This window comes from Pinus tabuliformis, chromosome 5_1 (assembly GCF_031772625.1).
Source record: "Pinus tabuliformis cultivar Carrire ecotype Pingquan chromosome 5_1, CPIR1, whole genome shotgun sequence".
Taxonomy (NCBI): domain Eukaryota; kingdom Viridiplantae; phylum Streptophyta; class Pinopsida; order Pinales; family Pinaceae; genus Pinus; species Pinus tabuliformis.
Genome location: NC_142305.1, coordinates 897,273,957 through 897,418,135, shown reverse-complemented (window position 1 = coordinate 897,418,135; position 144,179 = coordinate 897,273,957). Strand labels below are relative to the sequence as shown.

Below are 144,179 nucleotides of genomic sequence, written 5' to 3'. Positions count from 1 at the left end.
ACAACCGATGGTGTATTTCGGCCCCCCCCTCACCATCCGAACTTTACCGTCGAGAGGGGGGTGGGGGTCCGAAATGGGTGGTATTCGAAACCGTGCCCGCCGCTACGTGTCAACACTACATTATTTTGCACCCCCCTCAGGAGAAACCATTAACCGCCTCCCCCCCCCCCCCCTTTCGAAACGCAGTTTCTCCACCTCCCGAAACCACTCCTCTATCCGTTGCGCTCCCGCCACTCACCTTCTGCCACATCATTTGCCCATTGACTCCGCCAATCACATCAACTCCCTCCAAAATTAAGCCATTAAGAAATTAATTCGCTTAACTACTAATTCAATGGACCCGTGCCACCATCAACGAGAAAACCAAAGTGTTATATAATCCCTCCTTTTGATCATTAACCGGTTACTGATTTTTTACATTGCCACTGTTATCGCTCTGTTACAAGTGCACCATTTTGAATGACAAACACTTCACCAGGCTGGGAATATTGCCCGCTCACTTAGTTCCAAGCTATTACCTCTTTTTTTGTCTGCAAATCCTAAGTCCTCTCTGTGTACTTAAACCTGTAATCCAGTTTCCACCACTGTCCATAGCCTTATTCGAAGATGCCTCCAAAATACAAGGGACCAGAGGAACTTGTGAGTCCTCTGATCCACCCTCCCATTGATTTCCACCACATCCCTTTGGCAAACAGAGACTATAAGATCCATGAAACTCTCTATGAATTTTACCTTTTTGATATGTATTGTTAGCTCAAGGACAAATATATAGATAAATTCGATGACATTCAACTGTGGGAATCCAATTTGCCCCACTATAATTTTTCCGGTACCCACAACACCCCAGAATTTGTTAGGAAGTGTCATGCATGTTATTTGCCAAGCCAAGGAGCCCTCATTTAACCCACTGGAGAAATTTTGTTCACTATCACTCCTCAACCTATAGACCAGATGTTGCAAGCCCCTACAGTAGAGAATTCCAGCCCCTTTTCCTATGAAGCACTTGTTGAGTTGTACCAGAAATTGGATTTTTCTAAGAGGGCCAAAAGCCTTGAGCTTTTCTTTAACAGAATATGTCCCATTGCCAAAGAAAAATCCTCCCTATCCCTCTTCTATTTTCCGTGAGGGAGCCAAGCAAATTATCACAGTCATCTCTTACCTCCTTAGCTATTACTTTGCTTAGTGGGTAGATGAGGTCATCATAGGATTTCTTTCCATTTTCTCTGTTGGTTCCAAGCCCTCCATCATGTGTAACTTTAGCCAATTTCTTGCAGATTCTATTCATGGGCAGTTTATCAAATTCCAGACCGAGGAGGTATTCAAGTATGCTTCCGTGTTAGTTTATGTGTTCTTATATTTTCAGGGAGACAACATCAAGCTTGCTTTACAAAAGCTGGATGAAGAAGGAAATCAGCAGTTAGTCATCTTCTGGACTACAATGGTGATGAAGGAACAAAAAGAATACTCTTACAAACAGTTCATAGAGATGTTTGTGCATCCAGCAATCAGTCTCTTACGCAGCAGGATAGAACCGAGGATCATTGATGAAATTAGAAAGGTTTTGCAGCTATTAGACCAAGTCCAGATAGGGATTGGTACCTCTATCAGAATTATATAGAATTGAGAATATTTGGGTGTATGATTGCACCTTAAAAGTTGCCTAAATTCCTCCCAATGAGGATTTTTGCTCTAGAGTACATAAGGTAAATGCTCAATATGGATGAGATCCACTTTGTAGCTGCCAAGAAGAAGTCCCAATTAAAAATTAAAACACAGATAGGGCCTTTCATTTGAAACGAAGGGGCAGCTGGGGAAGAAGCAGATAAGCTACTAAAAGAAATGTAGTTCAGCCTTAGTTTCACCTGGTCATATGATCCATTAGGGGTCATTTCTAACTTAAGAGTGGAAAACAAATCCACTGCTTATTTTCACACAGCTAGACTAGAGACAGAAAAGTATAAAAACCAACTACAATGGACTGAGAACACCCTACAAGAGGCATAGGAGCAGCTGCTGTCATCCTCCACAGTACATAATCCTACTATGCAAGAGAAAACAACAAAGAGAAGCAGAGAAGAAGAGTCCCCTTCAGGGACTGAAATTCTCAGTGAAGGTTTCAAAATCATGTATAGGAAGAAGGCCAAACTCAGTTCAAAACTAAGCCTCAGCAAGGATTCAGAGTAGGAGAACGTTATGACCACTAATGAGCCATTTGTTTCCTCATTAGTAGGTGATCAGACCACATTGTCTCCCACTACCTCCACGGCTTCAAAAGGTCAGCAACAGGTTATGCAGACTAACACATCTACCATAGGGGAGACAGAAAAAAAGTATATTTGATATTTCTAAATAAATTAAAGTGAGGAATGAGACCATGAAGATCAACACCTACAATGAGTTCTGGACGCAGACTTCCAGTTCTCAAAGAAGGTTGTTGTCAACCTTTGATTTAGAGAAAGGTAAAATGTAGATGGCATTTCTCCAAGCACACATTCCCGAACCCAAGGCAGCATAAAATTACAAGAAGACAACATTTGAATTTGATGTGAAAAACATACATCCCATTGACCAAATGGAGATGCACAAGCAGACTAGGGAAATGATTTTCTCCACTATCACTAATATTGCTATGAGTTAATCTAAATTGCAGGTTACATTAGCCAATGTTCAATCGCAATTGAAGATGGAAAAAGTCTATGCACTTTCCAAAGACACCAGGATCAAAAATTTGGAGGAATTGGTGATCAAAGTGGGTTATGACCCTACAAACATCAATGTTGCAGAAGAGATGGTGAGGAAAAATAAATTATACATAGCGGCATTAAGGAAGCAGTTGAAATTACCAACTACAGAAGATCCTCTGGACAAGGATATTGAAGAAATAGAGACACAAAATGCAGACATGATGAAGCTCATCATGGAGCAGAGTGCACAGTTGAAGCAAATGGAGATAGATATGGAAAATATGATTAAAGAAAAGGAGAAATATGCCAAAGTGGTTGTTGTCCCTTTGGAAGCACTCCCTATCACAACCATTCCTACAACCACATCTTATACAACAAGCATAGGAGTTTCTATAGATCAGCTGGAAAATGCAGTGTAGAGCATGTCTCTCCAGATAGAAGAGATCAAAAGATTGCAGGCTCAAGTCAATATTTTATAAGATCATCAGGCAAAGACTGAGACTTTCCATGCAGTAGAGCTACAAAGAGCTCAAAACCAGATAGAAGTATGGACGAAATCAACAATTAAGTCTTCTATTGGTTATACATTGGCCCAGGTTAAATAAATTATATGGAACAATATCATTGAAGAAATAGATGAAATCTCACCATGTATCCATATTATATTCAAGTAGAAGGAATTGATGGAGAAAGCCAAGAAAACCATTTCCACTATTAATGATGAATTGGGAGAAACGCCTGACACAACCAACCACATCATAAATTTCCTCAATTCCAAAAACATATATGAGATGGATGATTTGGGAGTAGATGACAGAACATAAACGACCCTCGAAGTAAAGAAATTTATAACAAAGAAGAACTTGGTTGTACAACTGAGAGGTAAATGTCACACTCTGGAGGTGGCAGTTAACAGGTTTTTCGCTAGAATAGATGCATTGAATGAGAAAGGTCTGCCTTCTTTATTTGTGATCAATGAAAAAGTAATGACCAGGGAAGACTACAAGAAGAAGCTTCAAGATATTGCAAAGGACACAACCAAGTCTTCCCACATCAAAGGTACTATGACAGGGAGAGATTTTTATGAAGCTATCAGCAACATGAGTTTTATCCAACATGAGATAAAACACATTTTTGCAGTAAAACCCACTTTTTCTTGGTATACTGAGGTAGATGAGATCTACCGCAAGGTAACAAAAATTTCCATTCCAAATGAGAACCGATGGGATAAGTTGTGTGACTTCTAGGATTAAAAAGACATATCAGCTTCACCAGGGCAGGACCCGAATAGTGGCCACTCAGCAACTATTCTCCACCAAAGCAGTGCCAGATGTCAAGATCACTTCACCAGATTCATTCCTTTTGATCACATTATTTCATTTCTGTTAGTTTTAAGTTAATAATAGAATGCCAGGTCACCGAGGCATTAATTGTAATCTTTTTGTAAAAAAAATTTAAGTACTTCATTCTATCGAAGTATTGAGTGTTCATCCCTGAACATTGTAACTCTTTATATCAAGAACTGTACCCTTTTCATGTTGCTGGAGAACCATTAATGAAAATACTTTTCACAGGATACTTGTGTTATGAAATATTGGTTATGTTTTTCCTACTGTAATTATGTTTTCATTGTTATTCTTCTTATGTTATTCATTCGAAATCTAATTGTAAAATAGGAGAAGTGAAAAATAGGATATGTTTTTGAACACCTCATTTGGATTGTGTTTACAATCTGTATATTTTCTTCTGAAATTCTGATTGAGAAAATCTTAAATGCTTCTCAATCCCTGCTGAATCACACCTTTTCTCCATTCCATAATTTAATTTAAAAGATCCAGTAAATCTAGCTAGCTTGCCCTGTGATTACTCCTTTGAACTTTTGGTGCAACATTCCATTTTATTTGACTCCATAGAAAAATGGAAGGAAAGTGATTTGATTAGATTAACCAGCCAACCAACCAAATTCAAACAAACAACCAAGTATAATCATAACTAGCCTAAAATCAACCTAAAACCCAAGTTAAATCATAAAGAGAGAGCCCTTTCTTAACGCTAGTAGGGCTAGATCCCAACATTCAAAAGCGGTTTGATGTTGTCCAATGTATTTACTCCCACAACCTCAAAAATACAGAACAATAACATAGTGGCGACCATACTAGGGAAGAATACATTTTAATCCAAAACATTATTATTCCCTGGTTTAAAAATCAGTATTTCAGTAAGCAATTGCTATGTCAATATGAAATACATGATCTGAGGTTGCTTTTGTAGATATCTGTTAGATTATAGATCCTGATTTTGATTTTTGTGTGATGATTTTTCATAACCCTGGCTCCTAGAAGAATTTATACTAGATCTCATCCGGATCCAAACCCTGCTAAAATTGTTGATTACCCTGGGAAACTAGTGAGAAAAAGAAGCCTTACCGAGAGTCAAGGTAGTAATAGTCCCCTATCTAGATTCAATTCTCCTCTGGAAAATACTCCTTTGTCAAGATCAAATTCTCTTCCAGAGAAGTTTGAAACTTTCCAAGACTTAGAATTTGATTTGCCTTTTCAGCAAATTTTGTTTAGATCCAAGTCTGAAGCATTCATAGATCAAACTGTCATAGATAAATCCATACTGCAACTATATATCTCCCAAGCCCAAGACTGTGAATCAGATCTTGGTCTTGAACCTATACAAAAATTTTCCAAATTACAAGGTCTGGTTTCAGTATTCGACCAAGCTATAGAAGAAGCTTTCATTCAGTAGTCTGTTGAGTTCTCTGCTTTAACTGTTGCAGCAACCTCCTTGTCTAGTTAGTCATCTCACTTTGTACTTTTACAACCTCCTAGTCCTACTCATTCTGTAGTCTCAACTTCCCTACCTCTGGTTTCTCAAGCTACTATACCTACTATCCCTGTAGTTATCCAAACTACACCTCCACTAGGTCCATCCTCAACTCAATCTATTAGGACAGTCATGGCAGGAAGGTATGCACCCTTGGTGTTACCAGGCCAGCTGAATGCTATGCCTACATATTATCCATCCAAAATCGTGACCTTTGATAATACGGGTGCTTACACTGCCCAACAACGCGTAGATATGATGAATGATTTGTTTGATACCCAAGAAGTGGATGAGGCAGATGTTAAAATGAGATTGTTTTCCCAAAGCTTAGGAGGTGATGTGAAGAAGTGTTGTAGGGGTTTACCTACATGAAGTATAGCCAATATTTTTTCTGTCCATCAAGCTTTTCTAGCTAGATGGGAGATCAAGAAGAACCACTTCAACTACTCAATGAATACAAAAGATTAAAAAGAAAACCCAATGAAACTATAGAAGAGTATTGTGAAAGATTTAATATTGTTTACAATGCCATCCCACAAAAACATCAATCCCTCCCCTGGTCTAGCCTTGATTGATTTTCCAAATGGTTTCGATGTAGATATGGAGTATAACCTTAGGGAAAGAGACTCGACAACTTTGGAAGAAATGCAAGAAAATGCAATTAAAGTTGAAGTCAACATTCTGGCCAAAAAAACTAAATTGAAGTCTAAACACAGAGTAACCATAAAAGAAGAACCTTCTACTTATGTTGTTGACTATAAGATTGATAACCTAGTCAAAGTGGTGAATCAAATGATGCAAAGAGTGAACCTTAATGAACAGAATCAAACAAGCCAAAACAAAAATGTTCAACAAACCAAAAACCGAAATTTTAGAAGAAATGCTCCCCAAATTAAAAAAAGAGAGAAAAAGGGACCATATCAGCAGATACAACCTCCTTTTCAGGAAAATTACACATATGATGAGGGGAATATTGTGGGGGAATATTGTGGAAGATTTGGATGATAACCAAATTAATTTTGTAGGGATTAGTGATGATGAAGCAGTTTTCCTCACTCAGGAAGAACAAGAGCTTTTCCTTATAGCCCAGACTGAAATGGATTCTGAAGAGTCAGAGGAATACAAACAAGGATTTGAAAATGCAATAATGGAGGAACATAGGAAGTACAATCTTAGAAGTAAGAAAAATCAAGATACTGAAACTAAAAAGAATGTTGAAAATCTTGTCAAAAAGGTCTCTGATTCTAATCCAAAGAAAACAAAAGAAAATCCCCCTAAGAAAACCGCAGAAACTCTTGGAGAGAAGCCTCCAGGACCTGTTACAAAAAGGACCATTGATACCACTTCTAAAAATACTCAAACTGATCTACCTTCTACCAGCCAACAAATTGAACTTGCCACAAAACTAATTGTTGATAAGTCTGATTTTTGAAATCTGCTTAAAAATCAAACACCGTTCAATATAGAAAATGAACTTGAAAAGTTGAATATTTCTATCCCCTTAACTGATTAGTCAACAAGAATGTATACAAGACTTAGACTCTGAAGGCATTAAACATAGGGGAGAAAACTAATGATGCAAATTTGAGTGATGATCAACCTGAGCTCCTATTTGGGCTCGACGTAGAAGGCAAACTAGAAGAAGGAGGAGTCCCTACATTTTATGTCACTTTGAATATTCATGATAAAATACTTCATAATGCTATGCTAGATTCAGGTGCATCCCATAATCTAATGCCCAAAGAAGTCATGGAGAAACTAGGACTAGATATCACTAGACAATACAAAGATTTGTATTCCTTTGACTCTAGCAAAGTCAGGTGCCTAGGTCTTATCAAAGACTTGTGTGTCACTTTAGCCCAAATCCCTGCTAAAATTCTAGTGATGGATATAGTGGTTGCATACATTCCCCCAAAGTATGGCATGTTGTTGTCACACTCATGGGGAGAAAAATTACAAGGAACCCTACAAATGGACATGACTTATGCCACTATACCAGTGTTTGGTCAACATAGAAGACTGTATAGGGAAACCTTAATGAAGTATATGGTCAGCAGTCAAGATAAACCACATAACTACCCTCTTTACTCTATTCATTTTGACTTGGACTCTTTTATTATTTATAATGATGAGGGCATCGATGCACAGGTTACTCAAGCAGAAAATGATACTGAAGAAAAATAGGAAAATCGGACTTGAATTGTGCAGCAAAACAATGAAACTGAACCTTTTTGTAACATGAGCTTTGATGGCTCTTGTGGCAAAGAAGGTTCAAGGGTAGGTGTTTGGGTGTCCAATTAAGGGAATAATCATGTACAAGGTCATTCCTATAAACTCAATTTTCATTGCACCAATAATATAGCAGAATATGAGGCACTTCTCTTAGGATTACAACTATTGAAGAAGTTAGGTGCTAAATAATTGTTGTTCAGGGAGATTCCAAATTAATTATTAAACAGATCAAGGGAGAATATGCTGCAAAACATCCTAGATTGAGAAACTAAAGGAATGTTGTCCTTCACTTTTTAAGAACTTTTAAAAAATATGATCTTTTTGTCATTCCAAGGAATCGGAATGTATTTCCTAATGGTTTAGCTTATTCATCTAGCACATGCCAAATGCCCCATCCAAACAAGCAATATACAGTAGAGGTTAAACATCGTCCTGCTCTACCTGATAATATGAGACATTGGCAGGTATTTGGAAGTGATAAGCAGATTGAAAATTTTTAGCAATCCGAGGAGTATGAAGACAATAGCATAGATTCATACTGTGAAGAGGAAGATCAAATTATTGAATTTCTAGACTCTAAAGTAGAAAATCATATTGTTAAATATATTAGTGTAGATAAACAGCTTAATGATTCAAATGTAAATATAGATGTACATAAATTAGAATTACATGAAATTGATCCAGAATAAGAAGAATTTGAAGTACTTCATCTTAAAGATAATGTTCTTCCAAGGGGTATAGCTCCATTAGAAGAACTTTTTTATTTTAATGATGTAGCAAAAAAGCCAAAAATGGAACCCATAGGGGCAGACATAGAAGAATGCAATATAGGTAGTGAACAGAATCCCAAAATGGTAAAACTCTCAAAATCACTGACTATTATCACAAAACAACAATATATAGCTCTTTTCAAAGAATTCACGAATGTCTTTGCCTGGAGTTATGAGGATCTCAAAGCATATGACACTAGTATCATACAACACAAAATCCCAATAAAAGAGGATAAAAAACCATTCAAGCAAAAATTTCGTAGGATCAATCTTGTCTTGAAGCCTTTGGTTGAAAAATAAGTAAAAAGGGTGTATGATGCAAAAATTATACTTCCTATTAGATACTCTAAATGGGTGTCTAACATTGTCCCTACTAGAAAGAAAACTGGAGAAATCAAAATGTGTATTGATTTCAGAAATCTAAATAAGGTATCCCTTAAAGACAACTACGTGTTACCTAAAATGGATCATATATTACCAAAGGTAGTAGGGTATAGTAGGATTTCCTTATTAGATGGTTTCTTAGGTTATAACCAAGTCTTAGTGCATCTTGATGATCAGGATAAAACTACTTTCACTACACCATGGGGCACTTTCATGTATGTGAAAATACCCTTTGGGTTAATGAATGCTAGAGCCACTTTCCAAAGAGCAATGGATATTGCCTTTGTTGATGAAATTGGTCATTTTATTGTGATTTATCTAGATGACATTATAGTCTATTCAAAAACTGATGAGGAACATTTAGCACATCTTAGAAGAGTGTTTGAAAAATGTAGAAGGTTTGGCATTTCAGTCAATGCTAAAAACACATTGTTTGGCCTTGAGGAAGGAAAAATTCTTGGTCACATTATTTCGAAGGATGGAATTAGGATTGATCCCAGTAGAATTGAAGCAATTATGAAAATCAGTCATCCAAGAAACATCAGAGAGCTTCAGTCTTTTATTGGCAAAATAAATTTCCTAAGGAGATTCATTCCTAACCTGGCAAAACTTCTTAGAAACATAACAAACATGCTTAAAAATGACTCTGAAATCAAGTGGAGTATTGAGGCTAAACAATCCTTTGACTTAGTTAAATAGGCATTGACCAAGGCACCAGTATTAATCAGCCCAGGGTTTACCAAAGATTTCATAATATTCTCTTTTGCTTCTGAACACACCATTGCAGCAGTTTTACTGCAGAAAAACAGTAAAGGCTTTGAATAGCCTATTGCATTCTTTAGTATAGCTTTAAGAGATGCATCTGTGAAATACAATATTATGGAAAAATAGGCCTTTGCATTAGTCAAAGCATTAAAATATTTTAGAGTATATATTTTGCATTCCCATATTATTGCTTATGTACCTAATTGAGTGGTTAAAGACATTTTGACACAGAATGGACCTGATGGGAAGCGAGGCTAATGGATTGTTGTCATTCTGGAATATGACTTAGAAATCAAGCCCACCAAGTTAATCAAAGGGCAAGGACTAACCAAAGTGATTGCTGAGTCAAATTTCCATGCATTAGACATTAACTTTGTTGATTCATTAGATAATCATGAGGAACATGCGACTACACAAATCGATGAGGCATTTCTTAACTCACCCTGGTATGTAGACTTGCTTTATGTTTTATTTAATTTAAATGCTCCTCCTGGTTTGACAAAAATAAAGGCAAGATTTATAAAGTTAAAAGCAATCAAATTTTGCATTACAGACAATGTATTGTATTGGAAAGATGTTGGGGGTATTTTACTTAAATGCTTGTTGAAGAATGATGCAAATAAAGTTATGTAGGAATTCCACAAAGGTGGTTGTGGTGGACATCTTTAATGGAAAACCACGACCAATAAAATCCTTAGAGCTGGTTTCTACTGGCCTACCCTATTCCCTGACATCCACAAACAAGTCACTTCATGTCATAAATGCCATATTTTTTAGGGAAAGAGAAAACTGTTTCCCCTGCCCTTAAAGCCTATGTCTGTTGAAAGCCCTTTCTAGCAATGGGGATTGGATTTCATAGGTGAAATTCATCCCTCTTCCTTTGCCCAACATAAGTGGATTCTTACGGCCACTGACCACTTTACCAAGCGGATATAGGCCACCCCTTCCAGAAATGCCACTGATGTTGTCATTATTAAATTCTTTGAGAATAATATCCTCTCCAGATTTGGTTGTCCTATAAAACTCATCACTGATAATGTTGCAGCCTTCAATTCTAAAAAGATGGTTGAATTCTTCCATAAATACCACATCACTTTGGGACATTCAATAGCTTATTACCCTTAGGTAATGGGTTGGTTGAATCCTCAAATAAAATTTTGGTAAACATCATCAAAATGATGTTAGAGGACAACAAAAAGTCTTGGCACAACAAGTTGGTCAATGCACAGTGGGCTGACAAACTTACTACTAAAAACTCCATTGGCATGTCACCATACCAATTGGTCTATGGGATGGATGATGTTTTTCCATCCTCCTTAGGAGTCCCAGTGATGAAGATCATACAAGAACTGCAAGCTGAACCCAATGATGTACATAGAAGGATTAATCAAACTATCTAGTTGCAGCAGTCCAGGGAGGAAGTATGCAACAAAACCGAAGTTATCCAAGAAAATGTTAAAAATATTTTTGACAAAAGAACAAAAGATGATGACTTTAACATTGGGGACCAAGTTTTGAGATGGAATTCAAGGAGAGAAGACAAGGGAAAACATGGAAAGTTTGATAGTGTTTGGAATGGGCCATATGTTGTTCATGCTAATGTATTCTACCTTAAAGACCTAGATGGAGCAGAGATACCTGGAGGTCCTGTCCATGGTAGGATGCTGAAGCACTACATTTCCTAGCCTATAGATTTTCCTTTCATCATTGTGAATATCATAGTCTTTATGGTTTTGATTGGGTAACTTACTAACAAAGGTTGAAGCCCGCAGTGAAGGCCCTAAGCCTGGATTAATGAGTTTCCATAGTATCTTTAACAACAAATAAATCAGATGAAGACATTACAGACATGGAGTACACAAGGCTACTGATCTTATGTTCTTGACACTTCACTTGGAGAAATGCCATCCCCAACTGGAGCCACTGTTAGGGTCCTATAAATTATAGGATCTCAAGGTGATTGAGTATTTTGTATATGTAATTTTATATTGTACATAAATTTCAATATTCAAATGATTTCCAAAAAATATAAAAAAAGAAAATGAAAAGAGGGTATGTTAAAAAGAAAAATAAGAAGAAAAAAAGGAAATAAGAACCCCACAAAAGAAAGAAAAATAGAAAATAAGACTGAAAGTGCTACAAGTCCAAGTTCCACTACTAATAAGTTATATCTTTTATTCCATTTTCAAAATAACGATTGTGTGCAAACTATTCTTAAATGCCACAATGATTAAAATTCTATTCAGGTCATACAGTTTAATCATGACTAAACACATTTAAATTTTTGTTAAATAGATTAGTGAATGAAGGTTTACCAAACAATTTAAACTTGGTAAATCAGTAGCTAGGTAGAGATAAAATTGACTCAACAGTTTAATTTGAGTCAATGGTGAAATAAGTGATAGGATAAGGTAGATGTATATAAAATAAAAATGATTTGGGTCTGCTAGCTTAAGTGCACCCTACAAAGCAAGAAGAGAAAATGTTAGCTTAGAAAAAGAATGGAATGCAAAAGGGTAGGTAGAAGCACTATGGTGGTTAGAGGAAAAACATGAAGATTTATCCTACAGTCAAATGTCAGGTATTATTTTCATGTGCAGAAGAAAAATACAAACGATTAAAGTTTTATTCTAAAGTTTAATATATCAATAAATTTTTGGTGTATTAACCCCCCTATTCCTAAACTTTATTACCCCACCATACAATCTAACTATTCCCCACTATGCATTGGATTCATTCCCGCCGACCCCAACAAAATCCCTATCACGTCACATTGACACTCTGCCACCTATCCCCTCATTTACGGCCACCTCCCAAGATCCGATGGTCGATGGTGTATTTCGCCACCCCCCCCCCCCCCACCATCTGAACTTTACTGTCGCGGGGGTGGTCCGAAATGGGCAGTATTCGAAACCACACCTGCTGCTACGTGTCAGCACTCCATTATTTCTCACCCCCCTTAGGCGAAACCATTAACTACCACCCTCCCCCCATCCAAAAAGTAGTTTCTTCACCTCCCGAAACCACTCTTCTATCTGTTGCGCTCCCGCCACTCACCTTCTACCACGTCATTTTCCCATTGACTCTGCCAATCACATCCGCTCCCTCTAAAATTAAGTCGTTAAGCAATCAATTCGCTTAACCGTTAATTCAACGGACCCATGCCACCATCAACGAGAAAACCAGAGTGTTATATAATCCCTCCTTTTGATCATTAACCAGTTACTGATTTTTTACATTGCCACTGTTATCGCTCTGTTATGGGTGTACAATTCCAAATTACAAACACTTCACTAGGCTGGGAACATTGCTTGCTCACTCAGTTCCAGGCTATTACCTCTATTTTTGTCCGCCAATCCTAAGTCTTCTCTATGTACTTAAACTTGTAATCCAGTTTTCACCACTGTCCATAGCCTTATCCGAAGATGCCTCCAAAAGACAAGGGACCAGAGGAACCTGTGAGTCCTCTGATCCACCCTCCCATTGATTTCCACCACATCCCTTTGGCAGACAAAGACTATAAGATCCATGAAACTCTCTGTGAATTTGACCTTTTTGAGATGTATTACTGGCTCGAGGACAAATATATAGATAAATCTGATGACATTCAACTGTGGGAATCCAATTTTCCCCACTATATTTTCCCCGTACCCACAACACCCCAGAATTTGTTAGGAAGTGTCATGCATGTTATTTGCCAAGCCAAAGAGCCATCATTGCCCCCATTGGAGAAATTTTGTTCACTATCACTCCTCAAGCTATAGACCAGATGATGCAATGATCTGGATTTAAATAGGAACACAAAAAATTACAGATATAACCATAAATAGAGAGATGCAACAAAAATAACACTTCATTTCATTAATGTAAAATACTAAAATATGCTTACAAACATAAATGGAAATAAACCAGCTAGGGTGATGGTAGCTTATCTCTGAGAAGAGATGTGGCGGCTACATGCCTTTGAACTATGTTACAATGAGGCTCGAAGGCCTATTTATTATTGAGAAACAATGGAAAACTCTAAACATCCAAAAACCTAACCCTAGGATATGAAACGCCATACTATGGGCCCCGTTTGGGTAAATTGGTACATCAACTTCCTGGGGTCGTAACTTTTGTATACGATCTCCATTTGACGCGCACAATGCCTCGTTAGAAATATCTATCCAAGGAATATAACTTTGGGTTGAGGAACATCAATCCATGGACCCATGTTGCCCCTAGTTTTCCCAAAAAACGTCTTTTAGGGCCTCAAAACAGCTCCAGAAGTTCAGGACCCGAAAAACTACTAAAAATAGTAAATTGTGCTACAATTAAGGAAACTGAAAAACTAAAAGAGATAGTTGTGGGGGTCCAAGTGGGATAGGTGGGTGGCCACCAACATCCACCTGGATCATTCCTCCCCCCTTAGGAAGCAATGGTCCCCATTGTGTTGAGTTCCTCCATGAGATGAGGAAACTTCTATTGAACTTGGTCCTTGGTGAGCTATTCTGCAACCTCTGATGTGTCCAGTAATGGTGGGAAGCATGGTTGAGGATGGTCCACATTGAACACTCAGTGCAAGTGAAGGAATGGGGAAATGTTGTGCTCCAAAGCATTGTTTGCCACAACCTTGGTAATGGTTGAAGGACCATATTAGAGTGGTCTGAGCTTCTGATAAGCTCTTGTAAGGCATTCTTTCTGCATATGCAACCAGACTTTATCGCCCACTTGAAACTTGTGTGGTACCTGATGCTGATCATGTCGCTTCTTGTACTTGGCATTTTCCAGAATGGAGTGGCGATAGATCGGCTTGTTGGGTAGAGGTGCTCCGGAAGTCAAATCGGACGAATGCTTGACCTGACAGTGCAACAACACCCCTGTTCGGTGAGGAGAAGATGTCCCTATCTTATTTCATGACCGTATCCACCTACTTTTGCTGCGTGGAGGAATACTTCCCGAGGACCATGGATGTGACTACTATCTTCCCCTTACTTTGAGAGTGAACCAGACAGAAAATAAATTTCCTAGTCTAGGAGATGATCTTACTGCCTTTCTTAGCAGAGATTAAAGAAGTGGCGGTAGGTGGGGGTATCTCTAGTATCCTGTATAATGTATTACACAAAGAAATAATAGAAATGCGAGGTCTTGACTCATACATAGCATGTCACTTCCACAAGTATGGTTGGCTTAATAATACATCACAAACATCAAGCGGTGCAACATCACACAATACCTCATCTGTGAAGGGCTTGATGCTATAGGGCAGGCGACACTGCTAGCGGACTTGGAGATCTCGTCCTTGGTGAAGCCACCCCATGCTGTATAGTTACGGGTGTGGTATGGTTGGTAGTCCTAGCCGCTTCACGACCTCTGCTAAAATGAGGTTCTTTTGGCTATCACTATCGACAATGAATTGCAGTGGTGAACCGTTCACCCACATTTGTGAGTGGAAAAGACGCTCTCCCTCTTCTGGATCTTCGAGCTCAATCTTTTGGACCTTGGCAGTGGCAACAGTGGTGCTGGTCTCCACATCAATGATTTGCTTCCCTTTGTCATTCCCCTTGTTGGGTTCTGACTCAGGGTCGAAACATGCATCTGATTTTGAAACCTTCAACTCGGCCACCAACAACTGCTTGGTCCGACACTCACTTATGTTATGAGTGGGGCTCTTATGGAACTCACACCACTTTCTTGTGTCCTTATTTGACTTTGTGGTGTTGTTATTTTCTTACAGCTTCGACGGGTTGTCTTGGGTCACCCCGCCTTGGCTTTGTCCTTTTTTCTTCATATTCCTAGATCCAAAGTCTCGTTTCTTTTGTTTAAACGTATGCTCGATCTTGACAGCATATCGGTATGTCGTGTCGAGCGAGGAGATGTTCAGGAACTCCATCTCATCCTGGATGTATCTATGTAGGCAGTCATGGTATTTGAGTACCAAATGTAGCTCAAAATCCTTAATACCCAACTTTGTGCGAAGGGTATGAAAAATATTTGTGAACTCTGGCACATCTTGGTCCCTTCCCTATCACAGCATGGTCCACTTTATGTATTTGTCCTCATAGCTCTTGACAGGGTAGTACTACTCCTTGATGGCATCCCAGAATGAATTCCAAGTGGGTGCAGCTGAAAATAGTAAGCCTATACTTTCATCCTTCTACTCACAGTAGGCTTCCCACTAGTCCTTGCCGTGGGGGACTGCTTTTAGAACTGCAAAAGTGATATTTTCTTGACTAGAAAACTAATGAACAGAAAAATAACCATCTAATAGATTTAACCATTTATCTACAACATCTACATCTATCTGACCCTCGAGTATGGGGATTTCAAAGTTAACTTGTACCTTAAAGGGTGTGGTGTTTCCAGAGTAGATGTTGGAAGCAAATGTGTCGCCCCTGGGTAGCCGCTGAAGGATCTGGGCAAAGTTTTCCATCATCTCGTTACTTTGTCGCTCAAGGGCTTCTTCAAGCAATATTAAGATAGGATCTCTTGCTCCCTCGTATTTCTTTTCATCTGCCATGGGAGGCCATCGGGATTTGCGAGTCTAGTCTTGCAATGTTTCGACCAGTTCAAGCCCTAACTCCTTATATCCCCACCTCGTTGAGTACATGCAAAGAAAAATTGAGAAAGAGAAAACCACTCTGATACCACTGATCTGAATTTAAATGGGAACGCAAAAAATTATAGATATAACCATAAATACATAGATGCAGCAGAAATAATACTTCATTTCATTAATGTAAAATACTGAAATATGCTTACAAACATAAATGGAAATAAACCAGCTAGGGCGATGGTAGCTTATCTCTTAGAAGAGATGTGGTGGCTACATGCCTCTGAACTATGTTACAATGAGGCTCGAAGGCCTATTTATTATTGAGAAACGATGGAAAACTCTAAACATCCAAAAACCTAACCCTAGGATATGAGACGCCATACAATGGGCCCCATTTGGATAAATTGGTACATCAACTTCCCGGGGTTGTAACTTTGGCATACGATCTCCATTTGGCGTGCACAATACCTCATTAGAAAGATCTATCTGAGGAATACAACTTTGGGATGAGACAAATCAATCCATGGACCCATATTTCTCCCAGTTTTCCCAAAAAACGTCTTTCAGGGCCTCAAAATGGCTCCAGAAGTTTGGGACTCGAAAAACTACTAAAAATAGTAAACTGTGCTACAATTAAGGAAACTGAAAAACTGAAAGAGATAGTTGTGGGTGTCCAAGTGGGATAGGTAGGTGGCCACCAACATCCACCTAGATCATGTAAGCCCCTACAGTTTAGAATACCACCCCCTTTTCCTATGAAGCACTTGTTGAATTGTACCAGAAATTGGATTTTGCTAAGAGGGCCAAAACCCTTGAGCTTTTCTTGACAGAAGATTCCCCATTTCCAAAGAAAAATCCTCCTTATCCCTCCTTTATTTTCCCTGAGAGAGCCAAGAAAATTATCACAATCATCTCTTACCTCCTTGGCTATTACTCAGATCAGTGGGTAGATGAGGCCATCATAGGATTTCTTTCCATTTTCTCTGTTGATTCCAAGCCCTCCATCATGTTTAACTTTAGACAATTTCTTGCAGATTCTATTTACGAGTAGTTTATCAAATTCCAGATTGAGGAGGTATTCAAGTATTCTTCCGTGTTAGTTCATATGTTCTTATCTTTTTAGGAAGACAACATCAAGCATGCTTTACAAAAGCCGGATGAAGAAGGAAATTAATAGTCAGTCATCTTCTCGACTACTTTGGTGATGAAGGAACAAAAAGAATACTCTTACAAACAATTCATAGAGATGTTTGTGCATCCAACAATCAGTATCTTAGGAAGCAGGACAAAGTCAAGGACCAATGAGGAAATTAGAAAGGTTTTGCACCTATCAAACCAAGTCCAGATAGGGGATTGGTACCTCTATCAGAATTATACAGAATTGAGAATATTTTGGTGTGAGCTTGCACCTTACAAGCTACCTAAATTCCTCCCAATGAGGATTTTTTCTCTAGAGTACATAAGGCAAATGCTCAATATGGATGAGATCCACTTTGTAGCTGCTAAGAAGAAGTCCCAATTCAAAATTAAAACACAGATAGGGCCTTTCATTTGCAACAGTAGGGTAGTAGGGGAAGAAGCAGATAAGCTACTAAAATAAATGCAGTTCAACCTTAGTTTCACCTGGTCATATGATCCATTAGGGGTCATTTCTAAGTTAAGAGTGGAAAACAAATCCACTGCTTATTTTCACACAGCCAGACCAGAGATAGAAAAGTATAAAAACCAGCTAGAATGGACTGAGAACACCCTACAAGAGGCAGAGGAGCAGCTGGTGTCATCCTCCACAGTACAGACTCCTACCATGTAGGAGAAAACAACAAAGAGAAGCAGAGAAGAAGATAAGAAGAGTCCCCTTCAAGGACTGAAATTTTAAGTGAAGGTTTCAAAATCATGTATAGGAAGAAGGCCAAACTCAGTTCAAAACTAAGCCTCAACAAGGATTCATAACAGGGGAATTTTATCACAACTAATGAGCCATTTGTTTCCTCATTAGTAGGTGATCATACCACACTGTCTCCCACTACCTCTATGGCTTCAAAAGATCAGAAGTAGGTTATGCAGACCAACACATATACCACAGGGGAGACAGAAAAAAGTATATTTGATATTTTTAAAGAAATTAATGTGAGGAATGAGGCCTTGAAGATCAACACCTACAATCAATTTTGGAAGCAAACTTCCAGTTCTCAAAGCAGTTGCTATCAGCCTTTGATTCAGATAAAGGTAAAATGCAGATGGCATTTCTCCAAGCACATGTTTCCCAACCCAAGGAAGCATCAGATTACAAGATGACAAAATTTGAATTTGATGTGAAAGACATGCATCCCATTGACCAAATGGAGATGCACAAGCAGACTGGGGAAATGATTTTCTCCACTGTCACTAACACTGCTATGAGTTTATCTAAATTGCAGGTTACATTAGCCAATGTTCAATCACAATTGAAGATGGAAAAAGTCTCTGCACTTGCCAAAGACACTAGGATCAAAACTTTGGAGGACTTGGTGATCAAAGTGGGTTATGACCTTGCAAACATCAATGTTGCAAAAGAGCTGGTGAGGAAAAAAATTTAGACATAGCAGCATTAAAGAAGCAGTTGAATTTACCAGCTACAGAAGATCCCCTGGACAAGGATATTGAAGAAACAGAGACACAAAAGGCAGACATGATGAAGCTCATCATGGAGCAGAGTGCACAGTTGAAGCAAATGGAGACAGAGATGGAAAAGATGATTAAATAAAAGGAGAAAGCTGCCAAAGTATTTGTTTTCCCTTTGGAAGCACTCCCTATCACAGCCATTCCTATAGCCACATCTTCTACAACAAGCATAGGAGCTGTTGCAGATCAGTTGACAAATGTAGTGTAGAAGATGTCTCTCTAGATAGAAGAGATGAAAATATTGCAGGCTCAAGTCAATCTTCTACAAGATCATCAAACAAAGACTGAGACTTTCCATGCAGTAGAGCTACAAGGAGCTCAAAACTATACAGAAGTATGGAGGAAATTAGCAACTGAGTCTTCTATTGGTTATACATTGGCCTAGGTTAAAGAAATTATATGGAACAATATCATTGAAGAAATAGATGAAATCTAGCCATGTATCCAGATTATATTCGAGTAGAAGTTATTATTGATGGAGAAATCCAAGCAAACCATTTCCACTATCAATGCAGAACTTGGAGAAATGTCTGACACAGCCAACCGCATCATAAAGTTCCTCAATTCCAAAAAAATATATGAGTTGGATGACTTGGGAGTAGATGGCAGAACAAAAACGATCCTCGAAGTAAAGAAATTTCTAACAAAGAAGAACGTGGTTGTACAGCTGACAAATAAATGTCACACTCTGGAGGTAGCAGTTAACAAGTTTTTCACTAGAATATATGCATTGAACAAGAAAGGCATGCCTTCTTTATTTGTGATCAATGAAAAATTAATGACCAGGGAAGACTACAAGAATAAGATTCAAGACATTGCAAAGGACACAACCAAGTCTTCCCACATCAAAGGTACTATGACAGGGAGAGATTTTTATGAAGCTATCAGCAACATGAGTTTTATCCAACATGAGATAAAACACATTTTTGTAGTAAAGCCCACTTTTTCTCGGTATATTGAGGTAGATGAGATCTACCGCAAGGTAACAAAAATTTCCGTTCCAGATGAGGAGCGGTGAGATAAGTTGTGTGAGTTCTAGGATTAAAAAGACAGATTAGCTTCACCAACACAACACCCGAATAATGGCCACTCAGCAATTGTTCTCCACCAAAGTAACGCCAGACGTCCAGATCACTTCACCATATTCATTCCTTTTGATCACATTATTTCATTTCTGTTAGTTCGAAGTTAATAATAGAATGTCCGGTCACTGAGGCATTAATTGTAATTTTTTGTAAATTTTGTTTAAATACTTCATTCTGTCAAAGTATTGAGGGTTGGTCCCTGAACATTGTAACTCTTTCTATCAAGCACTGTACCCTTTTCACATTGCTGGAGCACCATTAATGAAAAGAATTTTGCAGGATACTTGTGTTATGAAATATTGGTGATTTTTTTCCTACTGTAATTGTGTTTTCATTGTTATTCTTCTTATGTTATTCATCTGAAATCTAATTGTAAAACAGGACATGTGAAAAATAGGATATGTTTTTGAACACCTTATTTGGACTGCGTTTACAATATGTATGTTTTCCTCTGAAAGTCTGACTGAGAAATTCTTAAATGCTTCTCAATCCCTGCTGAATCACACCTTTTATCCTTTCCAAAATTTAATTTAAAATATCCAGTAAATCTAGCTAGTTTTCCCTGTGATTACTCTTTTGAACTTTTGGTGTAGCATTCTAGTTTTATTTGACTCCATAGCCCATTGGAAAGAAAGTGATTTGATCAGATTAACCAACCAACCAACCAAATTCAAGAAAAATAACCAAGCATAATCATAACTAGCCTAAAATCAACCTAAAAACCAAGTTAAATCATAAAGAGAGAGCCCTCTTTGAAAGCTGGCAGGGTTAGATCCCAGCATTCAAAAGTGGTTTGATGTTGTCCAATGTATTTACTCCTGCAACCTCAAAAATACAGAATGATAACCGACCGCACATAATTTTTGAGTAAACAAAGTGACATGATATCCAAAGGGTTGGGCCAAGTCAACCAAAGGCTCCTATCGCTTCACATTACACCCACAAGTTATATACCAGAGAGGAGTCAATGGAACATAACTATTAAATGAAAAAGTAGAACAAGGAGAATTGGGCAAGTGATTCACATAGCCATAGGTCATACTTTGCATGGATGAGCGTGTCCTTCCTACCCATAAGGGAAAGATTGGATGGGTTTAGCTCTTGAGAAAAGGGTGTGGCTCATTGATGGTGCTAGTGAAGAGTACTAAAGGAATGAAAGTCACATGGGAGTAGGTCCACAGGGTCTATCCTTCCACTTGACAGGTGGACAGGTTGGGTGGGAACACTTAAGGGGTGACTTGAATGTATTTTTGGAGGTTATTCTCATGTTGTATTTTGCGAGGTCGAGTAGGGGAGTGACCTAATCCATTCCCCAAGTATTGTAACATTGTATTTTACATTGAATCATATAATTTAAGTGATTATAAGAGAATTTAGAGGTTACATCCCTCCACCCTATATTTCGTATGTCTATTTGTTTCATAGTTATGTTAATGATTCGTATATGATACATGTTAATGAATGTGACGGGCTATTGCATGTCATGTGATGGTACTTGTGATTTTAGTTACTTGAAATATCACTACAAGAGTTAACTAAACACTTAATAATTACAAAGAAGAGGTGTAGTCCAAGTGAAGTACCCACAAGTTGGTTGTGCCATTATGGGGGAAACATGCTAGTGATGCATGCTTAGAGGTCCTAACATGTTTTGTCTTGGGGGGATGCTCTTGGAGCATGACAGGTGGTATAAAAGCTTAATTGGTTTGGGTTTATCTCCAACGCACATAAGTGGTATTGTAGCTTAATCTTTGGTGGGATCTTCTTCACCGGGAGGTGGTATTAGAGCTTAATTTGCGGTGGTATATTCTTCACCAGGGAGGCAATATTGGAGAAAAGTTGTTTGGGAGGTGATTCTTCACTTTGAGGAGGTGATTTACACAGCTTGTGGGTTGAGAGGATCTCCACCATCTATGATGAGAACGTAATTTCCTTAATTGATTTTTAGAAGGGAAGTATTGGGCTTGGTTATCAGGGGATTTTATAGGATCATTGACTGGGATTTATATAGAAGATGGAGATGGTTGGTTCACATACTAAGAGTAGTGATGTAGCTGGGAATTTTTTTTATTGATATGATCTCTTACTTGATCAATAAAATCCAAAGAGATGGAGAAAGAGTGGATCAAATTGAAGAGAAGGTGAATGATCTTATGAGTTTGGTCAATGAGCAGTCAAAGGCAGTTTTGTTAGGATGGTGGTTGGATAGAGTTCTTCCAACACCAAAGTAAGGGAAAAGGGTAAAGAACTAGAGACATACGATGGTATCAAGAGTACAAAGGTATTAGGGAAATTTTGTTTCGATATGTAGCAGTGTTTGTGTCATATGAGCAGATACTAAAATGAATCAAAAGTTGGGATTATTGCTACATACTTGACATGAGAGTGAAGTTATGGTGGAGATCCAAGGTGGGACATTTTTTGGCTAGATACATCATTGAAAGTATCACCATGTGGGAAGAAATGAACTAATCTTTTTATGTGTAATTCATACCAAGGAATTAGTCTTGGGTTACAAGGAATAAGTTGAGAATCTAAAGTAGGAAGCATTCAAGTATACATCAAGGATTTTTTAGGGCACATGTTGGATATAAATGATATGTCAGAGGACGATTGGTTTTTCATTTTTATGGTTGGTTTGTAGCTAAGGGAACAAATTGAGATGAGAAGACATAATTTCTAGACTCTTGCAGTAGTTATCACTGCGACAGATAAACTTTTGGATTTATTTGGAGAAGGAAATATATAAGGGTGGGAGCATGATGGTGAAAAGGGAAAGAATTAGGATGGAAATAGAAAGGCGAAGTTTTTAAAGGAGGATGGACCGAAACAAGGTCGTACAATGAAAGAGAAGAAGCCTCTTCCATGTTGGACTTGTGTGAAGGATCATATGGGGAGGAATTGTCCATTGAGGTAGAAGTTAGCTACTATGTAGAAAGAAGAGAAGCCTTTTATGATAGTGATGTAGGTTTTGGGGACAACTTCTATGAATAATTCCATTCCAAAACACAACCAAAACTAGAACAAACTAAATTTTATGTGTGTGGACATTGATGGGAGTCAGTGGATTGCTATGGTTGATGTGTGACTCACAACTTTATGAGGGAGGATGTGGTGAGACAACTACATTTGCAAATTATACTAGCTCACACATTCTTTAAGGTAGTAAAATGCAAGGATAAAAAAGTCATTGGAATAGTCAAATATATTCCCGTTCAAAAGGGAGATTGGAAGGGGTAACTTAGCATCACGATTGTATCGCTAGATGACTATGATGTGGTATTATACAATATTTCTTGATAGGAGAGATATTTGTATCATTTCTAGAGTGATTATTCATTCTATTAGAGTGGGACCTAGTTGTAGTCCATACATTAAGAGTGAAAGATGCTAGGATGAAATATGTACATGTGGAGGATGGGCATCCAAGCATTGAGGCATAATACAGGTTAGATCACGTAGAGTCTATTATGTTGTAGCATGCAAATATTATGGATAATTTGATAGATAGGGTTATGAGCTTGTCACTAGGACCACATGTAGCAGATGAGGATGGTAGTGATGAGACATCATTACAAATGATGATGATGATGATATGCAAGACAATTATGATGATTATATTGATGACGATGGGGGCATGGGGATTACATTAGAGTCCAGGATGATGGTGTAACACCCTTGGTGTACTCCCCCCTAAATTTTTTAATGTAATTGTATTATGATTATAAATTATTATAAATTTATTTGAATGACGTAAAGAGTGGGACCACATATCCATGATTTGAGGGGTAAAAGGAAGAAGAACCTAAGTGGTGTTAGTTGGCACCACTTATTAATCAAAAGTGCATCTAGTAAGAAAGATATTGAACAATATTCCATGAAGAACATGAAGAGGCACACATGAAAAAGGATAAAATTCATTCAAATAACAAAAAAGGGCATTCACTCTCTCTCTCTCTCTCGGGATGAAGGAAATTGGATGAAGAACAAGATTGGATTTCTATGTTGATAAACCACTTGTAACTAAAGTTCCCATACTCCTAGTGTTGATCATGATTTCCAACTGAGTTTGCTTGAAAAATCCTCATTGATCGTCGATATGGTTTGGGGGTGACTACTAAAGAAATATAGGCTACAACTCAGGGAAAATTTTAAGAACCCCCCCTAAATTTATAAATATAATAAATGGGCGAATCTCCATGGTATATAGGAAAAATGGAAGGCAATTTTATCAATAATATAATATGTATATATAATTTTTTGGCGAATCTCTCACCAGGCATGGCGAATATTTTACTCAATTATAAAATCTTGTAAGATCTTGGCGAGTCTTTCACTAAATAATAAAACTTTGTAAAGTCCTAGTGAATCTTAGCATAGGCTACATGTTGGTTTAATTCCCCCATTTAAATAGGCTACATTCCAGGTGAATACCATGGGTCAATACCATGTGCCATTTTTATTTTTATTAATTCTAATATTAGGGTTAATAATGGTTTTTTTCATGGTATTAATAACAATCTAGTCCATGGTATTTGTCCCATAGTATTTTGGCCATAGGTTTCACCTAAATATAACCCATTTTTTGAGTGTTCGTAAATATAAGGTGACTTATGGAGTAAATATAAAAAAATGTTTTATTTGTTTACCATACCTCTCGTTTATTTATATTTTTATTAATTTACCATACCTCTTTTACAAATATGGTATTTGGCCCATAGGATTCACTTAAATAAAACCTCTTTCTTGAGCCTTCATAAATAGAACGAGGGTTATGGACTAAATATAAAAAGAGGTTTTATTTAGTTACGATACGTCTAGTTTATTTATATTTTTATTTATTTACCATACCTTTTGAGTAAGTATAAATTTTATTTATTTACCATACCTTTTGAGTAAGTATAAAAAGACGTTTTATTTATTTACCATACCTCCACTTTACTTATATTTTTATTTTTTATAAAAAATGTTTTATTTATTTACCATACCTCTCATTTATTTATATTTTTATTAATTTTACCATACCTCTTTTATAGATATGGTATTTGGCCCATAGGATTCACTTAAATAGAACCTATTCTTGAAAATGGGTGAATGGATTCACTTAAATAAAACCTATTCTTGAAAATGGGCGAATGGAAGGTTGTAAGTCTTAATTTCAAGGGCTAAATTTACCTTTTTTACCCTCTCTCTTAAAATAAGGTGGGCTATTTGAGGTGATTTGTAAAAATGTACTATGATACAAAATATTCGCCCACTAAAAATTTAAAACCCCTTAATTTCGCCAAAGGGCGAACATTCACCCCTAAAATTATCCTTGCTACAACTAGTCTATGGTTGGGTGGAAAATCGAGGTCCCGCTTTAGTTTCAACTGTCCTTAGATTTCAAACAAATATTATTAATTGTGAGCTATGAATATGATTATTAGTTCTTTATTGAAATTAATGTATAGCTCTATGATAATTTTGCATGGCTCTATGACTACAATTTCTCACTTTTCAGCTATAAATTTTCTTCTTGGAGGTTCCAAAATCTAAAACTTGGACCATGGTGAGGGGAAATCCTATTGATCCTTTAGTCTAGTTTTCAAATATTGGATCATGACATTTTAGGAAATGTGATTAAAGGAAATTGGATTTCCTAAATGTATCTTTAAACAGTTCATGTTGGCATTTTTGTTATAACTTTTCTTCTGGGAGGTTCTAGAAGCTAAATATTGGACCATGCTAAGGGGAAATTATGTTTATCCTTTGGTCTAGTTTTCAAATATTGGATTGTGAAATTTTTATAAATATGATCAAAGGAAGTTGGGCTTCCTAAGTGCATATTTAACAAGTCATGTTGGAATTTCTGCTATAACTTTTCCTTTGGGAGGTTCCAGAAACTGAAACTTGGACCACAGTGAGGGAAAATCCCATTGATAATTTGATCCAAATTTAATATCATGTGTCATGATATTTTAGTAGATTTGATCAAAGGAAGTCGATATTCTTGAATTCTCCTAAAATTGTGCATCAAACAGGTCATGTTGGAATTTATGTTATAATTATACTTCTAGGAGGTTCTAGAAGCTAAAACTTGGACCATAGTAAGGGAAAATATTGTTGATCACCTGGTCCAAATTTCATATCTTGTGTCATGATATTTTAGGATATATGAATAGAGAAAGTTGAGCTTCCTTAGTGCTCCTAAAATCATGCGTCAAAAAGGCCATGTTAGCACTTATGTTATACCTTTTCATCTATGACGTTCTAGAGGTTGAAATCTGAACATAGTGAGGGGAAATCCAATTGATCATTTGGGTCAATTTTTAGAACTTGGATTGTTATACATTAGGATATATTCCCTGAAGAATTTTCTATATTAGTTTGCATGCAAAGTTTTTGAACAAATCCCTAGATGGTTTAATAATTCATCGCATACTCATTTATGAAATTCCCTAGTGAAAAATATTGTTTTATGGATGGGGAAAATATTTTCGTATGATAGTATTGTTGTAGATGATATATGCTTATTTTCATGCAAAGGATTTGTTATATTAGTTTGGATGCAAAACTTTTGAATAAATGCTTAAATGGTTTAATGGTTAATTGCATACAAATTGTTTAATGAAAATCCCCAATGAAAATGTCGTTTTATGGAAGCGGACAATATTGTTGTAGGTGATATATGTCTATTTGCATGTAGATAATTTTCTATATTAGTTTTCCTGAAAAGTGTTTGAAGAAATGCTTAAATGGTTTAATGATTCATTGCATACAAACTATTTGATGAAATGCCCCAATGAAAATGTTTTTTTGTGGATGGGGATATTATTGTTGTATGATAGTGTTGTTGTAGATATATATGGCTATTTGAATGCAAAGAATTTACAGAATGTGTTAAAGGTGTTTTATTACGATTTGCATGCAAACTATTTGATAAAATACCTCAAAGACAAAAATCAAAAGTTGCATGATTCAGTGGTATGTTTCCATTAGTATATTACAAGTGGAATTAGAGCCATGTTCTTGAATTTATTTCCACTAGAGAAATTTTGAGGTCTAAAATGGGTCTCCTAAGAAATACTATAAAATAATAGTGGAAATAATAAAATATGATTAGATTACCTCATCAAGTTTTTAAGGGAAAAAAGAAAAAAAAAATTAACTTCTATTTTCAACTTATCTTCCCATGATTTTACTAAAATTTTGAGCGAGAACACTCATTGGATGCATACTTTAATTTCACATCCAAGGGGCACCCATGTTGCATACTTTCTATGGACCCTACTACACGAAAAATGTGAAATACATGAACACACATAATTGCAATCATGTTTTTCATGTATTTCACATTTTTCGTGTAGTGGGGTTCATCGAAAGTATGCAACATGGTTACTCCTTGGACGCAAAATTAAATTTTGCATCCAACGAGTGATCCTCCTTGAAATTTGAGTAAAATTGTAGGGAGATAAGTTGACAATACGAGTTAAAAAAGTAGTTTTTTTTTTTTTAAGCTTTTTACCTTTTCACTCCAAAAATGGTGAATCATCCCCCATGGTTGACATTCTTATATTGAATCCTATTGGTTCTTATAAAGTTGGTTTTTGATGTACTTTTTTTAGGCCCATTTTTTACCTCAAAATTTCTCTAATGATTCAAAATGTTTGACAAAATCTATAGAACAAAAATACTACTTCATTGGTTGCACATAAAGTATTTGTAGAAAGGTTTACATGTAAAGTGTTTGAAAAAATGTATGAGAGATGAAAATCAAGTGTTTTCAAGTGTGTTTAGGATAAATTTAATGTGGTCGGCCTCCTCCTAGTCAAGTTGGCCTCTTCAAAATGTTCAAGTTAGATCCAATAAAGACACATCCATTTAACTAGGAGAAAAGGTATGTATAAGACATTGAACCTCCTTCTAAGTGAAACAACTTGAATAGCATATGTTCCAAGAGAAAAATCAGATCACCTGAGGTAGAAAACAAGTTGGATCTCAAACAAAATGAAGGACAAAGTCAAGGATTGTTGGAGGATGAATATGTAAGCAAAAGATCAAATTTCTAAAGTGATGAATATTTGTGGAAAGATGATTTATACCTATGCGATGAAGGTCAAACCTTTGTTTAAGGAACAAAATATTTGTGGAAATATTATTTCTATAGAAGGTAGAAGGCTATTTAGACCTAACCAGAAACTTCAATGGGCAGGCTTATGACTTTACTAGGAGGATGGACTAGGTTTGACCTAGTTGTTGACTAAGATGTATCTCTGTTGAATTGAAGATTTTTTTTATTGAAAAGGTTATTGGGTGTGGGTTTTCACAGGGTACAATATTGTGTTCTTGTGTGGTTGTCTCTTTATGATCCACTAGCATTTTGGTTGATATCTTTTGTGTAATTTCTTAATGATGAAATCATGCATAAAATGTGTAAAATGAATTAAATTCATTAGAAGCATTTATCATAATAAAAGACTATAAAAATCAACATGGTATCATAGGTGGTATGGATGAAAGAGCATCCGTAAATACCAAAGCACAGTAGGCTGAAAATTTGTGCCTTAGTTTAAGATTCATTGTCGAAAGAAAATTGTTATTTTACATCTATACTTAGAGGACCAAGAGACCTCAAGTTCATAGTTTGCTGGTATAAAAAAAATATTTGAAGAAGGCCAAAAATCCTAGGCATCATACCTCCGAGTATATATGTTGTAGATAGGTCGAAGTCTCTATCCTATCTCTACAAGATCAAAGGTTACCTTAGAACTAAATCGCAGTGGGTCTGTTATAAAAGGAGTCTTTTCCTATGAACTGAATATTAAAGAAGTCCAAGTATATATTAGACCTCCATATGTATTGCAGTATGGAAAAAGTCCCAAAAGTCAAAATAGCCTCAAATTACATTCAGTGGGCCAATGATTACTTTAAGTCTCTATATGAAAACCTTAGGAGAACCCTCAGTAGGCCGAAGGATTATCATCATAATTGTTATAATTTGATAAAGGCTTGAAATAATTAGAAGGCCTTATTCTTAGTAATAAAAATGACTTTGATCCTAGACTAATACAAGGCCAAGAATATCTCATTGAAAAATACCAAGGTTTCATTCTTGTTCAACCAAGATCCTCAGGAGATAAACGAAAGAGTCTTAGTTAATGGAGGATGAAAAATCTCAGAGACCTCTTACAGTGATCGAGAAATCTTAGGAGATCCAAAATATCTTAGATAGTGATAAAAAATTTGTCTCGACCAATTTAAAGGTTAGACTACATTTTTTTTTACAACATATCTTGTTCAATCATGAAGCATGGGCTTATCTTGTTCTAGAATTATCATGAACATAATCTAATCCTCTATGAATAAGGTCTAGAAGTCTAATACAATGCCTTAGTCCATCCTTTAAGATGTAGATTCTTCAAGAAGGCATTGATGGTCTTGTTAAAAGGAAGATAAGATTGAGACTCATCATAATTGGATCTATGATCAAAAGTTAGAATGAATTCCTATGGAAAAATTGTGCTTTGCTTAGGCTGAAAAAGGGACCACCAAAGCCTTACTTGAAGAAGTAAGTTGTGTTCTATGCAAGGTAGAAAATCCTCATATTAGACCCACTATGGATGACCAAAAGGCCTTATATGGTTTATTGAAGTCATGTGGAACTAAAACATTTTGATCTCAGAAAGGAGTTTCGCGCAAATACTTAAAGTAGAATTGACATTTTTACTCCTAGTTGTAAATCATGCTACAATGTCAAATGTTTAAGAGCTTAAGTGTGAAGGTTAATGTCTCTAAAACCTTTGGAATGTGAGATTCATTATATAAAAATATTGAGGATGGTTATGCATGCATCTACTATAACTGGAATGGTGTATAAAGAGTTGAATGAAGAAAAGTATGGTATGACATATCTTGATTTATTGTAAGAAGCCATGCCAATATCTCAAATCAGATTATTGATCAAAGCAATAAAACATAGTCTAAATGTTTGAAGATATTAAGGCTACAAAAATGGCAAATAATTAACAACACTTGTTTCCATGGACTTTGTTAAATAAATAAGGTGTCATTATCACTAAGTATGCCCTTGAAGGAATATTTCTTATAGTGTAAAAGAGGTTGAGTCTCGCTTCAAGATTATAAATTAAAGGATCTATTGAGAAAATAATTTGCATGGAAGAAAATTATTGAAGACATATTCGATTGAAGTTTTTCATTTATTGCTATGGGTGTTTGGGTACTGAAGATGATGTTTAGCCTTGAATGATGAAGTTTATTCCTTGCACATTGTAAGAACAATTATTGTTGCTACAATGCTTTTGAAGAAGTCAAGCAACTTGGTTGAGGATGATCATTGGTTGATCAATGACAAGGATAACATAATCTAGGGTTTGGAATGCATATCTAGAGTTTGTAAGCCCTAGCAAGAAACAAGGCTTGGATAAGAAATCCCTAGGGTTTATGGACAAAATCTAGAGATTAGACATTTATGCTAAAAATAGAAACCATAGCTCTTGCAAGGAAGGAATGACATGATGATGATGATATGAATAAAGTTGCAGATGGGTGCAAGAAGGACAAATATCAAGAGGGACCTAACAATTCTTCTCAAAGATAAGTATTTTATATCTCTCTTATTTGATTATTATTAATGTTGTTGATTTCACTAGTAGTTAGTCTCTTGTATTTGTATTCCTTTCTTGGTTGTAATTGTTCTTCCATGACCTCCTAGTGAGGGTTGTAGGTACATGGTGAAGGTTTCCTAGGCTTTTGCAGTAGATGATAAGATTGAAAGAACAAAGTGAATCTTGTGACAAGAGGACTTGTATCGATAGATATTATACTAGAAGAAACATAGATTCATAGGGAGTAGGCCGATCATCAATATTTATGTCTTCATCTATGCCAAATAGAAGTTATTGATGACTTCTGAGATGAAGCAACTTAAGAGAATTACAAAGTGAAGGATTATCTCAGTAAGAAGGAAAAAACTATGAAGGGACATCTTATCAAGGATCTATTGTAGTGGCTATAACCACCCTCCAAAATTTTTCCTTAGTCTATTTTGGAGCCTCCCTACCAACATTTCACAACACTTTGTCTTACTTTGTCAAGTACTCAAGCCTCAAGTTTTCTCCTCACACAAAGGCAGCCTATCAATCACAGTTGATCCATTCTTCTCACAAGCTGTTCACCCAAACTTGGTCCAGCTGCAAGCTGAGCAGCTTCCCCTTGAAAATTGCACATTTTTGGAGGGAAACCAACCTTTCCTCTAGAAATTACACAATCCTCTTTGGCAGCCTACTGGGCTCCAGGATTGCGCAATCGTGCTAGCCAACACTCTTAGCAAGATTTTTGCAAATTTCCCCAGCAGGGTTGTTCAACCCAGGATTTGCACAAATCTAGGCAGCAGTCAGCTACTTTGCCCAAAAATTGCACAAACCTCCTAGGAAGCCAGCCCATCTCCCAGCCAGAAATGTAGATTTTTCCCAAGCAGTTGAGAAACTGCATGGATGAGTAATCTGGTTGACCAGTTCCACCCGGGACCAAGGAGACTTGACTTGCATGCATGCATAACTTTCTTTTCCTGGAATAGCAAGAGGAAATATGCAAAATGCATCCCATGATTCAGGGATCTATTTCTAGCAGCAAGAGGTTACATCCAAAGTTGTTTTAGAAGTTTCCCTCCAAGTGTCGCTTTTTCCTAGATTTGTGGCATGCGCGTCATGAGACAAAAATTGTTTATTTGATGCATCAGAGCTCATTCATTCACATCGATCTTGGAGCTCTGACATCTCATAGCACATCTAGGACTCTTCGATAGATCCAGCTCATCTATTCATGGGTAAGTGGCCTCAACTTGTCTTTTTCATCATTTCTGTCATTTTTTGTGTATTCGCTTGTGTGAGTGTTGTTTGCTTGATTTATTTGAATGCTTGTTGTCGTTTACATGTATACTAGCTTTTCCTAGATTTGTTTCAGTTTTCATTGCTATCTCATTGTTGTCGCATTCATGAAACTATTTTGCACAGACGTTCGCCTAACCAGTGAACTGCCTCACCCACATGCATGTTGATATATTCGCTAAATATTTCATTCATGTTTTGCATGCACTGTCAATCACTTCTGCTATCACTTAGTGTCGCCATGCATTCATTATCTTATTTGCTTTCAGTTACCCGTCGATGAGTCGGACCAACCTTGGACTGAACTCTGCTTTCACCAAGGCTGCAATGCATAATTTGGGGAAGGAAGGCCCACCTTCCTCTCCAGAAATGCGCATTCCTGCCCATCACTAGCCTTTAGGACTGTTTTGTGCATTTTTGGAGGACAGTGGCTTCTTGGCCCAAGAAGTTGCGCAAATCTATCCCTCGACCTGCAGTCCTTCCCAGGTGGAATTGCACATTGTGCAATCCCAGCAGCCAGTAGCCTGACTAGATTACGCATTTCATAGATCCAGCAGCCAGTCCTACCTCCCAGATAGCCCAGACTGCCTTTTGCATAGTTTTGGCAGCCAATCACCCAGCCTCCAAGTAAAAATTACGCAATCTTTCTCATCAATTTCCCAGGTATGTGTTGTGTCCTTCCACGGATTTGCTTTGTTTCCACTAACTTATTTCTTGCCATGCATGTTGTTGGTTTCTAGATATTTCATGTGTTCATCTGTCTCAATGGCTTCCAATAAAACAGGATCACAGGACACTGATGGAGTTGCAGCTAGAGCAGCAGTTGAGCAGATGTCCTCTAGTCTACCGATCTACACAGATACGAAGTTGTATCTGGACAAGGACATCAAACTGAAGTGGAAAGAGGTTAATGAAACATTCACAATAGCTTTTGGGGAACAACCTCGAAGACCATCAAGTGTACGTGAACATTCACAAGTCTGGCTTGTACTAGATAGCATGCAGATACCCCGCGTTTCCATTATTCACAGGATCATCTCTCACACTGACCCCGAGACGATGACGTGAGTAGTGTCAGTGGGAGGAAGCTTGCGACCTTTTGGGCACAAGATTATGATGAGATATATCATATGTCAGAGCCTATGACTATCATAACTCCTCCATTCAGCTTTCCCAACAACAGAGTTAACTCCAGAGACATTCTGAAGGAGTGGGTTAAGGAGTCATCTCACTTCAGGATGACACCCAACCAGATCTACAAGACAAAGATATTGAGGAAGGTGTACCAATACTTGGTCATATTAGCATGTCGATTGAGTGGCCAAGCAAGCACTGAAACCTTTCCTTAGAGTTGGGTGATCACATTGGACCAACTGGCTAGAGAAGGTAAATCATGCAATTGATCTGGTATACTGGCTCATCGGCTGAAGAAACAAGTCACAAAGGCTCGAAAGTCACACGAAGGTATGCATGTAGAGTTTTACATGTCCGCCTATATCCTAGATGTAGTCTGTGCCTGACATGAGTTCTCGGGCTTGGAGTGGACATCGTCACCAACGGAGACTGTTGTGAACACGTATTTCAAGTTGTTGTCCGAATGCAGCTTTAGAGGAGTAATCATACGACTATCCGACCATTTTGTCACCCCAATGTATAGGATGATATTCGAATAGGATCAACCCTGCATGTTAGAGGAAGTAATGGAGGCATTGTTAGGCCTTGCAGATTGGTATGCCTCACCGTCCGGCACTTTCATCTGAATTTTAAGTGTGGAGAAGCCTCTGCATGTTCTGCCAAAGTTTTCCTTGGACGTACTTGTCATGCAGGAAGTAGTGTATCACATCTCGACAGGATTGACAGCTAGACTGCAACGGAAGAAGAAGGCACCTTGGCCCACTCTTCCATTGCGGATTGGGTTATATGATATCCAGAGTATCAAGCAAGAAGATGTCGAAGCAAAACAGATGAAGAAGTACCCATTTGACCTCCGAAGCTTCAACCCGTATGACCCACATTGCATTGTGAAGGATCACTGCATGAGAGTTCAGTTCAACTGGATCCATGGGGCATTTCATTGGGCCAAGGAAGACTCATGGAGGTATTGCTACAGTTCCTCCAGACCCAATGAACAGGTTGGCTTCACCATGGAGTGGTTAGCAAAGCAACATGAAGCAGCATCATGGAGAGAACCAGCAGTAGCAGCAACAGCAGAGGCAACAGAGCCAAGCATACCTGTGCGTGACAAAGGGAAGAGGAAGATTGTCAATCGCATGGAGGAGGAACAAAGCTATAATTTTCAAGCAGATCCACTCATAAAACAAGCATCTATGGCTATTCAGGAAAAGAGGTGGCATCACGACAAGCAAATCGTGTGAAGGCAGAGGGATAAGAAGAGAATGGAACAAGAAGAGAAGGAGTTGCATGAGCTGAGGGAGAAACTCCAGAAAGAACAAGAGTTGCACCAACAGGAGAGGGAAGCACAGCAGCAGCAGATACAGCAGGGGGTGCATCATGTGCAAATGGAAGAAGTAGTGCCTGTACAAGTAGTTGATTCATCTCACCAGTTGGCATCATGCGAACAGGGTGAACCATCGCGGGGGAAAGACTTTGTTCATGAGATAGAACAGGCACTTGAACAGTTGGATGCAGACATGGAGTAGCAAGAGTTGGAACATGATACCAACCTCATGCCTCACTACAAAGAGGTTGACTCACTCGCTTCATTGCATCCAGATGATGAGCAAGTCTCAAATGACCAAGGAGGCACTGAGATCCTTGGTGGTCAGCCGAAAGTAGAGATGCACACCATCTCCTTTGATGAATCGCATCACAGAGTTGTGCAGTCTCAGAGAGTACCAAATCCGGAGGACCAATCATCCCCTGCGCAAGTTGAAGAATGAGTGATCCTTATTGATGTGCACAAGCATCTAGCTACTTTGGCTAATGCAACCAAAGTGTATGCTGAAGCCACTAGCTCATTCGTTTCCTCATAGCTGAGAATGAGTGAATGGTGAAGGAACTATAGGTGGCCAAGCAAGGAGGAGAGTTGGTGACAATGTCCACCCAAGTTGAACTGAAGAAGGTAATACTAGATGAAGTATTTCTGGAGGGAAGTGGTTTCTTGGCCCAAGAAATTGCACAAATATGTCCCTGGGCCTGTAGTCCTTCCCAGCTAGAATTGCTCATTGCACAATCCAAGCAGCCAACAGCCTGACTGGATTGCGCATTTCGCAGATCCAGTAGCCAATCTTGCCTCTAAGATAGACCAGACTTCCTTTTGCGCAGTTCTGGAAGCCAATCACCCAGCCTCCCAGTAAGCAACTTGCTCATCAGTTTCTGAGGTATGTGCTGTGTCCTTCCCAAAATTTGTTTTGTTTCCACTAACTTATTTCTTTCCATGCATGTTTCTTGTTTCCAGATCATTCAAGTGTTCATCTATCTCAATGGCTTCCAAGAGAACAAGATCACAGGACACTGATGGAGTTGCAGATGGAGCAGCAGCTGAGCAGATGTCCTCTAGTCTAATGATCCATGAAGATATGAAGTTGTATCTGGACAAGGACATCAAACTAAAGTGGCAAGAGGTTAATTAAACATTCGCAGACACTTTTGGGGAAGACCTTGAAGACTGTTAGGTGTACATGAACATTCACAAGTCTAGCTTGTACCGGATTGCATGCAGATACCCTGCGCTCCCATGCATAGACATGATTCATTGGATCGTCTCTCACACTGACACCGAGATGATGACCATGAGTAGTGTCAGTGGAACGAAGCTTGCAACCTTTTGGGCGTGAGATTCTGATGAGATGTATCAGATGTCAGAGCCCGTGACTGTCACGACTCCTCCATTCAGCTTGCCCAACATCAGAGCTAACTCCAGAGACATTCTGAAGGAGTGGGTTAAGGAGCCAGCTCATTTTAGTATGACACCCAACTAGATCTACAATACAAAGATATTCAAGAAGGCATACCAATACTTGGTCATATTCGCATGTCGACTGAGTGGCCAAGGAAGCACTGAAACCTTCCTCAGAGTTGGATAATCGCATTAGACCAACTGGCTAGAGAAGGTAAACCTTGCAACTGGTCTGACATACTGGCTCATCAGCTGAAGGAACAAGTCACGAAGGCTCGACAGTCACACGAAGGTATGCATGTAGAGATTTACATGTTCGCCTATATCCTAAATGCAGTCTGTGCCCAACATGAGTTCTCGAGCTTGGAGTGGGCATGGTCACCGGCAGAGACTATTGTGAACACGTATTTCAAGTTGTTGTCCAAATGTAGCTTTAGATGAGTAATCATATGGTTTTCCGACCATTTTGTCACCCCAGTGTACAGGATGATATTTGAATAGGACCCACCCTACATGTCAGAGGAAGAAATGGAGGCATTATTAGGCCTTGCAAATTGGTATGCCTCACCGTCTAGCACTTTCATCTGAATGATCAATGCGGAGAAGCCTCTGCATGTTCTACCAAAGTTTTCCTTGGACGTACTTGTCATGCAGGAAGTAGCGTATCACATCTCGGCAAGATTGACAACTAGACTGCAACAGAAGAAGAAGGCACTTTGGCCAGCTCTTCCATTGCGGATTGGGTTATATGAGATCCAAAGTATCAATTAGCTGGATGTCAAAGAAGAACAGATGAAGAAGTACTCGTTTGACATCTGAAGCTTCAACCCGTATGATCCACATTACATTCTGAAGGATCATTGCACGAGATTTTAGTTCAATTGGAGCCATGGGGAATTTCATTGGGTCGAGGAAGACTCATGGAGGTACAGCTACAATTCCTCCAAACCCAATGAACAGGTCGGATTTGTTGTGGAGTGGTTAGCGAAGCAACATGAAGCAGCATCACAGAGAGCACCAGGAATAGCAGCAGTAGCAGAGGCAACAGAGCCAAGCATACCTGTGCACGACAAAGGGAAGAAGAAGATTGTCGATCGCATGAAGGAGGAACAAATCTGCAAGTTTTGAGCAGATCCACTCATAGAACAAACAACTATGGCTATTTAGGGAAAAAGGTAGCAGCGCGACAAGCGAATCGTGTGAAGGCAGAGGGATAAGAAGAGAATGGAAGAAGCAGAGAAGGAGTTGCATGAGTTGAGGGAGCAACTTCAGAAAGAACAAGAGTTGCGACAACAGTAGAGGAAAGCGCAATAGTATCAGATACAACAGGGGGTGCATCATGTGAAAATGGAAGAAGCAACGCCCGTAAAAGTAGTTGATTCATCTGAACATATGGCATCAGGCGAACATGGTGAACCATCGCAGGGGCAAGACTTTTATCATGAGATAGAATAGGCGCTTGAACAGTTGGATGCAGAGATGGAGCAGCGGGAGTTGAAACAGAACACCGACCTCATGCCTCACCACAAATAGGTCAACTCACCCACTTCATTGCATCCAGATGATGAGAAAGTCTCAAATGACCAAGAAGGCACTGAGATCCTTGTTGGTCAGGCGGAAGGAGAGATGCATAACATCTCCTTTGATGAATCTCATCATAGAGTTGTGCAGTCTCATAGAGTACTGACTTCGGAGGACCAAACATCCCCTGCACAAGTTGAAGAACAAGTGATCATGACTGATGTGCACAAGCATCCATCTTCTTTGGCTGATGCAACCAGAGTGTATGGCGAAGGCACTAGCTCAAGTGTTCGTTTCCTCATAGTTGAGAATGAGTGAATGGTGAAGGAACTACAGGTGGCCAAGCAAGGAGGATAATTGGTGACAATGTTCACTTGAGTTGAACTCAAGAAGGCAATACTAGATGAATTATTGTCCCTTGATATAGTTATGCGATCATTGTACTCCAAGTTTGGTACCATGCACCAAGTAGTCGTCCATCTCCACGGATGGCAAAAACGATGTGTAAGAAGAGCACGCATCTTGAAGAACATACGTGTTGTTGTTGATAACATGCAAGCATGGATGATGAAGTACAAGGGAGCCCCACTTCACTTACCAAAGATGGTGAGGGCCAATGCGGTCGAGCTACAAGCACGTATCCGGAGTTAGATCCAGAACTATGAGGACCTACCACAACTCATCACTAGAATATAGGCTTTCCATGCACGAGTATTCAAGAGCATGTATGTTGTGGTGCACACACATGCAATCCTATCACTTGGGATTCTCACCTAGGCGAAGACAAAGAAGCAGGTCCGACTGGAGCTTGACCCGTACTTCGATGAGTTGGTGTGCACTGCCACCAGCCCAGACTTGCTTATCAGTGCAGAAATCATGTGAAAGTATGTTGCTGGTCCGACCAAATTGAAGACAATGATGCACATGCTTTTAGACGAGTTGGATAGAGGAGCCCGAGCAGTGTACCCAGATGCTATGGAGGCAAGGTTTAGGTTTCAGACAAATGTCACAGCAGAACACACAGACACTATCAAGGACTACCAATATTGGCATCAATATGTTACTGTTGACCATCATGAAGATGTTGAGCAGTCGGACTTCTATAGTTTTCTAAGTCATAATGATGTCTATTTTGGCTTGTTCAAGCCATTGTTCACATGGGTACATGTGCATTGTAACTTTGAGTCATGTCAAGTGTAAGTCAAGTGTCAATAATGGATGTAATAGTCATAGAGTAGGTGAAGAGTCATGAGGGTAGTTGAATGGTCACAAAGGGGAATGTCAAGGGTCATCCCACCCTTTGATATAAATAGTCCCTCATAACTCATTATACAGGCTTTTGGTCAGCCAAGCTTTTGATATGACTATCTTGGAAAGAGCTTGGACATTATTGTAACGTGCCTTGGATTTTCCACTGCACGGAGCTAGTTCATCTCTTTGGAGGAGCAGGAAGATGTGGCTGTGACATTCCACTGATGGGGCTAGCAGGTTTACATGGATGTATTGTATGATTGGAACTTACACTTCTTTATATAATAAGAGCCAGCACATTTTCATGCATATGTTGTTATTGTAGTTGGACTATTCCAGTTGCCTTAATGATATATGTTGTTTAACTTACATATTTGTGTATGAACTGATTCATATGCAATTATATGAATCTTGTTGCAAATGTGCAATTGGTTTAACCATAACTTTGGATTGTCAATTGCTCTGCTTTCTAGCTTGTGATGCATCTTCACTCGTGTGTTCCATTCCCAGCTAAGTACTAATACAATTTGTCAAGTGGTGCACTCATCCCCCCCCTCCTTTGTGTTAGAACCTCTCATGCACCTTCCTTGACTCACTGCAGTGGCCACACCCTTGCTACTGACAGAGTTATCTTACTTGCCTCTATGCGACATCGCGGTCAAGGCATTACCTTATGACCCACTGCTGGGACTCCTACACCAAACGGTCTGAGGTCTAATTGGGACTTCTTACCGAGGAGATCCCCTTGACATGTTGGCAAGTCGAGCACCATCAACATTTCTAGCGCTAGAAGGAGGCCCTAATGACAAGTTGTGTCCTCTCATCTGGTTTTGAACCTCTGCTTACCTTTCGTGGAGTTTTGCACTCTTCTTCCCCCATGGTGTTTTTCAAATCGTGAAGATGTCTCCATCACAAGGGAGTTTTTCGATCTCTTGTCCACTTTATGGTGAAGGTGAAGTGGCCTAGCCTGAGTACTTACATGAATTTATTTCCATGCTTCACGAGGAAGATGACTTTTCTGACTAATAGGCCTATTTTCTGCTTGCATACATGTTTCGCGAATCTCCATTTTTTTCGCTACTCAACCTACCAGCTGACAGCGTGCACTCATTTGAGCACTCCTATGATCTTATTGAAGACACTTTCTATCATTTTGATCCAGACCATCTTGACCAAAAATTGTTACAACAACAGAAGGCTCTACATGAATTGGTTATTTATTTTTGGCAGTGCTTCTGTGACTTGCAGTTTCAAGCTTCGAGGAGCCAGATGAAATTTTCTTATCTTTGGGACTAGTTCAAGTATTGCCTTAAGAAATCTTCCCGTCCCAAGAAGAAGCTTGAGATCAAACCTCGCTCAACATTCTTCATTGATGGAGCTGCACATTCTCATGTGGATGTGCTCACTGTCTCCATTGACTATCCACCTCCCTCTCATTCAACAGCTCCACCACTACCTAATGATGTTAATGATCATGCTCATGCACTTGTTCATCTTTCACATTCTCCCAACATCACTTCACTCAATTTTCGCACAGATTTGGTTGTATTCCTTTGAGTTCCAACATGTAATATTTTCTACGACCTCCATCTTTGCACTCGGGTGTTCCTTCGGATGATGTTGTCTTGTGTTCGTCCATTCCAGACTCTTCACTTGTTGTGAGCGAGGAACAACCCATTGACGGAGTTGGTGTTTCGCAACCAAAATGTGTTGTCATTCATGAAGAGTATGAGTGGGAGCTTGAGCATCAACACTTGGCGAAGGATGACTCCCTTCTATCCGAGCCCCCTCTGTTCTTTCCTAACCTCTTTGGTGAACCTGCCATGCATGATTTTGCATGTGTGTCTTCATCCATGGATGGACCCATTGTTGATCACTCGCAAGAATCATCGGATGTTAGTCCATCATTTGACAATGAAGAGGATAAGCTATTCGTTGAAAATCCACTTGATCCTTCATCTGTCTTTTCCGGAGACACAGAGGATGAGTTTGTTCGTTGTTCATCTACCCCTTTGTTTGATTTATCTGATCATGAGGATGCTGATGAATTCATTGATTTTACTGATCATGGCGGTCGTGATCCATTGTTTCCATTTTTAATCACTATCATGAATCTATCGCATTTTATCTTTCAAAGCCACCATTTATGATGATCTACCTAATGATGAAGTTGAGACACCCAAGACTGTCAAGGCACTTCAGCCCGAGCTGATGGCTATGTCAGGTCCTTGCTCTCTTGGGGTTAGTCTCACCTCTGATCATTAAATTGTTCAATCACCCAAGGCTCCTCATCACTCATCTATATGCATTGAAGATCCATCTCGAAATTCACACTTCCTCCACTTGAAATTTACAATCCCATTGCTCATGCATTGGAGGAGTCTTACATTGCAAGAACTTGTGTGCGATGCAAGTTAACTTTGTTTCTTTCATTTGCTTGCATGTCACAGTCAAGAGTGTGCTTGTGCTTCAAAGTTGCACGTAGTGTCACACAGCACCATGATAAGTCCACGGACTGCCCATCATGCACATGCACTCACTTATGTCCTGTGAGCACTTTGAAAAATGAAGTGTGGTTGTCTTCATTGTTATATCTTTCTTGCTTGCTGGTTTGCACAACCGGGTTGTTCGCGGACCAAGCCTTCACCATCATGGGTCCACCAATGTGTCGGTGGCTGCATTAGAAGTATCACTTCACGTGGTCAGGCCCATGCATCGTTAGTGTAGGAGTAGTAGTGTTTGCTTTCATTTGTTTGCTTGCATGCTTGTTTTTTTTCTTGCTTCGCTTTCACTTTTTCTTCTGCTCTTTCTTTTCTTTGTTGTTTGTCAGTTCACTTGTTTTGTTTGTAGGTTAGTTTTGCATGAAACCATGTATGACTCTTGAAGCAAGTTGGGTAAAGTACAAGAGGGCTTGCACAACTATCACTACTTGGTTATCTGTCATCTTACCTCTGTATGATGAGCTTGTTATTCTTAGTCCATGAAACGCCAAAGGAAAATATGTATTGTTTGAAGTGAACCTTGGTGAGAACACAACGCTTGTGCGTTAACTAGTGTCACCTTCTCTAGTCGGTTTTTTTTGGGTTAACCCTTGTCAGCTCAGTCAAGTAGAGTAAGGTGATGGGGAAAACCTTAACAGGCACGTCAAAGATACAATAAACTACTTCTCTTCTAGAACAACCTCTTCTGCTCTCAATAAGTTGGGATCCCTCTTCCGCCTCTAAATTGATAAGTTATATGCACAGTTACAAAAATGAAAAAAATGGAAAGTCAAAAAATTCAAAATGAAAAATGAATAAGGCAAAAGAAGAAAAAGGCTTCCTACACAAGGAGGTGATGCAAGTAACTCCGTCGGGGTACTGACTTGCTGGCAGCAAAGCCATGCCTATGTTCCTATGTGACTCCACCGGGGTACTATCTAGGATTGCTGGCAGTGGAGCAACACCATAGATGAAACTAAGACTCTGACGACTATACTGCTTGTGCACTTATATACCCCTCAACCCCAATCGAAAAAATTGCATTGCCTTGACTTGGAATCTGTGTCAATCGACCAAGAGTCTGGCAGATGCTACATCTTACAATCAAGTTAGTGTGAAACCAAGATGAGCTAAGAATTGAACAATACTTCCGAAGGTGTTAGACTTGCTTTTCATGAACAAGGTCCATTCAGAGAGCTGGAGTTCTACCAGTGTGTCGCCAAGTGTTGTAGCGGCTACAACCACCCTCCAAAATTTTTCCTTAGTCTGTTTTGGAGCCTCCCTACCAACCTTTCACAGCACTTTGTCTTGCTTTGTCAAGTACTCAAGCTTCAAGTGTTCTCCTCACACAAAGGCAGCCTGTCGATCATAGTTGATCCATTCCCCTCACAGGTTGTTCACCCGAACTTGGTCTAGTTGCAGGCTGAGCAAGTTCCCCTTGAAAATTGCGCATTTCTGGAGGGCAACTCGCCTTCCCTCCAGAAATTGCACAATCCTCTCTGGTAGCCTACTGGGCTCTAGGATTGTGTAATCATGCCAACGAACACTCCCAGCAAGATTTGTGCAAATTTCCCCAGCAGGGATGTTCAGCCCAGGATTTACACAAATCTGGGCAACAGTCAGTTGCTCTGCCTAGAAATTGCACAAACCTCCTAGGCAGTCAACCCAACTCCAGCCAGAAATGCGCATTTTTCCCAAGCAGTTGAGCAACTACATGCATGAGCAGTCTGGTTGACCAGTTCCACCTAGGACCAAGGAGACTTGACTTGCATGCATGCATGACTTGCTCTTCCTGGAATAGCAAGAGGCAACATGAAAAAGGCATCCCATGATTTAGGGAGCTATTTTTAGCAGCCAGAGGTTACATGAAAAGTTGTTTTAGAAGTTTCCCTCCAAGTGTCGCTTTTTCCTAGATTTATGGCATGCGCGTCATGAGACCAAACTTATTTATTTCACGCATCAGAGCTCATTCATTCACATCGATCTTGGATATTTGACATCCCACAACACATCTAGGACTCTTCAACACATCCAGCTTAGCTATTCACGAGTAAGTGGCCTCAACTTGTCTTTTTCATCATTTCTATCGCTTTTTGTGTATTCACTTGTGTGAGTGTTATTTGCTTGATTTCTTTGAATGCTTGTTGTCGTTTACATGTATACTAGCTTTTCCTAGCTTTGTTTCATTTTTTGTTGCTATCTCACTATTGTCACATGCATGAAACTATTTTGCACAGACGTTCGCCCAACCAGTGAACTGCCTCACCCACATGCATGTTGATCTGTTTGCTAAATCTTTCATTCATGTTTTGCATGCACTGCCAATCACTTCTGCTATCACTCAGTGTCACCATGCATTCATTTTATTATTTTCTTTCAGTTGCCCGTCGGTGAGTCGGGCCAACCTTGGACCGGACTCTGCCTTCACCAAGGCTGCAATGCGCAATTTGGGGAAGGAAGGCCCACCTTCCTCTCCAGAAATGTGCATTCCTGCCCAGCACTAGCCTCCGGGACTGTTTTGTTCATTTCTGGAGGATAGTGGCTTCTTGGCCCAAGAAATTGCGCAAATCTGTCCCTCGACCTGCAGTCCTTCCCAGCTGGAATTGCACATTGTGCAATCCTTGTAGCCAATAGCCTGACTGGATTACGCATTTCATAGATCTAGCAGCCAGTCCTTCCTCCCAGAAAACCCAAATTTCCTTTTGCGCAGTTCTAGTAGCCAGTCACTCAGCCTCCCAGTAAAATTTGCACAATCTTGCTCATCAGTTTCCCAGGTATGTGCTGTGTCCTTCCCTGGATTTGCTTTGTTTCCACTAACTTATTTCTTGCCATGCATGTTGCTTGTTTCCAGATCTTTCATGTGTTCATCTGTCTCAATGGTTTCCAAGAGAATAGGATCATAAGACACCGATGGAGGTGCATTTGGAGCAGTAGCTGAGCAGATGTCCTCTAGTCTGCCAATCTATGAAGATACGAAGTTGTATCTAGACAAGGACATCAAACAAAAGTGGCAAGATGTTCATGAAACATTCGCAAGCACTTTTGGGGAAGACCTCAAATACCGTCAAATTTACATGAACATTCACAAGTCTGGCTTGTACCGGATTGCATGCAGATACACCGCATTCCCATGCACAGACATGATTCATTAGATCATCTCTCACACTAACCCCGAGATTATGCCCGTGAGCAGTGTCAGTGGGAGGAAGCTTGCTACCTTCTGGGCACGAGATTATGATGAGATGTATCATATGTCAGAGTCTGTGACTGTCATGACTCCTCCATTTAACTTACCCAACAACAGAGCTAACTCTAGAGACATTCTGAAGGAGTGGGTTAAGGAGCCAACTCACTTCAGGATGACACCCAACCAGATCTACAAGACAAAGATATTGAGGAGGGTGTACCAGTACTTTGTCATATTCGCATGTTGACTGAGTGGCTAAGCAAGCAATGAAACCTTTCCTCAGAGTTGGGTGATCACGTTGGACCAACTGGCTAGAGAAGGTAAACCATGCAATTGGTCCGACACACTGGCTCATCAGCTGAAGGAATGAGTCATGAAGGCTCAACAGTCACACGAAGGTATGAATGCAGAGATTTACATGTACACCTATATCCTAGATGCAGTCTGTGCCCGACATGAGTTCCCGGGCTTGGAGTGGGCATGGTCACCGGCGGAGACTGTTGTGAACACATATTTCAAGTTGTTGTCTGAATGCAGCTTCATAGGAGTAATCATATGGCTGCCTGACCATTTTTTCAGCCCAGTGTACAAGATGATATTCGAACAGGATCCACCCTGCATTTCAGAGGAAGAAATGGAGGCGTTGTTAGGCCTTGCAGATTGGTATGCCTCATCGTCCGGCACTTTCATCTAAATGTTCAGTGTGGGGAAGCCTCCACATGTTCTGCCAAATTTTTCCTTGGACGTACTTGTCATGCAGGAAGTAGCATATGACATCTTGGTAGGATTGGCAGCTAGAATACAACAGAATAAGAAGGCACCTTGGCCCGCTCTTCCATTGCGTATTGGGTTATATGAGATCCGGAGTATCAAGGAAGAGGATGTTGAAGCAGAACAAATGAAGAAGTGCCCATTTGACCTCCGAAACTTCAACTTGTATGACCCACATTGCATTGTGAAGGATCATTGCTCGAGAGTTCAGTTCAACTAGAGCCATGGGACATTTCATTGGGTCGAGGAAGACTCATGGAGGTATCGCTACAGTTCCTCCAGACCCAATGAATAGGTTGGCTTTGCCATGGAGTGGTTAGCAAAGAAACATGAAGCATCATTACAGAGAGAACCAGTAGTAGCAGCAACAGAAAAGGTAGCAGAGCCAAGAATACCTATGCGTGACAAAGGGAAGAGGAAGATTGTTGATCACATGGAGGAGGAACAAAGCTGCAAGTTTCGAGAAGATCCACTTGTAGAACAAGAAGCTACGACTATTTAGGCAAAGAGGCAACAACGCGAAAAGTGAATTGCGTGAAGGCAGAGGGATAAGAAGAGAATGGGAGAAGTAGAGAAGGAGTTGCATGAGTTGTGGGAGAAACTTTGGAAAGAACAAGAGTTGCACCAATAGGAGAGGGAAGTGCAGCAACAACAGATATAGCAGGGGGCATATCATGTGCAAATGGAAGAAGCGGTGCTCATACAAGTAGTTGATTCGTCTGAACAACTGGCATCGGGCGAATAGGGTGAACCATTGTAGGGGCAAGACTTTTCTCATGAGATAGAATAGGTGCTTGAATAGTTGGATGTAGACATGGAGCAGTAGGAGTTGGAACAGGACACCAACCTCATGCCTCACCACAAAGAGGTCAACTTACCTACTTCATTACATCCAGATGATGAGAAGGTCTCAAATGACCAAGGAGGCACTGAGATCCTTGGTGGTTAGTCATAAGCAGAGATGCACAACATCTCCTTAGACGAATATCATCACAGAGTTGTGCAGTCTCAGAGAGCACCAACTCTGGAGGACCAAACATCCCCTGTGCAAGTTGAAGAACGAATGATTGTGACTAATGTGCACAAGCATCCAACTGCTTTGGCCGATGCAACCAGAGTGTATGTTGAAGCCACTAGCTCAAGTGTTCGTTTCCTCATATCTGAGAATGAGCGAATGGTGAAGGAACTCCAGGTGGCCAAGCAAGGAGGAGACTTGGTGACAATGTCCGCCCGAGATGAACTAAAGAAGGCAATACTAGATGAAGTATTGTCCCTTGATACAGTTATGCGAGCATTGTACTCCAAGTTTGGTACTGTGCACCAAGCAGTCGTCCATCTCCATGGATGATAGCAACAATGTGCAAGAAGAGAACTCATCTTGAAGAACATACATGCTATTGTTGATAGCATGCAAGCATGGATGATGAAGTACAAGGGAGCCTCGCTTCACTTACCAAAGATGATGAGGGCCAATGTGGTTGAGTTGCAAGCACGTATCTGGAATCAGATCCAGAACTATGAGGACCTACCACAACTCATCACTAACATATAGGCTTCCCATGCACGAGTATTCAAGAGCATGGATGTTGTGGTGCACACACATGCAATCCCATCACTTGGGACTCTCACCCAGGCGAAGACAAAGAAGTAGGTCCAACAGGAGCTTGACTCGTACTTCGATGAGTTGATGTGCACTGCCACCAACCCAGACTTACCTATCAGTATAGACATCATTTGCAAGTCTGTTGTTGGTCTCACCACATTGAATACAATGATGCACATGCTTTCAGACGAGTTGGACAGAGGAGCCTGAGCAGTGTACCTGGATGCTATGGAGGCAAGGTTTAGGTTTCAGACAGATATCGCAGCAGAACACACAGACACTATCAAGGACTACCAATATTGGCATCAATATGTTACTGTTGATCAGCATGAGGATGTCGAGCAGTTGGACTTCTATAGTTTTCTAAGTTAGAATGACATCTACTTTGACTTGTTCAAGCCATTTTTCACATGGGTACACAACGTTGAGTCATGTCAAGTGTAAGTCAAGTGTCAATAGTGGATGTAACAGTCATAGAGTAGGTGAAGAGTCATGAGGGTAGTTGAATGGTCACAAAGGGGAATGTCAAGGGTCACCCCACCCTTTGCTATAAATAGTCCCTCATAACTCATTGTATAGGCTTTTGGTCAGCCAAGCTTCTGATAAGACTATCTTGGAAAGAGCTTAGACAGTATTGTAACACACCTTGGCTTTTCCACTGCACGGAGCTAGTTCATCTCTTTGGAGGAGTAGGCAGATGTGGCTGTAACATTCCACTAGTGGGGCTAGTAGGTTTACATGGATGTATTGTATGATTGGAACTTACATTTCTTTATATAATAAGAGCCAACACATTTTCATGCATATGTTGTTATTGTAGTTGGACTGTTCCGGTTTCCTTAATGATATATGTTGTTTAACTTACGTATTTGTGTATGAACTAATTCGTATGCAATTATATGAATATTGTTGCAAATGTGTTTTTGGTTTAACCATCACTTTGGATTATCAGCTACTCTTCTTTCCAGCTTGTTATGCATCTTCGCTCGTATGTTCCCTTACTATCTGAGTACTGATACAAGTTTTCAAGGGGCGCGCTCATCCCCCCCCGCTTTGTGTTAGAACCTCTCATGCACCTTCCTTGACTCACTGCAGTGGTCAAACCCTTTGCTACTGACAAAGTTATCTTACTTGCCTCTATTCGACATCGTGGTCAAGGCATTACCTTACAACCCACTTCTGAGACTCCTACACCAAAAGGTCTGAGGTCTAATTGGGACTTCTTACCGGGGATATCCCCTTGACATGTTGGCGGGTCCAGTACTGTCAACAAGATCCTTTTCTTAAAATTTATTTTTATGATTTCTTTTGAATAACATACCTGGCAAACGAATGTAGAGATCATCCTTCTCAATGAGATAAGAAGTGTACATAAGGGCTACCTCGAGACCTTGAGGACTCAATGTCAAAGGGATCAGTCGTGGTATAAAGATTTGATTATGTTATAGATTAAGAGGGAGTTGGCTACTGAATTTGATATGAAGGATTTTGTGTTTGATGCACTACTATTTGGGACTAGAAGTTTGGAATGATGGACTGTAATTCCATGTCTACTCTCGTGGTGAAAAAAATAAGAGATTGTGAGTGTAAGCAGTTTAATTTCTCCTTGTTGTATTAGGCTAGACATTTTATTTCAAGTATGTATTGAGATATCTGCATGATACTATGGTTTGAGATGTATCTCAAACAATGAGATGGAATTGTAGGATTACATTTTTGATTGGGAAAGGAATGTTGAAAGACATGAAGAGTTCATTTGGAATCTTCTTCTATTCTACTATGATTTCTTCAATAAGCAAGAAGCAGAGGTAGAGTATATTGAAACCTAATTGCTCAAATAACTTCGAGATTAAGTACTACTACATTCTTGACATAGTTCAAAAGGGAGTAATGAGGCTCTGGTATATTCCTATTGATGAGCAGATAGTTGATATCCTGGAAAAGCCTCTGTCTTGGGTGAATTTTATGTACTTGAGGGACAATATGGGACTTGTTGATACCTCTCTTAGTGAGAGGGATTTATGGTGATGTGATAGAGGATGATCATTATTGCTAGGTCAAGTGTGTTGACCTGGAATAGGAAGAATGGTCCTCAACGCTCGATCACTTGAAAGAGTGGGTGCTTTTTGTTGAAAAAATGCGGCAAGAAATTCTCAATTTGATTTTGCCTTGATTAAATTGAGAAAATTCAAATTTACACATCAGGAGACAACTTGGACACAGTTAACTTGTGTGACATGGCACGTGTCACCTATTTACTCAGTAAATTTGAGTTGGAGTAGTTAGAGTTTAGTTAAACATGTGGGATTGAAAATTTGTAGAAATCAAATTCAGTTATATCAAGTTGTTTTCAGTTAAACTAGTTCCACCTTTTGGAGGAAGTAGTTGAAGGTCAATTAAGCAGTGGGACTTCTGTCAAACTCAGTGATCACCCAGTTAACTGATCAATCATCCCAAAATAGCTAGTGCATGCAAAGAATTTGAAGTTCTCCAACTATGGTGGATATTCCAAGGTAGTGTAACATCAGTTGTAGACTAGTCTTGAGTGTACAGGTGTTGCATGCAGTCAGATGATCAACCTTGGGAATTGTGCAATCCATTTTGGAGAAATTCCTAAATAATAGGGGCCTAATTTCTCTAGAATTACATAGTAAATAGGGGCTCAAGCAGAGACAGAAATTGACTAAGTTTGGGTCAAAGCTTCTAAGTGAGTAGAGAGATAGGTTTTTCAATTGCAGGTTGTGCTCAGTTGAGCAAAGAAATTGTAATACACCTCTATTCATCATATTAATACAAGCAGACGTTAGGGTTTTTAGTAGTTTTTTTTTCCCAGGAAAAATAGTAATTGCATGTGTGTGAATTCTTATTGCATGTTTGAGAGTTTTGTTCTAAATAGTGAATTAATGTCCACAAAGAAGTAGAGTATGTTTGTGTCTTGCGATTTTGATTAAAACTTCATGAGCAGTTGCAAATATATGTCATAATGTTTACATGGTATCAGAGAAAATTTCACATGAGAACAGGAATTTTGAAGTAGTTTCTCAGGAGGTTTAAATTTGGAGCTCAGTGTAGTAGAATTTCTTTAGAGCTAAGAATATGGCCTTCAATGGACTAAGGCTAGAGTATGCCTTGGAAGGAACGTCTAATTTTGTTGCATGGAAGGATCACATGGAGGTGGTATTGGATGAAAATGGATTGCTAGAATACATCAAGACAAATATTGCAAAACCATAGGATTTTGATGCCCAGAACCTTGCTTAATGGAAGAAATATGTAGATAAGGCATGGAGAATAATATTGGAGGGAGTATGGGATCACATTGTCTCAAACCTCCATGGAAAAGAAACTTTGTTTGCAATGTGGAAGGCACTAACAAAATTTTTCGAGAATAATAGTGACCACAGGAAGTTGGTGCTCAAGGATAAACTTTGAAGTATCAAAATGTAGAGTAATGACACTATTCTGCAGTATCTGAGCAAGTTCACAAAATTTCGTGATGAACTTGGTGGGGTCAGTGTTAATGCTCTTGAAGAAGACGGGGTAATCCTAGCCCTTCTGGGCCTTCCCAAGAGCTAGCATAACTATCAAGATTTAGTGAATAGGAGGGAGAAACTACCAAATTGGGAGTGATTATGGTTTGATTTGGTACAAGAGGAAATCAAGAGAAATACTAGAGATGGGACTTCATCCAAGGGCAAGGATGAAGAAAACTTTTCATTGGCTGGAAAGGAAAAGAAGGGAAAAGGGAAGAAATCTCAATCCAAACCAAAATCCAGTCAAGTGGGAAAGAAGAAAGATTTGTCCAAAATTAAATGCTTCCATTTTCATGAATTCAAGCACTATGCCATGAAGTGTCCACACAAAAAGGCAAGCAAGAAGACCTTAGGAGGAGTAGCGAGTGAAGCCTTTGCTTCATAGTTTGATGTTGACTTTACCTTTATTGCATGCATGGCCAACACAATGATAGGAAGTGTGTGGTACTTGGAATCAGGTGCATCCTTCCACATGACAGGGTGTAGATATTTTTTTAGTAACCTGGAGGAAAAAGACTTGCAGATGCACATCAAGACATGGTATGATGGAAGGTATAGAACGATCGGGATTGGTACAATCACCTTTTAGAGGAGTCATGATACCCCCTCATGCTCAAGGATGTCATGTTCGTTCCAGGCCTAAATAAAAATCTCATCTATGTTGCAGTTTTGGAATACGATGGTTATGATGTGATCTTCAGCAAAGGTCGAAAGGAATTCCTAAGACACATAGCCATGATTCAGGTGAAGCAGATCAGGGTTTGTATGAAGAATCTGTATAAGATAGATGTGGAATATTATGTTGCATTAAGCACAAAGACAGAGAAGGTGTAGAGCCGCGATGTTGGTGAACATTAGCACAGAAGACTTGGCCATTTGCATCATGGCACCCTGAAGATTATGAAGTAGATAACCACAGGCCCTCCCAAAGGAGCACTTGAGTAGCAGGATGTAACCAAAGGATATACTTTGGGAAAGTACACAAAAATCCACATTCTAGGATTGGGACAACAAAGCACATGCATTCCTTGAAAGGATCCACTTTAATGTCTGTGGACCTTTCTCGACAGCCTCCACTGCCACGCATTGTCATTTTTATTGATGAATTCTTAACGAATTGTTGGATCTTATTCCTGGGGAAGAAAGATAAAACATTCTCCATGTTCGTAGAATTCAAAGCACTGCTTGAGAAAGAAACCGACAAGAAGGTGAAGGCTCTCAAGAGTGATAATGGAGGTGAGTACGTGTCGAATGAATTTAAACATTTTTGTGCAAAATAAGGCACTTGAGGAGAGTTTACAACACCCCACAACCTGCAACAGAATGGGGTGGATGAGAGAAAGAACCGTAGCATTGTGGGAGGAGTGATAGTGATGTTGCATGACCAAGGCTTGCCTCTACATTTGTGGGTCAAGGCATGCAACACAACTATTTATTTGTAGAACCAGAGTCCTTATAGGATTCTCGGCATGATTACACCAGAGGAGGCTTTCTTGGGGAGGAAGCTGGATGTGTCGCACTTCAATATTTTTGGAGCCTTTGTTTACTACCAAGTCTCTAAAGAATCAAGGAAGAATCTAGAGTCGAAAAAATAATTGGGGGTATTTTTGGGTTACACAGAAACTCCCCACAACTACCGTGTGTACTAGTGAATGGGAGGGAGAAACTACCAAATTGGGAGCACTTATGGTTTGATTTGGTACAGGAGGAAATAAGGAGAAATACCAAAGATGGGACTTCATCCAAGGGAAAGGATGAAGAAAACTTTGCATTGGTTAGAAAGGAAAAGAAGGGAAAAGGGAAGAAATTTCAATCTCAACCAAAATCCAGTCAAGGGGGAAAGAAGAAAGATTTGTCCAAAATTAAATGCTTCCATTGTCATGAATTCAAGCACTATGCCATGAAGTTTCCACACAAAAAGGCAAGCAAGAAGACCTCGAGAGGAGTAGCAGGTGAAGCTTTTGCTTCACAGTTTGAGGTTGACTTTACCTTTATTGCATGCATGGCCAACACAATGATAGGGAGTGTGTGGTACTTGTAATCAGGTGTATCGTTCCACATGACAAGGTGTAGATATTTTTTTAGTGACCTGGAGGAAAAAGACTTGCAGATGCACATCAAGACGTGGGATTACGGAAGGTATAGCACGATCAGGATTGGTACAATCACCTTTTAGAGGGAGTCAGGATACCCCCTCATGCTCAAGGATGTCATGTTCGTTCCAGGCCTAAAGAAAAATCTCATCTATGTTGTAGTTTTGGAATACCATGGTTATGATGTGATCTTCAACAAAGGTCGAAAGTCATTCCTGAGACACATAGCCATGATTCAGGTGAAGCAGATCGTGGTTTGTATGAAGAACCTATATAAGATAGATGTGGAATATTATGTTTCATTAAGCACAAAGATGAAGAAGGTGCAAAGCCATGATGTCAGTGAACTTTAGCATAGAATACTTGACCATTTGCATCATGGCACCTTGAAGATTATGCAGTAGATAACCACTGGCCCTCCCAAAGGAGCACTTGAGTAGCAAGATGTAAGAAAAGGATGTACTTTGGGAAAGCACACAAAAATCCACATTCCAAGATTGGGAAAACAAAGCACATGCATTCCTTAAAAGGATCCACTTTGATGTCTGTGGACCTTTCTCGACAGCCTCCACTACCACGCATTGTCATTTTTATTGATGAATTCTTAAGGAAGTGTTGGATCTTCTTCCTGGGGAAGAAAGATGAGACATTCTCCATGTTCGTAGAATTCAAAGCACTGCTTAAGAAACAAACTGGCAGGAAGGTGAAGGCTCTCAAGAGTGATAATGGAGGTGAGTACATGTCGAATGAATTTAAACATTTTTGTGCAAAAGAAGGCACTTGAGGAGAGTTTACAACACCCCACAACCTGTAGCAGAATGGGGTGGTTGAGAGAAAGAACCATAGCATTGTGGGAGTAGTGACAGTGATGTTGCATGACCAAGGCTTGCCTCTACATTTGTGGTTCGAGGCATGCAACGCAACAGTTTATTGTAGAACCAGAGTCCTTATAGGATTCTCGGCATGATTACACCAGAGGAGGCTTTCTCGGGGAGGAAGCTCGATGTGTCGCACTTCAATATTTTTGGAGCCTTTGTTTACTGCCAAGTCTATAAAGAATCAAGGAAGAATCTATATCTGAAAAAATAATTGGGGTTATTTTTGGGTTACACAGAAACTCCCCACAACTACCGTTTGTACTGGTGAATGGGAGGGAGAAACTACCAAATTGGGAGCACTTATGGTTTGATTTGGTACAGGAGGAAATAAGGAGAAATATCAGAGATGGGACTTCATCCAAGGGCAAGGATGAAGAAAAATTTTCATTGGTTAGAAAGGCAAAGAAGGGAAAAGGGAAGAAATCTCAATCTCAACCAAAATCCAGTCAAGGGGGAAAGAAGAAATATTTGTCCAAAATTAAATGCTACCATTGTCATGAATTCAAGCACTATTCCATGAAGTGTCCATACAAAAAGGCAAGCAAGAAGACCTCGGGAGGAGCAGTAGGTGAAGCCTTTGCTTCACAGTTTGAGGTTGACTTTACCCTTATTGCATGCATGGCCAACACAATGATAGGGAGTGTGTGGTACTTGGAATCAAGTGCGTAGTTCCACATGACAGGGTGTAGATATTTTTTTAGTGACCTGGAGGAAAAAGACTTGCAAATGCACATCAAGACATGGGATGACGGAAGGTATAGCATGATTAGGATTGGTAAAATCACCTTTTAGAGGGAGTCAGTATACCCCCTCATGCTCAAGAATGTCATGTTCGTTCCAGGCCTAAAGAAAAATCTCATTTATGTTGTAGTTTTGGAATACCATGGTTATGATGTGATCTTCAACAAAGGTTGAAAGGCATTCCTGAGACACATAGCCATGATTCAGGTGAAGCAAATCGGGGTTTGTATGAAGAACCTGTATAAGATAGATGTGGAATATTATGTTTCATTAAGCACAAAGACGGAGAAGGTGCAGAGCTGTGATGTCAATGAACTTTAGCACAGAAGACTTGGCCATTTGCATCATGGCACCCTGAAGTTTATGTAGTAGATAACCACTGGCCCTCCCAAAGGAGCACTTGAGTAGCAAGATGTAAGAAAAGGATGTCCTTTGGGAAAGTAAACAAAAATCCACATTCTAGGATTGGGAAAACAAAGCACATGCATTCCTTAAAAGGATCCACTTTGATGTCTGTGGACCTTTCTCGACAGCCTCCACTGCCACGCATTTTCATTTTTATTGATGAATTTTTAAGGAAGTGTTGGATATTCTTCCTGGGGAATAAATATGAGACATTCTCCAAGTTCATAGAATTCAAAGAACTGCTTGAGAAAGAAACCAACAAGAAGGTGAAGGCTCTCAAGAGCGATAATGGAGGTGAGTACGTGTCGAATGAATTTAAAAAATTTTGTGCAAAAGAAGGCACTTGAGGAGAGTTTACAACACCCCACAACCTACAGCAAAATGGGGTGGTTGAGAGAAAGAACCGTAGCATTGTGGGTGAAGTGAGAGCGATGTTGCATGACCAAGGCTTGCCTCTGCATTTGTGGGTTGAGGCATGCAACACAATAGTTTATTTGTAGAACCATAGTCCTTATAGGATTCTCGGCATGATTACACCAGAGGAGGCTTTCTCGGGGAGGAATCTGGATATGTCGCACTTCAATATTTTTGGAGCCTTTGTTTACTACCAAGCCTATAAAGAATCAAGGAAGAATCTAGAGCCAACAACATAATTGGGGGTATTTTTGGGTTACACAAAAACTCCCCACAACTACCGTGTGTACTTTCCATCCCTCAGAATGACAGTTGTGCGAAGGGATGTAAAGTTTGATGAGAAGAAAGAAATGTGATGCTCTCTCAAGAGGGAGCTTCAAATCCCACCAAAAGAGGAGCTTTTAGCTCCAAATGAGGAACCTTGAGAAGTTGTAGAGCATCCACAAATTGAGGAGCAGAGATTGGAGACAACCACTCAAGCAGAACCATCCAAAGAAGGCATGAAAAGAGCTAGGGAAGTTGAGAAACTTGCACATGATGCGAGGGAGAATGTGGGTGCTCCTTTAAATCAGCACAGGTAGAGAACGTCCCCTGATCGATACACTGGCTACATGGCTCAAATGGTTAAGATTGTAAAGACTGAGCCATCCTCTTTTGAGGAAGCAGTAGAGAAACCTGTATGGGTTGATGCAATGGTGGAGGAATATGAATCCATTGTAAAGAACAATGTTTGTGAAGTGGTCCCAAGACCAACAGATAAATCAGTTATGGGTTGAGATGGATCTTCAAGGTGAAGCAGGCAGCAGATGAAAGCATAGAAGTATAAGGCCAAATTTGTGGCCAAGGGGTACTCTCAAGTTGAAGGAATTAACTATGAGGATACCTTTGTTCTTGTAGAAAGGTACTCATACATTAGATCAATTCTTGCTTTGGCTGTGCAGATGGGGTGGAAGATCCACCAAATGGATGTAAAAACAACATTCCCCAATGGATTTATTAAGGAGGAGGTGTACATCGAGAAACCAAAAGGCTTTGAGACTTTGATCAAGAGTCTCATGTGTGCACAATCAAGCATGCATTGTATGGTCTCAAACAATCACCCTGTGCTTGGTACACTAGGATCAATAGTTATCCCACCGGTTTGGGCTTCACCAAAAGTGAGGCAAATGAAAACCTCTATGATATCTTGGTAGAAGGTAAATTTCTCATTATTGTCTTATATGTTGATGATTTGATTTTAATAGGTAATGAGTAGCTGATCAGATCTTGCAAGGAGGACCTTGCAAAGGAATTTGAAATGAAGGAAATGGGTCTTATGCACTACTTCCTTGGGTTGGAAGTATGACAAGGCGATGGGGAATTGTTTGTCTCTCAAGGAAAGTATGCAAATGAGATATTACAGAGATTCTGCGTGGAGAGTTGAAAACCCATGGAGACACCTCTAGTGACCAACTTGAGGAAGGAGGATGCCATTTTAGGTGAGGAAGTGGATTCTACCATTTATCGCCAGCTAGTGGGTTCACTAATGTATCTTGTGAACACACAACCAGATATGTATTATGTAGTCAAAAATTTGAGCCAATCTATGGTTAGGCCAACCAAATTATTTTGGAAGGAAGTTAAGCATGTTTTACGGTACCTCATAGGCACTACCTAGTTTGGACTATGGTAGAGACAGATAAAGGGAGTAAATTTGTGTGGATTCACAGATGCATATTGGGCAGGGAGTCCATCAGAATGAAAGACTACATCAGGTGGAATTTTTAGTGTTGGGTCCATAGTTTTTTCCTAGTACAACAACAAACAAATATCTTTGGTGCTTAACTCAACAGAAGCAGAAGACATGGTTACAATTCAAGCAACATGTGAGGCAATCTCGATGAGAAAGATATGTGTTGGACTGCTTGGTCAGATGATGGATCCAATTGTGATCTACTATGATAATTAGAGTTTCATCAAGCTCTCTAAGAATCCTACATTTCACGATCGATCCAAGCATATAGATATTTGGTATCACCATTTACGGGACTGTGTGCAGAGCCAGATAATTTTGCTACAATATATTCCAACAGAGGAACAAGATGATGAAATTTTGACAAAGGCCTTGTCAAGAGGGAAGTTTGAGTTCCACAGGTGTAGGATAGGGGTGGTTGATAATCCATTTATTGCTGAGAAGGAGTGTTGAAAAAAAAGCAACAAGAAATTCTTAATTTGATTATGCCTTGATTAAATTGAGTAAATTCAAATTTCCACATCAGCAAACAACTTGGATGCAGTTAACTTGTGTGACATGGATTGTGCCACCTAGCTTACTTAGTAAATTCAAGTTGGAGGAGTTAGAGTTCATTTAAGAATGTGTGATTGCTAATTTGTAGCAATCAAAATTCCATTATCTCAAGTTGTTTTCAGTTAAACTAGTTCCAACTTTTGGATGAACTAGTGGAAGGTCAGTTAAACTGTGGGACTTCATTCAAACTCAGTGATCATCTAGTTAACTAATCAATCAACCCAAAATAGCTAGTGCGTACAGAGAATTCGAGTTCCCCAACTATGGTGGAGATTCCAAGGTAGTGTAACGTCGGTTGTAGACTAGTCTTGAGTGTACATGTGTTGCATGCAATCAAATGATCAACCTTGGGAATTGCGCAATCCTTTTTGGAGAAATTCCTAAATAATAAGGGCCTAATTTGTTAGGAATTGTGCAAGGAAATAGGGGCTCAAGAAGAGGTAGAAATTGACCAAGTTTGGGTCAGAGCTTCTCAGTGAGTAGAGAGATAGGTTGTGCACTTTCAGGTTGTGCTTAGTTGAGCAAAGCAATTGTAATACATCTCTATTCATCATATTAATGCAAGCAGGCATAAGGGTTTTTAGTAGTTTGTGTTCCCCAAAAAAATACTATTTACATGTGTGTGATTCCTTATTGCATGTCTGAGATTTTTGTTCTAAATTGTGAATTAATGCCCGTAGAGCAATAGAGTAGGTTTATGTCTTGTGATTTTGATTAAACTTCATGAAAATTTTCAAATATACATCATAATTTCTATACCTTTCAGTGTTTTATCCTGGTCACTCTATAAGAGTGGGTGCCTTTCAACATCAGGCTCGATTAGTCGTTGAGTGAGCCCATATAGTATCATGTCCTATAATGAGACCTATGGAATATGGCCTAGAGTGAGGCCTATGGAATATGGCCTGGAGTGAGGCCTATGGAATATGGCCTAGAGTGAGGCCTGTGAAGGATAGCCTAAAGTGGGGCCTATGGAATTGGGACATAAATTTCCTTTAGGGTTTGACCATGGTGATGGAAAATCCTTTGGAGTGAGGATGTGGATGTCCTCTAGGATTTGGCAAACCCTGTAAAGTTGGAATGTGGATATTCCCTAAGGTTTGATTATGGTGATCGAAAATTTGTACTAGTATGTATACCATGAGGTTGAGGCATCGACCAGATCATGGTGACTAGTTGATATTGATGTTGTACCATAAGATAAATGTTCTAGCCTAGATGATGGTACCTAGAGTATATTGATGGTGTACCATAGTTTAGGCATGCTACCTAGATGATGGTAACTAGTGGATATTGATGATGTACCATAGGTTAGGTATGCTAACCTGAATAATGGTACTAAGTCGATGTTATGATTGTTATAGGTCAAGAGTGCTGACCTTGATGATATTGATGATGACTCTAGCGATGTAAAAGATGTTGAATAGATGATGTTGATGATGTCAAATATGATAAATATTTACCTTATGTCATAGATGTTGAAAAGGTTAATGATGATTCTATTATAACTTTTTCAGAGAGAAATTGTGTTAACTTGAGAACATTTAGATAGTCATTATGAATACCTCCCTAGTAAAGAGGGAGCATTGATTTTGGTAACTATGGTCGGTCTTCATAATGTATATTTTAGCCTTTAATGTATTTTGTAAGCATGTTCTTCATGTCAGTTGAAAAAGAGAAAATTTAAATTTGTAAAAGATGATTTTTAGGCTCTAAAAGATGAATTCAACCTCCTCCTATTCAATTCAACCTCTTCAAAATGTTCAGGTTGGCTCTAGTAAATACGCACCCATTCAGCCAAGAAAAAAAGGTATATATAATAAATTTGACCTTCTCCTAAGTGCATCAACTCGAATAGCATTTGTTCCAAGAGAAAACTCAGATCACCTGAGGTAAAAAGCAAGTTGGATCTCAATCAGAATGAAGGATGAAGTCAAGGATTGTTGGAGGACGAATATGTAACCACAAGACCAAATGTCTAAAGTGATGAATATTTGTGGAAGGACAATTTATACCTTTTTTATGAAGGCCAAACCTCTGTTGATCAGAATCTTTGTGAAGGAACCAAATCTCTATGGAAAGAATATTTTTATAGAAGGCACAAGGAAGAATTCTCTGCAAACCTAATCAGACACTTTAGCAGGCAGACTTATGACTTGACTAAGAGGATGGACCAAGTTTGACCTAGTTGTTGACTAAGATGTATCTCTATTAAATTGAAGATTTTTATATGAAAATGTTGTTGGGTTTTTCCCCATGTGGGTTTTCCTAAGGTAAAATATTGTGTTCTTTTGTGGCTATCTCTGTATGATCCTCTAGCATTTTGGTTTATGTCGTTTATGTAATTTCTTAATGATGAAATCATGGATACAAATGTGTAAAAAGAATTAAATTCATTATAAGCAATTATCATAATAAAAGACTCTATAAAAATTCAACACATGGGGAAATAATGATGTTTGATAAAAGATTGCTTGAAAATGAAATTGCAACACGTAAAGAAATTTAATCAAGTGAAAAGCATGTAAATTTGAGTAGTTCCTACTCTGCCTAATTAATTTCTAAGTGATGTGAATTTCTATAAATATTAATAATACTCTCAAAATGATTTTTTCATAAGAATAAATTTGGTAAAGGTAAAATATGTGAACTTTTAAAGGTTCTCACTCTACCTAATTAATTTCTTGATGTTGGTGAATTTTGCAAATAAATGACAATAACACAAAAATGAAATTTGTACAACGAAATTTATTTCACCCACTTTCCTTGTTCTATTTCCCCAAGATTTCTTTTGGGTGTAAGGAAAATGGCATGCTAGAGTAAAGGAGGCTTTTAGGTCCCTTATGCGTGATTTGTGATAAACATGGCAACAAAAAGAACTATAACTCTAAACTATACATCCATGTGCTATGAAAAGTAAGGAATCCATCCACATGGAAAGAGAAAGGAACAATTATTCCTCCTTCTACCCTCTAATATAGCTATTTACTTATGAAACTGAAAAAGAGAAAGATAATGCTAACCTACATTCCTTAAAAATTGAGGCTTGCTAACTAATCCTATAAACAAAACTAAGTACAACCTAAAAATGGATTTAAATTGGATTGCATAAGTCTCTTTAGAGATAGTTGCATATATTGTGTATATGCACAATGTTATACGGCACAATTTCATAAGGAATCATCTCACATGTGAAAAACTTGCATGGAATAAACTAACAAAGTGGAGAATGAAATTATAGAATAAAAACTGATGACGGTAGTTACAAAATGGAGGTACAAGCCTATTATCTTGTATGCAATTTAGTAGAGGTTAGAAAATGAATGAAAACAACCTAAGAAGTGATATGAAATGATCTAAACACAAGTAGAGTCACCAATTTCAGTTGGGGATTTTGTTGCATGGATAAGAAAAATCTCCTTTATTAAGCTAAGTTGTGAGCTAAACACTAGACACTGATTAGTTGTGGGATAAGCACAAAAGTATTGCTATTTCACAATAAAACAAAGAAGCATGCATAACACTAAACTATGAATTAAATTACAGTTATACCATTCAAACATAAAAACTTGGAGGTAAGCATCAATATTTACATTTTAATACAATGAAAGGCATGAACATGAGTAACAACACCTAGAGAAAATGGTGGAATTCAAATGAGCTTCAACACTCTCCTTGGATGGGTCATTTTACTTCTTTAAATACCTTTCGAACAATATTGAATGTATTTTTCTTTGTTCTTTGAGGAAATGACACTAACAAGCATGAGGGTGATAAACACTATAAATGAGAGAGTAAGCTATATTATCTGTGATATCATTCCTACAACATAACCTTGCAATTCTTCTCCTTTTTTCAAAAGTTGGTCCATAACTTTCATTTATAGAAAAATTATGAACTCTTTGAAGAATTAGTTCCATTGTGAATCTCTTTGTTCAAAATGGAGATTCCAATACTTCAAAGGGACTCTGGAAGGCCAAAGTAGTGCTCATAAAAGGTATGGAAGCTCACCTTTCTCTTGTACAGTAACCTAAATCACTTGAGCTAGATCTACCTCCATAAATGCATCGAGAGGTTACATTCACTCATGTGAGAAGACTTGTATGGCTTTCAATGGAAAAGGTGTGCAAGTTGCATGAGTGTTAGTGAAAGAAGGATACACAAGTGTATAGAAATACACTTTGTAATTTTTTTCCCTTGCTCTTTGAGGTGATTCAAAGTAGCTATGGGGAAGCCTTATTATGTTATAGTGTTTCCAAATGATGACTTTTCTAGATTATCATGATCTAAATGTATATTGTGAGAAAAAAATGAAGTGATAACAATTAGTAACATGGAAAATTGTAGCTTTCCCATTGTCACATGCTTTCTTCCTATCATCCAACCATTTGGTGTGATATTTTCTACCATTACACCACATATCTTTGTAAAGTTTCACCTTCATACATGACATGCTATAAATCCATTGTCATGAATTGATGAATATATGTACAATATAATTTGATGGATTAAAAAACAACATAAACATGGGAATTACAAACTAAAAATCAATGGGAAATGTTCACCTTTTTATATTTTGCATGAAATTATATATCAATTTACTTTCATGTTAGATTTTTATCATTATCCATGATAGTCCACACAGTAAAATCCTTTGCATTGTCGTAATCAAGATCTTAGGGGATAGAGTTTATAGTCAGTCTCATATATGATTCATCAATCCTCATTTAATTTGTAATGCCCCCTCCCACCCCCCAGCACTCTCTAGGCTAAATGGGGGATGTTAATTTTATTTAACCCAACCTCCATGGTCTCATTATGGAAATGGGCCACAAAATTCCTCTTTTCCCAAAGTTGGTAGAACTAAATTTGGACATTGCCATCACATTCAACTTGCCTAGAGCTTTTTGGTGATATAAATTTTATCCCAATCTGACACACATATAAAAAAATATGTTTGTTAGGATGGGTTCCATGTCATCTTAGGACTCTAACATGGCCATGGTTAGGTCCACATGGTGCTCACCACATCGTCTAACTCCCTGGGACCACAAGATCATCCCTTTATATGATAAAATCATCAGTCCACATTATATCTAACCTATCAGAAGTTTGGTATTTCCACAAAAATTTACTTGACAAATTTCTAGATTCCTAAACCGTTAAACTAGCCTCCATTCACACACACCCTCAGATGTGGCCCACATCTATATCATCCAAACTTGCTCCTTTGCACTTATCCCAGATGTTCCAAACCTCTAGATGCATTCACTTTTTATGAGAGGGCCCCACTCCAAATTCATTTGAATATTGATGAAGTATAGTACCGAATAGCATTATATATCTTAATAGCAAGCTCCACACCCAATAACTCAAATTAGGGCTTATCATGCTAGCAGTTTCCAACCCAATCTAGGTCTGGTCTTGCTACAATATGCGGCTTCGCCATTCCTTCTAGACCTCTGGAATTTTTGATATGTCCATTCCACTTGAATCCAACCCACCTACAAGAGAATTTCCCCTTTAAAACCCAAAGTAACATTCTCGGTTTTCTTCGAGCATTCCAAGGTTTTAACCCAAGGTTTGCCTAAGGGCCTATTCTGACCGAAACGTGTAGAGTCACAGGCCAAGATACAATTTTTACATTTATGCAATGAATTTAAGTGCTAATAAATCTGTTTACGGAGATGTGAATCATCCTTCCACTCAGACATCAACATAATCAATCCATGTCCATCAATATTGTGTAATTGCAGCCACAATAATGCTACTATATTCTTTTGATACATATGTGTATATGACATTATTTTATTTATTGCTCCATGAGTAAAGAAACCAAAATATACCATACACCACAAGGACCTATAATAATCCATAACAAGCCATCCAACCATGGGGTTTCACACACCATTATAGTTAAAATGGATTCTCAAGTAGTGATCAGAAACCATGCAAATTACTAAAATAATATTAACTGTGATAGGGATCTTCACATCCCTCATACCATGAGAACAATTATACATACATCTCATCATAACACACAGGAAACCACGTTTGTCATGAAAAATGTTGATACACCCATTACTATGTAACAACAAAATTCATCATTTGGATTGCATAAGAATACACAAAGATTCAAGTAAGCAACTTATATTATCAGTTAAATGATTGGAAACTAAGAGAGTGACTTCAACTCTCCTCCCAACTATAGGAAAACTAAACTACTTCTCTTTCTTGTAGTTAACCACCCCCGATCCATATTTAGAGCCTGTGGAGTGAATTTCTCAAGGGAATTCACACCATTCATTCATAACGCATGGGAATCTAGAGAACTTAGTGCCTCCACATGCAATCTAGCAGGAGTCCAGAGAACACAGAGTCTCCACCTAACCAATCACTTATGGGATTCCAAATCACATAGTGCCTCTAGGAAATAATATATTCCATTAAAGAGAGTCACTCATGTAAATTCCTTCGAATGGGTTTGGAGTAGGAGAACGTACCCATGAAGGGAATGATATTTACATGGAAATGAAAGAATCGGGAGTAATTGATGAACATAAATTTTTCTCCTTCCTTTCATTTTTTTCTATTTTTTCTTCCTTTTCTTCAAAGAGCATAATGTCTCCATCCACTGGTCACTTACAGGAGTTCAAATCCCAGGGTGTCTCCACCCTATTCACACTACAGGAATCTAGAGCCCAGAATGCCCCCACCTGCAATCTGGCAAGAATCCAAAGTATACAATGCCTCCACCTGATATCTTTCATGGAAATCCAGAGTCCTCACGTAGAGTCTCCACATGTTAAACACCAAGATAAGTCCTAGAGTACCAAGTGTCTCCACCTAATGTGTAGGATTCTAGAGTCCATTGTTGCTCCACCTTCTCAGCACTACAACTTTTCTATGCTAAAAATCCCTCGGCAAGCTCCCAAGCTAGAAATTTCGCTAATTTCCCTCTAGTTCTCCACTCACATTGCTTGTACACAATCTTGCTAGTATTGTGCTTCCTCACTGCTTGTGCACCTCGTGGCTTCGTCTCAACGCACCCCTTGATTTCACAGTATAAATCGCCCAGAATTCTCTACATCGAGAGAGTGTTCTCTTCTCTCCTCTATTTTGTTTTCTTTGCATGCTTGTGCACGCAAGTGTTCTCATGTGAGTATGATTCTCTCCCCTTTTCCATTATTTTCTTTGTTTCAAGTTGTCTAGGGCCAACATGTCTTAAGATAGATGGACTAACTCATACTCTTCTCAGGAACCCTTAATCCCTCTTCAATTCATGTAAATTCTATTATTTTTCTCCATAGGGATGTAGTTGGAAATTTAATGAAATTATGAGCTTTGTCATTTCCCCAAGTAATTCCCAAGCAGTTATATCTGCCACAAGACTATGAATCTGTGTCCCTTCTCTCATTCTAGTCATTTTATATTTTTCATAATATTCACAATTGTACATAAAAATATTTACAAGAGGGGTAACAAAAAAGGGTTGGCATAGACCCAACCCCCATAGAGGAACATCATCATTGGTGTTTTGTGCTCGAACATGGAATTTACAGTGAGGCTTATACACGCATCTCTTTTACATTTACATGCACATTACATTTTCTCAATTAGCAAATAAAAATGGGTACGATATCCTCATTTGTTCATGCATTTCCCATATGGCTCCATATGGTCCAAAGTGCCTCCACTGCACTTTGACCTAATTGATTACTCAATTTCAGAGCTCAATGTGCCTCCAATCCAAAATGCACAATAGCTCTGGATAGAATTCTCCCATGGATTCCACTTGTATCACAGTACAATAAAAAACATGATTAGAATCATGCACATACATTTTAAGTAAAAATATATGGAAAACATCATGAGCCTTCATTATAGGAGGTAAGGCCAATATATAGGCCACCAGAATCACTATCTTAATAGTTTTAAATGGCCCAAAAAATCGTGGTTCCAACTTGGCACAAGATCTAATCCTTAAGGAACTTTTCCTTGTCCTGATGTGGAGGTAAACATGTTCCCCCACTTCAAACTCTTTGTGCATCCTTTGTCGATTTACATGGTTCTTCTACCTATCTTGAGCTATTTTCGATTGTTTCCTAATGGAAATTGCTTCCTGTTCCATTTCCTTCAACATACATAGCCTAATATGCACCATGTTCACTAGATCATTCCAGTTGATAGGTGTGTTGCGCTGCCTTCCATAAAGAGCCTTGAATGGACTCATTTTCAATGACTCATGGTACCCATTGTTGTAGGAAAATTATACCAAAAGTAGAAATTATTCCCATCTCTTGGGTTGATTCATGACATACATTCTCAACATGTCTTCCAACACTCTATTAACTCTTTTATTATTCCTATCTATCTGAGGATGGTACATTATGTTGAAGGCTAATTTTGTCCCAAAACTAGCAAACAATGCCTTGCAAAATTTTGATGTAAACTTAGCATCTTAATTCGAAATAATCTTTTTGCGTATGCCATATAGCATAACTATTTCTTTTATAAAAATCTGAGCAATGTCACTTGCCTGATGAGTGGACTTGATAGCTACGAAATGAGCCACCTTTCTTAGCTTATCCACCACCACCATGATGGCATCATGTTGTCTAGTTGTCCTAGTTAGTCCCATGATGAAGTCCATTGAGATAAATCCCCACTTCCATTCTAGAATATGGATTGAATTTAGCAATCCCACTAGGTGTCTACAATCCACTTTCACCTACTAGCACTCCAAGAATTTTGCAACATATTCAACTACATTCTTCTTCATACCTTGCCAATAGTACAACTTCTTCATAATTGTTATCATTTTATAATATGTTGGATGGCCAGAAAATATCCTTTTATGGAACTCATCCAAGATGAGCTTATTCAATCTGCCCATACAAGGTATGTATCACTTGTATTTGAACTTTAATAGTCCATTCTTCGTGAGCGAGTAGTTCTTTCTCAATGCTCCTTCTGACTCTTGCTCCAAGCATTCTTTGATATTTTGATAATGCTCATCCTGTTGTATGACCTCCTTGATCTTGTCTTTAATGTCAACCTCACAAGAACTTATAGCTACCCCATGAGTTATATGTAACCTTTTTGTTGAATGCATCAACTACATTATTTTCCTTGTCTTTGATGTATTTGATTTCAAAATCAAACTCACTAATCAAGGCTAATCACCTTACCTATTTCACATTCATTTTAGGCTACTTGAGTAGATATCTTATCCCTCCATGATATGGAATTAAAATAAATCTTCTTCTAAGGAGCTAATGCCTCCACATTTTTAGCACATGCACTATTGTTGATAATTCCATATCATGGGTGACATAATTTTGATTGTGTTCATTCAACTTTCTCAATTCATAGCATACTACCTGCCCTTCTTGCATCGAGACCCCCGACAGATCCCTTCCTTGCAGGCATCAGTGCACACCTCAAAATCTTTTTCTAGGTTTGCTATCCTCAATATTGGAGCATAAGTGAGAAAATGTTTCAATTTCTCAAAGTTTATTTCACTCTTAATCGTCCATTGAAATTTAATTTCTTTCTTTTGCAACGTTGTGATTGAATGTATAATATTTGAGAAATTGTGAATGAATATTCAGTAATAACTGACCAAATCCATAAAGGATGTGGCCTTTGTCACGTTCTGAGGAGTATGCCACTCCATGATGGATTTGATCTTTTATGTATCTATGACTACCCCTTCCTTGGAGACAATATGTCCCAAATATTGGATCTATGACTAGAAAAAATTCACACTTATTGAGTTTGGAATAGAGCTTATGCTCTCTCAAAAATTGCAATACAATTGTCAGATGTTCTTCATGTTCTTCATTATTTTTTGAATAAACTAATATATCATCAGCAAAAACCAATACAAACTTATCCAAGTATGGACTGGACACATTATTCATTAAGAACATGAATGTTGTTGGGGCGTTTATGAGTCCAAACGGCACAACCACAAATTCATATTGTCCATACCTGGTTCTAAATGTCGTTTTATGAATGTCTTCATCCTTGATGCATACCTAATGGTACCCAAACCTCAAATTGGTCTTCAAGAAGACTGCAACTCCTCTTGGCTAATTAAATAGATCATCAATCCTCAACAAATGGTATATTTTCTTGTTTGTGGCTTTATTCAATTGCCTATAATCAATGCAAAGTCTCAATGTGTTGTCCTGCTTCTTGAAAAATAACATAGGTGTTCCCTAGGGTGATACTTTGGGTTTGATGTATATGATGTCTATCATTTCCTTTAACTGTAATTTCAACTCTATTAGCTCTGGTGTACTCATTCATTATTAGCCTTCGACATTGGTGTTGATCCTAGAAATAACTCTATGGAGAAATCAATTCCCTATGTGACGGTAGTCCTAGGATATCCTTATGAAACACATCCTCGAATCATTTTCAGATCATGTGCTCTTCCCAGATTTGCATACTTTGAGTCGATGGTCACCTGGATAGTGAATAGCTCACATCCCTTCTTGCTACACCACTTCGACTACAACATTGTTATTCATCAAACTATCATTGGTTTTAATTTTCCTTGCAATGTTACCTTTCCCCTTATGTCACTTAGATACTTGATTGACTTGCTAAAGCAAATGACTTAGTCCTATGATTTTCCAACCAATCCATGTTGATTAATATGCCATATGAACCCAATGGTAGTAGGTTCAAATAAGCTACCATGGACGTACTATTGATTATAACTAGGCATGACATCACCACATGCTCAACCCATTTCTTAATCCCCATAGCCAACTGGACCAACATCGATTCCTCATGTCTTGTCTTTGGTAATGCACACTTATTCATAATATTAGGGCTAACATAACTGAAATTAGAACATGAGTCTATTAAAATTGAAACCAAATGATTATTGATCATACCCTTCCATATCTATCACTTAGGCTTGGTGATTAGCTTGTTAGTTATTCAATGTAGTATGAATATGTGGCATACTCTGAGCCACATCCCTTATGGTATCTACCTCTTATTCATTGTACACTCTCAGACCACTTCATTGTCATTGGGGGTAGTCCCTCTACTTGTGATTCTCTCCACAAATCCAACACTTCATCTACCCTCCTCTAGACCTCTTGATTCCTCTCCTGTGAGTCTTGTAAATCGGTCCTTCTTAACAATAATAGGATTCTTCTACTAGAACTCACCCTTGGCTATGATTGAAAACTTTGCACTTCCTCTTCCTGACTAATTCCCTACAAAATTCTTTCCTTTCCCTTTAAAAATGGTTTTCCCTTTGTCTTCCAATCTGTCCTAAAATCAGACTTGTCCTTAGATTGTTCGTAACAACACCTCAACTTCCTAATTGCATCTTCCAAGGGTTTTGGTTCATCAAATTATATTATTTCCCTGAATTCTTGTTAAGCCCATTGATATACCTTTGAATCTTCGTATTCTCATCCTTGATGTAAGGCACGTACCTTAGCAACTCGAAGAATATAGTTTCATATTCATCAGTTGACAGTCCCCTGACTTTGTGTTCATCGAAATCCTTGGCCTTTCTATCATAGTACCTCTCAAATAGGTACATTTCCCTAAAGTACTTCTCAAAATATCCTCCAAGACAATTCTTTCTCTCTATTATCCTTTACATCCCTCATATCTTCCCACTAGACATTAACTTTTCCTTTTAGACTGAAAATGGATACTCTTGCCTTCATATTCTCAGAGTAGTAATAAACCCTAAAATACTTCTTCATTCATAGCAATCATGCCTCTGCTTCCTTGAATTTCTTCACCTCTCCATCAAATGTATGGGTTTCACCTTCTTGAATTCTACTGACAAAATCCCTTTCCTTTCTTTTATGCTGACAATATATTTTAGTTGCAACACTACACATATGTTCATGACTGCATATCCTCTTCTCTGGAGTACTTAGAGGAGTTCCACCTCTCACTATATCCTCACTTTCCTACATGTGCCTTTTTTTAGACTGGTTTCTTTCTACACCATTAGTCCTCAACTCTTGTTTCTAGAGTCTTAATGAGCCTGACCTAAACTTGTAACTAACATCTAGTTCATACAAAAATTCTCTTCATAGATCTTATAGGATTTGTTGTATGACTGCATTCACTTCTTCCTAATTCTCTTGGGCTCTTAGAATATTCACATTATCAACCTTGTAGCTCCTTAACTCAACTCTTAGACTTCTAAGAGTATCCATCCAGTCAGGGGATCCTTCTTCTCTCCTTTTCTCCAATGACTCCTCTTCAGGTTCATGTTGGGATTTATCAATGTTATACTACACTATTTTATTGCTCATTCCTTTTACTTTTTTTGCTCCCCTTAATGTATTCTTATGTCTTTTCATACACATACCACTGTTAGCTAATAAAAATATAAATAATCATATTTACCATCACCTTGGCTCAACTGCAATAAGTCTGATAATATGTGGCTATCAATGAAACACCAATTCTCAAGTTAGCATACTTGTTAGAATATAATAATATTACCAAAATCAATACTTTCATACAACACACAATCCATAATCAAATGCTACAATAATCACACGTCAACAATCACTATTATTATTGCACACTATGACAAAGTTTTGAGAATCATCCTTCTAGGCCTACTCGGCCCAAGTGTTGAACTTAGATGCTCTAACATTGCCTTGTACAACTCTAACATGTTATCATACTGCCTCAAATTCCCAACCTTGTCTCCAAAGGTCCAATATTGAACCTTCAACTCTCATACCATTGTGAACACTCCCTCCCACCCCCTAGCACCCTCTAGGATGAATGGGAGGTATTACTTTGCTCTAACCAAGCTTCCATGGTCTCATTATGGAAATGGGGTTACAAAATTCCTCCTTTCCCAAATTTAATGGAATTAACATTGGACAACACCATCACATTAAACTCGTTAATATCTTTTTCGTGATATAAATTTTATCTCAATCTGACACATAAATCAAAATATATGCTCATTTAAAGTTTAATGCTTTAAACCTTGCCACATAGGCAACAACTTACCATGTGGCACCCATGTGGTAACCATACCTCACCTGGATGTATTCCATGCCATCTCAGGAATCCAACATGGCCATGGTTAAGTCCATGTTGTGCTCGCCACATCATCTAACTCCTTGGACCGACAAGATCAACCCTCAATGAGTAAAGTCATTATTCCATGTTATATTTATCCTATCAAAGTTCTGGTGTTCCCACAAAATTTCACCTAACAAATGTTTTGGACTCCCAGATCTCTAGAATAGCTTCCATTCATGTGCACCTAGGACCTGGCCTACATCCAGACCATACATGCTCGATCCTTCACACTTATCCCAGATGTACCAGACCTCTGGGTGCATCTGCTATCTGCACCCGTATTTAGTTTGCACCACTCGTTATGAGAGGCTCCCACTACGAATGCATATAACGTTTGATGAATTCTGGCCTTGAATAGCATTATACATCCTAGTAGCAGGCCTTGCACCAAATAGCTCATATCTAGGCTTATCATGCCAACAATATTCAGCTCAATTTGGGTTTTTTCTTGCTTCAATATGTGGCTTTGCCATTCCTTCTAGACTTCCAAACTTCCATATATATCTGGTCCACCTGAATCCAAACCACCTACAAGAGAATTTCCCCTTTAGAATTCAAAGTAATGTTCTAGGCTTTGTTCGAGTGTTCCAAGTTTTTAACCCAAGTTTTTCCTAAGGGCTTATTCTCCTCCAAACATCTATAGTCATAGGGATACATTTTTACATTAATACAATGAATTTATGTGATAATAAATCCATTCATAAAGATGTGAATCAACCTTCCACTCAAGCATTAGCACAATCAAACCATGGCCATCAATACCCTATAATTATAGCCACAACAATATTAGATTCTTTTGATACATGTGTGTATATGGCATTATTTTATTTACTATTCCATGAGTAAAGAAACCACAATAAACCATACAGTGACAGGAACCTATAATAATCCATAGAAAACCATCCAACCCTAATTTCACACACCACTGAAGTTTATATGGATTCTTAAGAAGTCATTAAAAACCTCACGAATCACTAAAATAATATAAGCAATTATACAAATCTTCAAGTCCCTCATACCATGAGAAAATTTATACATATGTCTCATTATATCACACAAGAAACCATAGTCCTCATGAACAGTGTTGATACACCCATTACTATGTAACAAAAGAATTCATCATTTGTATCACACAAGAATACCAAAATATACAAGTAAGAAATTTAACTTATCAGTTAAATGATTGGAAACTAAGAGGGTGACTTCAACTCTTCTCCTAGTTGTAGGCCAGATTCGTTATTATTCTTTCTTGTAGTTAACCAACTTCGAGCTAGATTTAGAGCCTGTGGAGTAGATTGCTTAAGGAAATTTACACCATTCATTCACAAAACTTGGGAAACAATTGCACTAAGTTCCCCCACCTGCAATCTAAAAAGATTCTAAAGAACATAAAGTCTCCACCCAACCAATAACTTATGCAAGTGTAGATCACATAGTGCCTCCATCTGTAATCTAGCAGGATTCCAGACAGCATAGTGTCTCCACCCAAAGGTCACTTATATAAGTCCACCCAAAGGTCACTTATATAATTCCAAATCCCATGGTGGCTCTACTGAATTCACATTACAGGAATTTAGAGCTCACAATGCCTCCACTTGCAATCTGATAGGAATCTAGAGCAAATTATGCCTTCACCTGATAGCTTTCGCAGAAATATACAGTCCACACTTAGGGTATCCACCTATTAAAAACCAAGAGAATTATAAGAGTACCCATTGTCTCCACATGTTTTCCAAGGGTCTAGAGTACATTTTTGCTTCACCTTCTCATGACTACAACTTTTCCATGCTCAATGTCCCTCAGTGAGCTCCTAATGACATTATGATCAACACCTTCCGAGCCTACTGAGGATCTTGCAATCTATTGCCTCATGGTTACTTCATGGTCAATTGATGTTTTGCAAATTGTTTAAGTGTTCTTCTCATATTCTAAATATTAAAGTCACCTGCTTACACATGCTTAGTCCTTGAAGAACTCACAAGCACACTTCTTTCTATGCAAGCTTAGATAGGCGTTGCACAACTCTTGAAAGTAAGGCTTGCACAATCACTATTGATAGTGACTGTGCAACCCATAACCACAGTGTATTGCACAACCTATGTTGATATTCAATACGCCACATCTCTCGACAATCTCTCTCTCACTTTGGGTGCAATTTTACCTCTATTTCAATGAGTTTTCTTAATTATCGCCCTTACGCACCTTTTTCTTTCATAAGTGTCTCTTTCACATTCGCAATTGTCATTTTTTATTGCTTTCATTTTAAAAAGTGTCGATTTCATGTTATCTTTTCTCTAGCATGTGTTGCTTTCAATTTCTTTAGCTTTTGCAAGTGTCATTTTCACATTTTTTCATTGTCACAAGTGTCTCTTATGACTATTTTCACTCTTATATGTGCCGCACTTTTTCACATCGCTAGAGGAAACTCTAGTGCTTTCTTCTAAATTAAATGGTCCCACATATCATAAGAATATTCACTAGACAAAGTCCTACAACTTAGTGTACTTTCTAGTCATAATCGACCCTTGTGTCGTAACTTGTCTTCTAAGTGTCGCAATGTGTTGTCTCAACTGTCGCACTTAGAAATAAGTGTCGCTTTGTTTTTGTTTCAAGGTGTGATTATTGATCATGATTCATGTGTTTCCCCTAGATTTTATTGATGGCATCCATGTGTGTGATCCATGTTTTAGTCTTGTTCGGATGCTTTTCCCTCTCTTACTCTACTAATCCAACACTTAGCCATTTTGGAGCTCTTCTTAGTCCTCCTGACTAGTGCAAGTTATGAAAGCTTTAATCCTTCACTAGGTGATGAGAATTTCCTGTTCATGAGCCTTATTAATGAGATATCTCCCTCCTAGACTTGTGCACTGATTCTTTCTTAAGTTCATCTCCTATGACTGAACATTAAGAACCTTCAAATCATAGTCACCTAACCCTTCTTGCTTGTACTGACTCACCACACTAAGTTTTGAGAAATTTTTCCTTGTATGGCACATGGAGAATTTTTAGTGGCCATATGTAAAATAAAACTATGCCATACAAGGTCTCTTCCCACCCACAGTGCATTAAGCCTCTCCCTAGGAAAAGTGACTTGACTTTTACTTCTTGCCTTAGCCAATTGCGTAATTTCCTCTTCCAGTGAGCCTTCTCGAGTGTAGGGGGAATTTCTAGTGGATAGTCAACCACTGTAGAAGAAAATTGCGCTAGCATAAGGCACATGGTGCATTTATAGTGGACAACCAACCATTGCGGAAGCAAAATTTGCTAGCCTAGAAGCCTACCTCTTAAGTATAGTGCATGTCGCAGTTGCAGTGCTGCTGATTGCAACCCCTCACTACACCCAAGGCTTGTTATGCCTCCCTCCCTTGCATAGGTCACATTTCTAGTGGATAGTCAATCATTGTTGAAGAAAAAATGTGCCCTCCCTTAAGCTTGCTTCTCATTTATAGTGCATGTCGCAGTTTTAGTCAACAAGTAGTCAACCCTTGTCGACTAGACTCCCTCACTGCACATTCACTAAACCTTTCCCTACCTCCTGAGTGCATGTTGCATTTCTAGTCCACATTAAGGGCTTCCCTCAATCATTGTGAAGCTAAAATGTGCTATCACTATCTCCTACTCCCTTGAGCCTAGTGCAAGTCATAGTTCTAGTAAGCAAGCTCATCATACTGTCTCTTGCACTTGCTCACTATGTTGGACCCTAAAGAGCCTCTCCTTATAGCGCATGACACAGTTCTAGTGAGCAATTGTGCCTTCTCTCAGCCATTATTGAGCTCAATTGTGCCATCCTCAGCAAGCCTCCATCTTTCATTCCTCACACAGGCCTATCACAAGCAACTTATTCCATGAGAAAAGTAAGGATAAATAACATGGCTTTTTAGACTAATGTTGCCTTGTCATGATTGAAATTGATTGGAAGGTATACCTCCTCAACAGGGAAATGTGATGCTCAAGGAAGATGTAAAGGAGAAGACATAAAGAATCACTTGCAAAGAAGAAGCACAAAGAAGAACCATCATGAATACATGAAGAGATCATGGACCATGACAAAATGAAGACATTTCATGATAACTCAAAAGGTCTCAATGATAATCCATTATTCTTTGGAGGGTGAAGATGAATAACAAAGCATATATTTCATGAAAATTGAAGACAAAGTAACAAAGGGAGCAACTTGCATTTCCACATCATCATGAATTTCCATGTCATCACTACCAAGTTATGGCTTGTACCACTGTCATCACAATGTCATATGTTTCAATGTGTCGTGCCACATCATTTGTGGATGTAATTATGTATTTTCAAGAAAATCACAAAATGTAAATACAAGGAAGTCCAAGAGTCACATGTGGAATATGAAAAGTCACATGAGGACCAAAGAGTCATATATGGACAAAAGAGTCATTAGGAAAAGTCCAAAAGTATTATGGTAGTGAAAAGGTCACATTGGAAGTCTAAGATTCATGAGGGTAGTTCAAGAGTCATGAGGGTAGTTCAAGAATCATGGGGTATGAAAGGTCATTCCTCCTGTTATAAAAGTAACCTCATAACTCAAGCAAAAGGCTTTTGGAGGCTTAGGCTTTAGAGAGCTAGCAAAGGCTTATCTAACTTGGCATAGGAGAGAAGATAATTCTTTGGAGAAGAAAGAGGTGACTTAATGTTCCACTATTGGAGCTAGTGGCTTACCATTGTAACTGTGTACTTGGACCTTTCACTTAAAAATTGAAGCTCATTGAGCCAACACATTTTCATGCATGTATCATGAATATTGTAAGACTATTCTTTGAATGTTTATTGTATATGTTATGCTCATATGTACTAAATAAAGTGAACTACTTCATTGGCTTTGGTGCTTATCTTGTTGAATGTGTGTTATATTTGCTTTAGTGATCGTTGTGTCTATGTGAACTATTTCACTAGACAACTAAAAAATATTTCCTTGATCTCGTCTACCTCTCTTAGGATAGTAATATTAATTTCCTTCTAGAGACTCGATCTTGTCTCCCCTCTAGTGAAGGCCTCCTTTTACACATTAAAATTGGTGTTACACAGTGCTAAATTACTTGTTTGTTCAAAGATTATGTGTGTAATATCTTATGTTATCCATTGAAATCATGGCAAACCTTAAGTTATGGTGGATGGGTCAATACTCTGGATGGGGCTTCTACTCCAAATGGTGTGAGGTCTAATTGATACTTCACATCAGGGAGACCCCTTGTATGTTGGTGGTATCCAGAACCATCAACAACTTCCAAGCCATAACTTACATTGAGTTCCCTCCATTGCTCCACTTGCGCTAATTTGTGCATAGTCTTACTCCCGTTGTGCTTCCTCAGAACTTGATTCACCTCATGGATTCATCTCATTGCACCCATTGATGTCACACTTTAACGTTATTTTTTATCACCCAAAATTCTCTGCGTCAAGAGAGTTTTATCTTCTCTCCTCCATTTTTTATCTATGCATGCTTATCCACATAAGTGTTCCTGTGCAAGCATGCTTCTCTCCCTTTTTCCATTTTTTCTCAGTTACCTGTTGACCAGAGACAACACGTCTTATGAGAATTGAACTAACTCATCCTATTATCAGGCACCCATACTTCTTCCTTAATTCCTATACATTATGTTATTTTACTCCATAGGGATGTAGGTGGAAATTTAATACAATTTTGAGCTTTGCCATTTCCCCAAGTAATACCTAAGTAGTTTCATCCAACAAAGGACTATGAATCTATGTACCCCCTCTTAGTCTAGTCATTTTATATTTTTCACAATATTCACAATTGTACATAAAAATATTTGCAAGTGGAGTAACCAAAAAGAGTTGTCACAAAATTGACCAACTCTAGATTGTTCATTGAGTCTTTGTGTATACTTATCCAATTCTATGAACTCATTTTAATATTCATTGTAGCCAATGATTATTGCTTGAGGTCATAATATGTCTTTTATTTTCCCCAGAAATGCATTTCCCTAAGTATTTATCTTTAGAGTGCTCCTTGAAGACAATCTAGGCTAGGTTATCTTCATTAAATTTCTCTATTTTCTTTAAATTATCCCACCAAAAGTTTCCAATTTTAGTTAATTAGTAGCTAGCATACTTGGCCTTCTCATATGAATTGAAGCCATAGATAAGCATGTACTTCCACTACCGCCAACCTACCCCTTTGCCTCATTTATCTTTTTGTTATATCCATTGAAGGGGATATTATACTTTTGTGGATAACACACCAACTTGTGACTCACTTAGTTGTCCCTTTAAAACTAGGGTTTTCTTCCTTCAAGGATCATTTATCCTTATCCTCATATTTGGATGCCAAAGAATCCAACATTCCCTTGATCTATAGAAGGTATGTGGAATGCAGATTAACCTAACTCTTTAAACCTATACATCCTCAGTTAAACGAGTCAAAGCATGGAGTTGGGTTACACTTTTTGGCAACGGAGGTTGCATTTAGATGAAAAAATATGGCTTGATTGAGCATTTTAAGCGGTCGATCAAGCTCCTCGAGCGCTAAAAAAGTAGCTCAATCGAGCATTAAAATGAACTCTCAATCAAGTTCCTATGTAACCCTAGGTGACGAGCTCAATCGAGCCTTAATGATGGAAATTTTTAAATTTAGGTAAATATCAATAATGATATGCAAATTTTAAAATTGTAAGTATTTGATAATTAAAAAAAAACAAAACAAACAAATTTAATTACTAATTACATTTGAATGGGTAATTAACAATGGTGTGGATTAATTTCTCATTACATTTTTAGGGTTTTGGTGTATATATTTGAAAAGGGATTCTATCCCACTTGCAATTGAAATTGTAATATTCTTATATTTATAATTTGGTAACTTAAAAAATAGTTTTTAACATGATTTAAATTTTCAATATAATAATTTAAATAATAATTTTATAATAAATATAATTTAAATAATAATTTGATTAAACATAAGAAAATTTATTAATTTGATTTTAATAAATATTATAAATTTTTATATGAATAAGTGTAACTCAAAAATGTGAATTTGACACTAGTGGAAATGCATATTTTATAACATTCATTGAAGAGTTAATAACCTATGAACCACCAGTCATAATCATACAACTATATAGATAGATAGATAGATAGATCAAAGAAATGAGTGCAGTAATAATTAACACAAGTGTAATAATTGTAAGTTATAATTAATATAGTTGTGATGGATGCAATGGTATATGTGGTTATAAATCTCTCTCATCCTCAATTTTGTCATCAGTCTGCACAAGTGTGAAGTATATATAGAAATTTTTTCTCTTTTAAAATAATTAAAATATAAAGACATAAGGAAATCATAAATTTTAAAATATTATTTGACTAAATGGAATTTGAGTAATCTAAATTTAAATGTGCGTAAGAAATTATTTTTAAAATAATGATATTATAAATTTTACAAATTTAAAATAATAATTTCAAAAAGTATAATATATGATTTTTTTTTGTTAGTGATTAATGAGTAATCTACTATAGAATCTTTATAATTAGTGTTTATATTTTTATTATACTATGAATATATTTCAAGGACGCTATCGTGACAAATTCATAAGTGCTAGTGAGAAATAATTTAATTTAGTTTGTTGTTTTTTTTATATATATAATTTGATTTATTTTTATTAAAAAAATTTATATAAAAAATAAAAAATAAAATTATAAAATGATTAAGTATAAAAATATGTTATATTTAAAATCAAAACAATAAAAAATTAAGGTTTTTAAGAATTTCAAAATTGAAAAAACAAAGTTAAAATATTTTATAGAAAGTTTATCTATGTATTATTATAATTATTTTCATGGTAAAATAAAATAAAATTTGGATTTATAAGTAAGGAAAATTAGAGTTTGGAATACATTTGAATACTTGTAAAAAATATTTTTGTGGAATAAATAAATTTTATATTTGCTTAAAGACAAGTATTGAGATGCTTCATTTCTTTTCTGTTTTTTTTAAATAATTATGATAGTCCTATCGAGCTATAGGTTTGATAAACCCTCGATCTAGTGTTTTAAGTGCTCAATTCAGTTGTTGAGGGCCTAAAAAATAGAGTTTTAGCTCATCTTCTATAGATTTTTCTGCAACACCATTTTGTACCTTAGGACTCCAGGCAGAATTTGTCTGAAGTTAATCATGTTGTATTCAGGAAGGAATCCTCTATCCAATAGCAAATGAGTTTAGCATTTTCGAATTCATATGATATTTTTTATCTAATTTCTTTTAAACATAATGCTTGAATTTTTTTTGGACAGTTTCAAAGGGGCTGACTAAAAAATCAATAACATAAAATATACAAAACTAAAAAAATTCAAAAAATACAAATATCTTGGTTTACCAGTCCTCTTCAAAAGGGCACTCTTTGTTTTTGAATTTATTTAAATAGTAGAAAAAAAATCTTACGAGAACACATGTGTATGCAAAATACAATTGAAGTATTACTTCCCGAATTTGGAAAAATAATAGAAAATATAATTTTGCATAGAAAAAATAATAATAATAATATGAAAAACTTAGTTCTCTCCATTTAATATATATATATATATATATATATATATATATCTTAAAAATTAAACATTTTAGACTAAGTTATGCTATGTGAAGACACACATACCTCTTAAGATGTACCAAAATTTGCAAGGAAAAGCATTTCATCTAATGGAAAATTGACATATTATAAGACACTAAATTTTTTTGCAAAAAATATCATTAGGACACAACATAATTCTCCACAGATTGTCTTTTTACTCAGAATCAAAATTCACAATGCTTATATGAATTTTGAGAGCTTCAATTCCATAAAAGAGTAAAATTTTGAAATTTCATGGCCACATTTGGCCCAAAAGTGTATCCATCTTCATGCATTCACCCAAACCTTAAAAGTATTTTTATTGGTGTAAGACTCTACAATGGTTACTTTCTCATATTCAACTCAACCAATTGTTTGATGTAAAACTAGATCCATTACTTAAACCCATTTTGAATTAGTAAAGAAGAAGCAAGGGTCACAATAATTTGCAAAAATAACGCAAATAATTTAAAAACAAAATTATAACAATAAATCAATTTTACTCATTAATGGCTGAGTACAAGGTGATAACAATCCCTATGACAAAAGATATATGTTATGCTCATGTGTAAGAGACAAGAGGGTATACAAGATGATAAAACCCCAATTTATTTAAATCTAGTAAAAACTAAATAACTTGAAAGATAATTGATAAACTAGGTACAAGACCAAGAATTAGGTTTTGTGGTAGTAATCAACCACATAATTCACTTACAAACCATGCATGGAAAACAAAGGCTTGGCTAGCAACAAAAGGTTTAATAAAGGAGGGTTGTCAAAGAAGAAGCATTAACATCAAAAAGAGGACCATTGACAAGGGGTTGTAACCTAGTCGACATCCATAAGGGGATGACCAACATAAGCATGGTTGCTTAGTGAACCATATCAAAAGGGTCTATCAGTAAGAGGAATGCACAAAAGCATAATTCAATTATAAATTTTGAAATATTTGAAAAATATGATAGACATGAGCAAAGTCAAACATTGACAAGTTGACATCCATAAGGGGATGACCAACATGAGCATTGTTGCTTAGTGAACCATATCAAAAGAGTCCATCGATAAGAAGACCACATACTTACAGATTTTTCAGAAATCTCATAACCATGAGCAAAATCAAACAATTGACTTTACTCATATCCATTAAATTACCAAAATATTATAGAATTTTGCAATTTACATAAAAATGGTCAAAAACTACTAACAAGAAAATTATCCCTAAATGAATCATCAACCAACAAAAAAAAATCCATTAACATTAATGGAACAAACCACTTATGCTCCTGAAATAAAATCATAAAAAAATGCATCAAGTCAATACAACCAACAATTATAAAGAGAGTTTGACCATTATAAAAGCAAAGTGAATGAAATTATTGTTAACGACCCGGAACAACTTAAATCAATTGTAATACCTAATGACCATCCCAACATTTTAATAAATAAATATATATATATATATATATATATATATATATATATATATTTCACTGCACTGATTGAAGTTGCCATTATTTGTGGGTGGATGAATATTAGTTGAGTTGTCAACCTTTTAAAATACACGGTTTCAAATGCATAAAAGAGTGTCGAATATAATGCCCAACCTACATTATACATAGAGGGGTCCTTGAGGGACGAGGTCAAATCAAATAGGGTTCAAACACATCCATCATTGGTGATTTTATGCTTATTATAAGCAACGCCATTAAGTGTGCCCCATGAAACCATACATATTCTAATCAGAAACAGTTCTTCTCATGAAAACACTGGTCCGGTCCCCCATTGAGGTGTTCAGTGTCACACCAGAAAATTAGGAAAACGGTACGACATCTCAAAATAATAGTGGCCGAATCTAAACACCCAGGTGTTTATGAGCAGGATTTATTTGTGTAAGTAGATGAAAGAATATTCCCACCACCTGATCTGGTTGCGCACACAGAAACGCATCGACAAACTAAAAATTCCAAAATATACTGACTCTGCGCATATATATATAATGTGTATATTCTCTCTATGTGTATATATAATGAGTGTTATGGGCCAACGCCAGCGCTGCCCCCACGTGCTCCCACAACTTACAAGAGAGGGATGTATGTTTCAGCTGTATATTTTTCCAGCTAGATTTATTTTGATCTGAAATTTAGTGCGACGGAGTGAATTCTGTGATTTAAATATCGGAGTTGTTTTTAGTGCGAAAGCGAGTGAATTTTTTGTGATTTAAATATTGGAGTTGTTTTTAGTGTGATTTTTTGGATTTTTGGTGTTTGAATCTGGTGGTAAAATTTGAGGTGAAATCTTGATCTGTGTTATTTAAATTAGTTTTTTCACTGTATATATGGATTCAGCACCCTCCAAAACTTCTATTGCACAAGATTACCCATCAAACTTGTGATTTCAATAAATTCCTACAGGATTTTAGAGAAATTTGACGGAAAAACACACGATAAAAACTTCTAAAAAGTTGCACTAAAAACAACTCCTTAAATATTTCGTATCAAATTTATTTTAATTTGAGTGAGAGTGAATTCTTTATGATTAGATAGTCAGGGAAAATTTATACGGGAATAATTATGTGATTTTGTGAGGGGTTGTAATTTTAGGTTGTTTAAATTATATTTTTAAATGTATAAAATGTCTAGATATTTTTAGATTAATTTTTGAATAAAATTATTCTAAAAAATTTATAAAAAAATATATTTAAATTGTATTATAAAATTTTAATTGAAATAATTTAAGTGAATATTATTTTTTAATTAAAAAATAAAATGTAAAATTAAAATCTATAGAAAAATATTAATTACAAGTAAATTTGTTGATTTATATATGTTTTCATTTGACATTTTTTAAATTATGAGAGGGATCATATTTTTTTCAACAGATTATTTAGATTTTATTATGATTTAGAATTTACTTAGTTTTTTAAGGATTAAAGTTTTGTAATTTAAAATTTTGAAAAAAAAAGTTTATATCTAAATGAAATTGATTGTGTTAGTGTTTGATGTATTTCAAATTTAAATTAGTATTATTTTTTAAAATGGTATTTTATAAGAAAATTAATCAATCTTGTTAGTTAATTTAGATTTATTTCCCTAAATCCGAGTGATCGCACAACAAATGGGGGGGATAATTGTTGCATGCCAACCTCCATGAAAACTAAATGTTAATGGTTGGGTGGCGGTCATTCCCTACATTCACCTTTAGCCACATTCATTACAGTTGGGCAATGCTTCAGGTAAGGACACAATAATTAAACCTCGAATGAGATATGAACTCTATCATCACTAAGGATCTTGACATTCCTTCTACCATTCATTCCCTCAACTCTACACTGCTCTCTGCTCTACGAGAGGATAGTCGTTGGAGGTTAGGAAAGGTAGGAAATCTCCAATGCTATCAGGTCAGGGGTAGCAATTGCGCAAGTCTGCTTATCATGGTGATGGAAAGGGGACGAGCCAAACAAGGTGGCATAGGTTGTGGACACCAACCTCTCCCTCCTTGGCATGGCTAGGGTGAAGAATAGTTCGATGAGGACATGCCAATGCATATTCACCGTCTTGTTGCGCCCATAGAGGCTTAAGAGAGAAGAAACACAAGCAATGGCCATCGGTTTGACCAAATTTGCTTAGCAAACAACTCTCAGAGCAAGAATAAGTCAGGGAAAGAGTTGAAGGAAAAATTGCATAACTTAATTCCTTCCTAGTTCACACATGAATGACCTTAAGAAATCCATCCAAAGTGATGGGAATCTCGTTTCCCCCTCCTTTGGTGTCCTCCAACTTGAATGTAGGGACTAAAGCAACAGAATCCTCACACCAGGGGCAAGGACACTCCATTTTGACACACTCAAAACCTTAAACCAAGAAACAAAATATGGTTAGTGGTCACAACTCTCCTGAACTAGTTGAACAGATGACGAACTTAGCCAGTCACGCTAGCGCTGAAGGTCAAACCAAGGGATAACCCTCTCGGAGGGAGGAGGATTCCTATACCGATAAATCATTTATTTGATGGGAGTGTCACCCTTGGCTTCGTGAAGGATACAATGACCCCTTCCTCTACCTGAAGCAATGGGAGCAAGCTAGGAAGGAAAAGGATCTGCAAGGCAAGGTCCCAAGGGACACACACATCTCACCTAGACCAAGGTCACTAAGGACAAGGAACAAGCCAATCAAACATTCGAGGACAATTACTCTCAGAGTATCAATTTTACATGTCATCTAGTTGCTCTTGTTTACTCAATTTCAATGATGTTTTTTTTTACCTTGGTGCCATTTTGTCACCATTGTAGTTCAAAACTCTTTGGGAGACCATTTAGTTTCCCTCTCATAGATAGATGGTCCCCTCAATTTTCTCCTCATAACACACTTTTTTTTCCAGGGAAAATAGAGTTCGTAATTTCTATTAAAAAGTAGATAATAGAGATTACATGCTGTTGATGCCAAGGCATATGCAGTAGTGTGGCGTAGCCACTGTTCAGTAATATTTACATAAAGCTGTCCTGTAGGTGTCACTATGGATACGATGGGGCTGTATCCAGTACAAAAATATATAACAGTATTACATAGAGGTTCAAAAATATGCAGAGTTTTGAGGTGTATAAACCTCGAGCCAAGAACTAACAAAATAACGTCGATCAGAGCCATGCAGATATATACAAAAATTGACAAGTGGATCAAAATTTCAGATGGGGAGGATGTCCCCATGTTGTAGACCATCAATATAGGGACGGTGGTAGAACCTGTGCATCCCCACTGGACTGTATTCTTCAATCATCCAATCGCCTAGAGGCCGATCCGCCGCTTCTTTCGAGAGCCGGTCAGCAGTTGTATTTCTTTCCCTGTAGATATGAGAAACAATGATCCGGTCAAAATGTGTTTTGAAAAAAACAATTTCTTCCAAGATGTGTTTCAAAGAATATGTATGACAGATAGATTTATTATTTGCCCAATCAATCACTATCTTTGAGTCCCCAAAAATTTGAACTTGTCGACAATTTTTAGATAGTGCAAAATATAGTAGATGTCTCAGTGTAATAAGCTCAGCATGATTATTGGTACCCGGACCGAGTCCCAATCTCAGGTGGAAATAATGTGTTTCTGTTATATGAAATAGAATACCCCCTCCACAACCATGAGCCGATGCAGCCCCATCGAAATAGGCCCAAGGCATATCCCTGTTAATAATTTCGGGCGTGATATTCCTGGGAGGATTTATTTTGTTTTCAAATGGAATTTCTGTGTAAGCTGCGCAAATGGAAGGCGGAAGAAGCTGCCAGTTAACCCTGCCCTCCTCAAATATGATGTCGTTGCGCTTGTTCCAAATGTACCATGACACCACTAACGGAAGATTTCTTGCCTTTTCCGAAGTCACAGCAGTCCACCAATGCGCCCAGGCTGTGGGAATATCATCTGCGTGCCAAGCGGTGGTGATATTGAGGGACTGTTTGACCTGCTGCCAAATGTCTAAAGTGACTTCGCATGTGAGGAATAGGTGGGACGTAGATTCCTCCGCCTTTCTGCAGAGTACACACCAGGTAGGTCCAGCAAAAGCCCGGTTTTTGAGGTTGTCCCCGGTTGGTATTTTATTCGCCAATATGTTCCACATTAGAAGTCTGGCCCTAGGCTGTGCTTGAAGCTGCCAGATATCCGACCACCAGTTTTTGTGAATATCAGGCTTCTTGGCCTCAATGATCTTTAAGTAGCCGAGCTTTGGTGCATATATTCCAGATTTAGCAGGTGCCCAAATGAGTTCATCTTCCTGCTCATGTAGCTTGATATGTGTTTCAGAGAGTGCCTGAATGTATCTTTGCCAATGTTCGGTCCATTCATCTGTCAAATGCCACTGTTGATCCGTTACCCATGCCTGAGTGAATATGGTAGATCGATGTGGGTCACCAACCTGTGCTAGATATTTGATGCCCCTATTGTTGAGGTGTCGGATCAGGTCTTCCGGCAGGAGGTGAGCGTTCCCTGACCCAGGCCAAGGGTCTAACCCTATACGGACTTGTGCTCCATTACCTATTTTCCATAATAGGTTATCCTTGATGAGTGGCAAAGCTTTTAGAGTAGCTCTCCAGATCGCAGATATGCCCTGATAATTCCATGATGGTCTGCGAAGCCAATCAGTGATATTGGAAGGCCAAATGTATTTTTTATGTATAACTTCGGCCCATAAACTGTCCATCTTGAGGAGTGACCAGCCCTGTTTTGTTGTTAAAGCTTGTGCAAATTCTGAGAGGGATTTAAGCCCCCACCCACCCCATTCCTTTGGCATGGAGACGAGGGACCATCTTGTCCAAGCAAATATCTTTCCCTTTTTATTACCATTCCACAGGAATCTGTTACATATTTGTTGTATTTTTTGTAAAATGCCTTTCGGAATCCATGTGAGGGACATCCAATAAACTGGTGTGGCCTCAAGTACTGATTTGATCAGCTGTAACCTGCCAGCTTTTGACAGTAATCGGTGGTGCCAGCAGGTGATCCTTTTTTCAATTTTGTTAATAAGCCACACCCAGTGTTCAGTTTTATATCCATCCGGCCTTAATCTGAATCCGAGATATTTGATACCTTCCAGTAGATTATTTTCCAGGAAGGGAAAGAACTGCATAGCCAACTGAGTTTCCTGTTGTGTACATCTCATCAATGATCTGGTGGATTTGTCCCTGTTGATTTCCATGCCCGTAGCTTTACAGAAAAGTAGGAGGATATTATATAAAGCAGTGCTATCTCGGACGCTACCATTGAGAAAGATAAGTATGTCATCTACGAACAATAAGTGGGTAAGGGAGAATTGATCAGTAATTTTGAGACCACTTAGCTCCCCATTCCTTTTTGCATCCTCAATGAGCCTACTCAAGCCCTCCATAACAATAAGAAAGAGTAGTGGGGAGAGTGGGCAGCCTTGCCTGATTCCCCTGTTGATGTAAAAACGATCTGAGGCTGCGCCATTTATGAGGATGGCAAAGGAGACAGAAGATACACACCCCATAATCCAATTTATGAACAGATGAGGAAAGCCCAGATGGATAAGAATCATTTTAAGGTATAGCCAGTTAACCTTGTCAAAAGCCTTAGCAAGGTCAATCTTTAAGGATACACCTTTGAGGTTTTTCAACTTGATGGAATGTAAAGCTTCCTGGGCGGTGCCTATGGCTTCTTGGATATGGCGATTTTGGAGGAAAGCAAATTGTTCAGCAGATATATGAGAGGATAGGATCGGTTTAATACGGTTGGCTATGATCTTGGCAATGATTTTGTAGAGGCAATTACAGAGGGAGATAGGGCGAAAATCATTGAAGGATGAGGGGTCATCGGATTTGGGAATCAAGGCAATGAAGGTCTGATTCATAGGCGGATGAATGTGCCCCGAGATCCTGCTTTCCTCGACAACTGCTAAAAGGTCCGCACCCAGCAGATCATAAAAAGCCAGGTAGAATTCCACAGGCCAGCCATCTGGTCCCGGACTCTTGTCTTTCTTAAACCATTTAAGTGTACTTTCCAGCTCCTGTGTAGTGACTGGATTTGTGAGGTCTTCAATATCTTCCTGTCCAACAAAACGAGGGAACTTTTCTGCTAGTCTAATGATATCTGGTAGGTTTACAGCATTTGGTGCCGTGAAGAGACTCTTGAAATGTGTTACCCCCAGGCTAGCCAGTTGCTGGTGAGTAGTAGCCCATCCATCTGGTTCCCTTGGTAGCCTCCAAATGGTGTTTGATGCCTTTCTGCCATTGGCAAGGTTGTGAAAGTATTTTGTATTACAGTCCCCCGCTTTGAGCCAAATGGCTCTGCTTTTAAGTCTCCAATGCTCCTCCTTTTCTTGTAAGATTTTTGCTTTTTGCCCAAGCAATTGGTTTAGTAGTGCTTTGGAAACGTCGGAATGATAACCAGTCCCTCTCTCATCAGTCAATGAAGCTATCTGAGCTTCAGTATCTTTCAGAATCTGTTCATCTCTGTTCCTCTTAGATTTCGCCCAGTTCTCGGTCAATACTTTGAGCTTTTTGAGTCTCTCACAGAAATCATGCGCTTTCCTCTGTTCCCGCAGTGGGGGCAGTGATGCCCAGAAGTCCGTGACCAAATTGATATATTCCGGTTCTTGGAGAAAGCCGGCAAAGAATTTAAAGGGAGACCGCGGCTTTGAATTGTTGTCACTAATCTGAAGAAGAATCGGGTGGTGGTCAGAGAGCCCCCCTGAACTAACCCATTGTCTGTATAAGGGGCAATTCTGAATTAGTTCCTCATGCATCATAAACCTGTCCAGTCGCCTCCCCAGAGCAGCCTCACCAGTGCGCTGATTGTGCCAAGTAGGTAGCTTCTTATTCATGGGAATATCCACAAGATGATGTGAGTCTAGGATCATTTGCATTTGATCCGCGATAGGATCACACTGAGCATTATGTCCCCAGGATTCTCCAGCTCCCAATGAGAAGTTGAAATCCCCCCCTATCACTGTATTCCTTGTGATATGGTTACCATTGAGGAAATCTTGCCAGTAAGGTAGACGATTCTGGTTAGGCCCATAAATATTGATAATTCTGATCGGAATACCCAGGTCACCCAAGATTATATCCATACCGAGGAATCCTCTGCCCCCCCAGGCAGAGAGTGGCCTACATTTCCTTGGGTTGATACCAATGAGTAGTCCTCCAGATCGACCACACGCATCCAGACCATGTAAAATCCATCCAGGAAGCAAAGCTTGTAGACATCTCACCGCCACCTCAGATGTGCACAGAGTTTCTTGAAGAAAAATGATATCACACCTAGATTCAAGTAGGAGTCTTTTCAAAGCCAATCGTTTTTTGGGGTTGGCTAGTCCCCTACAGTTGAAGGAGAGCCAGATCATGGGACACCACAGGTCATGGGCTCAATAGCTCTAAGTGCCCGTTCAATAGTAACTTGTCGCCCCATGGCGACATCTGCAACAGCATTTAGCTTTGCTGAAGAAATTTGTGAGGGTCTGCCTCGCTTTTGTTTACGGTGGCGTCCAGGGGATGAACCCAGACCTAATATACGAGGCCGTGCACGAGGTCTCAGGTGATAATGATGTGAGCCGGATTCACCCGGAGAGGATGGAGAGTCAGAACCGCCCAGAGTCAGATTGTGCGAGGGAGGGGTGGTAGAAATGGCGGGTGGAGGTGGGGCGATGGTGCAGAGTATGGAGGGGAGGGACACAAACTCAGAATGGGGTGCATGCAAAGAAGAATTTACAAATGATTGCATATCAATAGAGAAAGATTGAGAAAAGGTGGGGGTGGAAGCATTACCCGGACGAGAAGGTGCAGCCTCCGCCGGTTTAGTAGCAGCCACAACGGTCTTTGAGCGTGTCCGCGGCGGTCCTGGAGCAGCCGATGCCTTCCGTCGAGCATTCATTGAAGCGCTATCCCCCTTCTTCTTGGATGGGGTCTCCTGTTGTGTCTGTGCACCTTCCATTGGTATATTATCTCCGGCATTTTGATCCACAGTGGTCTGTTGACGAGGTCCTTTGGTGTCCTCAGAAGTCACCCCCGAATTCAGTGGACAATCCTTGTAGAGGTGACCAATTTTGTGGCATCTACGACAACGGAATGGTACGCCTTCATAATCAAGTGGCTGTTTGCGGGAGACATGGCTGTGGTGCAGGGTGATCTTTTCCTCCAATCCAGGCCTGGTGTCCAAATGGACTAGAATTCGAGCCATTGTCCTGATACCCGATTTCTCGTACGTCCTGTCGTGCTCCAGGTAAGTGCCTAGAGTGTCCCCAATTTTTTGAATGTATACTGATTCCAAAATTGCCATGGCAACCCAGGAAGACGAACCCAAATGGGACCTGCCCCCAGTTGTTCTCGTTCCGGGTCAAATAGGGGATCCCACCGTTTGAGCAAGACTGGCGCGAGCTCAATGTGCCAATATTGGGTAAGGACCCACTGAGTGTATTCGGGCCGGTGAAAATGCAGGGCGAACCAGCCCCTTGTAAGTACCATAATATCTGGAAGTTCTTTAAAGAAAGACCCCCAAATCTCTTCCACCCAAAGCTTGAGTCGCTCCGCAGAGTATGTTCGGCCCCGAACTCTGCCAACCAGGACCTTACGAGCAGCGTCCATTACATCCGGAAGTGGTGCTTCAGGCCCAAAATTGATGTTGAAGTCAGAATCAATGGCCCGGAGGCATCGACCTTTTGTCACCTTCTCAGAGCGTTTGCCAAATGGAGTCCCCTTCAGTAGTTTGCGGCACGGGTCGGTGGAGCTGTGCTGGGCGGATGCAGCGGAGCGAACCGGAAGCGGCGGGGTAGTGAAACACCCAGAGCGAATCGGTGTGCGAGGGGTTGAATAGCTGGTGCCGGGGAGAAGGGATACAGTGGGGTGAATGGAGGGCTGATGTGCCTGCGGCATAAATGAAACTGATGGTGAATGAGAGCTCGATGGGGGCGGAGGCGGAGGGGGCGGAGGTAATACAGGGCGGAGATGGTACTGGAGCGGGGCGTCAAGGAAAGGCGAGCTCAGAAAACATGAGCCCAAGAGCTGTGCCGTCGCAGGGGAGAGGGGTGGACAGTCGAGGGGCGAGGAGTCCGCGGGAGTGAGAACCGGAGATTTGTTTTTACCTGTAGAGGACAAGTGCGGCTGTTGTGACGAAGCACCTGTCACTAAACCCAGCGCAACGCTCCGCGGTATCATTTGAGGCCGCCTAGTATGAGCCCATATATCTTGATGCGGCATGGGGTCCGCCTCATAGTCGACCAACTCCTCATCACCCATTTTATCTTGTCGGTAAGAAGGCGTAAACGGGGTTCGATCGGGGGGCCGGTCTGCGGGTTGTATGGAAGAGTCAGTGCGGCAGAGAGAACCCAGGGGGGGACCGCAGATGAGAACAAAACTCCGAGTAAACCGATGTAGATGCCGCGGTTCAAGCCGACAGTTCGCCCATAAACCGATAGCCAAAACTGCAAACCGCCATGGGCAGAGGTTCTGTAACAAACCCTAGTTAGGGTTCCACCATTGTCGCCTCAGTTCGAGCTCCTCAATATTAATTCAAACTTCATTGAATCTATCTTACCTATTCCTCCATGAATTGCCTTCTCCTCATAACACACTTGTCTTTATGGTTTTTTTACTTTTTATATTTACAAAACAATTTAGAAATACATACTATTCTACTAATTCAACTTATAAAATTAATTTTTAATAATGTTTAATAAATTTAATTAATATATATATATTATTTAGAATAGAAAGAACTATCATAATCCACTTACTATATATTTAAATTAATATAAACTTATAATTAACCTATACTTATATTTATATTTATATTATTTATTAATTTTAATTTTCTCATTTTAAATAAAAAATGTATTTAAAAAAAAATAATAATAGATATTTATATTTAAGATTGAATTATTTATAATTTAGAGATAAACTTATTAATATAAATTTATCTTAATTTAAAATTTTATTAAATATTAAAAATATCAAATTTTCCTCATAATATTAAAAGTTATCTTAAAAAATAATTCTTCCATCCTTATAAAATTTTAAATCAATCTAAATATATATTAATATTATTTATTTTATTTTAGATAAAAATATTGTAATAATTTAAAGTTGCAATGATTAAGCTTGAAGACGATGTTCAACCATTTTAAAATTTTCATTCTTCCTTCTTTATAAAATTTTAAATCAATCAAATTTATATCAATATTAGTTTTTATTTTTATAAGAAATATTACAATAATTTAAAATGGTAATGTTTAGGGTTGAAGATGATGTTTACCAATTTCATGAGAAAATACGATTTATAAGTTTTTATTTAATATATTATATGAGAAAACCATCGCAATATGATTGACATCAGCATTACCTATAGTTTTATCTCTTATAAAATGCATATAAAAAAATGATAATTAAAATATTTTTAAGTAGTGAGGGATTTCCGCGTTGCATTATATTAGATATCAGTTTTTTGGATTCAACTAAGTTAAGTAAGTTATTCTATGATCATTTCCATGAGAGATAGTTTTAAGTGACTAATTTTTCATTATTTTTTGAACAGTCTATTTAGCACTCATTTTCATGAGAGGTAGTTTTAAGTGAGTAATTTCTCATTATTTTTTGAATAGTCCATTTAGCACTCATTGCATCGGATACTCACATAGTTGAAAAAGTAGATGTTAAAAAAAATATAAATTTTTTGGAAAGTTTTCTAATTTATTGTCTGATCTAATTAGTAGAAATGTCTAAGAAATTTTTTAGAGAGATAAATTTTTTGAAAAATTTTCTAGTTTATTGTCTCATCTAATTAGTAGAAATGTCTCAAAATTTTTTTAGAAACCTAAATTATATTTATAATCAAACACCAATTTAAACAACACAAATTAAAATTTAACCACAAATTTTTTCCATTAAATTTCAATACCCAAAAACACTCTTAAAAAAACCTACTTAACTTCTCCGTCTTCGACTGCATACTTAACTTCTCCGTCTTCGACTGCATATTATGTTGGGACGGACGATAATAGTTAACATGTCACACACATTTGGGATCGCCGGTCGTTATACGATCGATATAAACAAATCCTTGCAGGCCAAGATAAGAGGCAGAATTAGGTGGAACTGATCCGCATAGCCATCACTTCGCAACCAGCGTGTAGCTGGACTCCGTTTGGTCGGAGGTTCCATTCTCCCATCTACCATCCCTTCCTTATTTCTACACTCTGATTCTTCTGATTCCTCACGCTCCACTCTGATTCTTCTGATTCCTCACGCTCCTGCCCTGCCCTCTCAGCAGGCTCAGTAGACTGTTCCCAAAATGAGCGCCAAGGAAGATTCAGTGCCCAAAATGAGCGCCAAGGAAGATTCAGTGCCAGCAGCGCCCATGAAGGAGAAGCCAGTGTATCCCTTCAACAAGCCTCCTGGGCCGATTCAGAAACCTCCTGGTTTTGTAAATAACAATCAGCCAAAGCCCAAGGGACAAATTTACAGAGCTCCGTTTACAGCCTATCGTCCGCGAGGGCATCGCGGCAGCAAACGAAATCTGTGTTGCTGTTTCTGTATTTGGTTGTCTATAGTTGTGCTATCTTTACTTTTGCTTCTGGGCATCGCTGGCGTTATACTTTACTTCATCTACAGGCCACAGGAGCCCCATTTCTCTGTGAAAACTCTGCAAATCCCTCGCCTCGCTGTTACTACTTCCAAATCTGGGGACACCACTCTCAGTACTCAGGTCTCTGTGAAGATGGAAGCCATGAATCCCAACAAAGCATTAAAGTTCTTCTATGAGGAAAGCAAGGTGACTGTAATGAGGGATAAGGTGAGTCTTGGAGAAGGGTCGTTTCCAGCTTTTGTCCAGGGCGACCAGAACACCACTGAGCTTAAAATATCAAATGTGAAGGCCATGAACACAGCAATTGATCAGCTCGATGGCACTAATCTCAAGTTGATGTATAGACAGAAGAAATTGAATTTGAAGGTGGAATTGGATACCCATGTGAGGATTAAGATCAGTAAGTGGAAAACAGGCAAGATTAAAATCGCAGTGCAATGTGATGGAGTTCCTGAAGCTAAAACCACACTGGATGAGTCAAACACAAAATGCAAGCTTAAGCTTTTTAAATATAAATGGTATGTATATCTATCTTTGTTCATTTTTCTTTGGTTTTAGCAAAGAGATTCAGAGTATTCCCTTCCTAGTGTATGATAGTTTTTGGAGATAGCTGTGTTATGATGCTTTGAATAGTAGGATATTTTGGGTAAACATTTCACTTATATCTTCACTAAAAAAAGGATGATAGTGAAGTGTTTATCCAAAAAGTCAGACTTTTCAACTTTCCATAAGATAATTATCTCCAAAAACTATTGTATATTATAACCCACACCTGTGAAAATATGTTCTCTTCTAATCAATCTGATGGATTGAACCCCTTCTTGCATCCAGCATTCTGATCTTGTTACATGATTTGTGATATTGAACTACCTCTTGTCTGTTCCTTGTGTGCAGGTTTCCTTTCAAATGAGACCAGGCCAGATGTGCAATATATGTCTTTGTCTGCTATGTTATGAGAAGATATTGTGAAGTGTATTATTGAATGAATATCCATTGGTCGTTGCAGAAAAGAGAAATAGATAAAAAAAAATATGGTTTCTGTCGAATTTGGTGCATCAGTGAGCAGGCGTGCTGTGTTTATTTTTTTGGGGCAAGTTTGAACAGGCCTTTCATCAACTGGTCTTGGTGTAAAATACCATAAATGTCTATGCAGATTATTCTTGCACTGGAAAAATGTATTTCAACTATTTCATCAATTTGCAAACTACTATATATGCCTTCAAATGTTCTCACATGTACTTTGAATAAATGCATGACCAAGAAAAAATTGAACTCATATGCAAGCAATATGTTTCACGTTTCATCACAGGGAGCCTAGCTATCACATGTCCATAATCATCCATTTTTTATTTATTAAGTGAAAAAAAGGAAAGCTTATTATTTTTATTTATTGAAAATTATGATAATTATAATATTAAATTTTTTATTTTTTATTTATATATTATTGAAAAATGGGCTATTGGATTTTAAGGCTTTAAGGTTTGAAATTAGTTATAGGTAGGAGGAGGCAACAAAAAAATGTTTAACATGTTAAAAGTTGGTTTGTGTGATTTAGGTTCTGTGTAATTTTTGAGTTATTTTAATAGCTTAGTGTCAGTTTTTTAGATCTTAGGCTAATTAATGTAGTAAATAAAAAATATATTATTAAAATATATATTAATAAGAACAAATAATTATGATGACAGTTAACATGTGTTGAGACTAAATTTGTTTTATGAGACCTTAAGAAAGGTATGGAGTTATTTGGTTTGTTTTAAGATAAGTATTCATAAATTAGTATACTTGTGATGAGTTGATTAAGAAGATATGTATTGTAATAAATATTTTGAATTTTGATGAATTAAGAGATTTACAAGATGTGCATGGTAACAAATATTTTGAAATTGTGATTTAGAGGAAATTTAAGAGAAATACTTTTTATATTCAATCCTTTGAGTGCTATAAAGATAAAACGTTTTTTGACCAACAACATTTTACGAATTCTCCAACTATGGAGCTGGTGAGAGTTTATTCTTATTTTAGCAATGTTGATTTTCTTCTCTACCCTAGTCAAAATAGAAAGATAATTCAAATAGAGAAATGATTTCTAGATCTTTTATATTATGGTTGATCACCTCCTCAATTTTCCTTTTTCTAATTGATTATGGCACCACATTTCTTCTTTAAATTTGGATTGCAATACATTTTAAATATTATCATTTTTTGATGGAGTAATCTCTTCCTTTAATCCGGAATGATTTAGCAAAGACTTGGCATATTTATTCCATCCTTTCTTGAGTTGTATATGGTTTTGACTAGAGTTAGAAGCAACCTCATGAAGCCTATCGTGTTCCATGTCATTTATATTATTCTTGTACATTAGGTAATGATTCATAGTCATGCTCTTAACGGTGGGGGGGGAGGGGGGTGGGGTAACTTGTTTATGACAAGGTTAGGATAGGGTGTATTGGCTTTAATTTTGACATTATAAGTTTTAAAGCATTTTTGGATTTGCTTTATCTTTTTCCATGATTCTTTAAACATGTTGTGGCTTTAGAATTTACAGCCATATAAGATAAAAAGAGTGACAATAGTCTAAAAGAGGAGTTTATTTTTATCAAGTTTACAATAAGCTTTCCACTCTCAGTTTATTCTTTTTTCAATGCTATAGTTCCCTTAAGTTTGTGATGAAGATTATTTCAATATATGTATGAATTCAATACCTCCAACTTTTTTTTTCAAGTTAGACACTTCGTATTAGGTCAAATGAGTATTACATAGACTAAAAATGTTTTTCTACTAGTCTGCCTCAAGGGAAACCAGACCAGTAACATAAGTTCAGAGTTTTGAGGTTGTTAAGACCTCGTCTAACTAGAGCATCTTGTAAATAGAAACTTATAAAAACATGTTGCCTATGCCATATCTTGACATACATCAACATGAGAAGACAAAAACTACTACTAGTGTTGCAAGCAAAAAACGATGAGTCGTAATAATGATTGGGAAGAATTTCCAAGCATCCATGCTAGTTGGTCACTACCCTCATCTGAATAGAAGGAGATGTTGGATGATCTCCTAGCTAGAATGGCCATCTTGTGGTCTATACTGCCAATTTTTCCTCCAACTTCCCTAATTTGATAGAATTCTCTTGTTGAGTCCCCTTGTACCTCCTTATGCAGCATGCGATATTCAAATGGTTATTAATCTTGTATTGGTTTCGTGTCATGATAAATGAAGTGATAGGAGTGCATGCAATGCACCAAGTATAGTGGGATTTGTGGCCCCCTTTCGTGTGATCTAGCATCATATCAAGGCAAACAGTGGTAATGCCCACTCTTAGGCACCCTCCTTGGGGGATAAGGTCCTTCGTAGCCAAATCCTGATAGTGAGTTTGAATGGATTCTAGAATACCCTCACTCCAATCCAAGTCAAGGGGATGAGTTGTTAGAATTAATTTCTCAGATTGATTGCATTCCTAATCTTTAGAGGACCAATGAAGAAAATAAATTGTTTCCCTTATTTTATTTGGGATAGCTTGCCAAATAAAGTCTGAGGCCCAATTTTCTTAAATGTTCATCTGCTACACTCCTTCCAAATTTCCCATAGTATGAATCCTAAAAAGAGTTTCGATGTTCTATTAACAATAGTATTAGTAAAAGGGGAGTCATGCCAAAATTGAAAGTTGGAGAGGAGATTATTTTGTATTCTCTCAATCTATCAAAAGAACATAGCAAGGTGGTCCCATATGGAAGCAGAGAAGTTGCAACTGTTGAGAAGATGATTAACATTTTCTGAATTGGAGATACATTAAAGACAGATTGAGGGACCCTGAAAACCACGACTTTGAATCTTGTCCCATAATTCCTCCAACTTCTTATTATCATTAATGAAATTAGCGTAACTGATCCTTTTGGATTTAATTTTCGTAACCATTGTTTTGTTAGTGTTAACAATCATACCCATACTAGAGCAAGGTCCTTGAGGATTTTTAGTTTATTTATTCAAGATCATAGAGACTCCTTGCCATATGAATACTATCATTAGCATACTATAATAGTATGATCTAGGTTGACACAACTTGCTTCTTCCAAACATCCTTCTAACTTGTCAATGTACATGCCAAAAAGTGTAGGGGATAGGGGATAACCTTGCTCAATCCCTATATCACAATTATTTTTTCTAACTAGTTCTCATTGTCCTAAACTTGGCAGTGACATTTAGTACAACCATATCATAGCAACTCTCAACTTGAGAGGAATTTATAGCTCTTCTAACCTATTCTGAAGGTTAGTTCTAGATAGTGTGTCAAAATATTTTCTAAAGTCAACAAAAAAAATATAGGAGATTGGTTTTATTATTGTAATAACCCTTTGCAATGATCCTAAGCATAACATGGTGGTCCACAATTTAATGATAGATCCTAAATTCATCCTAATATTTAGCTCTCTTTTTATTACTTTCTAGCTATATGTTGCTCCTCTTTTCTAAAATAATTCCATATAACTTGGCTAAAAAGGGGATAATTATAATGGTCTTATAGTTAGGGCGATTGTTTTTATCCTCACTTTTTAAAATAGGTACAATGAGGCTTTGAGTCCAAGGTCTAGGGAAGTCTTGATTGACTTGTAAATTGAAGAGCTTATGGACGTGAATGATGAGGATAGTTCCCCAATTTTAAGATTTATATTTGGTAGCCTTTAATGTCTTTAACTTTCCCTTGTGCAAGCCACTTAATCCCAAAGTTTATGTAATATATGGAAAAAACTTCTTATGTAGAAATGGTTTGAATGTTGTCCATAACATTATGGATTCATAAAGATTTTTAAGGTGGAAGTTCTAGCCCCTTAAGGAAATCATAATGTTTTCTTTAGTTTTACAAGCCAAATTTTAGCTCAAGAATTCCTTAGGATCTAGCTTAGATAAATGCAACAACTTTTTTTTTTCTTTCTATTTATATAATAGATTTTCTCCCTTTTGATTAGAGCTTCACATGTATTTATCTTGTCGAATTTTAAGGACTAATTAGAAGGATCGTTGATGGGTTTTTTAACAACCTTCTATGCTTTATCATACCAAGGGTTAGTCATTCTACTTTCCTTTTCTAACAACACCCTGATAGAAAGGGTTGTTGTAAAATTATGATAGAGATCATAGTTATTGTTCTTATTTAATATGATATTTAGTTCACTATTCAAATACTTAAAAAAAAATATCATCTTTATTTCTGTCGAAAATCAAGTTCTTTGGTTACCAAAATTCTCTTAAATGGGGCTTTGTGCATGGCAAGTTTAGGGGTAGGGTTAAAGATCTACGATGAAAGTTGGACTCATGGTCATTTCATAGGTCAAAATTTACCATTTAAATGTATATATGGGTATTATATATCACATAATCTATGGCACTACAACCAATCCAATGAATACAAGTCATCTAGTTGGATTTTGGGCACTTCATGAGACCATTGCAAATGATCAAACTAGAGAATTGCAAACTTCGATTAGCTCAGTACCAAACAAATTCTCAACCAATTCATTAGAGTTTCTTTTGTATCTACTAGTTGAAACTAGGTCATTATCTAGAAATATAGGAATAAGGTTGGAATCATTGGTTAAAATTATTATTAGATTGATTAGTTGTTCTAATATTAATTCTCCTCGAAAGTGGAAAATGCCATTATTTCTCATACTATAAATGTCCTTTTCTAAGCCATTGTAAGGACAATTTTTATCTATACTATTTTTCTTATGAAAAGTAAAGTTCACAAGCATGAAATAGCAAATTCTTATATAAAACTTCTTAGCATCAATATTTGAGAGCTCTATCTAGGTGTATTAATTGAAGGGTTTTTCTTTAAATCCTAGTGTGAGGAAAAGTGTTAATTTTATGTAATAAAGTATGTTTGGATTCCTTTGTAGTAGGATCTCTTGTTTCATATCAGGTATAAGATAAATCTTTAAATGATAGGGATTTTAGATACTTCAAGCTCCCAAGTTTCAACGTGTAGTGTAATATCAATTTCACTTGGGTTCCAACTTAATATTGGACCTTTGTTCCATGGAAAGTTGTGATAGTTCCAAGAGAGGATCCAAAGTGTCTCAAATTCTTATTTATAATATGTTTTGAACTCTATTGCTAATAATTGTTTTCCTATTCCTAATTATTTCCCATTTTTCTTCTTCCCTAGTTTCCTTTACCTTTTGAACTTCCTTCCTTAATTCAACTTGGTCTTTTTGAACAAGGTCTTCATTTAGAAGTAATTTCTTATTTTTTAAACTTAGAATTTTATTGATTATGTCATATTTATGATCATTAAATATTACTTTAATATTAATTAACCTATCTTGTGCTTAGTTATTTATCTCGGCTTCTTTTCTTTTAAAGCTAGATAAACCTAAAAAAACCAAGTTATTTTTATTTCTTCACTATTACCACAATATCCTTGTCTTTCTTTTTATAAACAAAAATATTATGAGATACTCTTTGATAATAGGTATACTATAACTTCATAAATTTATTCATTTTTGTCTTTAAAATATTTGTCTCAAATTTAACCTTTAAGATAAATTAAAAATTCATATTTTTTTTATTAAATAATTTTAATATATATATATATATATATATATATATATATATATATATATATATATATATATATATATATATATATTTAATTATCAATTAATTAATTTATTATTAAAAGAATTACATATATGAACTCATAATCTTTTAATTAAAAAAGAACATATTATTAAAAATATATAATATAATGATTATTACATATCAATTAAAAATACTATATTTAAAATACTGGTGGCAAGAGCATGAGGGTTTATTCTTCGCTAAACGATCAAATGGAGACTAATTATGTTTAGGGATTGGGTATATCCTCCAACAACCAAGCAGAATTTCTAGCTCTATGGTAAGGTGTGGAAATAGCAGAATTTCTAGCTCTATAGTAAGGTTTGGAAATAGCAATAGTAAAAAAATTACAAAAATATCAATATATGGAAACTCAATGCTTGTAATTCATCAATTGTTGAAAGCAAAAGAATGGTCAGGTTCAGATCACCCCTATTTTACAAATGATAATTCTTCAAGTAATGAAATTCGACCAAATCGAATTCTTCCATATCCTTATGGAATTTGAATAGCGTGGCAGACTCAATGGTTAATAAAGGAGCATTAATGGTGCAAGGAGAACTTGTTTTGGATCAAGGGTTGATTACATATTCTCCCATTCCTTAATCATGAATCCAGATCAAAGTTTATATGATATAGGTAAGAAAGATTATAATATTTGGAACAAAGAACGTGGTGAATCCTGCTGGCATAACCATTAACAACCCATTTTCCTCATCGTTCAAAAATTTCACAGCTTGCATCCTGAAGCACACATGCATGAGAAGGTGGTGTATAATAAATTCCAGGCCATGTAGCATTGTCATGAGTCCCTTGGTCCTCGTAAAACATTTAATTTGCAACAGGTCTGTGTTAATTCGATCATCCCTTTGTATTTCTAGAATGAAATTCCATAGGGTCCGTCGATGTCTCTCTCTAGATATGGAAGTCTTGTATATTAATGGCTTTGGTCGATGGCTCATGGAAAGGCAATATGGAGCAATTTCAAGTAGAAGTTCAGACCAAAATGTCGGCAATTGAGATAAGGGTGATCAAATGGGAGGAAAATTGCAATAATGGTGGACAGTTTCATCCGGAGGTGACAAGGACCAACATCAACCTTGCAAGGAGGAGGAAACTCCTATTTCTACCTTTATAGGAAAGTTAATGCACCTTGACATGCAAGGGAAATAGTGGGTGCCTTGCTGCTAACATGCCAAAGTCAACTTTGAGGGAAATATAAATGCAAGGCACCCACTATTCCCCTTACATGTCAGAGTGCATTAACTTTGCTATAGAGGTGGAAATAGGAGTCTCCGCAAGGAGGACTCGTTGTGCGTTAGTGACTAGGACATTTAAAGGCGATTATAATGGTCATGGAGCTCTGACTGTACCTAGTCTTTTGTTTAGTTAGTTTTACAGTTTATGAATTATGCTACTTTGTAGATATATTTTGATTTAGGAGTCTTTTACCAAGCCTACGACAAAGACATATTTCAAATAAAGATGTTTTTATTTAAAATAAAAATAGAATAACTATATTTTATAAATATCTAAAAAATTAAATTTTTTATAAAGGACTTCCATCAAAATAAAATAAAAAATAAAAATTAATCTAATTAAACACCTTCATTTTATCCAAAAAATTTATATATTGAAAATGTTATGAATTCTATTATATATAATTATTTATTATTAGATATTATTCTAAATAATAATAAAAAGATACATTGTACCATTAAATAAAAAGTATAATTAGAAATCATTACATTACTAATAATAATAGTCATAGCTTAATTATTATGCTTTGTTTCCCTAAAAGTTATGGAAATTCTTGTCATATTTTGAAAAAATCTTGTAAGGATTTTTGTAAATCCAAGTAAAAGCTGTCAAACTTCATAATTTTAGGTGTCCTAGAAGTTTTTGATGGTGTTGAATCTCTTTCCACCATCAAAAACATGATTCAAACACTGCCTCTACAAGATTTTTTGAATTTTTTTTACCCGAATTCCAGCCACTTCTAATTGTCTGAGCAATTCCTCCACCTCCATAGACAACTCCATAATAATAATGCAATCGTGATGATTCACATATAGTATATGGCTATTATTATTCAATAATTTATATATACTAATGATAATAAAAAATTATATTATTAATATTTAATATCATTTATATAATAATAATTAATATATTAATATATTAATAATGAAAAAATAAGATTATTGATATATAATATATTTTGTGTATGAAGAAAATTGAGATGTCATATATTATAGGGTGATTAGGCCTCTTACTCTTATCATGATATGGTATGTGGTTTCAGACTTGGTGAAGGAAATTAAGTGGAACATGCTAGTTATCATCTCGAGTTATCATCTCCATTGCATCAGGTAGTATACTAGCTTAGATCTCCACTCTCTAAGCAAAGGTTCAATGAGTTTTGGTTCATAATTATTATGGTGTTTGGCTCCCGAGTACGTTGTCATGTATTTTCATTATTTAAGTTGGTTGGAGATCTATCTATGTAGTTCTTTCAGTGAATTGTTTTAGTGCTTTCTATTTTATTTGGTTGTCACCTTGTAGCTTTTGTCGTAGATCTCTAGTTGTGCCCATGTTCTCTTTGGTTTCTTGCATGCAAATCTCTTCTTAGTTTTCAATACATCACAATGAGGCACTCTCTTGTTGTTTGGTTTTTCTCCATATCTATCTCGTCACAACGTGGTCACAACCATGGTGCATCAATGAGCAAGGTGTGGGAGAGGAGGCAGTGGTAGAGCCTCAATGGGGGGAGATTAGGCTCAGTAATGGACCAAGTCTTTCTCCCAATGATACTAGGAGCATACCCCACAAGACATTAAATATGAGTTGCAAGAGATGAAGGATGATGTGGTTGGTGAGCATAATTTCTTGTCATAACTTGAAGTCGTAGTGGTAGTGGAGGCTTGGGTGCTAGATGTGGTCCATATTTGTGGTTGAAAAAACCAATATCTATATGTTATTGATATTTATTGGCATATGAAGTTGCTTTTGTGCCACATCCTGCTTGATGAGAATGATGCTAAGGATGAAATATTTCTAGTGTTAAATGACATCATGTCACAATTGAAGGAAATGAACAATGTGTTGTTGAGGATAGAAGTAAGTTTGTCTTCAAGTCCTAGACTGAGCTGCCACATCCCTATAGAACCTATTCTTATTGAGGTTGATGCGTCCATTATCTCATAATTTACTTCATGTTTGTTTGTTCTCTGTCAAATTTTCTTAGTAGCAATCCTGCTAAGGCTATGATGCTATATCTAGATAGTTTTTTTTTATTATGAATGATCATCTCATATATACTCACTAAAGAGTTCACAAGGCATGAAGCCATTACAACAATATTTACGAAGACATTATAGCTCATCATGTCACTAGACGAGATTTGAACCTAGGTTGGGAATATTATAGTCATTCCATCCAATCACCCTAGAAAACTCCAATTAATAGCATATAGTATATTATTTTGTCAATGGTCTAATTTCCCAAATTGTAGAGAATTAACAAGTAAAAACCAATAATATATATAACTTTATGTCATTAATAATAATAATAGAGAGAGAGAGAGAGAGAGAGAGAGAGAGAGAGAGAGAGAGAGATTTATTTCCAATTTCAAAATATTTTAGAAACTATAGATGCCATAAATTGAGAAATTTCATTATTATATAATAATTTGAAATTTGTGAGAATTCATTTTTATTTAATAATATTGATTTTTTTAATTAAATAAAATAAAAAGCAGTGCTATGTAAATTAAATGGTTGGTATATATCGAGAGGCATCAAGATTCAATTCATAGTGAACGTGAAAGTATTTCATATTGAACTCTTCACAATCGAGAGGTTTTGAGGGTGTTGAATTCATCCAGTTTAAACGACACAAATTAAGATTTGGCCACAAATTTAAACAACAGAAATTAAGATTTGGCCACAAATGTTTTTACCGGATTCTGGCCACAAATACATGGAAAAATCCAAAGAGTCACTTAAAGACTACTCCCTTCATAATACATCTCACATGGCCAATTGTTTTAAAGAATCAAAAATAAATAAAATTGTAACTTTATTGTAAACTATTATTATTATTATTATTATAAAAAGAATTAATATATGAGTTAAACATATATATACACAAATTAAAAATATATATATAACAATAAATTTAAACAAGATTCGCCCACTTAACTATATATATTTTTAACTTGTAAATAGGCTTTGTTACAATACCATGGGGAAATACAATGGCTTATCAATACCGCATGCCCAAAAAATCACAACTCATTTCATATGAGACTTGTTCCTATGATATTTTTTTAATTAATCAATTTAATTAAAAAATAAAAATTGCAAAACTACTTTTGAGATAAAAATATATTAATATTAGTAAAAATATTCTAGAATATTTTATAGAAGTTAAATTCTTACCATCTACTTAACAATCATTCTAAAAATTTATTTCAAAATAACTTTGTCTATTAAAATTTAAAATTATAATAATAATAAGAATTTTAAATTAAATAAATATAAATTTAATATTTTATTTTTAAATTTAATTTAATAATATTAAATTTAATTATTATTTTTATTTTAAAATAGATTAAAAAAATATTATTTAAAAGAATATTATATTCATAATATTTTATTAGTTATATTTAACAACAAAAGAATCTATCTACTCGTGGAAATCATAAAATCTCTTTTAATCATAATAACTTGCAACTCAATTTTCTCAATCTATCAAAAACAATTAACTTAAGGAGTCGTCTAACGAGGCGAAGGAATTGCACGGACGGCCAAAAGTGGCAGGAATCCGGGTAAAATAATTTCAAAAAATCTTGTAAAGGCAGTGTTTGAATCTTATTTTTGATGGTAGAAATGGATTCAGTACCATCGAAAACATTTAGGATAGCTAAAATTTTGAAGTTTAAGAACTATAACTTGGATTTACAAAAATCCTTACCGGATTTTCTCTAAATATAACCAGAATTTCCATAACTTTCCAGACAATTTTTCCCCCTCATTAGACTACGTGTTAACTTAAACCACCCCAGAACTAATTACTTTTTAAACATTAAAGTGAATCTAAAGTTAATCACGCATTCACATATCACAATCAGAAAACCTATCTGTAAATGAAAAGGTTATAATAATACTATTTATGATAAAATGTTGGCATGTCAACATCACCATTACCCAACTATTAAATTAAAGGTATTAATTGTTACATAATTGAAGGGTTAACGTATTATAAATTTTTTAATTACCCAACGATAAGATATCGGCATGTTGACGTTCGTGCACCAAACCATAAAATTAATGGAGGTTAACATACCAAATATTCTTAAAAAAATTTAAGCTTTTATTGCTTAAACGAATTTTCCATAGATTTGAAAATGAGTCACCAACAAGAATATCTATGAATTTCATTAATTCATCTATGTGTGGTGCTAATTTATTGGAAAAAAGTAATTATTATTATAATAATCAGAAATTTCTTTCACAGACATCAAATTTTCATGGTGGTGTACTGTGTATTATGTCATTTATACTTTTATATTACTACAAATATCCATTGGTGTATCCTTGAATCATGTGTCATTTATCCTTCTATATTAATACACATAGTCATTATTATATCCTTGGATCTTAAATATCAATAGATAGTTGATGGCGTTGTCTCCTTTAGAGAGAATTCTATATTAATACACAGTAGTAATTATTATATCCCTGAATCTTAAATATCAATAGATAGTTGATAGTGTTGTCTCCTTTAGAGAGAAATGTGAGAAATGTGAAGCTTCACTAAATTATATCAAGGGAAATTTCTACCTTCAATGACTTATTCCATGAAAATTTACTAAGAGTGGTAAATTAATTTATTTAATTCTAAATTAATGAGAGTTTTTACAATTTATTTGAGAGTTAGTTTAAGAGTAATATACAAGGAAACACTCTTTATCTCACAACTTGAAAATTTTCCTCACAACTTTTCTAGATGAATAATATAGGTCAAATAAAAATCTTGAAGGGAAGTAACTAGTGCGTTCCTTGGTACTAGTAACTCAAACTAAACCTATGTCCAAGTATCGTGAGTGTGTTGATACACTAGCGAAGCAAGGAGGTGTTGGCCATATGGGCATGTCGTCATGGCTTATAGATTTCAATGTGTAGTAACATTAGAACGCTCTATCATACCAGTAACTACAATATTGAATACAACTAGAAAGCCCAAGCTTAGATTTCATATTAGAACTCTAATGACAAACAAATCTCAAGCTTGCTCAACTAATTGATTTCCAGGTGTGCTCTTGGAATGAGATCTTCTCTATTTGTATGTGATAAGTTCCATGCTTAAGTACCTGAATCTGACAAGAGTGTGCTTTATTCTTTGTGATATATCAGGAGTTTATGCTACTAATTTGGGATTTTTGTTGCCCCAACTTGCTATTGGCATGGCTAATCTATTCTCTCAGCCAATTCCTTTGAGTTCATTTCTTGTACAATGGGTGGTCTTTCCAACCCTTAAATGGATGGTCATGGTTCTCTACCCCACGGTAGATTTGTAAAAAATGCAAATACAATTCCTTCTCTTGATTTGGGGTTTGTTTCCTCTACAAAGAAACATGTTAACACCCCTAAGAAAGAGGGTCGATTGGTAAGTTTGCTAGTCTTTGGCCCAATTACAACTCTATTTTGGAGTGTACCTCTAAAAATTGGGCGGATCATAAGCCCATTGGTATTTTACAATACGGAAATGGTTATTTTTCTTTTGTTTTGGAAAACAAAGAGGATAGGGATCTAATCTACAAATTTGGGCCCTACTTCATGGGCTTTAAGGGAATGTCCTCAACCACTAGACTCTAGCTTTTAATCCTACCATGGAAATTTCTTCTTCTCATGTCTAGATTATATTGTTGTATCTTCCCCTTCTTCGTTATCATAATGGTATTTTAAGAGCCATAGGTGACAAACCCCATCACTACATTATTGGTTATTAGGAAAAGGAAAATAACTTCTCAGGTGCTCAAATTTGTGTTGAAATGGATTTTGCAAAAGGAATCTCTGAGGTGATTATGCTTGACTTCAAGGGATGGTCCCATCTTTAGGTTTTGGATTATGAATATATTCCCTTTAAATACAATTTTGTAATGAATATGGGCACTTTTCAAAAAAAAATCCAAAAGCTCCAATATCTTGGCCATCATCTTCTCAAAGCAATGATGAGCAAGGAGCATTCGAAGTAGATTCAAGGAAGCACAAGAATCATCCATTTAAGAGGTCTAATCCCAATAGGTTTGAATCTCATTAGCATCCCCCTCCAATAATAGATATCAATTTTTGAAGTCCTTGGAGGCCGAAGACATAGATGAAGAAGATTAGCCAGACCTAGATCAAGTCCCTTCAAAGAACATCAGCTCACTCACCAAGGAAGAGACTTTCTCTAAGGATATTGAAAAAATCCCTCCTTTAGATATGAAGAAAGAAGAGACTAGATGGGAGGAAGATAAGTATGTCAATTATGTCTCTTCTTATCCTTCTCATTCATATGTTCTAAAAAGAAAACAATGTTTTTCCCCTCCATTTAACAAGAAGCAAAAAAAGATTGAAGCAAGAAACCCCTAAACCCTGATACCTCCCGTGGTCCTAGTGGGGGGTCCATTTCGATTAAATATCAAAAATGTTTGATTTTTCTATCATCTTGTGCCGGCAACTTGTAAGAATCTACTCTTTTTCTCAAGAAATAGTAGCCTCAAGTCTCAAAAGTTCTAATATTGGATCTCCCTACCTTCTTCTTTTATTGGGAGAAGGCTAGTTTTTTATACTCATTGAAGCACTTTTCCCTATAACATTATTGATTTCTATGTACTTCAATTGCATGTTCTAGCTGTAGATTTTTTCTTAATACAAAATTCTTGTTCTTGTTAGAAAAAAAGAAAAAGAAAAAAGTGTGCTAGAACTCATTCATCATCTAAATTCTTTTTCTTATTCTAAAGGATGATTCAAAGACTTACACCTCTAAGTAATTCCATTTACAAAATAAAACCTATCTTTTTCTTATTCTAAAGAATATTTCAAACACTTACACTTCTAAGTAATTCCATTTATAAGATGAAACCTATGGAGGATGAATTGCATTGTTGAACCTCCAAATCCCACCAACTCCAACAATTTCCTAGGTGGAAGCATGTGTAAGGGCATTCCCTTTAAACTACTATTGTGCATTGAATTTGTAATTCATGACACATTATTCAATAAAAGGTTAATTGGTGTTGGAATTAGTGTTCTCATTATTTTCACTTTCTAGCCTAAAATATTAAAACATTATTAGTGTTGTCATTCATTTCCCTTTCTAATTTAATTTTTAAAATGGATAATATAACTTAAATCTTGTTAGCACTAGACTCAACTGATTTTCACATCTCCCGTCAGACATTCAATCAAACAAAGGAACCTGCATCTTGAGGCTCCTGCATATAGAGCTTTGGGCTTGATATTCATGCAGAGCTCCTAGGGTTGGGAAGGAAAGGTGGGTAGCTTCATCTACGTTATACATTCATCCAATCAAACACATGAGATTTTGCATGAGGATCAAGGGGCTGAGGAAGTATGCTCACACATTCTGACATCCTTAGTATGGGTAGGTAGGTTTCATACATTTTCATTTTGTTAGTCTCCCATCCAAACACACATGATCACGAGGACACATTAGAGGTGTATGTATGCCAACACACCTTGGATTAGGTTGGGGAATCTCTGGGCATTCCATCAAACAAACCATGAGCTTGAGGTGAAGGGCTTTAGGAAAGGGAACAGACAAGGTCCGAAGGTCTTGTGCTTCTGAGGGCAAGGGGAGCTTAATCTCGGATCATGCTGAAGATGAGGTATTGCTTGGTTCATGCTTGGGGCTGACTGAGGACTTGAGCTTGTGGGATGGAGTCACTCACTATTCATGTGGTGAGGGTGCGTAAGCACACTCAACTGTCCAGGAGAGGGTGCGTTAGCACACTCACTATTCATATGGTGAGGGAGCGTAAGCACACTCGACTGTCCAGGAGAGGGACGGAGTCACTCACTATTCATATGGTGAGGGTGCGTAAGCACACTCGACTGTCCAGGAGAGGGACGGAGTCACTCACTATTCATATGGTGAGGGTTTCTCTAGGAATACGGGAATCTTCATGCTCAATTGAAGATCATGCTGAATGCTTGGTTGATGAGGGCTACTTCAGACAGGCTTATGCTTTTGGCGTTAGATCTGAACACATGAGCTTTGAGGAAAGGAAGGGGTGATTCAGCATTTCCATCCAGGAGCTTCTGGGGTGATATTATGGGTCATGAGCTTGATGCTTGTGCTGAAGGGTGATCTGTTCATCCGGGCATCTGATTGATGAATGCTTGGTTCTGCTGCATCTGGGTTTATCTCCATCTGGGTTCATGAGATATGCCTAGCAAATGAGACCAAGCTCATTCAATCTAGCCAAAAAGCATACTCTGCCAACTATCAATCAAACTTTACATCATTCAATCAAGGAAAGGTACCAGAGGGTTCTCTATCAATCCAATCAGTCCATCCAACCAGAAGGATGAATATTTCTACCAGTGGGCATTCTTAGTTCCATCAAGCAAGCAGTCACTCATCAAATCAAGTGCCAAAGGTTACAGTTTGAGCTCATCAAGAAAGAATTCCATCATTCACTCAAGTGCTAAAGGTTCCATTTGATCTATCAATCAGTCCATCCACCCAAAGCGAATACTCTTTGCCAGTGGGAAATAGATTCTTATTTATAGCAAACCAGCATTCACTCATCAAATCCAGCAGGAAAACTATGACAACTATCCATCCATCCTTTCTTCGTCGCTCCTTTATTTGTTAATCCTCCTCAGGCTGTTCGTTTAGCTTAACTGCCTTGCTTATTCCCTCCTGAGTGGGAAGGTAAAGCCTTTGTTCTATAGTTGTGAGAGTTAGTCACTTCTGGATAGCAGGTTAGCCTACAGATGCAGTCTTAACCAGCTTGTTGAACAACTACTATGGAAGGGGAATTTTTAACTCGTAATGAAGAGGGTAGACCTTCCTCCATCAACTACTTTCTCTAGCTCCATCAACTACAACTGCCATCCGCCCCCTGTTGAACTAAAGGATATTACACACTAACCGGAGTTCTATCACTGACTGGCTATGAGACTGTTGCCAATGGCTATGTTACTGGTGCTGAAACCTGGGATCGCCTCTTGGCTCGGCTCTTGGCATTGAGTGATTGAATGAAACCTGGCATGGACACTTGAAATGGACGGCATCTAGTGGATCGACTCCTGGCATCGACTACCGGCATTGAGTGCATTGACACCTGGCAATCATAGGGAAACTATCTGAAAGGGTATGTTTCAGTAAAGAACAAATTCATTTAAGAGGTCTGATGAGAGATTCTTTGGCCCCCAAAAGTAGCAATTTGATTAGCCAATAATTGTGAATGAGGACCGAGGTACGCCCCCCCCCACCCAATAAGTAACTTAAGACGTTCTCTAGAACCGGTAGCTGATCCAAGTAGCCCAGTCGAGCCCGGGAGCCAAGCCCAGCTATTCCTGATCGACTATGCAGCAATGATCTCCTATTGGAATGACTTTCAAGAAAGCTGTTCAAACACAGAAAGTCAATCACACAAAGAAGCCGTTCATTCACTGCACAAGCCATGATTGCATTATATATGTGAATACATACAAGAAAAAGCTAATCACCCACCCACCTCACACAAACAACTCGTTCACATCGGCAACATCACTTGCTTAAGCTCTGGTTCGCTAATAGTAAACACATAATGCCATTATGTGGGTTCGTGGACTCAGTGACCCCCCTCATACGAGTTGACTTTTTTGGTCCCATTTGTCCGCTCCTATACGGCCAGCCAGCATCATTGTAAGAATCCAAATAGTATTGGTGGTTCGGTTCATAGGTGACCACCTAACACAACCACTCGGTATGGTTTCTGGCTGAATGCGAACATCCATCCAATGGCGAACATAAAGCGGAAACAGAAAGGTATAGTCTAAGATTGTTTCAATTGCTATATTTATTGGTGTAGATAAAATCCACTATCTATTTCTTGCAGTGAATAGACTCCTTCCAAACATGGCACCAGCTGATGAGTACCCAGCAGTACCAAGAGCATAAGCACAGGGAGTTATTCCTCAACCTAATCTTACTAAGCTAGTATAATATGGAAATCATCTTATATAAGATTATGAAATAACTAATCTAGTATCATAATCCTAATAAAGTGAAAGATTGCTACTATTCCTGATCCTATTCTTGCTCATAGAGTAGAAGGGAGTATCATATTCTTTCTTCTTCCTCATATAGATAGATATAATACCAAATAGATAGTATAACCGATGAGCCATATATCTATATAGGGCGGGTCTCCGTTCGGGTATAGCCAGCCGATGATAGCTGGAGGAGGAGGGGGGATACATTATGGATGCTATAGGAGGGATAGATAGAAGTGGACGGATGCCAACCAAGTGAGGGAGATAAAGTTGTGGACGGATTATTGACCCTTCCAACTTCTCACTTGAATGCTTGTGACTTGAATGCTTGCCCTTTGAGTCCCGCTTCACCTTCCTTTTACCTTGAATGCTTTTACCTTTCATGCCTTATCCGATCAAAAGGGGGGGTGGCTAAAGCGGCCGCACCCTCACCCATATATGGAATAACCCAATCTATCGGCGAACCTCATTTGGACGGATCCAACAAACCAAAAGACCAGTGACTCATATAATAATAGAACTGGTCACAATCCAAAGGCTAGTACATCATGACACAAGAACAAATGTTGCAACTACTGCAACATATATAAGATATTGGGTTAGTTTCTTAGGGTAGGGGATTTTACCAAATCAACAAACTACCGCAACATATATAATAGAAACGTTATCTGCCAAAGCGCCATTACTTTTTGGTTGGCCTGGCCCTATTTCCGTGAAACTCTTCCTCAAGCGAGGCAGCTGAGCCACCAAGCCGATAAGTCAAGTCACCGAAAGCGTAATGACATATATAATAGCCACAAGGTAGATCGAGCTATCAAAATACCAGAATGACCATAATGACATATGCCCATATATGCTTTTCATCTCCCTCATTCATCGGAGTGGACTGGACAATATCTCTTCAATATTGATGGATTCCCCCACCTCTGGACTACTGGATTCTTTTTGGGGTGGAGAAATGATGAGCAGTAAGCTTAGGGTGAATGATGAGAAGTAAGCTTAGGGTTGGACCTCAACCAATCTGCCCGCATTCAGTACGCTTTCAGTCCGCCTGCCCTGGACACTCACCCAGAAAGAAGGAGTCTCATTCCCGCACAAGAGAGGAGGGAAAAAGACACCCGCGTGACCAACTGACACGACGAGAGAACGAACCCTTGAATGGAAGGACAGTTTCAGTCCCGCATTCTCTTTCCCGCATGAAGGCATTTACGCTTGCCTCCTTGTTGGTGGTTGATCGCTAACGCTTGCCGGAATGGTCACCAGTTATTCGATAACGCTCATGGTTGATTGATCCCTACCGCTTCCCCATGATGAGGTCATGAAAACCTTCAGTCACTTGCCCGAACAAAGGGAGGGTGAGCGACATTTGAATAAGAAAAGATTCTTTGTTTGGGGTTTTTAGGTAAGATTATTCATCTAGGGCCCCCGGGGTTCAAAAATATCATTTTCATTTGCCAACTTGATTTATTAGTAATAGTCCCTCCACCTTGCCTTCATCCATCTCTTTGAAAGCACCATCCTTTATGTAGTGTCATATACGCCTATGCTGAGCTAACTGAATAGCGGTCCTTAGGAAGCAGTGTGTGTCTAGCCCGCCACGTCATATGGACATCCGTCCATTGGCCACCAAATAGTCGTGGGCCCTCCAATCACATCCGACCTTCTTCTTTCCATTTTATAAGTGATGTGCATAACCTCAGTGACCTAGATTTTGCAAAAGTAACATGACCAGGTGAAGCCCAGGCTGTAAGTAAAAAAATGGCATAAAACAATATTGAAGAATATTACATATATATAGTATAAATAAGCTAATGTGTGGATGAAAGCTTGGGTACTGGTGTTTTTGTTGGTAAGTTATGCTGGGTAGTAGAGAAGGGAAGGGTAAGGTAGATCCGGTGCTTATAAGAGAAGTTATAAGGCTCCTAAGCTATTTATTCCTTCTATTGAACGCAGGTGTTGTATCTATCCAAACACTTGTGCACCTATGTTCTGATCTTTTTGACGTGAACACCTGGCTGTATTGAACGCTCGTATAAGAAGCTCTATGTCAAGCCTGTACAAAGGTTGGAATGGTTGGGTAAGTGACTAAAAGATTGTTAAGGTGAGAAGGTGAGGTAAAAGTAAAGAAGTTCGGTAGGGTAAAGGGTAAGCCGGTGAAGTTGTGTATTTTTTTAGGGTGAAGGTGGTTGGTAAATTCATGTGGACTGAAGGTAAAGAAAGGGAAGGGTTGTTTCATGCCATCTTGGGTCTATAGTTTACCTCCTAAGCGCTTCATTCATTCAGTGGTCTAAGGTGGCTAAAAGGTCTAAGTCTATGGGTAGGTAGTTTGTAAACACACTTCAGTAGTATGTTTCATGTAATGCCATCCCGCTCGTAGAATATAAAGGAGTTCCTAACGATACCTCCCGCTTCATGAAGTTCGTGGTATAGGGAAACCAGGCAAGTATAGTGAAGTGATTCAGGTGGGTAACTTGTTTGGAAAGCAAGGGGCGGGGGGTTCTTCATAGTGGCCTCCCTCAAAGGGTCTTCCTGACTGAATGGGTTCTAAGTAAGGTTGGGTAAGTTCTATCTCTAGTTGAGTAAGGTGGGAGGAACGACCAAAGAATAGATAAGCCAAAGATTCAAAATTTGAAATTGACCAAAGGCACAGAGTGCTTTTGAACCAACCTTATTCTCCTGACTAGACTGCGCCTTCTGAAACCGGAATCATTTTATGGAATCGCTTTTCACTACGTACCTCACCTTTTTATGGGACTATAATTGATAAGGGTGCCCTTCTCAAATGGGAGTTCGAGAACCCAGATGAATCAGATGCCTACGAACCTAAACGCTAACGTGCCTTTGTCTAGTGTGTTTGGATACGTTTTTAGGATCCACCGGACCCACCCAACTTGGATGCCTGAATACAGAGCCCAGAATCAGAAATAATTGAATAGGTTGATCGGATCAGGCGAGCCTTTCTTTATAGACATTATTTATTTATACCAATCAATGGATTAAGGCACCCAGGACAAAGGTGCTGGAAATTCGAAATGAATCAAGTTACAATGTGAGTTATCAACCCCAATGGATGAATATGACTCTGAACCCTTCTTAAGCCTATTAAGTAAGCTCCCTGCTGCCGAAATATCTCTATGCTCTCTGTACTACCTAAGCCTCTTATGGGCCACCCGCCTGATTAGAAGGAATCACCTTACATGTAATAATTCCTTGATTTGGCTTAATAAAAATTGTTCAAGTTTGATACCCCAGTGGAGGATTCTACTTCAGAATCTAGAGAAACTAGGTGCGGAGCGAGGAGCGGAGCAACATCTGATAAGCTTTTAAGGAAGCCTCCCTTGACTTTCTGATTCTGGCACCCAGGCCCAAGGAATTATTAAAGTAAGTGAGCTTCATGAGATAGAAAAGGCTTATGCACCAACATCCAATGGGGTGGACCTTACGACGAATTCGAGTGTCAAAAGTTTGAAATGCATCACAACTGAGGAGGAACCTAAACCTCAAGGTTTTTAGTATTGACCGGAGAACAAAAAGCATTTGTGATCAGGTTTTTGATATCAATCGGAACCACTTCACTTCTTGAGCAACTCACCTAATCTTCAGTTGAATATGCCAAAGGAACCTTCTCTTCTTCAACTTATCATGTGCCTACTTTAGCTATGTCAGTTAGATAGGTTGGACCAACTGGTGTGGGATCTTCAGAATTGCGCCTTCTTTAATTGAATCCGGCCAGGAGTAAGACGATATCAGCTAAAAGTAAACTGTCCTATGCTATGGGCTACTCAAAAATCCATCCCAACAATCCCCTCCTTCCACCCATCCATTCAACCTATCCATCCGTCCATCCAGCCATGCCATCCATGTTCTAATCAGTTCAGAATGTGTCTAATCAATCCAGCAGTTCTTCCACTCTATATGCTAAAGTCAACCCTATGTTATTGGCTACTATCCTATCCTGTAGGAGCATGGTGAGCTACGAAAGTTCTCCCTCTTGGCTAATGGCCCATGCATCCCATCTATCCAGTCCATCCGTTCAATCCGTGTTTCGTTATGGCTGTAATCAATCAATAAATATATCCATCCGACAGTTCCGAGGATATCAGCTTCAGTTCTGAGGATCTCCCCTCCCATCCATCCCATAAACTAAAGGTTCCGACAGTTCTTACACGATCTAAGCTAAAGGTAAAGCCATCCTTCTTTCCTTGGTACCATAATCCTTTCCTTGCAAGAGCATGCAACTAAAAGTCCTTCCTGGGCTATTCTACCCCATCCAATCCGGTACTTCTAATCTAAGGTAATGGGTTGGTCATAATTCCATGTCCTAGGATGAATAAGTAAATAAAGTCCAAGGGTAAGGAATGAAGTAGCTTGTCCGCATCGGGCAAGGATGCGTAAGCATGACTTGACTGATAAAGAGAGGGTGCGTAAGCATGGCTCGACTGTTAAGGAGAGGATGCGAAGCATGGCTCGACCAACCTTTAGTTACTTATTTGAGAGGGGCCACCCAATAAGCATCAAGGGCCGGCAGGGTGAGGGTGAGCCTATCGAACTCTCGACCTATGGGAGAGGTATGAATGCTCGACTAATAAGGAGAGGGCTCGACTAAAAGGCCGCCATCATCCCTACTCTTTCATAGGGGTCGCTCACTCATTCATATGCCCACCACCCAATAAGCATCAAGGAAAGCACGCTCGACTGCCTTTAGTTACTTATTTGAGAGGGGGGCCACCATCGTTTGAACACTCGACCAGCCCCTCGACCAGCCCCTCTTTTCTAAAATAATTCCATATAACTTGGCTAAAAAGGGGATAATTATAATGGTCTTATAGTTAGGGCGATTGTTTTTATCCTCACTTTTTAAAATAGGTACAATGAGGCTTTGACTCCAAGGTCTAGGGAAGTCTTGATTGACTTGTAAATTGAAGAGCTTATGGACGTGAATGATGAGGATAGTTCCCCAATTTTAAGATTTATATTTGGTAGCATTTAATGTCTTTAACTTTCCTTTTTGCAAGCCATTTAATCCGAAAGTTTATGTAATATATGGAAAAAACTTCTTCTTATGTAGAAATGGTTTGAATGTTGTCCATAACATTATGGATTCATAAAGATTTTTAAGGTGGAAGTTCTAGCCCCTTAAGGAAATCATAATGTTTTCTTTAGTTTTACAAGCCAAATTTTAGCTCAAGAATTCCTTAGGATCTAGCGTAGATAAATGCAAAAACTTTTTTTTTCTTTCTGTTTATATAATACATTTTCTCCCTTTTGATTAGAGCTTCACATGTATTTATCTTGTCGAATTTTAAGGACTAATTAGAAGGATCGTTGATGGGTTTTTTAACAACCTTATATGCTTTATCATACCAAGGGTTAGTCATTCTACTTTCCTTTTCTAACAACACCCTGATAGAAAGGGTTGTTGTAAAATTATGATAGAGATCATAGTTATTGTTCTTATTTAATATGATATTTAGTTCACTATTCACATACTTTAAAAAAAATATCATCTTTATTTCTATCGAAAATCAAGTTCTTTGGTTACCAAAATTCTCTTAAATGGGGCTTTGTGCATGGCAAGTTTAGGGGTAGGGTTAAAGATCTACGATGAAAGTTGGACTCATGGTCATTTCATAGGTCAAAATTTACCATTTAAATGTATATAAGGGTATTATATATCACATAATCTATGGCAATACAACCAATCCAATGAATACAAGTCATCTAGTTGGATTTTGGGCACTTCATGAGACCATTGCAAATGATCAAATCTAGAGAATTGCAAACTTCGATTAGCTCAGTACCAAACAAATTCTCAACCAATTCATTAGAGTTTCTTTTGTATCTACTAGTTGAAACAAGGTCATTATCTAGAAATATAGGAATAAGGTTGGAATCATTGGTTAAAATTATTATTAGATTGATTAGTTGTTCTAATATTAATTCTCCTCGAAAGTGGAAAATGCCATTATTTCTCATACTATAAATGTCCTTTTCTAAGCCATTGTAAGGACAATTTTTATCTATACTATTTTTCTTATGAAAAGTAAAGTTCACAAGCATGAAATAGCAAATTCTTATATAAAACTTCTTAGCATCAATATTTGAGAGCTCTATCTAGGTGTATTAATTGAAGGGTTTTTCTTTAAATCCTAGTGTGAGGAAAAGTGTTAATTTTATGTAATAAAGTATGTTTGGATTCCTTTGTAGTAGGATCTCTTGTTTCATATCAGGTATAAGATAAATCTTTAAATGATAGGGATTTTAGATACTTCAAGCTCCCAAGTTTCAACGTGCAGTGTAATATCAATTTCACTTGGGTTCCAAATTAACATTGGACCTTTGTTCCATGGAAAGTTGTGATAGTTCCAAGAGAGGATCCAAAGTGTCTCAAATTCTTATTTATAATATGTTTTGAACTCTATTGCTAATAATTGTTTTCCTATTCCTAATTATTTCCCATTTTTCTTCTTCCCTAGTTTCCTTTACCTTTTGAACTTCCTTCCTTAATTCAACTTGGTCTTTTTTAAGAAGGTCTTCATTTAGAAGTAATTCCTTATTTTTTAAACTTAGAATTTTATTGATTATATCATATTTATGATCATTAAATCTTACTTTAATATTAATTAACCTATCTTGTGCTTAATTATTTATCTCGGCTTCTTTTCTTTTACAGCTAGATAAACCTAAAAAAACCAAGTTATTTTTATTTCTTCACTATTACCACAATATCCTTGTCTTTCTTTTTATAAACAAAAATATTATGAGATACTCTTTGATAATAGGTATACTATAACTTCATAAATTTATTCATTTTTGTCTTTAAAATATTTGTATCAAATTTAACCTTTAAGATAAATTAAAAATTCATATTTTTTTTATTAAATAATTTTAATATATATATTAATATTTAATTATCAATTAATTAATTTATTATTAAAAGAATTACATATATGAACTCATAATCTTTTAATTAAAAAAAACATATTATTAAAAATATATAATATAATGATTATTACATATCAATTAAAAATACTATATTTAAAATACTGGTGGCAAGAGCATGAGGGTTTATTCTTCGCTAAACGATCAAATGGAGACTAATTATGTTTAGGGATTGGGTATAACCTCCAACAACCAAGCAGAATTTCTAGCTCTATGGTAAGATTTGGAAATAGCAGAATTTCTAGCTCTATAGTAAAATTTAGAAATAACAATAGTAAAAAAATTACAAAAATATCAATATATAGAAACTCAATGCTTGTAATTCATCCATTGTTAAAAGCAAAAGAATGGTCAGGTTCAGATCACCCCTATTTTACAAATGATAATTCTTCAAAGTAATGAAATTCAACCAAATCGAATTCTTCCATATCCTTATGGAATTTGAATAGCGTGGCAGACTCAATGGTTAATAAAGGAGCATTAATGGTGCAAGGATAGAAGTAAGTTTGTCTTCAAAGTCCTAGACTGAGCTGCCACATCCTTATAGAACCTATTCTTATTGAGGTTGATGTGTCCATTTCCTCATAATTTATTTCATGCTTGTTTGTTCTCTGTCAAATTTTCTTAGTAGCAATCCTGCTAAGGCTATGATGCTATATCTAGATAGTTTTTTTTTTATGAATGATCATCTCATATATACTCACTAAAGAGTTCACAAGGCATGAAGCCATTACAACAATATTTACGAAGACATTATAGCTCATCATGTCACTAGACGAGATTTGAACCTAGGTTGGGAATATTATAGTCATTCCATCCAATCACCCTAGAAAACTCCAATTAATAGCATATACTATATTATTTTGTCAATGGTCTAATTTCCCAAATTGTAGAGAATTAACAAGTAAAAACCAATAATATATATAACTTTATGTCATTAATAATAATAATATATATATATATATAGAGAGAGAGAGAGAGAGATTTATTTCCAATTTCAAAATATTTTAGAAACTATAGATGCCATAAATTGAGAAATTTCATTCTTATTTAATAATTTGAAATTTGTGAGAATTCATTTTTATTTAATATTATTGATTTTTTTAATTAAATAAAATAAAAAGTAGTGCTATGTAAATTAAATGGTTGGTATATATCGAGAGGCATAAGATTCAATTCATAGTAAACGTGAAAGTATTTCATATTGAACTCTTCACAATTGAGAGGTTTTGAGGGTGTTGAATTCATCCAGTTTAAACGACACAAATTAAGATTTGGCCACAAATTTAAACAACACAAATTAAGATTTGGCCACAAATGTTTTTACCTGATTATGGCCACAAATACATGGAAAAATCCAAAGAGCCAGTTAAAGACTACTCCCTTGATAATACATCTCACTTCGCCAATTGTTTTAAAGAATCAAAAATAAATAAAATTGTAATTTTATTGTAAACTATTATTATTATTATTATAAAAAGAATTAATATATGAGTTAAACATATATATACACAAATTTAAAAAAAGATATATAACAATAAATTTAAACAAGATTCGCCCACTTAACTATATATATTTTTAACTTGTAAATAGGCTTTCTTACAATACTATGGGGAAATACAATGGCTTATCAATACCGCGTTCATTTCATATGAGACTTGTTCCTATGATATTTTTTTAATTAATCAATTTAATTAAAAAATAAAAATTGCATAACTACTTTTGAGATAAAAATATATTAATATTAGTAAAAATATTCTAAAATATTTTATAGAAGTTAAATTCTTACCATCTACTTAACAATCATTCTAAAAATTTATTTCAAAATAACTCTGTCTATTAAAATTTAAAATTATAATAATAATAAGAATTTTAAATTAAATAAATATAAATTTAATATTTTATATTTTAAATTTAATTTAATAATATTAAATTTAATTATTATTTTTATTTTTAAATAGATTAAAAAAATATTATTTAAAAAAATATTATATTCATAATATTTTATTAGTTATATTTAACAACAAAAGAATCTATCTACTCGTGGAAATCATAAAATCTCTTTTAATCATAATAACTTGCAACTCAATTTTCTCAATCTATCAAAAACAATTAACTTAAGGAGTCGTCTAACGGGGCGAAGGAATTTCACGGACGGCCAAAAGTGGCAGGAATCCGGGTAAAATAATTTCAAAAAATCTTGTAAAAGCAGTGTTTGAATCTTATTTTTGATGGTAGAAATGGATTCAGTACCATCGAAAACATTTAGGATAGCTAAAATTTTGAAGTTTAAGAACTATAACTTGGATTTACAAAAATCCTTACCGGATTTTCTCTAAATATAACTAGAATTTCCATAACTTTCCAGACAACTCTTCCACTCTTCCACCTCGTTAGACTACGTGTTAACTTAAACCACCCCAAAACTAATTACTTTTTAAACATTAAAGTGAATCTAAAGTTAATCACGCATTCACATATCACAATCAGAAAACCTATCTGTAAATGAAAAGGTTATAATAATACTATTTATGATAAAATGTTGGCAGGTCAACATCACCATTACCCAACTATTAAATTAAAGGTATTAATTGTTACATAATTGAAGGGTTAACGTATTATAATTTTTTTAATTACCCAACGATAAGATATCGGCATGTTGACGTTCGTGCACCAAACCATAAACATAACAAATATTCTTAAAAAATTTAAGCTTTTATTGCTTAAACGAATTTTCCATAGATTTGAAAAGGAGTTGTCTATAATGCGACTTTTTGAGATTCCAGTGACGGAATCCGGCGGAAGAAATTGAGCTGAAATCATGATTTGTTGCAGTTAAAATGGTTTTTTAACTGCATATTCGGATTCAGCACCTGAAAAACCCTGGGACAGTTTCATTGTGCAGAAATTAGTTATCAAACTTGGATTTCCATAAATCACTGCCGGATTTTCACCGGAAAAAATCGCCGGAAAGGCTTTCAAAAAGTCGCGTTAAAGACTACGGCGATTTGAAAATGAGTCACCAACAAGAATATCTATGAATTTCATTAATTCATCTATGTGTGGTGCTAATTTATTGGAAAAAATAATTATTATTATAATAATCAGAAATTTCTTTCACAAACATCAAATTTTCATGGTGGTGTACTGTGTATTATGTCATTTATACTTTTATATTACTACAAATATCCATTGGTGTATCCTTGAATCATGTGTCATTTATCCTTCTATATTAATACACATAGTCATTATTATATCCTTGAATCTTAAATATCAATAGATAGTTGATGGGGTTGTCTCCTTTAGAGAGAATTCTATATTAATACACATAGTAATTATTATATCTCTGAATCTTAAATATCAATAGATAGTTGATAGTGTTGTCTCCTTTAGAGAGAAATGTGAGAAATGTGAAGCTTCACTAAATTATATCAAGGGAAATTTCTACCTTCAATGACTTATTTCGAGAAAATTTACTAAGAGTGGTAAATTAATTTATTTAATTCTAAATTAATGAGAATTATTACAATTTATTTGAGAGTTAGTTTAAGAGTAATATACAAGGAAACACTCTTTATCTCAAAACTTGAAAATTTTCCTCACAACTTTTCTAAATGAATAATATAGGTCAAATAAAAATCTTGAAGGGAAGTAACTAGTGCGTTCCTTGGTACTAGTAACTCAAACTAAACCTATGTCCAATTATCGTGAGTGTGTTGATACACTAGCGAAGTAAGGAGGTGTTGGCCATATGGGCATGTCGTCATGGCTTATAGATTTCAATGTGCAGTAACATTAGAACGCTCTATCATACCAGTAACTACAATATTGAATAAAACTAGAAAGCCCAAGCTAAGATTTCATATTAGAACTCTAATGACAAACAAATCTCAAGCTTGCTCAACTAATCGATTTCTAGGAGTGCTCTTGGAATGAGATCTTCTCTATTTGTATGTGATAAGTTCCATGCTTAAGTACCTGAATCTGACAAGAGTGTGCTTTATTCTTTGTAATATATCAGGAGTTTATGCTACTAATTTGGGGTTTTTGTTGCCCCAACTTGCTATTGGCTTGGCTGATCTATTCTCTCAGCCAATTCCTTTGAGTTCATTGCTTGTACAATGGGTGGTCTTTCCAACCCTTAAATGGATGGTCATGGTTCTCTACCCCACGGTAGATTTGTAAAAAATGCAGATACAATTCCTTCTCTTGATTTGGGGTTTGTTTCCTCTACAAAGAAACATGTTAACACCCCTAATAAAGAGGGTCGATTGGTAAGTTTGTTAGTCTTTGGCCCAATTACAACTCTATTTCGGAGTGTACCTCTAAAAATTGGGCAGATCATAAGCCCATTGGTATTTTACAATATGGAAATGGTTATTTTTCTTTTGTTTTGGAAAACAAAGAGGATAGGGATCTAATCTACAAATTTGGGCCCTACTTCATGGGCTTTAAGGGAATGTCCTCAACCACTAGACTCTAGATTTTAATTCTACCATGGAAATTTCTTCTGCTCATGTCTAGATTATATTGTTGTATCTTCCCCTTCTTCGTTATGATAATGGTATTTTAAGAGCCATAGGTGACAAACCCCATCACTACATTATTGGTTATTAGGACAAGGAAAATGACTTCTCATGTGCTCAAATTTGGGTTGAAATGGATTTTGCAATAGGAATCTCTGAGGTGATTATGCTTGACTTCAAGGGATGGTCCCATCTTCAGGTTTTAGATTATGAATATATTCCCTTTAAATACAATTTTGTAATGAATATGGGCACTTTTCAAAAAAAAATCCAAAAGCTCCAATGTCTTGGCCATCGCCTTCTCAAAGCAATGATGAGCAAGGAGCATTCAAAGTAGATTCAAGGAAGCACAAGAATCATCCATTTAAGAGGTCTAATCCCAATAGGTTTGAATCTCATTAGCATCCCCCCTCCAATAATATATATGAAGTTTTGAATTCCTTGGAGGCCGAAGACATAGATGAAGAAGAGTAGCCAGACCTAGATCAAGTCCCTTCAAAGAACATCAACTCACTCACCAAGGAAGAAACCTTCTCTAAGGATATTGAAAAAATCCCTCCTTTAGATATGAAGAAAGAAGAGACTAGATGGGAGGAAGATAAGTAGGTCAATTATGTCTCTTCTTATCCTTCTCATTCATATGTTCTAAAAAGAAAACAACTTTATTCCCCTCCATTTAACGAGAAGAAAAAAAAGATCGAAGCAAGAAACCCCTAAACCCTGATACCTCCCGTGGTCCTAGTGGGGGGTCCATTTCGATTAAATATCGAAAATGTTTTATTTTTCTATCATTTTGTGCCGACAACTTGTAAGAATCTACTCTTGTTCTCAAGAAATAGTAGGCTCAAGTCTCAAAAGTTCTAATATTGGATCTCCATACCTTCTTCTTTTATTGGGAGAAGGCTAGTTTTTTATACTCATTGAAGCACTTTTCCCTATAAAATTATTGATTTCTATGTACTTCAATTGCATGTTCTAGCTGTAGATTTTTTCTTAATACAAAATTCTTGTTCTTGTTAGAATAAATAAATAAATAAATAAATTTTCTCAAGTGTGCTAGAACTCATTCATCATATAAATTCTTTTTCTTATTCTAAAGGATGATTCAAAGACATACACCTCTAAGTAATTCCATTTACAAAATAAAACCTATCTTTTTCTTATTCTAAAGAATATTTCAAACACTTACACCTCTAAGTAATTCCATTTATAAGATGAAACCTATGGAGGATGAATTGCATTGTTGAACCTCCAAATCCCACCAACTCCAACAATTTCCTAGGTGGAAGCATGTGTAAGGGCATTCCCTTTAAACTACTATTGTGCATTGAATTTGTAATTCATGACACATTATTCAATAAAAGGTTAATTGGTGTTGGAATTAGTGTTCTCATTATTTTCACTTTCTATCCTAAAATATTAAAACATTATTAGTGTTGTCATTCATTTCCCTTTCTAATTTAATTTTTAAAATGGATAATATAACTTAAATCTTGTTAGCACTAGGCTCAACTGCTTTTCACATCTCCCGTCAGACATTCAATCAAACAAAGGAACCTGCATCTTGAGGCTCCTGCATACAGAGATTTGAGGTTGATATTCATGCAAAGATTCTGGGGTTGGGAAGGAAAGGTGGGTAGCTTCATCTACGTTATACATTCATCCAATCAAACACATGAGCTTTTGTGTGAGGATCAAGGGGCTGAGGAAGTATGCCCACACATTCTGACATCCTTAGTATGGGTAGGTAGGTTTCATACATCTGCATTTTGTTAGTCTCCCATCCAAACACACATGATCATGAGGACACATTAGAGGTGTATGTACGCCAACACACCTTGGATTAGGTTCGGGAATCTCTGGGCATTCCATCAAACAAACCATGAGCTTGAGGTGAAGGGCTTTAGGAAAAGGAACATACAAGGTCCAAAGGTCTTGCGTGTCTGAGGGCAAGGGGAGCTTAATCTCGGATCATGTTGAAGATGAGGTATTGCTTGGTTCATGCTTGGGGCTGGCTGAGGACTTGAGCTTGTGGGACAAAGTCACTCACTATTTATATGGTGAGGGTGCGTAAGCACACTTGACTGTCCAGGAGAGGGTGCGTTATCACACTCAATATTCATATGGTGAGGGTGCGTAAGCACACTTGACTGCCCAAAAGAGGGATGGAGTCACTCACTATTCATATGGTGAGGGTGCGTAAGTACACTCGACTGTCCAGGAGAGGGACAGAGTCACTCACTATTCATATGGTGAGGGTTTTTCTAGGAATACAGGAATCTTCATGCTCAATTGAAGATCATGCTGAATGCTTGGTTGATGAGGGCTACTTCAGACAGGCTTATGCTTTTGGCATTAGATCTGAACACATGAGCTTTGAGGAAAGGAAGGGGTGATTCAGCATATCCATCCAGGAGCTTCTGGGGTGATATTATGGGTCATGAGCTTGATGCTTGAGCTGAAGGGTGATCTGTTCATCTGGGGATCTGATTGATGAATGCTTGGTTCTACTGCATCTTGGTTTATCTCCATCTGGGTTCATTAGATATGCCTAGCGAATGAGACCAAGCTCATTCAATCCAACCAAAAAGCATACTCTGCCAACTATCAATCAATCTTTACATCATTCAATCAAGGAAAGGTACCAGAGGGTTCTCTATCAATCCAATCAGTCCATCCAGCCAGAAGGATGAATCTTTCTACCGGTGGGCATTCTTAATTCCATCAAGCAAGAAGTCACTGATCAAATCAAGTGCCAAAGGTTACAGTTTGAGCTCATCAAGCAAGCATTCCATCATTCACTCAAGTGCTAAAGGTTCCATTTGATCTATCAATTAGTCCATCCACCTAGAACGAATACTCTTTGCCAGTGGGAAATAGATTCTTATTTATAGCAAACCATCATTCACTCATCAAATCTAGCAGGTAGAATCTGACAACTATCCATCCATCCTTTCTTTGCCGCTCCTTTATTTGTTACTCCTCCTCCGGCAGTTCGTTTAGCTTAACTGCCCTGCTTATTCCCTACCGGGTGGGAAGGTAGAGCCTTTGTTCTATAGTTGTGAGAGTTAGTCACTTTTGGATAACAGGCTAGCGTACAGATGCAGTCTTAACCAGCTTGTTGAACAACTACTATGGAAGGGGAATTGTTAACTCGTAATGAAGAGGGTAGACCTTCCTCCATCAACGACTTTCTCTAGCTCCATCAACTACAACTGCCATCCGCCCCCTGTTGAACTAAAGGATATTACACATTGACCAGAGTTCTATCACTGACTGGCTATGAGACTGTTGCCAATGGCTATGTTACTGGTGCTGAAACCTGGGATCGCCTCTTGGCATTGAGTGATTGAATGAAACCTGGCATGGACACTTGAAATGGACGGCATCTAGTGGATCGACTCCTGGCATCGACTACCGGCATTGAGTGCATTGACACCTGGCAATCATAGGGAAACTATCTGAAAGGGTATGTTTCAGTAAAGAACAAATTCATTTAAGAGGTCTGATGAGAGATTCTTTGGCCCCCAAAAGTAGCAATTTGATTAGCCAATAATTGTGAATGAGGACCGAGGTACGCCCCCCCCCACCCAATAAGTAACTTAAGACGTTCTCTAGAACCGGTAGCTGATCCAAGTAGCCCAGTCGAGCCCGGGAGCCAAGCCCAGCTATTCCTGATCGACTATGCAGCAATGATCTCCTATTGGAATGACTTTCAAGAAAGCTGTTCAAACACAGAAAGTCAATCACACAAAGAAGCCGTTCATTCACTGCACAAGCCATGATTGCATTATATATGTGAATACATACAAGAAAAAGCTAATCACCCACCCACCTCACACAAACAACTCGTTCACATCGGCAACATCACTTGCTTAAGCTCTGGTTCGCTAATAGTAAACACATAATGCCATTATGTGGGTTCGTGGACTCAGTGACCCCCCTCATACGAGTTGACTTTTTTGGTCCCATTTGTCCGCTCCTATACGGCCAGCCAGCATCATTGTAAGAATCCAAATAGTATTGGTGGTTCGGTTCATAGGTGACCACCTAACACAACCACTCGGTATGGTTTCTGGCTGAATGCGAACATCCATCCAATGGCGAACATAAAGCGGAAACAGAAAGGTATAGTCTAAGATTGTTTCAATTGCTATATTGATTGGTGTAGATAAAATCCACTGTCCGTTTCTTGCAGTGAATAGACTCCTTCCAAACATGGCACCAGCTGATGAGTACCCAGCAGTACCAAGAGCATAAGCACAGGGAGTTATTCCTCAACCTAATCTTACTAAGCTAGTATAATATGGAAATCATCTTATATAAGATTATGAAATAACTAATCTAGTATCATAATCCTAATAAAGTGAAAGATTGCTACTATTCCTGATCCTATTCTTGCTCATAGAGTAGAAGGGAGTATCATATTCTTTCTTCTTCCTCATATAGATAGATATAATACCAAATAGATAGTATAACCAATAAGCCATATATCTATATAGGGCGGGTCTCCGTTCGGGTATAGCCAGCCGATGATAGCTGGAGGAGGAGGGGGGATACATTATGGATGCTATAGGAGGGATAGATAGAAGTGGACGGATGCCAACCAAGTGAGGGAGATAAAGTTGTGGACGGATTATTGACCCTTCCAACTTCTCACTTGAATGCTTGTGACTTGAATGCTTGCCCTTTGAGTCCCGCTTCACCTTCCTTTTACCTTGAATGCTTTTACCTTTCATGCCTTATCCGATCAAAAGGGGGGGTGGCTAAAGCGGCCGCACCCTCACCCATATATGGAATAACCCAATCTATCGGCGAACCTCATTTGGACGGATCCAACAAACCAAAAGACCAGTGACTCATATAATAATAGAACTGGTCACAATCCAAAGGCTAGTACATCGTGACACAAGAAAAAATGTTGCAACTACCGCAACATATATAAGATATTGGGTTAGTTTCTTAGGGTAGGGGATTTTACCAAATCAACAAACTACCGCAACATATATAATAGAAACGTTATCTGCCAAAGCGCCATTACTTTTTGGTTGGCCTGGCCCTATTTCCGTGAAACTCTTCCTCAAGCGAGGCAGCTGAGCCACCAAGCCGATAAGTCAAGTCACCGAAAGCGTAATGACATATATAATAGCCACAAGGTATATCGAGCTATCAAAATACTAGAATGACCATAATGACATATGCCCATATATGCTTTTCATCTCCCTCATTCATCAGAGTGGAATGGACAAGATCTCTTCAATATTGATGGATTCCCCACCTCCGGACTACTGAACTCTTTGTGGGATGGAGAAATGATGAGAAGTAAGCTTACGGTGAATGATGAGAAGTAAGCTTAGGGTTGGACCTCAACCAATCTGCCCGCATTCAGTATGCTTTCAATCCGCCTACCCTTGGACACTCACCCAGAAAGAAGGAGTCTCATTCCCGCACAAGAGAGGAGGGAAAAAGACACCCGCATGACCAACTGACACGACAAGAGAACAAACCCTTGAATGGAAGGACAGTTTCAGCCCCGCATTCTCTTTCCCGCATGAAGGCATTTATGCTTGCCTCCTTATTGGTGGTTGATCGCTAACGCTTGCCGGAATGGTCACCAGTTATTCGATAACGCTAATGGCTGATTGATTCCTACCGCTTCCCCATGACGAGGTCATGAAAACCTTCAGTCACTTGCCCGACCAAAGGGAGGGTGAGCGGCATTTGAATAAGAAAAGATTCGTTGTTTGGGGTTTTTAGGTAAGATTATTTATCTGGGGCCCCCGGGGTTCAAAACTATCATTTTCATTTGCCAACTCGATTTACTAGTAATAGTCCCTCCACCTTGCCTTCATCCATCACTTTGAAAGCACCATCTTTTTGTAGCGTCATATACGCCTACGCTGAGCTAACTGAATAGAGGTCCTTAGGAAGTAGTGTGTGTCTAGCCCGCCACGTCATATGGACATTCGTCCATTGGCCACCAAATAGTCGTGGGCCCTCCAATCACATCTGACCTACTTCTTTCCATTTTATAAGTGACGTGCATAGCCTCAGTGACCTAGATTTTGCAGAAGTAACATGACCAGGTGAAGCCCAGGCTGTAAGTAAAAAAATTGCATAAAGAAATATTGAAGAATATTACGTATATATAGTATAAATAAGCTAATGTGTGGATGAAAGCTTGGGTACCAGTGTTTTTGTTGGTAAGTTATGCTGGGTAGTAGAGAAGGGAAGGGTAAGGTAGATCCGGTGCTTATAAGAGAAGTTATAAGGCTCCTAAGCTATTAATTCCTTCTATTGAACGCAAGTGTTATATCTATCCAAATGCCTGTGCACCTATGTTCTGATCTTTTTGATGTGAACACCTGGCTGTATTGAACGCTCGTACAATAAGCTCTATGTGAAGCTTGTACAAAGGTTGGAATTGTTGGGTAAGTGACTAAAAGATTGTTAAGGTGAGAAGGTGAGGTAAAAGTAAAGAAGTTCGGTAGGGTAAAGGGTAAGCCGGTGAAGTTGTGTATTTTTTTAGGGTGAAGGTCGTTGGTAAAGTCATGTGGACTAAAGGTAAAGAAAGGGAAGGGTTGTTTCATGCCATCCCGGGTCTATATTTTACCTCCTAAGTGCTTCATTCATTCAGTGCTCTAAGGCGGCTAAAAGGTTTAAGTCTATGGGTAGGTAGTTTGTAAACACACTTCAACAGTATGTTTCATGTAATGCCATCCCACTCGTAGAATATAAAGGAGTTCCTAGCAATACCTCCCGCTTCATGAAGTTTGTGGTATAGGGAAACCAGGCAGGCATAGTGAAGTGATTCAGGTGGGTAACTTGTTTGGAAAGCAAGGGGCAGGGGGTTCTTCATAGTGGCCTCCCTCAAAGGGTCTTCCTGACTGAATGGGTTCTAAGTAAGGTTGGGTAAGTTCTATCTCTAGTTGAGTAAGGTGGGAGGAACGACCAAAGAATAGATAAGCCAGAGATTCAAACTTTGAAATTGACCAGAGGCATGAAGTGCTTTTGAACCAACCTTATTCTCCTGACTAGACTGCACCTTCTGAAACCAGAATCATTTTATGGAGTCACTTTTCACTACGTACCTCACCTTTTGGTGAGACTATAATTGATAAGGGTGCCCTTCTCAAATGGGAGTTCTAGAACCCAGATGAATCAAATGCCTACAAACCTGAACACTAACGTGCCTTTGTCCAAAGCATGTTTGGATACGTTTTTAGGATCCACCGGACCCACCCAACCTGGATGCCTGAATACGGAGCCCAGAATCAGAAATAATTGAATAGGCTGATTGGATCAGGTGGGCCTTTCTTTATAGACGATATTGATTTATACCAATTAATGGATTAAGACACCCATGACAAAGGTGTTGGGAATTCGAAATGAATCAAGTTACAACGTAAGTTATCAACCCCAATGGATGAATATGACTCTGAACCCTTCTTAATCCTATTAAGTAAGCTCCCTGCCGCCGAAATATCTCTACGCTCTCTGTACTGCCTAAGCCTCTTATGGGCCACCCGCCTGATTGGAAGGAATCACCTTACATGTAATAATTCCTTGTTTTGGCTTAATAAAAATTGTTCAAGTTTGATACCCCAGTGGAGGATTCTGCTTCAGAACCTAGAGAAACTAGGTGCAGAGCGAGGAGCGGAGTAGCATCTGATAAGCTTTTAAAGAAGCCTCCCTTGACTTTCCGATTCTGGCGCCCAGGCCCAAGGAATTATTAAAGTAAGTGAGCTTCATGAGATAGAAAAGGCTTATGCACCAACATCCAACGGGGTGGACCTTACGACGAATTCGAGTATCAAAAGGTTGAAATGCATCACAACTGAGGAGGAACCTAAACCTCAAGGTTTTTAGTATTGACCGGAGAACAAACAACATATGTGATCAGGTTTTTGATATCAACTGGAACCACTTCACTTCTTGGGAAACTCACCTAATCTTTAGTTGAATATGCCAGAGGAACCTTCTCTTCTTCAACTTATCATGTGCCTACTTTAGCTATGTCAGTTAGACAGGTTGGACCAACTGGTGTGGGATCTTCAAAACCGCGCCTTCTTTAATTGAATCCGGCCAGGAGTAATATGATATCAGCTAAAAGTAAATTGTCCTATGCTATGGGCTACTCAAAAATCCATCCCAACAATCCCTCCTTCCACCCATCCATTCAACCTATCCATCCGTCCATCCAGCCATGCCATCCATGTTCTAATCAGTTCAGGATGTGTCTAATCAATCCATGAGTTCTTCCACTCTATATGCTAAAGTCAACCATATGTTATTGGCTACTATCCTATCCTGTAGGAGCATGGTGAGCTACGAAAGTTCTCCCTCTTGGCTAATGGCCCATGCATCCCATCTATCCAGTCCATCCATTCAATTCGTGTTTCGTTCTGGCTGTAATCAATCAATAAATCTATCCATCCGGCAGTTTCGAGGATATCAGCTTCAGTTCCTAGGATCTCCCCTCCCATCGATCCCATAAACTAAAGGTTCTGACAGTTCTTACATGATCTAAGCTAAAGGTAAAGCCATCCTTCCCTCCTCGGTACCATAATCCTTTCCTTGCAGGAGCATGCAAATAAAAGTCCTTCTTGGGCTATTCTACCCCATCCATTCCGGTACTTCTAATCTAAGGTAATGGGTTGGGCATAATTCCATGTCCTAGGATGAATAAGTAAAGAAAGTCCAAGGGTAAGGAACGAAGTAGCTTGTCCGCGTCGGGCAAGGATGCGTAAGCATGACTCGACTGATAAAGAGAGGGTGCGTAAGCATGACTCGACTGTTAAGGAGAGGGTGTGAAGCATGGGTCGACCAACATTTAGTTACTTATTTGAGAGGGGCCACCCAATAAGCATCAAGGGCCAGCAGGGTGAGGGTGAGCCTGTCGAACTCTCGACCTATGGGAGAGGTACGAACGCTCGACTAATAAGGAGAGGGCTCGACTAAAAGGCCGCCATCGCCCCTACTCTTTCATAGGGGTCGCTCACTCATTCATATGCCCACCACCCAATAAGCATCAAGGAAAGCACGCTCGACTGCCTTTAGTTACTTATTTGAGAGGGGGGCTGCCATCGTTTGAACGCTCGACCAGCCCCTCACCAAATAAGCAACCCAAATGAAGGTCCGGAGGGCTTGCGCTTCTGAGGGCAAGGAAGTAGAATATTTTGTTGAGAGTATCAAAGAATGCCTAGAGTATGAAAGGGAGAATAATGGAGTATAAGATGCTTACTTGATATTGATACCATAAGTAATCTATATAAGAAAAGTATAAGTCTAGTATAAGATGGGAAGCAGCACCACTCCAACAAGGGTGATCGAGGTTCCTATGCCTATGTTTTTTTGAAGGAGTAGCATGACCAGATGGATATGGAGATGCCACGTCCTACTATTGGGTATGAGGAGTCAAAGTATAGTAAGCATTCTATCCTGGAGATAAGGAGTAAGCTAGTAGTATCCCACTTGTAGTATCTAGCTGTACAAGATATGAGTGAGTATAAGTATTAGAAAGTCCTGCTGTGTTGAAGGTATCTAATTGAGTGAGTTCCTGTGGTTTAGATTTTATGTTGTTATGTACGTGATGTTCTGATTGGTTATTTGACTGTGTAGTATATGTGATGTGTTGGTTCCTGTTGTGTATCTAATGGAGAATGGCTGGGTAGTGAATTGAGAATGCTGGTAAGTAGTTAAAGTCGAGTACAAAGGGTTGAAGTGCTATCCAAATGATGGTGTAAAAGTGTGGGTAAGTGTCTGCTCCTTTCAAAGCTAGGTACAAGGGGTGGTAGTGGTAAAGCTAAGTACAAAGGGTAGTGGTTTATGATATACTTATGGATAATATGGTATATGTAAGAAGAGGTTGTTTTCTCCTGGTGTCATGGCTATCCTGGCTAAGCTCTCAAGGCTGGTTTGTGTGGTTTAGGTATCTCAAGCCATGATTTGTACTTCCTTGCGTTTTGTATAGGTGAAAGATGTGCTTGTAGCCAGTTTCTGAACACTGCTAATGAGTGGTTGATCGATAAGGAATAAATGATGAGGCTAGGGTCACTCACATGCGAGGTGGTGGTTGGCTTGGTTGGATATGAACGAAGCGTAATGTCGAAGTAGTGAAAGGTGAATATGATGATGAACATAAGGGTTCGTAAGCACACTCGACTGTTAAGGAGAGGAATTCCTGTAGTGTCAAAGCATAACGAATTCCTGTAGTTCGGGTGGTGGGATCTATGCCTTGGTCCATAAGCATGGTAGTAATGGTCTGACCTGGTGCATGATGGGTAATACGTTCCACATGGTGACTGGTATGGTGAAAAAGATGTGTAGTTAACCTCAATCTTTGTCCCTGGTATTTAAGGTATAAGTAACAAGAGAAATAGTAGGTGTATACAGCAAAACCTGAGTAAGGGGCAAGCAAAACAAAGAGGTCAATAAACGTCCATCTATTCCTTTTTTTCTAAGGATGCGTAAGCAGGCTCGACCATAAGGGAGAGGGCCGCTCTGGCGAATAAGCTTCTTGTTGTCTCCTCTCTTTTGAAATAAGGAGAAGACCTAACCGGGATAACTCATGAAATGTGTAATCTATACAATCTGAATCTGAACATGAAGCAGAAGAACTACTCGCCATATCTACGTTCAACTAGCGATAGTCAATCATTGTCCGGTCATAGCTTGCTTTGGAAACTAGCTTGGATCCCCCCCGGCTGAATCCACTGGCTCTAACCCACTATTATCCACATACACTATTATCTGCATATAAGTGTAGTAATGAGGTAAGTATGGAACTTACTTAACGTGTCGCATATATACGTTTCACTTTGCCATTGATAAGTAATCTTAATATACAATCTTATGAGACATTCTCACTCCTAGTCCTTGGATAGTCAATCATTGTCAAGTCATAAAAACCATAGGGCATAGGCTATAAGGACTAATGGGGAATAATCCATATCACATAAGCTAGTGTGAGAAAACATATTGAAAATATGAAGAAGGCCTATTTCAACTATGCTATTGGGTGCCTACCTCTCTGCTGCTAGAGTTGAGTCAAGCCCATGCACACTATCTAATTAGTGCAACAACTTGTAGTTCAACCTCCCAAAAGAGAAATATTAGCTTTGGCACTTTCAACTTGCCTTGATCTTGCCTAGGTCCAGTCCGTAAGTTTCATCTCTTGCCGTTCTGATTCTCTCTCTATAACTCCTAAACCCACCAGCCCGACTAACCCAATGGGGGGATTACTTACCCTCCTATAGTAGTGTCCAATGGGGAATCAACACGAAATAATCCAAATATATGATATCGCGCATATATATGTTTACCTTTACCATTGCAAGTGAATTGTAAGTAATCTGCTGAATCTGCAATCTGAAGCCGAGAGGAAGGATAAAAATAAGTTCCCATTGTTGAAAACAACCAGAAGACATTCTTGGTTACATATTAGCATATTGATTTAGCCATGCAGCCGCCATAGGGTCTTCAATCGATACCCGGGAGACCATTATAGTCAATGCCTATGGGAAACTCTAATCCGCTCCAATCCCATATGGGCAAAATCCTGGGGCATCATCATAAGTCTGCCAATAGTAAGTAAGTGCCCAGGAGGTCATAGCTAGCTGGTCATCCAACAATAGTCGCCAGTGTATCAAAACAAGAGATCAACATGGCCTCAGGTTCTTTGGTCGGGGCAGGAACAAAGCAGGAATGAGGTGGTGATCCTACGAGAAAAAGGAGAAAACAGGCCCTCACAACGGCACTACCCATGCATGACCCTTTCACAACAGGAGGTGGTGAATTTCCACAGGTAGTTCTTAGTGCACATGTGGACTACACTACAGCTACTCTCTTTAGCATAGCAGATACAGCGGCTTGCCTACCCTCTTCCAAATAGTCAAAACACCCCCCCCCCATGAGACATAGACAGGAGGTGATATTTTATGGGCCCACCCGAGAATCCCCCGTTACCAGTTGGACGTGATCCGTAGGTAGATCTCCTGTGCCCTAGTGGTTGGGTCATCTATGTGGTACCAGTTATGTGAACAGGATGGAGTTCTACGTGACCACCAGTTCTCGATCCGCCCGCCGTGTTGCCCAGAGAAAGGACGTGTTCGTGCCAAGTTCTACATAACCTATACTACTACGTGCATAAACTATCTATGGTGGGTGCAGGAATGAAAAGCTATAGATAGTCCCTAGTCTATGATAGATACTCGCATATATACGTTTCACTTAGCCTAAGTAATTGAAATATGCAATCTTAGAGCATACGGGAACATACTAATTGAAGTGAGGGCTACTAGTAGTACTACCTGGAAGCTACTAATAGTGTATCTCTCTCTATAGCTTTAGGGCAAGAAAGACTGAAGCTCATTCTAGGAAGTAAGCACCATAAAGACATAGAGCGGCCATAGACTATAAAGAATCAGTCTATATTAGAGTAGTAAGGCTATGACCTTTTATATAAGAAACCAAGTCTTTGTTCTTGCCTTTCCATCTCCATCAAACTCTATCTATCTTAGGTTGTGTCCGAGTCAATAGTGGGATAGAGCCATTCACGCTAGGATGGTTATGCCCGTCAGGAAAGTGGGTGGTACATATGTTGATGATGTTGATTGGCCTTAGCAATGGCAATGGCGTTGGCGAGGGCACAATGGAAAGAGCAGATAGCTTAAAGGAACCCGCCCGTACCTGTCAAGCTTGAATGATCAACCCATCAAGCTTAAGAAAAGAGATGTACCCCCGACGACTAGCTATTAACTATAGAAACACCACCGTTCACGATGACTAGCTATAGAGGAGAATAGTATTCATTTGTCGATGATAATAGGAAAGGTATTCATTCGTATTTGTAATGGAAGGGTTATTTATTGAAAGGTATTCCTCTCCTGGTATGATATAATGAGCGACTTCATACTATCAAATTTCATAAAAAAATAGTCAACTCCTTTAAAGCCTATTATAGTAGTATTAACAAGTAGAGTCATTTTGATGACGTCAAGTCCCCATTCTTTATGGGCTAGGCTTTGTCCTCGCCTTAGGTCCAAATAGGAGAATAAGGCGAGCCACACAGGCAAAGAATCACATATAGATAGAGGTAGAGGGCCGCACTCGACTAACCATCAACGATGAATAAAGGGGGGGGGGGGGGGGGCAGCGCGCGACTCACCAACAAACAGGGGAACGAACTGCTCTACCCATACCTTCCTTTATGGGTAGGTCGATCGATCACTGTACTTCCAAAACCCATTTACTGGGTCGAGTCTTCCTCTCAAATACTCTTTTTGGGAGGATTGAGGGACCTTACAATTGATACTACTGGGTTCCTTTTCTCCTTTTCTTCCTTAACCCAACCACAGCTTGACCCCACGAACTAGCACAGGATGAAGGCTTACCGGCACATCAACTAGAACGAGGTCCAGGTGACATCAACCCAAGGACAGTAGTAGCACTCTCCTAAGGATGGGATACTACTTGATCCTTTACGATAGGTGCCCGCTCCATAAGAAAGAGCTCTGTAGACATTGGATTGGTGCCCGCTCCTTAAGTAAGAGCAAGTACCGTATTGATGAATGCTAGGAGCCAAACACCTACAGCTCCTTAAGAGCCATGCTCACTTAGATAAAGAAGGACAGTAGATGGGATCAACCTAAACACCTACCCACCATCTAGCAAGGGAAGAATGAACAAACAAGATTTCTCCCCGTGTCTTCCGACGATGGCAGCCAGCCAATAGATATGCAGTCGTGTGAATGAGAATTCCCGGCATATAGTATTTGAGCCTACTTCATTCTCGGTCAATAGAATCTATTCAGGGTATCCCCCTATGTGTAGTTGATTGCATAGATGTATCACGTTAGTGTACATAGCATAGATTTGATATAATTCCCTGGGTAGTATATGTCTTATCACTGGTAGTAGGTGTATCTCACTCTCATTCGTTCATTAGTAGCTGTTATATCTCTCATTCGTTGTATCAATCCCTAGCTAGATGTCTCTACTCTATATAACTGGTAGTGGAAGTGATTCCCCTCCATTGATAGTTTATAGCCATCAAGGGTTAGTGGTAGTGTATAGTGAGTGGTCAACGCACCCGGTAATGCGCCCAGCCAAACCAGCGAAGCCATAATCTAAATCCACTAATGCAATGACAATCGTTGATTCATCCATTCCCAATCCACCACGCGCTAAAGCCCCAACTATGCGGGCCGTCTAGAGCCATGCCGTTGTACAAAGCTCAAATCTATCTCTTCGCCAAATATGAAGAATCGTTCAATACTGCCTCCCCAACCATTGACTGTGCATAATAGAAGCTATTTCGTGCATCCATAAACCAACACAACTAATACTAGAAATAGATCAACTAGGACTAGGAAGAAATAGATAGAATAGATAGAGAGAATAGGATCAAAATAGATAGTAGAAATGGAATAGATAAATAGAATACGGCCTTGCTTGATCCGATATCTGGGATAGTAGGTATCTGGGATAGTAATAGATCACTTCCTGGGAATATGTTCTTGGGGTATAAATCGATAGCTTATTCATGGGATTGATCATTCAGACTATCCCCCGGCCTACAATACTTCTTGGGATCCTGGGCTTGATATCATACCAGTTCCTGTGATAGGTCATACCGGGCGAGCGAATAGATAGCATAAGCTTGGCCATAATGGTTGGGCCTTTCCCCCCATTCTATTTCATTCTCCACTAATCTCTAATCACGGTGGGGTCTTCCCTTCATTATCTATAACGAGAAACAATTGGGCCTTCTAATAATGTCATGGTGGGGCCTGCCATTCATTATTTATGGAGCCATTCATTACTACGAAACCATTCATTATTCACGTAAGATATATCCCCTCCATCCATGAAACAAGCAAGAGGAGCAAGACTACACCTATATACATATACAGCTCTTACTGGATACCTATATCTATCTCTTGATGCTGGCCCCATTATATATTCACTCGACATAGAGCCGCCATCGAGAGGTGGGTCGAGATTTCAAGGCCTGATACCGCGTTATCTAATTACGCTTCCCTGATTGAGTCGAGGTACCGCAACATATATAATAGATTTCAGTCATTCTTCTGCTATAAATTGGAATTTTGCTACTATATATCAGTCATTACGCTCTCGAATCCAATCATTCATTATATATGTCATTATTGACCGACAAGATGGCGGAGGTTTTCACATCTTTCTCTCTTATTCTTGCCATTTGAGGTGGCGAAGGTTTTCACATATTTCGATGGCGGCCCGATGGTCAAGAGTTCGCTTCCTCACCCTAAGAATTTGGCCCCACGAGGATGCACAAGCAGGCTTGACCACTATTTATCCACCCACCCCAATCCTTTGAGGCGGAGGTTTTCACATATTTCCCTCTCCCAGTGGTCGAGCGTTTGTTGCCTCACCCTCCTATTATAGCATTTTCAGGAGGCGGAGGTTTGAGCACTCTTCCCTCTCCTTAGACAGTCGAGTGTACTATCCTTGATGCTTATTGGGTGGTGGGCATCAGAATGAGTGAGTTGATGGCAGCCTTATAGTCGAGAGTTCGACAGGCTCACCCTACTGGGCCTCTCCTTGACAGTCGAGTGTGCTATCCTTGATGCTTATTGGGTGGTGGGCTTATGGTCGAGCATGTTTACGCATCCTTATGGTCAAGCGGAGTTGTTATGAACATAGTTCACTCGTTGAACCAACACTACCCACACCTACCTTCCTCGATGCTTATTGGGTGGTGGGCATTTGATGGATGAGCGACTCCGTCCCTCACCATATGATGGATAAGCGATAAGGAATTATATATGTCATTACGTATATAACGAATGAATGCATCAAGATCTCGAACTAATTAGTTCATTTCGACCAGTGATTCCAGTCATTCATTATATATGTAATTACGTCATTCATTGGTGACTTCGAGACCAGAGATAGTGAAATTCATTATATTAGACTGGCTCGCAATAGAATTGGAAGGGAAGTTCCCCACGTCTCCCCAAGCACTTTTGAAGTGCCCCATCAAGCTACAACGACTTACAAGTTCTCGTCTTTCCTCTAGAATACCCTTCAGGAAGGTAACCATTGTTGCGTTGTTGTTAAGTGAAAGGGGAAGGAGTGTGTAGTAACCTTGTTCCGTACATTCAGTGAAAGGGGATTAGTGAAAGGGTAATGGGTAATGCGGCCTGGGTAATGAATATTGAATGGAATGTGGGAATGTGGGAATGTTGGAGAATGCTGGAATGCGGACTGGCCTTCCTGGGTGAGTGCACTGGGAGGTGGACTGAAAGGGGAATGGGGAGTAGCTGTAATAAAAATTGTTCTATCTAAGTAAGCTTTCAAGTGGGTAGGTGGGATCATGTGTGCTCTACCCTTGCCAACGCCATTGCTATTGACCTGACGCCAATTTATTAGGGAATTATCCTAACTCCGACTAACTCCGACGAAATCTGACGCATCGACAAATAAACCACTCCCACTTTTCTTTAGTCATTTTAAGGAGAAGCAACGAAGGGAAACAACAAGAGAAGAGATTCTAAGTCTACTATTCGAGCGAGTCACTTATTAATAAACTAAAGCGTTATTACGTATATATAGATGTGTGAGATCCGATGTTAGGTCGAACAAAGTGCTCCACGCTCATTAAGAAAGGTGGTTGGTTCGGGAATCCTTTAGACTTTAAAGAACAACCTTTAGTTTCAATTCCTTGCCCGATGTGGACAAGCGATTACATTCCTTACACCTTTTTCTTTTGAAAAGTAGATTTATTTCTATAAACGCATCCCCAACGATTAGTTGACGGGGGGTTCGCTCGCCTATGTTTCCCTGGATATTGCTTTTACAGAGGATCCAACTTCCCCTTTAGCGCTTTATGGTCTGATGTTCACTTCCCTTTTACCCCCTTTACTACCGCTACTACCCACTACTAAATTATTAGGTCCTTTTGAAGAAATCATCATAGTCCCCTTTCATACTACCCATTCTACTAAATCAGAGCTTCAACCTTGAGTGAGCTTTGATAGATCTACTGAACCATTATAACGATCTACAGAAGATGACACCCATCATAAACCCCTAAAGAGAAGAGATACTATGTACAACTACACCTTAGGATAACTATCTTAATGCTCATACTAACGAAACTATATTCTAAGGGATGGATGATGGATGGACGGATAGAGGGATGGAGGGAGGGATGGTACCGGGCATATGCGTTGGTCTTATATAGGCTGGTCTTCTCCAGTGATGTCTGGGCTTGTACAATCCCTATTAGGTGAGGAGGAATCAGGACGAGAGCTTATCTAGTGAGGAGGTCTGGTAAACAGGTCTAATCTTGCATGGTTCAAGGCAGGGACGTTCTCAGGTACGGGCAACTCGGTGAGCTCTAGTCCAGTTAGGTCAAGTGAGGTTGATAGATAGCGAATGATACATTACAGGTAGGCACTTCAAGACATGGCTTTCTTTGGCCTTCCATTAGGGTTTATTGCTTTACCCATTAAGGAGGTAGTAGCCCTATCACCTAGATATACACTACCCACCCATACTAGCGCTTGCATCGCTTAACAAGAAAATAAGGACGTGACACTGCACTTAGCTAGAGGATAAAACCCCTATTTACTGTGAAAAATCTTGGATCCAAAATAGGGTTTATGCTGCTTTCCACAGGATCTCATTTGAAGACATCCGCAAAAGATGAAAGAAACAACGACACTTTTAGCCATTAGGGGGACCTGGCATAAAGACAGAGCATGTACGGTTAGGTCTTATCCCATACAATCCGGTTAGCTGGCTGAGGAATCAGAACCAGAATGGGAAAAGAACATTTCTTGCGTTGGCTACCTTCCCTTGACGGTTGATCAATGTACTTCCCTTTAGAGAAATACTTCCCCATTATACTTAGCCCTTGACCCTTCGATTGGCAACCCTTATCGCTATACCTTGAACCTCAATCTAGAAATACACCTTATCAGAGGATGGATGGAAGAAGGATGGACACCTCTTTGGATAGGACATGAACACAAGCCGGGAATACTTAGGTACTACGCTCTCCTCCCGGCTAGAAGAAAAATGCCAGGGGGTCGCTCGTCTTCATTTCCCTGATAGTGCTTGGAGGATACACTTTACCCTTCCCCTTTCTGTTAGCTTTATTGTATGCAACCATTTATGCTTGCCTTTACCTCCCACCGCTACTACCCAACCCACCCTCCTTCCTTACGACCCTGCTACTGAATCATTACCCCAATTATACTAGACCTTTTTATTCAACCTTGAGCAAGCTTTTATAGAGCACACGTTAGGGTCGAGCAATACCCAAAAGAGTACACATCGGGGACGGATCATTGGATCGCGTAGACCGACAAGTGATAGATAGACAATACGGGAAGCGGGTACCGGTCTTATCCAGTCAGGTTAGTCAGGACCAAGAGAATCAGGACCAGACCCGGTTTCATTAGGACAGTAGTTCTTTTTGTTACCTTCCCATTAGGGTTACACTTGGATTTTCTTACATATAAGATCTGTACAATACTAGCTAATTACTATCCATGATATTCAAGTAATGAATGACTCTATATTACTAGTACATAACCATTACAGCTCTTATACTATCTTTATCATAGCGGAAAGAAGAAAGAATGTGTATGGTTAGTCTTATCTGATACGGTCCGGTGAGTTGAGGAGTCAGGATGAGAGCGGTGAGTCAATACGGGTGAAACTTCTGGAACATAATTTATTGATTGCCACCTTCCCATTATGAGGGGGTTCAAGAGAGATAAACAACTAAACCAGTGATAGATGGATTGATGGACGAATGAACTATTAAGAAGAACCTGTTCATCATGAGTCGCCAAAAAACCTGTGGTGTGGTTGAGTAGGAAACGAGTGCATGAGCGAGAAACGAGTGCGTGAATAAATATCCGGTTAGCTTTATATATGCTGCATGGTTATTAGGACAGGATCTAATGGGTCCGCTTAGGAGAGTAAGGAGGGAGTTGAAAGAAAGGGCATGGCTTTTTCACTTTCCCATGATCCCCTTCGGAGGCAAAACACTGTGAAAAGGGATTGGACTTCGACAGCCCCGGTGAAGGAAATGGGAAATCGTTTCCAGACCAACAAAAAACTACTGCCCACTAACGGATCATTTTTCATACAAAATGAGTAGCCAAACAGAAGGAACTAACTCTTTTGTTCTTCAGAGATGTAATGGAACCTTGTTACTCTTACGCTGATATGCTGCTGGGGAGCCATAGTGCCGGTTCTGCTACTGGTCGTGTGGAAATGTCCTGATTTTACCTGAGCTAGAAAGCATCCCCATTTTATTCCCTCAAGCCTGAGCTCCGCGTAAGGTCCTGGCCCTTGATTTATTCCCCTCAAAGAGGGCTTCTAAAGTGGAGCGTCCAATAAAGTGACTCTTTCTCTCTTCGAATGAGTAGTTCACCCATAACTTGGATTTGGATATGCTACCTTCCTTTTTTTCTTGTTGAATAAGCCACTGGATCATTCACTAGCTCTGGATAAATTGCACTTGGAACTAGACCTACTGCTTAAGCTGCTGTGGAATCTACTGATTCCAGGTCAACCTTGCTTTCAAACTGTTTGTTCATTGGTCAACGACTACTAATAATACCATACCATTCAATCAATTGATTCTTCAACAGGTGTTGCCTTATGGGTCCACTAAATCAACAGGCTCCACCTTTGCTTCTGGTTCTTATGCTGGCGTTATAAGTGCTTATGTTCGATCAACAAGAGAAAAAGCTGGGTCTCGATCATCTGGAACATCATAATCTGGATCACGAAGGTCTGGATCTCTACCAGCATCACGAACATAAGGAACTGGGTCTCGTTATGGATATGGATCTGAACCCGGTGGCTCTGGATCTTTACCTGGTGTATCTGGTGCTCGTACTGGTTAATCCAGCACTGAGCGAAGGGAAAAAGGGATAGGGTGAATCTGAAGGGTAGTAGCATGACTTGTAAGGCGTGGAGTAGTCACAGAGCAACCGAAGGTGAGTGATTCTTTGATAGTCGCAGAGCAACCTATCCCCTCTCCCTGACCTAATGGCTCTCTTCTCTATTTGGCCCCTATCTCTTAGGTTTCTATCTTTTTATCAGCTTTTGGTGAATGATTCATATATCCACTGTCTGTTGCATATGATCCTCAAATATGGAATCAACATATGTAATGCATCGTCATTCCTTCAATCCATTCGAGGTAGGAGCCTCCTGTGTTCCATAGCGGTAAGTTATGTAGTAACTAAGGTTCCGTAGGGGTAAGCCTCGGTAGAAAGGGGAAATGGGATGAAACCTCGAAACTAAAGGGGTTTCAAATCCAAAAGGGCTATCAGTTTAGTAAGACACTAGGGTTTTTCAGGATAAGGGCGGGCGAAGTGAGATAGACATACAAAAGTTTCCGTCATAAGTATTAAGTAGGTAGGGTATGGCAGATATATAACTCTTTACTTACGAGCATATGGTTATAGAGTTTCACTTATGTCGAAATACGAGGAGATGAAGAAGTTATGGCCAACCACACTTACCTTATTACCTTATGCCAGGATGGATTAGGAAGGTACAACATGCCCCAATTTCTATTTCAAGTTATGTTTCCTTCCTTCCATCACTTTTTTAGGGGATTTTTCAGTGTTTCAACCTATTGTTCGATGCTTACTAGCTGCTTCTTTCTTATTTCCTACCTACCGGCTTGAACAGTGAAGCCTTTTCCCCCTATAAATAAATTAGCTACCATTTTCTTTCACTAACTGGGATCGCGGTAATTAATGGTAAATGGATGGGACTAACTAGTCTTGATAGTATTTATAGTTGGGAACATTTGAATACCTCTCTTAGGCTTCTTTGACTTTCCCTTGCTTTCCTTTATTTCACCTTCCTTCCAACTTTTCTCTTTTCTGCTTCGAACCACTTTCTGACCAACCGCCGTACCGTAACCAATTAGGACTCGACTTACTTACAACCCAACAGGCACTATGATCGTGGTTTACTGGTAGTTACTAGCTGGCTTAGAGTTCTGGCTGCCTTTGGAGGTAAAGTTCTGACACTTTCGCTAGGCTTTTTCTCTGATAGTGAAGACTTCCTTAATTGAACATCTGTATTTCATGGCTTGAATGGAATTGAACTTCATTCTATGGATCTATCGCTATTTATCCATTGGTGACCTTTCTTGTATGGGGTCAAGGTCCATCCGGTGGGAACACGTCATGCCAGGGAGTATTGGTTTTAAGGGTAATTGTTGCACCACACTCTTGGGTCTGTATCGATCCGTCCAATGGAAAACCCATTCCAGTAGATGTAGGCCATCAATCTAATAACTCACTCCTAATCGGTGCACTCACATCCTCGCAGTGTTGTCAACATGAACCCTGCTTGTTTTTGTCCCTATATGGGTTGTCTAAACCGGTTGGCATGGGGGCTATTTATTGGAGACCTAGGTGTAGTTAATCTCTAGTGCTGTACCGTGACTGTACCATCCGTGTGCTGTGCCATCCCATGCCGGGTCAGTTTCGAACCATTCGTAGTCCACCCCGCTTTGTCTCTGTTGGAAATGAATCAATTTCATCGATAAATATCTCTCCATCCCCTGATCCGAGTAGAGTAGCCCATCCAAGTATAGTGGCCAAGTAGAAAGTAGCCAAGCGGAGTGTCCCAGCCCAGCAACTGGTATGATTGGCAATTCCTATAGCTTGTAGCACTAAAAGTCTAAAGCAAAGACTAGAGCTTATATCACAGAGCTTCTAGCAATGACCTTAGAGCTCTAGCTATGACTGGCTAGACCTTATGGCTAGGCCTCTTTCCTAGCTATGATCGAATTCTTTGATCGGCACAACTATGACTATCTATGACTGCTGGCAATGACTAGAGCTTCCAGCAATCAATGAGACTGTCAAAGACCTTAAGGTTTAAATGATACTAGCACTGGCTAGTTGCTATGACCAATGACCCAGTGTCAATGATACTGGCAATGACTAGAGCTATGACTGGAAAGTACTAGTAGCAATGATCAGCAACTATTATCAGCAGCTATGATCGACTATGATCGGCTATGACTGGCTATGACTACTGGCTACAGCTCTGACTACTAGCTGTAACTGGCTATGACTGTGCTTATGGGCTATGAATGGCATATAATCGTCGAATTGTGAATCATTGTATGTAACGCATCGACATTGCATCCAGTCGATGTAGGAACGTGTGTTCCGTAGCAGTAAGTTTCATGCAGGAATATGGGGAACTCCTTTTTCTATTGGCAATGACTAGAGGCTATCAACAATGGTTGACCCACCCTATGGCAATGAGACTGCCTATGGTGATCACTGGCAACCACCTCCTGTCTATGATTGTCTCTCGACAATGAAAACTGGCTATCATCTATCAACAATGACTCCTGGCAATGCCATCTGTAAATGATCGGCTATTGTATGCCCCCATATGTCTATGACCATCCATCTATCGGCTATGACTTTCAAGCGACTTCCGGCTATCATCAATGAGAACAGGCTATGAGTGGCTCTTACTAGTGCTTATGGTCTATGAATGGCGTATGATGCTCAACAGTTGACTCATATATAACTAGCATTAGTCACTTTCTCTTGGTGTGAGGGTGAGCCTGCCGAACTCTTGACAAAGGAGAGGTATTCTCTTCCCTTCTTCTTCCCAGCGTTAGGGGCTATTGGGCTTGGTTGGCTGTTGGGGGTGGAAGGTTGGAGGTGGAAGGCTTAAGGCTTATGGTGAGCTTAAGGTGAAAGGCTCATGGCTTTAGGCCCATGGCTGAAGGTTCAAGGTGAGAGGCTTACGGAAAAAGGTGAAAGGTGAAGGCCGGCTTCTGTGGTACTTGGTTAGGCTGAAGGTTCCTGTTTAAAGGCTGATTCCTTCCTCGACCTCGTAACCTCAGCCGAGTCCCTCCGGGCCTCCTGGCTGGTGGTTCAAAAGGCTTAAAGCGAGAGGCTCCTTCTTCTCTTCCCGGTTCAAGGTAAAAGGGATTCCGTCCTTTCCTTTCCTGTCCCTTCCAAATGGTCTATCTGCCACCCCTAACCCTCCATCCCTCCATCCTTCCATCCGAAGGACCACCCCTTTCTCTACCTCAATAATTTGGCCCCTTCCGTCCGTGGGACCGCCCCTCTCAACTAGCCATCAATCAAATCAATAAAGGCAATTTGGCACCTA

General features: G+C 38.2%; 2 protein-coding genes across 2 annotated transcripts; one reads left to right on the top strand and one right to left on the bottom strand.

Moving 5' to 3' along the window:
- Positions 1 to 32,152: 32,152 nt before the first annotated feature.
- LOC149167703 (uncharacterized) lies at positions 32,153 to 87,128 on the bottom strand. Its single transcript, XM_089430566.1, has 3 exons — positions 85,967 to 87,128; positions 83,675 to 85,243; positions 32,153 to 32,460 (listed from the first exon to the last, which is right to left on the bottom strand). The coding sequence occupies exons 1-3, from the start codon at positions 87,126 to 87,128 to the stop codon at positions 32,153 to 32,155; spliced, it is 3,039 nt and encodes a 1,012-aa protein (XP_089286692.1).
- Positions 87,129 to 91,149: 4,021 nt separating this feature from the next.
- On the top strand, positions 91,150 to 92,860 carry LOC149167702 (NDR1/HIN1-like protein 13). The gene is made up of 2 exons (XM_089431579.1): positions 91,150 to 92,151; positions 92,528 to 92,860. The coding sequence occupies exons 1-2, from the start codon at positions 91,340 to 91,342 to the stop codon at positions 92,541 to 92,543; spliced, it is 828 nt and encodes a 275-aa protein (XP_089287705.1). The 5' UTR covers positions 91,150 to 91,339; the 3' UTR covers positions 92,544 to 92,860.
- Positions 92,861 to 144,179: the final 51,319 nt, after the last annotated feature.

Coding starts and splice junctions, on each gene's coding strand:
- LOC149167703 (XM_089430566.1), bottom strand. CDS start 87,128: ATGGATATAATCTTGGGTGACCTGGGTATTCCGATCAGAATTATCAAT. Junction 85,244..85,966: donor GGCTTTTTATGATCTGCTGG/GTGCGGACCTTT, acceptor TTTTCTGTAAAG/CTACGGGCATGGAAATCAAC. Junction 32,461..83,674: donor GGCTCATGGTTGTGGAGGGG/GTATTCTATTTC, acceptor TTTTACTTGGAG/GCTGGGTGATTGGCTGCCAA.
- LOC149167702 (XM_089431579.1), top strand. CDS start 91,340: ATGAGCGCCAAGGAAGATTCAGTGCCCAAAATGAGCGCCAAGGAAGAT.